We start from the raw sequence: 121,896 nt of genomic DNA on the forward strand, positions 1-121,896 counted from the left end.
GTTTGGCCTTTCTTCTTAGGAATATGGAACAAATGATCATATCATTGTAATTCTTGGACCAACAGAATTTTTTAATTTTTCATTCTCAAATGTTAGATGCACTTTTAAATAGCTGCACTAGGTTAAGTGTTTTGTCTTCTATCTGCCAGGGGATTATTTTGAACAATGAGAGTAATGTATATTGCAGTGTGCTCAACACAGGCAATTTCTATAGTGATTTGTTGGTTTAGGGTATTCCTCATATATGAACATTTAATTATGCTTGATATAAACATCTCTGTCACAAAAAGTGGCTTGACATAGGACAAGATTTCCTAAGCAAACCAAACAACTCTTGTTTGCTTACCTGACGTTATGACATCATAGCATATGTCATAGACTGCTCTCCTGTGTGTGCAGTGATATGTTGCACTGTCAGTTTTCCAAGTACCAGCCTATCACCTCCCCTTGGGAAAAATGATAGCATTGATAATTTTTTTTTCAAACAGTAAAAATATATTTTATTTGATATCATGTTATAAAAGAGTAACTATTTTTATGAGCGCTATAATTCATGTTACGCCAACCAACATAGTGATGTGGGCATGTAGTTGAGGTGCAATAATTGGAAACTACTAGTTTTAGTAGCAACTGAAAAGTCTTATTAATTACTACCAAGAACAAAATTGTTGGATAATGTAAGTTTAACATTAATGACTCTATGTTCCAAGATTACTTTAAATGGAAAGGTAATCTCTCACATTCTTTAAAACCCCACTGCAAAAGTTTAACCCAATTACCCAAGCATCAGTCAGCTGTATGCTTATGTTTTCATTTCTGTATACTAATTGTTGAATTCTTTTACTGATAAAATACATTCATGTGGGGTCTGCTGTTGTCGGGCCTCACTCCCTGATTGGGGTGTCCTGGAAAGGTGGAAAAGTCTCTCCTTCAACCCGTGCCTTCAAAGAAAGACTCAGTAGTCTTCAGTCGTCCAGTCTCAAGGTAGTTTATTGTGTGTTATCTAAAAGATTTCTCCCTGAGCTGCTGCGGTCCGTTCAGCAGTCAGACAAAGGCACACTGACCTCCAAGGGGGCTGGTGCCCTCTTTTATATCATACATTATGTATTAGATGTTTATAGTTTTTCCCCAGTGCCCATCACCTAAATTGAACAGTGACTTTCTACTCTAAACCAATCTGTGAGTGCCAACATCACCAAGAACATGGAGGTTAGGAAGGAGAAGGAAAGAGGACAGGGCACACCCAAGTCCCTCCATCTTAGAACTTCTGACCCCCCTGTACAAAACTCAGACCCCTCTGTACAAGGCCTAAAACCCCCCTGTACAGCACTCAAAAACTCTTCCTTTCCCTTTGTGACTACTTCTACTACAATATCTAAACCTTTGTGATTTCTTGCTCTTCCCGTAAGGTTGGCAAATTGTTCCATGGATCAGGTTCAAAGCCACAGGGGTCTGTGGCTGCATTCTAGGGTCTCAAATGCTTCTGACCTGGGCCCGGAACATCCAAGAGTGTCCAAGGGACATTCTGGGTTCTGACACATTCATTGTAATTTACCTAAATCTTAAGTTCTCAATATTTTTATTTTAATTTTTAAGTAGATAAAACAGAGTGAAATTTAACTAAGATGTTTTTAGACTAGTTAAATGTGACTCTAACCAGTCACTAGTAAGTTATTGGGTTTTTTTTCTTGAAATTGATTAAATGGATCTCACTACTAAACACACATTGTTTGGACTTACAAGTGGCTTAGAATATTTGATGGTGCACACTCAGTGTATGAGCCACGCAGTTGTGGAGCTAGGTCTGGATCTGGAAAATTTTAAGCATTTCTTCCTTTAGTGTCAAAATACCCAGCTGTTTTAGAATCTGTTGCACATCCAATATTACTTAGTGATGGAGAATTAGGCAAACAACTGTAGGCAGATAGTTGAATGAAGCTGGGAAGATACTCTTTCATATCTAGCTACTGTGACTATCAATAACAGTGAAGAGAGAGCAGCATATGCTTTATCTTATGCCAGCAGCCAGTGTACATTCTTCCCTTAGTTTGCTGTTTTCTTGCATATCCTAAAGCTTGAGTTGCTGGTGTTTTTTACCCATATGAAGCTAGCTGAGGTGTGTGTAAGTCATGACAACATCCCATGCTCTTGGAGGTGCCCCAACAGAACTGTTAGAGCACACTCACTGGATAGGGGACTACACAAGGCAGAGCGGCAACACAAAAGACCACACTACTGATGGCTGAGGCTGCTCTCATCCTGAAAGGGATTTTTCCCAGATGTAGATTCATACCTGAAGGAGAATATTCATTTCAGCCCCATAATTTACAAAAAATCCAGACTAGTTAAATGAGGTGCTGAGCTGTTCCCAGCACTATACTGTTGCTTTTGACATGCAAATTAATAACTCTGCAAGGCACTTCACATTCACAGATGCAAAGCTTAGAAGACATCTTTCTCTTACTCTGTCCATAATTTAGTTGCTGGTTTAGAGGAGGGTCCAGAGTATTGCAGTTAGGTAGGCTTGAGCTGTTCTCATTTAATAGGAAAGCTGTGCCTAATGCTCAGTGAGATTACACATCAGAGATTAAACACTGAAGTCAAAACACGCTTGCAAACTACTTTTTCAACTGCTTCTTAGCCAAAATGGTCTTTCCTGGAGATTAAATACGAGTATGTGTTTACCTATATCTTTTCCCACCTCCTAAGCTGTGGTTTGCTCAATTAAATTTTGGCAATTTCTAAGTGTCCCAGAGCCCTAAATTCTCACTGCATAACTATCTTCACTCACAGAACCTTAAACATTCAGTGATTTTTAGGCACCCTCAGAGTTAGATATTGAGACTGAAATTTTGGAGTAAAATTCAACAAAAAAGTTTAAATACACAACTAGGTCATCTGTGATCTTTGTATACCCTTTGTATGAATCTAGTCCATACATAACATTTTATCTTTCAGTAATTAATAAAACTCAATGAGTTGGATGCTACTGACCTCAATGTAGTTATTTCTTTTACTGTTTTGCTTATTTATTGTTTTCCAATTAATCTTAAGTGCAGAAAAGAGTAGGAGAATTGAAAATCCATAAGCTTTCATTCATTTGGGCCATTTCATTACCAATTGTAGATGTCAAAACAATTTTGTTTGTTATAGGTAGGAATGATTTTTTTTTTTCAGATTAGAGATGGCTTTCTATTTTACTAATAATTTTCTCATATTATAAAACAAGTACCAGAAATTTTCAGATGAGGTATGAAATTTATTACAAATTTATGTGGTATTAAATGACCTTTACTCAAAGATAATACATGACCAGGTTCACATGCCTTTAGAAAGTTACATTGGAGTTGCTTGTTTTCTGCTAATGCAGGACTCTGGCCAGCAGAGGTCATACTGAGTCAATGGGATTACATATTCCTACTTTTCTTGATATTTCTTCAGGTAAAGTTTCCAGTGAAATAAAAAATAATATGTCCAACAAAAAAATCTGATGGCTGTGAGAATATTCCTGGCATGAACTGAGCAATTTCTCCCACAGCTGCACGTTGCCAGTTGTCTGCACTCTGGCAGCAGTGTCTTGTGATTCTGGCAAAATCCATTTTTTTAGGGTTTGCTTGACTCTTATTAATGTCAAGCTCTTCTCGGTAACTGTCCATCCACACAGCTCAAATGACCTCACTGCTGGTTCTAGAGCTTGTAAAACACAAGTCCATGGCAATAATGACTTTCTCAGGGCAACTCAACAGCAAGAGACACAACTAAGAGTAGAAAGAACTTTGCCTATCAAACCATAAATGAACATGTAAATCACCAACCCACACAAATTTTCATCAGAATGCACAGCCTGGGTAATTTGCCTCAAGCACCAGAAGAAAGAAATAATCTAGGACTGGCATAGGCATTAGAAGATATTACTCCTTTCTCTGCAATAGCAGAGAATGCACTGAGGGAGGGATGGATTGATCAAATGCATGGAACTGCACCAAAATGAAATGTTTATGCAAATTATTTCACAGGGAGCAAAGGCAGGGATAGAGGTATTGCAAGTTTCTCTTCATAACTCTAGAGCAGCACTCAGGAACCAAGGCCAAAGCAAAAGTACCTGCTAGATCGTTAATTCCAGGAGGCAGCTAGCAGGAGCTATGTCAGAAACTGAGAGAAGAGAAAAATAAGGACGTAAGCTGATAAAAGAAAAGGAAAATTAGGCCTCTGTGACCACTTCTGGCTGGTGATCACCTAGAGATATTTTAGACAGTGAAGTAAGGAACAAATAAAGGCTGGAATCGAGGGGCAAAAGTGTCTCCTACTTGTTTTAAAAAATAAATTGGTAGATACTATACGTATTTGTCCAGTCACTTTTAAGTCTTGCTACTTATATTAGGTGCTGCACTATCTCTGAAGACTCAAAATGTTATTTTGAACATATGGAACAGTAAGCTTTATTGTGATTAATGTAGCTCACCAGGCTGACCTAAGGCTCCAAGATTGTCTACTATTACTTCAACCTATGAGAGCTGAAGAAACTCACATGGCAGTAGAGCAGTCTACTCACTCAGAAACAGGCAGTGAAGAATGGAGAAGCTTCAGATGGTTATGGTTCTCATTCTCTTTGGTAGAACTCCTTGTGTAGCTAGGAAAAAAAACTACTTTTCCTGCCAGATTTCTGATTGCTTTAACTTTTATTTCTTAAATTGTTTTGGGTGAGTTTTTGCTTTCATTACTTCCTTGTTACCTAATAGTGTGATGTTTGCTTTCTTTGATCGCACACCATATGTGGGCTACAACATGCACTAAATACTTCTGGATTTTAACTAATATGAAAGATATGGATGTCACAAAATGTCAGTTATGGTTGGAATTCCATCTGGTATTAACTGGTTGGAACCCATACCACTATCAAGGATTTCTTCTGAACTTGAAGTATCCCTTTTTTCTCAACTGTTGATCCTCAAAACACCATTCACTTCTTGTTAATCTAAGACCTTGCATCAATTTTATTTACAGAAGCTTCATTTAGGAACTATTACTGTCAACTGGTATGGACCAACCTACAGAATATTTATACTTACTATATGGTCTATCTACTATATACTGTACACTGTAAATGATGTACTATAGTCTGTATACAATGTCACATGCACCTTATGAAATTAATAATTATATATGTATCGGTAGTGTTAAAGAAAAATAGAATATCTGAGTGGAACAATGGCTTTTTGGAATTAGAAATTTATGGATGCATGTGAATCATGTTGCATGCAAAGGCTTCCATTGAGTGCTATGATCAACAGAATCCAGCTTTACAGAGTTAGGCTCCTACAGCAAATAGATCACTTTCTCCAATGATGAATTTTCCCTGTAAGAAACTGTAACATTCAGAACACAACACCAAGGGATGACTTTTTACATTCTGATTTTTTTATACTATAGGGCATAGCATCTTATTACATGAAAAGAAAACACACAAACTCACATTTAAAGAAAATAAATCTATAAATGGATCACACAATCAATTCAACAAATAACAGTCCAGTACAAATTGTTTCATGTTTGGTGTACAGCCAAAATACGCTGAAAGTATGTACATTATTTTTGGCAAAGCCTGAATTCAGCTTGGAGCATGCTACTGTTCACTTACTTTTCTCTTACTACTGTTCACATAACTACTGCATGCGCCGAGTATAGTAGATAACATAATGAACTATAAACTGCATTGCTTGCTTGTACCCCTGCTAAAGAAAAAAAAAAGATCTGAGAGCACTTGGAATGTGTGGGGTTTAAACTTAGCAATTTTTGTGCAATGCTGGCCTTTGTGGTATTCTGGGACACGTTAGGATTCAATTAGTGGGAGTCTGCTTTGTTTTCATTTTTAGTATAACGTAGACGTATGACACTATCTAAATAAAACTTTAGTATAAAAATAACCTCTTTCTTAGTCAAATGATATGAACATTGAGAAGAGTAAACAAAAGGAAATAAAGGAAAGGATACTGAACATAGAGAACAACTTCAGGAAACTCATTCCTATAGTATGGAAGCATTTTTGTTTCTATTCTGCATATTAGGTCATTTCTGAAATGTCTGGTTTTTTTCTCCAGATAGTAAAATTATTTGAAGTACAGACAGTACACTTTATTTCTACAGATGTCATTGTACGTCAGAGCTCTCTTCAGACTGGGCTGAAAAATTTTTCTGAAACAAAAGAATAGGTTTTTACTGGAGATGATTTCTAACTATATAGAAACTTATTTTTAAGTACTCTTTTGGATTTCCTTCTTGAAAAGCAGATATTTATTTGTAGCCTGAAACATCATTTGAGTAGCAAATTCTTGGATAAATTTTTAAATTTCGCTATTTTCCACGTTTCATTGTCTTCTGAGATTCAGTGTGGTCTTTACTAGTAGAAATTATGAAGCTTTTGAGGGTAATCTCTAAAGTGTTTTTAAAAAGGTAGTAGTATAGCTTTGTGTCACTTTGACCTACCACAGTTTTTAGTTTCATTAGTCAGCAATGATTCTAAAGCAATCAGGAATAAATAAAAGGGCAAAAGGACAGGTTCTCTGTCACTTCTTGTAGATTACATAGTTGCAAAGACATTCCATTAAAGATTACTGATAATATGTAACAGACATTTAAAAATTCCTGCTTTGGTTAGCAAGCGAATTAAAGATGTTTGTTTACAAGCAAACTCAATTAATTCCGAATATATTTTCATTATGGACTAAACCCAGTTGTGTCTCTACTGTGCTAAAAGTGCCTAGTGGTCCACTATCTTTACTTATAAAAACACCCATTTCCCAACAGTTACCACACTGTGGGGTGTAAGATAATGCCTTTCACCCTTTCATTGTTTCAGATACCACTGTGTACTGACTTGGTAAACGCAGACCTTTAGTGTTCAGCTGATCTGTCCAAATATTTAACTGATCAAAAAATCATCTCTGTTTTCTTAGTTTAGTGGAGACTCTTAGTGGTATTTATGTACTACTAATAAATGAGCACCTAGGAAATTTCTCCAAGAGTTTTGTGTTTCGAAAACCTGTTGTCTTCAAAATGGGAAGAAAAATTACAAACTATAGAGCATAGCTGTAAGCATCAGTAAATGAACAACAAAACATGTAATAATATTGGGTCATTGACAACTTCTTGTCTAACTTGTGAGATGCAGACTTTAGAAGTCATGTCATCTAGCCAAATTTTAGCATGTTGTGAGTATTTAACATCTATTTTAGAAACATTTTAAAAATAGTATTCTTCCAAAAGGCTACTTATATGTAAATACTTTATGCAATATTGGTAATATTTTTGAAATATCATAATAATGAAGTTTGATGTAAGAAGTGTAAGAAATTTCTTTGTTTATTTCTAGATATACTATATACAATTTATAAGAAAGATCTTTTACTTGAAATAGGACTTTTCTAGCAGTTTCTCTGAAACAAACAAAATTAAGGACAATACGTAAACCAAATATAAAGCATTATTCAAAAGTACAAATTAACATAAGTACAATGCGACAATTATTGAATGAGAAGCTAAAACGTTACTTTGCAGAACCACAATCCCAGTGACTCATGTCTGTTGTAGCTCCTCATTAGAAACGTCGGTCTTGTGGTTATGGCAGGGAACTGTGACTCAGCAGATACACATTTGGTCTCTGGTGCTACCAGTTTTTCTGTGTAATATGTGGAAGAATGGAATTTAGGCTAGATTAACAAAACCAGGCAAACACAAGCACACTTTATGCTGAAGCGCTGAGCAGCTTTGTGCTTAACTCGCTTCATTGCCCCCAGTTTCTACACAGTGTACAGGACCTGTTCAGCCCCACTTTGAGCACAGAAGCACTTTTTGCTGGCCCAACCTGGAAATGAGAATGTGGCTTAATTTAAACCCTTATCTTGTATTTAGATGTTTTTCTCATTGCTGCAGAGGATGCCTCCCATTCCAACTTTACAGTCCAAATTGTACTCTTCAGATAGTTGCCTGTGTCCTTTCTTTCAAAAGCTGTTTACAAGTGGTGATAGTGATGCCTTCTCACTTTTGATTTTATACAGTAACTTACTGGTTAAAGCACTCTCTTAAGATAACAAAGACCCAGATTCAGTATGCTACTTTGAGAAAATTAAAACTAAATTCCTTTAGCCTTTAAATCTCCCTCCTAATGACCAACATAAAGCTCATGAAAAGATAAGTACAGTTTGTACCTCACATGTTTTAACTATTCTGTTAGGGGGAGGGGAAAAGACAAAAGTTGTTAACTAGATGAGAGAATGTCACTAAGGCAAGCAGGCCTTCTAGCCTAGTGGTGAAGGTCTTCAGCTAGAGGCAGCAAGATAATAAAAGCCTTTTTACTAAGACTTGATCCCTAGCTCTGTTGTCTGTGGAAGAGATTTCTTTCCCTGTTTCCATTAACCTGACGACTTTTGACAAGAAAGCCTACTGCCTATAATGGGGGTGGAGAGGCTACAGCAGTGCACGGTACAGGCTACTGGGTTTATCACAGTTTTGCTGTCACCTGTGTCCCTACAGAGACTGGCATATGAGTAGAAACCACAGACAGAAACTGCATTTACATTGCATCTTGAAAATAAGTGAGAATACATGATTCTTATAGATTCAAATTGTCTCTTTTGGGTCTAGTGGTAATGCTTTACCAAATTGTTGTGGATCTCTTAAGTTTATTCTACAAAACATATGAGCTCATCAATGAGAAGCCTAAGGATGGAAAGAAAGAAAATACTTCAGATAGCAGTCTTATGGTAAAAAGATAAGAACATCAGCTTCTAACTCTTAAAATATGTTTAACTTGGAAATGTTTGGTACTTTATATAAGATATTTCTTAAAATCTTGCAAAATATTTTTTAATCACAGTATTTTCATTAATGCTGCCTTTAGCATGGAGCAGTATTTATATTGCTGTATTTTTTCTCTTCTTTCTCTACTAATATTTTTCAAAAAATGCTTGCTTACTTTCTATTGATGGCTAATAATCTCCAGTCAAGCATAGCTTTGCTGTTGGCAACAGTGACAGATAAAGAGTGCTATCAATAATACTTCATTAACAGCATGGGAATAGTCTTAAGTGTCTTAACTCTTTCACCTAAAGAGTTGTGACAAATCTTTATTGAATCTGAATTCTTCCATCAGAGACTTCATTTCAAAAGGTAGGTTTGAGAAATGAAGGACACACCACAGAACAGAACTATATCTGATTCATAAAACTGAAAGTTTATTATATCTATTGACACGTCTGGGTGTTCTTTCCTGAGGACAATTTTTCTGACATTCTGCATTAAGCTGTCTGCCTCACTTCTTTCATTATGTCTTACTCAAATAACTGAATATCCTTAGACACCACAGGAGTCAGTGGGAATGGGATTGTGCTCTTTGAACTTCACAGAATTGCATCAGATTATTTTAAAACTGAGCTCATTGTTTTCATTGTTTATTACATCCAACTTAAGGGCAAAGTGTAATGCAAAAAAAAGAGAATGCATATAATCAATTTATTTATTTTGAAGCTTCAAAAGGTTGTTAATGTTTTAGAGAAAAGGTGGCTGCAACACTGAGTTTCTTGAACTTCTGTATTCTACTTCTCTACATTTTTTACATCATATCATCATATCTAAATGCCAACTTTATTAAATTTACCTATGCTTATGGTTATATGTTTCCTTCTTTGCTGCAAAACAAGGAATTTTTTTCCACAAGCAGGTAATTTGTAGGCAGGTAATTTGTAGGTTTTTATCTCCACTTAGCATTATCTCACACATGTAACTTTTTTAAAAAAACAAACCACCTTTGTCATGAGAGCTATGCTGTACATAACAGCGATAAACTTCTGGTTGCTTAACACATGATCTGTTAATGAGGATGTACAGGTCTATAAATGACAGACAAAAAGGATCTGCAACTTTATTTAAGTATTGAAGACACATGAAAGCATAATAATCTTATCTAGTACTCTGCAGCTGTTACTGTATTAAAAATTTCCTTGCTACCCAGATCATTCAATCTGTTCTTACCTTGTTTGGGATGTTTCAGACATGCAACTTCTAATTAGGAGAGGGGAAAAGGGTGTTTTTATTCCCACTTTTTTATATGTCTATCAAAGTAAGAATGCCACAAAGACATAGATGTGTTTTTGCTACTGCAAATGAACACGGCAAGGTTTAAAGATTCAAGAACTCTCTTGTCCAGCTGAATGCTGTTTCCATCTAATCTGCAGTTTATAAGATTACAGGAAACTACAAAGAACATATTTCTTCTTAAAAATCTACTACTTGGTAAATTAATACTTCTATAATTTTGTATCAGCACTTAAAGTATTACAGAAATCTAAAACCTAAATAATATGAAACAAAATAATACCATGCAGTTTGTTGACTCTTCATAGCATTTATCATTTTCACATGCATTTGCTTTGCATTGCATTTGAAAACTGAACACCAAAGGTTCTTGTAAAGCTTGAAGGTTAATGGCATTAGTCTGCCCCTTGACTATAGGAAGCTGTCTATCTAGTTTAAACTGACAGATGTGCTTTTACAGCTGGAGCAATACAGAGATCTTTGAGTTTTGGCCTTCTGGGAGAAAGTAGTGGGTAAAATAGCAAGAAATGCCACTGAGCAATTTTTCCAGAAAAGATTGATCAAAGTTTGGAATGTATCTTGACCTGAGAAGCCCCAAGAATTCACAGGAGTCTCTCTAAAACAACCTTTTTTGTTGACTGAAAACTCAGTTATACCAAAAAGAGTAATGGAACTGTATGATTATTTTATTATATAAATTTATCCAAACAATATTTATTAGTTTGATGGATTTAATGTATTTGAAAAATCCACTGAATTATTTCCTCACCATATAATATTTTTTCAACATTTTTTCTTAATTTAGAATTATTAAATATATGGGCAAAATTCTTGATGAAATTTTTATGTTAATAGAAGAGTAAGTAATATGCAAGTTTTGATATCAAAGCATGCATTTTTCTGTCCAAGTTTATTTCCATGAAAGAGCTAAGTTACTTCTGCAAGGCTTTCTAATTTGTGTTTCATCTAAGAATACTGAGATAAGTTCTATCTGATAATGGCTTGTATTAATTAAGTAAATTACTCTTTAAAAAACACTTTTCAGACGCAGCTTCCTACATTTGTGAAAGAAGTTATACAACATGCATTGTATTACAACAGAAATGGTCTTGGTGACCCAGAAAATCTAATTCAGTCCTATGGAATCTAAATATGCATAAAACTGGCTCTGGCTTGAGAATTATTCATATCATAATGACTGAAATATTGCACATTTTTTCTTCTCAGAAATAATTTTCAATATAGAATTTTTGCCTAACTAGGACTATCCTGAGAGAAACAAAAATTTCAACATACTGGGAACTTAATGGATTTGAGAGTCATTTCCTCATTCTCTGTAGAAAGTGAAGAAAGTGGTACAAAAAGTGCTACTGTTGATCTCTAAGGGCTAGCACTGAATTCCCCTGAGATAATACATAGATAGCATCTAAAAGTTTGTTTGGAGTAGAATTGCACTGAGGTCACCATTCAAGACAACAAACTGTCTGCTGCATTCTCTGACCCCAAAAGGTTAGAGTTTAGGAATTTCCTGGAGAGATTCTGTTTGGTCTAACATTTTTATGAAAGTATCAAGGGGATAGTAAAGAGCAATTGTGAGGTTATTTTCCCCAGAGCTGTAAAACTCTTTTATCTAGCCAAAAATACTTTCAGGGAGATGCCTGTTAGGTCTGTGTGAACGCCGAGGAGAAATCAGAACAAGGAAACTGTTCTTTGCAGGAGTCTAGGAACACAACAATTTTTTTTAAAAACAGTTTTGTGTTTACTTTAACTAAATATATTAAGTGCATTTACTTAAGTAGCATAGCAGTCTAATGTTCATGCTTCGTAACATATGAAAAGAAAGTTCTTTAACATTTATTCATATTTTTAACCTATTTTCATGTACAAAACTCTTTAAAACAGATACGTTTTTTCATTGATGTAATGTATTTGCTAATGATGTGTCTGGAAAAAACAGCTGGATACAGCTGACTGGACCCTTGATGATACAACTCTATTCATGATAACTAAGAGGAAGTCAGGAAAGTTAACTTTGTCATAATTGCTTGTGTTCAGTTTTCTTCTACTTGATTTGTGGAATATTTCAATTCTAAGCATGCACTGCACATCATGCCATGATATAAAAACATCTTAGTAAAGGAAGGGAATTAGTATAGCTTTGTACAATCCATGACAGTGGTACTTTTCTAGCAAAAAAACCTGATTTTGTCTCTCACGAGCATCCAAAAAGGTACATTTTCTGACAAAGTCAGCATGTGTTCTTTATCAGTGTGTAATTTAGGGTGTCTGTAATAGCTCATTAGTACATCTCCAGGCAGAATGTCAGTGCAAATACTGACAGGTCAAGGCAGACAAGTCCTCCAACACAGGACAGTGCTGGAGTCAAATACTGATATGGTGGATAGCAGTTGATAAAGTGACTGCTGGTAGCATGGGATAGCCAACACTGAAGGTCAGCTCAGCCAGAGTTTCACATGGACACACCACAGGTGAGCTGGTATAAACAGGGACTCAGCATGGACTTTGAAAGAGCAAACTGGCTGTAGATGCTTTAGTGGGCACAGCTATTCAGGAGCATCCTGATAACAAAGTCAGAATAGGTGCTAAAACCATGGTGTCTATTACATTGACTGTGACTGTTAGACACCAGTCACCTAACTATCCTACTGCTACATTCTTCATCTCCACTCACTGAGGCATCTACAGCTTGAGTTACATTCACATTTAACACTCACTACTTGATTAACTTGGAGTATGGTCTTGTTTTCTTTGATAATTTATTCTTTATTGCTAAGGGTTTGTTCGAGCTTCAACCATGTGTAATTTTGTTCTTTTTCACAAGTGTGCTTCCTTGTTACCCTCATTCCATCAATCTGTTTTCCTTTTTCCATCCCTATCTCCCACACTTCTCTTTTCACTTAGGTCCTTACTGAAGGCTGTTCTTAGAATTTGATTAATTTCTTCAACCTTACTGTTTCATATGAATTCTCACATTTTGATTTTTTTTCTGAGTCCTATAAATACAAAAAATTAGCAGTAATAGGGTTTTTCTCTGTATAGTTTTAACACTGAATATTAATGGATTGCCATTCATATAGGCTTATTATTATTTCATTGCTTTTCTCTGGGGGTTTTGTAGGTGGTCACTTTCAATAAACAGTTTGTTTGGAGGAGGAGAACTGTTTTGTTTTTCAGTATCTTGGAGATATCTATAAGATCTTCAGGACAGACACTATGTCTGCTTTCTGTGTTGTCAAGCAAATCACAATAACATCTTACAGCCATGCAAAGGGCAGCCCAGATTTCATACAACATATCAGAAGGAACATTTTGCTAGTTGGATCTATTTTTGCTTATCAGGACAAAAACCAGAACAAATTCTCACTCCCTGGAAGTGAAGGATGGTTAGATCAAACACATCTGATTGATACAACCCAAAGGAGTCAGTTCAGTTTAAGTCAATACTGAAGATCTACGATAGGTGTTACACAAAGAGAATCACTAAGATTGAGCAATAAGTTCTTTCATGTCTATTTATTCCAAATAATACACTCGTATCTTACTATCTTATTATAAATCTAACAGATTTTTTGCTATTTCTAGGCTTCTTATATTAACAGTATAATACAGCTTTCAGCTGAACGTTTGTGAGATACTTGTGTAACTTCTAATAATGTGCTATTTACTGGCAAAGGCTAATAGTAAAGTTTGGCACTTTGTGTGCAGTTTGGATGTTTATCTATAGTAAGCCAAGGTTTGAATTCTGTATTTTCACTCAACTGCTAAATTAATTAGTTTTACAATCCTTTGTTAAAACTTTTTTTTTGTATAAATCTGTTTGTAGAAACAGCATGTATTCTGACAAGGAGCTCACTGATTCAGAAAAGAATCAAGAATTTGTAAAATTAAGATCTGATATTGAATTTCCAAAGTCAAATAATATTCAGTTTATTCAGAGTGCTGCTAGAGCAATTCATAAGATCTAAAGAAAAAAAAACTACTTTGTACTACTACTACTACTTTGTACTTTGTAATAAATTTTTGTAGTACTTTTTTCTCTCACCATTTTGTATCTATCAGCAAGGAGAATATTTATGTGAGCCACTTGTATTGATAAGTTGGTTAGAGTAGAGTGAGATAAAGACTTTTAACTTGCAGAAAGGAGAAAATACAAGAGCTCCCTTAATGTTCACTTGAAGGGTTTGAGAAGAGGAATCTAAGAACTAAGAGGAAGTTGAAGGTAACCTTTAAAACTTGTAACAGGCAGGGTGAGAATTAGGACAGCATTCTTACTAAGGACTGTTCATGAATATTTCTTCTAGCCTCAGTGCCTCTTGAGAGCTAAATGAGGTGTTACTATCTGCTAGCAACTGCCCAATGAAATCAGACATTTTCTGCAACTGGGATTAAGAATGGAGGTAATTGCCATTTGTGTACCAAACCAAATATGGTAAGAAGGGAATTGTGACCCGTTACAGAGCTCTCAGAGGAATTAATGAATTTGAGTAATTTAATCATCAATTCTGAATTGTAAACTATCATGTTCTTTGTACTCTTACAGTATTGCTTTTCTGTCTGGAATTGATATTCCATTGTGCCATTAAATCAGTATTAACACACTCCATTTTGGTTTTTAGCTGCTGCCTCTAATATTTCATGTCTCTTAAAAGACATTTTAAAGATATCTTTCCTAACAGGAGACATAACAACTAACTGGGAAACTTCAGGTTTTCCTAACGACCTTGCACTTGAATAGCTACCTTTATCCCCAGAGGATTTAGTGGCACTTAAACTTAATAGCAGCAAAGTGCTTTAGAACAGGATGAAAAAAATCCTTCACCAGTAGAAACTGCATGGTAGAAAAAGAAGTTAAGCACTATTATTTCATAAGTACACCAATTTCAACAATTCAAGAAGGCATTCTGTAAAGTATATGGAAGAGAAAATGAGATTTTTTTCCCTAAAATATGCCTGAAGAAGTATGAATTTTAGTTGTAGTTGTCAATATATGGTTTTTAACTGAGGTTTTGTCACTGATCCTTGCTTAGGTGACTTTTTATTGTAGACAAAATAAAAACAATCTGGCTAAATTCAAAATCATCAGCCTCAAAGACATACATAAACATTTTAAAATTTTGTATTGCAAAAAATATACTATAGGATCATAAATCTGAAATAGGTATGAACATCTTTCTCACCCTGCATATCCAATCAGAACAAGCTCTAGATTTCCAGTTAGAAGGATTATATGTAGTCTATCTGAAATAAAAAGAAGTTCCTTTTAAAAGTGAAATTTAACCCCAAGCAGTACACACATAGATGAAAAGTCTTCACTTTTCTGATGCTGCTTAATAGCCATTTAATGGGCAATGAAGCTTGGTCCCTAAATGCACTGTACTAGTGTGTAGTTTGTCCTTGAACTCTCAAGTGTTGCATTGGCCTCCAGCTGTTAGCAGCGCACCACACTAATATTAGCAAGAGGTATCATTAGTGCTACTAAATGTGAAAAGAGTATTTGAGTTACCATGATCTGGAACATAAATAAACTGTTACTTCATATCCTCTATTCAACTGCTCTCTACGGCCATGTTTACATCTTCCTGCTGGGACATATTATGGCACACACTACAGTCCAAATTAGACATGTGTTCAAGGAGTGTCATGGTTCTCATCCAAATCGGAAGTCTGTGAAGAATAAAAACCAGGTCATGAGAAAAGACAAAATCAATCTTCTTGGGTGTTTCTTCAAACACTATGACTACAGTAACTAATAGGCATCCCAGTTCCTAAATTCTCTTATCTTTTTATTTCTTTTTTACTTGGGTGCTTTTAGAAATAGCAATTCTACAACATTTAAATTGTTTTGTTGAGGAAAAAGTAATTCTAATTTTAAAAATGACAGTAATTTTATTTTCACCGAAATGTAACATTTTACATACCATAAATTCATAAATTAAGAAATGCTTTTATTCTCTTCATTATTTATTAATCATTTTACTCATTATAACTTTTTTAAAAAATTACAATGTGAGCTTAATGTAGCAAGAGGAAAGACAGACTTTATTTTTGAACACTCTCTGGTTCCAAGAAACAATCCTGCACTCTGTATCTTTGTCTCCTTTGAGCTATGGTTAAGTGAAAGTTTCGATATGCTGCCTGATTTCACTGTTCCCACCAATACTGCATAACTCTGGAAACTTGGGAATGAAAGAAGACATGAATAAAAAGTCTTGCATTCCAGAGCAAGGGAGTATTCTCAAGAAGGGGGGGAGCAGTAGGGAGAAGGAAAGTAGGGCTCTGTCTTCCAAAGCATAACAGCATGTTTATAAGAGAGGAAACACATACCCTTTAAAAACTGACTTGATTGGAAGAAAATTACTTTTAGCCAGCTACTGAAATCCCTAAGCACATGCTGGTTTGTTTAATGGGAACCGATTTTGAAAGCATTTATGGAATGTATAGAGGGATCCTGTCTGAAGACATATACAAGGAAAGCATACCAGCTGCAGCTATTCCCTTCATCCTCACTGACATTAGCAATTTAAGATTTAGTCAAGCACAAAACACCCATGACCTTCTGAGCCATGCAGTCCCACAGAAAGCAGTCGACCTCTGCAGTTAGGCAAGCTATCATGAAGAAACCTCACTGTACCACAGAAGACCTAAAATAAATCTGCAACATTATTGAAAACTGTGGGACAGTCAAATAAGAAAAGTCATAAATCTATGTTCTCTCTTGTCTGTTGCAATACTCTGTTCTCAGGATCTTTATCCCTGTAAAGCTAGCCAGAGAACAAGACTGAAGAGGACTGTAACTCAGCATGGTTTGTTCTTATTGTTTTCCCTGACATCAATTTTCTAGCTTTAAAAGTCATCCAAAAGCAAATGTTGAATCATGCTTCTACCTGGTTTCTGCCTTAAAAAATAATCCATGGTTTACAGAGACATCTCCATGCTATATGAATTCATTGCATGGCTGATCAGAAGCTTGTAGAAGTAGTGTCATTGCCATTCCAGCTCTCCAGGCTGCCCATTTTTTTAAAAGTATCAGTTCATTAGAAAAAAATATACCTGGCTAGGTAACTTTTTTTTTCCTCAGAGTTAGTGCAAAATAAGTAAAAATATACATAAAGGAGGAGGTTTTATTACTGATTTAAAGCTCCTTTTTAGTAGTTATCTTTGTTGTTGTTAATCAGAGCTTTTTCAGTGATCTAGTTTACAGCATGACTCTCCAAGCAGGGGCATCAGCATTTAATGAGAGTAGAAGTGAACAGAGTAAAGGAAAAAATGAGCTGGTGGAGACAAAATGGATGTGGGAAATTCCTAAGTTAAATGAGCAATTTAACGTTCTAAAACGTATTCTAAACACATTAGTGTGGGGCATTTTATTTCAACTTGCTTATTTTCTCAGATCTGAAGGATGTCAATAGAAGAAATTGAGAAGAACTCCCAAAGCAGATTTTTTGCCTTTTACTTTTAAAAGGCAAAGCACTGTCTAGGAGGCAAGCATTCCTACATGCTCCTAGGTCCCAGAGAAATTACTTTCTCCCTCACATATCCTAAGGAATACCACAACATGCCAAAATGTTCACTTAAGGTGTAAGGTACTCACCTATTCCAATTACAAGTGGAAAAAAAAATCTTTGACTTAATGGAATTATTGTTCACAACAGAAAAAAGAAAAATATCCACCTAAACACCTGAATTAAAATTTTAATTAAAATAGGCAAAGATTGACTCATTGAAATAAAAAGTTTTTATTCTTTGCAAATATCTACTTGTGGGTGAAAATACTTTCATGATACTTAAAGCAAAAGTTCAAGGCAAAATCCATCTTCATAATAAAAAAATTTTCTCCTGAAAAAAAAAAAAAAGAAAAAAAAAAAAAAAGGGAATTTGGGAATTTGCCCAAATGGTTCTTGTGAGCCCTCAGCATATTTTTTTCTCCTTCCATAGGGAAAGTAGAGGGAATGATGATTAATGTTGCCAGCATTCTTGGCAGAATTGTAACATATATTTAGTCCCCAAGTTCACATTTCTAAATAATATTATAACTAATGTGCTTCATTAGTGGTGTACATAGCATTATAAGACCTTTGCAAGCATTATGAAAGTTCAAAAAATGCCTAAGGCAGTCTGAACTGGTTGATTTGGGGATGATTTTTCACTCTTCTTTTAACAACTAGTGTTCTTAATACATAATGAAAAGCTCTTTCTTATCAGAATTATCAAATATATATTTTTTGATTGAAAGCTACAGTTTTAAGTTAATTCTTTTAGCGTGATTAAATTCACATCCCTTGCACTACATTATATTTTAATTTATTATTTCCCTTTCTGAGACATGATTGAGAAATAAGGACTTTCAGCCTTTTGCTGTTGGCTTGAATATTTATTTTACAGCTTCATAGCCTGAGAAAATTGTATATCAGATGGAGAATGGGAAGAAAACCCCTTATCTTTAATACAAATACCATGCCCCCTCCTATCTTCTCTTTAGTAGACAGTCATGTTCTATGTTGAGAACTTCTGATACAAAGGTTTCTTCATGTTCCTAGTCATTATCCTGGGCTGTGACTATGTGCTGTGATTTTATAGTTTTTAATTTGAATGAGTGAGGCTTTATTGTAGCTGAGCAGCAGATCAGTCAGCCAACAGAATACATATTCTCTAACATGTTGCTAATAAGAAAGAAATTTATTGTGGTTGGCATACTGGAACAACAGCAATTTCCCTTGGCAAATCCCTTCCCCAGAATGAAAAGCAGCCTTACTATAGGTGTTGCTTCAGAAATGCTTTCAGATGATCCCTCAGTCATGTGGTTAGGTCAATCTAAAGCTAAGATTTTGTAAGTGCAAGCAAAGCCAACCTCCAAGTAGGGTCAGCAGAGATTAGACTTATCTAACTCTGAGTACACAAAATAATAAAATGCTCTGTTGATAGTTTTGGTCTGATACCTGCCATTATTGAGTAGAAGTTTTCACTGAATCTTCCATGTTTATCTTACTAATTATCCCTCTTCCCTGAAAGATTAGCTACTTCAGATCACATACAATGTGAACAACATTGGGTACAGAAAGAAACTAATCTAACATAAATTCCCTGAATGAAAAAATGAAAGAGCAAAAAGCTGAGACTTTTAGGGAATATGGAAAATATTAAAAAAATGCTTTTATTTTTCATGATATCTGACTAAGCTGAATAACTTAAGGTGTTTACCCAACTTACTGAAAACTGTTAGATTAAGGCAGCAAGGATGGAATCAATGGGCCTTAGAAGCTCACCAGGCTCAACCACTCTACATAAATAGGGTCAGCTAATCCTATGTAATTTCTGGAAGGTGCTTGTCTAGCCTTAAACATGCCCCGACAGATACACTATAAATATCTTCATATTCCAACCTGTTTCAGTCCTTAATTATGATCTACCGTTGGATTCTTCTAATGACAAATGAAAATCCCCTTTCTTCCTTGTTTTCTGCCTTCCTCTTTTATGTATCTGAATACTGTTTCCATGCCCACTATTTTTTCCTCCTCAGCCTAAACAATCACGTTTTTGCAGTTTTCTTCCTTGAAGTTGTATTTCCAAACCTACTGCGCCAAAAGTTATGTACAGAAATCTGCACTGTGCATTACTCCCCATATAAAGCAGGCAAGCCATCACATTTTCAAACAGGTATCACAACAAGATGAAAATAAAGAATTTAAGCTTTTTCTAGATGAAGCTACTACACGCTATCCTTATAAAATGCTAGTTCTGTTATGATGGAGGGGTAGAAAAAGTAGTCAGAAGTATCAATTTTTACATTAAAACCTTGTCCATTTCATGAATTCATTAGGAATTGCATGTGCTGCTCAGATAGAAGACAGGAAACATTTATAATGAGGCTCTAAAGAAAGCTGAAGGAGTCTGAGTGCCCCCAGGAAAGTTGCTTTTGACCTGTGACAGAGGCTGAACAATTTTATTGCCCTTTGAAATATAGATTGACTAGAAGAACATAAAGAGCAGATACACTAGCTTGTTGCTTTCAAAAAATATGAAAAATATTTCTATTGTATGGGCCCAGAAACATTCATGAAGCAATCGAAAGCTTTTTTGAATGATTGACAATTAAGACCAGAGATGTACTGTCAAATGTTTTTCACCACTTGACATGTCAGCAACAGGATTTGTGCAGGTGCTATGAGAAAAACAAAGTATGTGTTTATGCACATTCAGCACCTTTCTCAGGCACTCTTGCCTCACAGTCACATTGGGTTGCTTTCAGCACGTATCACAGGGATAAAAATAGCACAGATACATGATTTTGCAGAATACAGCAATGTTTGACTGGGAAAACTGAATAGTTTTGGAAAGAGCCGTGATACCTGGGTGAATGTTCAGAAAAGGGGAGGAGATGAATGTCAGTCCTTAACAACTGAGAGAGCTCTTTTCCTATGTGTGCCAATACAGGAGGTAAATTACTGTATGGTGAATACTATTGCCAGTATGTCTGCTTCAACAAACAAGAAACAGATTTTAAAAATACTTAAACAGCAAATACCCATAGAGATATTGATTTTTAGGTGCTCATCAGTAGCTGAAGCTGCAGTTCTAAGATTTTATAAGTATTTGAGAGTTTTTCTACAGAACTCAAGGAAGATTTGATTTTTTCTAACTGAAATTTAGATAAAACGCATGCTTCCCAAAAGTAATTGGTAAATATTTATGTGAGATTTTACTTGTTATTTGGTTGGGTTTTGGTTTTATTGTTTTGGGGGTGGATTTGAGTTGTTTTTTCTTTTGGTTGGGTGGTTGTTTTATTTTTTGGGGGGGGGGGGGGGTTGTTGGGTTTGTTTGTTTGTTTGTTTTAGTTGGGTGTTTTGGTTTGGGTTTTTTTGTTTGGTTAGTTTTTGGGGGGAGTTGAGGTTTTTTGAGGGGAGCTGATTTTTTGGTTTTGGGTGTTTTTCTAGTGGTGGTGCTGTTGGTTTTTCGTTTAAATTCTGTAAAAGGATCATTTGCAAACTGAAGGAAGTAGCTGGTGATTTAACACTCACTCCATGAAATTAAGGAAAATAGAGAAATATCCAAACCTAGACACGTACCAATTTACTTATGAAGAAATCTTTCCAAATCTGAAGTTATATTCAGCTCCATTTCAGAACTTGAAACCACAGATATATTAAAAAAGGCTATTGGTACAAGTAACTGTCAGCATGCTCTCCGTTTTGGAATCTAATATTACTTCTATAGTGCTAACAGATATATAATAATACAAAGTCATTACTTCAAGAAAGAATGACCTGAAAAATAGAAGTCCTACCAAATTCCTTACTCAAATGAAGGAGGGACAATTTTTATTATGTGATTTATCAAAAGATCTCAGGAACGTGTTGAAATATGTCTTTAACCCTATGCAAAAAGATTATTAGGGCCTGAAAAAGCATGCACTTAGTGATCTAAAATAGAGTGACACTGAAGAAACTATTGCTTCTTGCCATCCATGCTGAAGTCCAATCAAGCAAAAGAATCCAATTAATTAAAAAGCAATGATGGATGTTTTTATTGATGCCTACATGAATATGAATTTAACCTTTTTGTAGACTGGTCTTAATTCCTTGGTAGAAATTTATTAGAAGTAATTTTTAAAAAGCAAGGTCATAGTAATTTTAGTGGCAAGAACAATTTTGAGTGTTTTTTACTTAAATAAAGTTTGGACCTATCTCCACAAAAATATGATTACATATGTCTTCTTTATCATCTGCTGACTCTCCAGGAGATAAAGGCAAACAAATGTTTCTCATTAGAAATTAATCTGCAATTACTCTCATCAGATAAGGAAACAGATAAAGAAAAGTATCAATGTTTGTATCTTGTATATGTTAAAGATTAAGAGCAAAATACCAACTTGTTATATTCATTTCCAACAGACACATAACTGTACAAGGTCACTAGCCTAAGAAAGTTACCTCAAAATATTTTGATCTTATTGATGGATTTAGGTCACCTCTTTTTTTGTCTTGACTCTTTAAAAAATCTTGTGTGCAAGTTGGTCAGGGGCTTAAAATTTTTAAGTCCATGTGAAGTATCCCAAAAGCATGAAACCAAGGCTGAAGATCTTTCCATGGAAGAATGAAGGTTTTGCACTCTGCATATTTTTTTTTCCAGTTAATGAAATGTAGGAAGTCGCCATTAGATGATGGACAATAGTTCCAAGGAAAAAAACCTAAGAAAACAGTTGGAAAAACCTAAGTAAGAAAACCATAATTATGGGTTCCATAATAATCCTGCTGATGTGTCACATAAAAATATATAAATGATTTGCAGAAGACCACTGTAACAGTGTATTGATCAAGTTATTAATCAATAATGACTCAATCAATAAGTTATTTATCAATTATATTAATCAATAGGTATTGATCAAGTTATTAATTGTCCTGTGTTGCAAGTCTCATGTTAACTTTGAAGGAGGGAAAGCTGTGCAGAAACTCTTTAGCTACCCAAAACTGAGAAGTTAATTAACATGACTGGGGCAAGGACAGTGACTGCTCCTTTCATTATTTGGTCTCATATCTCCAATTTGAACCATGTAGATTCATACAGACTTAGCCTGAATGTTTATGTAAGATTTACTGGGCTTTATTCCAAAACCGATGAAACACAGTTTTGTTGCCCTCTTGTAAGTCATCTAACTACAACTCCAAGTTGACTTTTTCTGTCTTTAATATGTACTAATCACTTACAAAAAAGCTTTTTTTTTTTTTTTTTTTTTTTTTTTTTTGCTAAGGTGACAGTTCCTGTTTCAACAGGTAGGGTGATGTAATAAAGAAGCATTGTGAAGTACATTAACCGAGAAAATCTGGCAATCAAGCTTCTGAAGGCTTATAGTATTGAGCTAAAAATATTCAAGTTTCATTGTTGGACAACTATATTTAGGAACAAGCCAGATACCAGTCCAGCCTAGTTCCTAGGTACGACTGCAATTCACTAGAATATATCTAGTAAAGCAAATAATACTAGATAACTGATAAAGTTATGTATGTGCTTACGTGCCCTTTGAAGCAAAATCCAGTGGAATAATGCTTGTGGCTTCCTGGGGGATACAGTTACTCTCATAAAGAAAAGAAATGCATTCTAGAGAAGTTCTATAATATATAGAGAAGTTCCCACAGGATGGGAAGAATGCGTACCCCATCATGGAAATTGGATCTTTTATTTTTAACTAAGTGTAATTCTTTGAAACTGCTATTGAAAATGAAATTTTTGGTTAAGAAATAAGAAATAGCTCACCTCAGCAAAGGGAAGAGTGTACTTTGCCCAGTTTTGGGGGAGATGGAGGTTGTGGAGAGCTTCATAAGTATTTGGGGTCTGTCTTGCAATGCCATTTCTATAATGTGAGGAATAGAAGACACAGGGGTATCACATAAGGATCCATTTGAGTTATTTAATCCCAGCAGAGTCTGTGTGGCCTCAGTAAACGAAGATGCCTCATTTCTCCCAGAACCATACCAGTCTGTAAGAGGGTGACTAGTAAAAATAGCTACCCTCATACGTACGTAAATATCCTACTTTTTGTTCACTGTTGAACAAAACATAGGTCTATATTAAAGCTGTAACCTCCATCATAAACTTGAAATAAACAAAATAAATTAATCATCATTACTATCATAACAAAATTAATTTAAAAGGTATAAAATAATCAAAGCATTTTTTAAAGGGTAATATCTTAATCCTCTTTCCCCTCATTATTTTGGCATAAATTTTTCTGTTAGGAAATTCCCCAGCATCATCAAACTATGTAAGAAGTGTTCATACTGCTTCAGGCCAATAAAAAGAAAATAGTAGCTTTGATGATCTATATTATTCAACCTCGTTTCCATGCAAAGGCATTACCTTCATTCCATCCTGGAAGGAATTAAGAACCAGCTGTCTTTAATCTGCTCTGCTGTTCTAGTCAATCACGGTTCTCCTGAGCGGCAGGGAAAGGAGGATTCAGGTGTTGACACTTGCTTCTGATTGCTGTGTGCTGATGAAGCACAGCTGCCCAGATGAGGTGTAAGTAGCATGCTTCTCCAAGCCTGAGTTTTTCATTTCGCCATCGCCTCCACTGGTTAGTTTCTTGATTAGTGCAACAAACTTTTTGTTGTGTTTTTGTTTGTTTGTTTCTGACAGTCTATACCTATCTAAGGATATATTAATATCCACCTAAGGCGAGGTTAAATGATTACTTCTTTGTATAAAATCTTGTTGTTGTTGTTGTTTGACCTCAAGCATGGCAGTCACATTGGTGTATTTACATTTCCTGGACCTTTTGTCATTGTGTTTAGCTAAAATTCGCTTCCTTTCATATTACAGTGCTATATCGCATAGAAGCTGAAGGGAGTAAGTAGAAGTGAAGTAAAGAATTTTAATAGCTGTTTCACTTTAAATGGGCTTCACTACTAGCATTCTCATTTCTCTATAGAAATAGAGGAATTGGAATGGCAGAATTTCTTTTATTGTAATGGTTTGTAATGTAATGTTTCAGTACTCTAGAAAAAGAGTGCAATTAAAGGTAACAAGTCAGAACTCTCTGTGAGAGAAATTATGATGCCAGAAATGGCTGACATTTGTAGTAATTTTAAATTAAAATATTACCAGAAAACATGGGCTAGACTCTGGGGACAAAAAAAAAAAAAATAAAATTTGGGCAGTATTTTCTTTTTAACAAAAGGAGCATGATTTGGTCCCTGGAAAAATACCAAATTGTACTTAATCTGTATTAGACTGTTCTAAACCAGATGACTTAGTCATTAATATAATATTACTTAATGGTATAAACTAATGTGGATAATACTTTTTTGATGCCAAAATTTCTGCTGTAATGAGTGGGAAAGGAGTTTAGAAAAGCTTACAAGGAATTAGTCCATAGGTTGTTAATGAAGTACTTCCTCATATACACGTGTGCATTTAGCAACTTATTTTTATTATCCTCTTTGGTAAAGCTATTATTTGACTAGGAGTAAGTCTTATGATATATAATACTTTATTGAGTACTTGTTTTCTTATTTACGTGCTTTGCTGACTTCATAAAGCCTTTAAGCGGGGAAGGGAGAGAACATCATGAAATAGAAAAATCAAGGAAAAAATAGCATTAAGATCACAAACAAGAAATACGTTTATGTTAAAAAAAATATAATTCAGTATTTCTTAAGAAATAATGTTTCAGTAATATTAAATAGATCAACAGGAGTAAATATGTTGTTATTTATATACCACAAATTGCAAGCAAAATCAGTAGAGCTCTGTTGTTGTTGTGACAAATGCTCAGTTTTACAGTCTGCCCTATGTTTTCTCTTCCTAACCACCAAAATCACTCAAGCTTATTACCTTGTCTAGCTTCATAGCCAGAAAGCCATTACTGAAACCACTTCACCTCAGTGAATGAGTCTTCCTATTTTTTAATATCTAACCCTACGTAATTTACTAATGGGGATTGTTCTTACAGAAATAGGATTCTACAAATGGAACCCAGATTTAAATAGGTTTAAATAGGCATACAGAGACTGTGAAAGTGATTTTTTTAGTTGCCTTTGATGGATTTTTAATTGGTGAATATAGTTCATTAGTAGAATTAGGAATTAGGAGGACAGAATAAGTTCCAGGGTAATTTCTGGAACTGTGAAAAGTTATGATAATCCTTTGGGATTTGGTGACAGAGTCAAAAGACGGGCAATCATAATACTTTGATACACTTTTTCTTTTAAAATATTTCAATAGGTGTAGCAGGTGCTTTCTAATGCAATTTGAGTTCCCCAATTAGTTGTAGGTAGCGGGTTGCTTTTTAAAGTGAGAGGAGTTGGATGGGCAAATGAAAGAAACTATACCTCAGCTGACAATCTGTAACTGAAGGAAAACGAATGGGGTAAGTGAAGAGAAAAAATTAAATGAAATGAGATCTTCCTGTGAAAAGTGTTCTTTTTTTCTTCTCAGAGTGGAAAAATGGTCATTAGAAAGGTGTTTTCCTTGTTTGAGATTGTAGCGTTGATAATTCGTTTTAGGTTGTTGCCACTTTTTTTTTTTTTTTACTTTTCTCTCTTTTCTCGTAAGTAGTTTAAGTATAGGGAAAGAACACACAGAAAGTAGTACTTTGATTTGCTTCCCCATCTCTTCAGCACAACTGGCTGGTAGCATCTAATTAGCAAATACCACTGGCATTTTTAAACTTCTTTTTTTTTAATCTATTTTGATGTACAGTTATTAATTGAATTTTCTTCAGTGCAATCAGATTTCTGATAAGTGACTACTCCTCATTCCTGGAAAAGTTTGGTGGAAGAGATCACAAAAAAGCAAAATGTTGTATCTTTGCCTGCATCAGGAATTGTGTGACCAGCAGGAGCAAGGAGGTCATTCTTCCCCTTTACTCGGTGCTGGTGAGACCCCATCTTTAGTGCTGTGTCCAGTTCTGGGCCCCTCAGTTTGGGAATGACGTTGAGACGCTTGAGCGCGTCCAGAGGAAGGCAACAAGGTTGGTGAGGGGCTTGGAACACAAGCCCTATGAGGAAGGTTTGAAGGAGCTGGGGTTGTTTAGCCTGGAGAAGAGGAGACTTAGAGGTGACCTTATTGCTCTCTACAACTTCCTGAAGGGAGGCTGTAGACAGGTGGGGGTCGGTCTCTTCCACCAGGCAGCAACTGACAGAACCAGAGGACACAGTCTCAAGCTACGTCAGGGAAGGTATAGGTTGGATATTAGGAAAAAAAAATTTTTCACCGAAAGCATAATAAAGTACTGGAATTGTCTTCCCAGGGAGGTGGTAGAATCACCATCTCTGGATGTGTTTAAAAACAGACTGGACACGGCACTTGGTGCTACAGTCTAATTGAGGTGTTAGAGCGTAGGTTGGACTTGATGATCTTAGAGGTCTCTTCCAACATCATTATTCTGTGATTCTGTGATCTTACTTCCTCAGGCTGTGTGCTGTTTTTGTGGGATCCTGTAGAGCCCAACAGACTGGGAAATTTATGTACAGGCAAAATTTTGGCCAAAAATGTTAACCAGAAAAAAGTTACCAAAACAGTAGGTCCAAATGTATTTGCACTTGCAGTAAGGAGAGAGGGGCTTTGTACTAAATACAATAAAGAGAGAGCTTGTTTCTCAGTCTTGAAATGTTATTATATCATAAAACAACTCTGATATTCTACTAAAAAAAGAAAAAAAGCCAAGTGTTTTGAAGTAAGATTTAGAGGTGACTCTAAAGTGTCTAATTTTGTATTACCTGTCCAAGGAAAAGGCATAGTTTCTGTTACCTAAACGTGGAAAATAAGGGAATTATGTCAGTTTACATCAAATCAATTTTCCATTCAGTAGATTTTAAATGTATTTTTAAATTCTGTTCCCTGTTTTTGAGCCAATAAGCATTTAGCTGCTGTTTCTGGAGCTCTTTCAGCTCTAGAAAAACAGTTAAAAATATAGTCTGAATTTGGTTATTTTTTAGTCTCCTGACAGTTAGGACAAATCTTGTGACTTTTGCATCTTGGGTATGTGACCACAACTCTACTCTGATGTGCTTAATATGGCTGGAGCACACCTAAATGTTTGTCTATTGCTAGTCTTCTAACAGCCTGAATCATGCCAAGCATTAAAACAGCAGGAAAAAAAAAGAAAATTTTTGCCTTAGCTCACTATTTTGAGCATAGTGCTACTGAATCATGGGCAGTTGTCCTGTGACTCTGTTCTGTATATCCCTCTGAATACAGAGTACTGGATGTTGACACACCTCCTAATTCTTGGTGCTTTAAGGTGTTTCCTAAAGAAACTGACTTGAAGGAGAAATTAAAAAGAGATAATGCAATTTAAAGGGTGAAAGTCATCATTCCAACAGGAACCATCCCATTTCTCACTCTAACATCTATTGAAGCATAACAGGGTTATATGTAGGCATGTTATAAGTTGGAGAAAAATGAAATAATTAGGGCTTCTGTACCTTTCTTGTGGTAGAAATGTGGGCTTCTAGTTGCCTCTTAAAACGTGGGTTTTGGTTTTTTTTTGGGTTTTTTTTTTGGTTTTTTTTTTTTTGTTTGTTTTAGGCTCTGAATACATAAACTAAGAGAAGGTATGGAACTCACTGGCAACAAGAATTGGGCATACCTAGACAAACTGCCAATCTAATTTGCATTTTTCTCCTCTTTCCACATCATGTTTTAAGTATTTATTTATGCACGTATTACTGAAAGCAGTTAAATACTGAATTCATTTAAAGGAAAAATCATTCAAGCAAATTAGAGATTGATAATGGATGTATTTTCCTTTTCATCTACAGTGTAATATTTCTAATTAAATAAAAGAATCTGAATTCAATATTTATGCTGACTCATACCAGCTTAGTTCCTAAAATAGCAAAGCAGCATTATTATCTACAATTCTAAAACTAAGTTGCCATGCCATTGATCAGGCATTATTTAAAAGGTTTAAGCAGGCTTCCCAGGGAGGCTCATTTCCATCCAAATCAAACCTATAGCGAGTGTAACCTCACCTTATTTGTAATGCCTGGTGGGACACGGAGGGCTCCTGTTGTTTATGAAGTATTGCAGTGTAAGTAATTTGCCTGCGTAAGAGATCTATAGCTTGAAGGTCAAAGGTCTTGATGGCCTGTGACCCAGAAACAAGAAATGTTTAGCCTTTCTGTGTACATAAAGTTTGGCCACTTCAAAACCTTTTGAATGTGCCTGCGCTGTGCCGTGCCCCTGCAGCTTTATGTGACTTTTCTCTCAACAGTATTTGTTTCAAAAATTCCTTTAAAAGTCATACCTTGCAGGAACTGCTTGGCCTCCCAGAGGGTGAATAAAAATACATTCACTGTCACATTTGAGCCCTTGGGAGTGAATGATATACTTGCCTAAATATTTGTTGCCTTATGTTGCTACGAAAACAGTAGCTTAAATTGTGATTTCAAAGACAGTATTTATCTCCATTGTTTTAAATACCTGTGCAGCTTTGGTATGGTAGTGAGCCTTGTTGGTTTTTTCATTTTCTGTATAAACTCAATTTACAATAGTGCATTATGTATAAATAACATGTTACCTAAGAAAAGAACTTATTTTGGTCAATTTCAGGTATCGCTCAGATGAAGAAAGGATTTTGCCTAACAGTCTGGAATTTATCCCTGCAGCTGCTGGATCAGGCAAGCAAGAGAAGTTAATCCAAAATTATGATAAAAATTTCGACAAAACCAGGGATTTTAGTGCAGTCTCTTTCCCAGGCTTGAGTGTGATCTCAGCAACATTTAAACTCTTTTAATTTAAAATTAGCTAACCATGGTGTGATGATCTCTCAAGATTCTTGACAATGACATTTTTATAGTGAGTTGAATGTCTCTCCTGCCTTGTGCTGAGTGTTTTCAAAGCTTTCTTTTTTTTGGTAGAGCACAGTTATGCCACTAAGAGGCCTGTTAGAAATAGCCTAAATCCATTTTGGGGCAAAATAGTTCTGAAAATGGTCAATCAAATAGCCATAGGTCTGAAAATTTGTTGATCTTTTCACTAGTGAATGGAGGCTGGTAACAAAATAAGGTTTTAAGATTCATCTGATTAATCTGTAGACTGGCAAATTGTGGGTTAATGGCAAGAGCGAGGCTCTTTAGTCCACAGTTGTTCAGGATACAAATTTGCTTTCAATGATGAGTAGAAAAGTTCTCCCTGACGTTACCCCAGCAAAGAGCTTCTCTTATGCAGCGGTGCTGGTCTCTCTAGCTGTGTACAGGTGAAACATCAGGACGTGCAGTAGGCAGGTGATGGTGGAGTGCAATCAGGAAAAGAGTTTACACGTCAGAGCTTGTAGCAATTCTAGATTAAGTCACCCAGACTTGGTGTTTAATGGATATTATGCTGGGATAAAGTGTCTGTATTGCTCCAGTTACATGCTTATTTAGCTGATTTAAGGCATAAACCAATTAAATTACTGAATTTGACTTAAGTTTTTATGTAGGTTTAATCTCTGAGCTACTGCATTCTCAAATTTTCCCAAGATTCCTTTTTTTTTCACAACCTTTTCTTATAGAAAGAGTGACTAGAGAAAAACATGTCTTGACTATTTAGGCTTTTAAATTTTCTTCTCAGCATTTGGGGAAGGAGTAGAGCATAAAAGCATCATTATTAAATTTGACTGTAAACAATTAACAGTAGTATATGTAAAACAAATATGTTGAATTCTTGACTGCATCTTGTTATAAATTAGTTATTAATGGTTCAGGGTTTTTTTTTTGCTCCAGTTACCTCAAGCAAACGTTAGAAAAAAATATTCCAATTAATTTCATCATTCTAATTATCTTATTGTGTAAAGCCCTGTGATTGGACAGATGCTTATGAAGTTAAACAACTAATTCAAATGGTGGGGTTGAATGTATTTTTTCATGGTGTTTTAAAAGGTCTCTGTCTCCTTGAAGCTTTTGTTATGTCTGAGCTGGTTAAAGGTAGGATGACAACAGAAAACTAGATGGACAGAAAAACGAGGATACAGTTCCATATGCAGTTTATAAATTATTCACATTGCTATTTCACTTGTTTTCATGATATCTTTAAGAAAACTGGTGAAAATAGGAACATAATATGCTTTTCTAACTACATCTTTTTTGCATAACATACCACATTTTGGCAGTGGATACTGGTATAGTCTTACAAGGAAAATGTGAATTACTTAGGATAAGCAGGTTTATTGTAATTCTGAGACATACATGGCATTTCTGCCTTTACTGATTGTCACAGCTTAACTTTAATTTTTATAGCTGACAATGTTTTATCTCTTTTGTGCATGGATCTCAGTCCCTCATAGATTATATCCAACTATTAATTTTCTTTGAAGGGATGGGGACTTACAGGTCAGTGCTGACTTTAAATTACCATTTATTTTTAAAGAAACTCAAGTAGTCAGCAGACCACATGGGCTGCTTTTGACTTCAGAAGATACCCATAATTTTAATGCTATTTGTCATTTTAGGACTAGGAATATGACCTAAGTTCCCAAGCCCACATAGCAAATAAACACTCCGTGTCTCTTGGGAACAGTACTACCACTCCACTACTAACTTTGGCTCATTACACTGAGTTTGCTGATGTACTGTGTATGTGATATATGAGAATGAGTGAGTGGGTGTTGCTTGCAAATGTCCTCTGTTCATCCATAATATAAACAGGCCATCCTTACTAGTCCCTAGGTGACCAGTTTCTGGCTCAATGCTTAAGCTACAGTCTCCTGGAAAGATTGTGTGTTGGACCTGATTCTGTTTGTATTAGAAAATTATCTAGGGTTTGTAGAAATTCTGATGATTTACTGTACATGATTCTAGCATATATAACCTAATTTGAATGCCCTGATAACTCCTTTACCCTATATATCATAGATGCTTAAGCAATAAATCATTCTAATCCTTGGGTTTGACCCCTACAACATCTTTTCTTTGTCTTTTGGAGGTTGCAGCCAGCAAACTGAAGTTCATTAACTCATGGCCTAACAGCGTTGTACTTTGTTGCTTTTCCCTGAACGCCTTCTCCTTAATGTTGTTATCATCACTTTTTAAAATACTTATTGATGATTCATATAGAGAAAATAAACTCACTATAATGATTTGAAAAATGTTTCTTCCCATTTTAAGTTCTTATCTGAGACTCCTAGCACTAGAAAACAGAAAATGGGAAGGGTGTGTGGGAGAGTCTGTGCTTCACCAATTGTAATTTTGTCATTATGGTTACTTGTATTGCACTTACCACCTCTTGCACTGAGGTTGTGATTTGTTTCTAGCTGTTCTGCTTTGTATCCAAATAACAAATTATCAATCTTAGCATAATAGAGCATTTATCTTACACTTTCTTTTCCATTAGAACTTGGAAAAAAATGGTTAGGCACTCGGTATAAACCAATTCCTATTTGACTGGGATTTTTTGTTTAGTCTGGGGTTTTTTTGGCATTTGCAAAAAGAGGACTTTGAAGGTGAATTTTAGGACTTCCCTCCTACACTAAGTTCTCAAGGTTTCTTCATCTGTGAAGTCCCTCTAGCTGATGTCTGTGAAGTGTTCCAGCACGTATTACTGCCTGTAGAGTTGTGGCAGGCAACTTCAGAGTCTTGTCCACTCTTGTAGTCCATCCTCTCTTCTACTCTGTTTACTGCAGACCATGCACTACCCAGCTCTTGTAGTGTTCATCAAACAAAAGCATTCTTCTCACCACAGACTCAACCATGATAGTTGTGTCCCTCTCTTGTGATTGCTGTATTCTTTTGTATTAGACCTGTGCTTTGTCCATTACAAAATAGTACCATAATTTCCTATCCTGCTCTAGCATAGATAGAGATGATATCCTGAATATAATTTTGAATTGTTTCCTTATTTTTAGTAGGAGTGAACACCTCCTGTTTCTCTGCACCCCAGCAGAGAAACACATTGCACCAGCAATCATGTCTTTGTAACTCAGGCATTCCTCTGGAACAACACTTAAAATGTGAAAGCAGAATGCAATACGCAGTAATGTGGGAATTGGTTGTGACATGAATTTTTGGAAGATCACACCACTTGAGCATTTTCATTCTATAGCAGCTGTTAGCTACTCTTAAATAGTTATATGAGAATAAATGAGTGGAAAAATCCTAATGAATTTCAGCCATGACCACAGATATATTTTCTATCATAAAACATTTTACATAGTGGTCAATGTAGCATAATATATGGTTCAACATATGTTTACATGTATTAGCAACTCATGTCAGAGTATTCCAAAAAGCTAATAAAAACTGTTGACTCTTCTTCTTAATTATATTTCACTTCTAGAAAGTTCAGCATTTTAGTATTCACTTCAGAACTCTTCTTGTTAGGTAGTTGCCTCAGAGGCACTTCAAATACTAACCAAAATGAGGCTTATGACCTGCTTTTTGGTTACTATTCCCTTGGAAAAATTAGCTTGTGAGTTCACCAGTATGGTGAACACATATGGATGCATTTATGTAAATTGAACTGCACTTGTATGGATGTTCCATGCTGGGAAACTGAAAAGGAGAAGCAGAGAAGTGGAAGAACAGGAAGCCGTAACTGTCAGTTTGATAATTTGTATCACAAGAACTTTTACCTGAAATGGACTTGTACAATGAACACAGTTTAAATCGTACTGATATTTCAGAGACCATATTACTTTTAAATTTTGGTGCTGTGAGCTTGAAGAGTAACAAACATTTTCTGGTTTATAGCCTCTCTTTCTAAGTATTTTTGATGCCAAAATGTACGAATAAATATGGCATGTTCATACCTATACCTTCTGAGAAAAGGCTAATAGGCCTTTAGGATCCTTGCCACATATTAGTACTTGCTTTAGTTTGTTGGTTGTCTTATATTTTTGCTATATTAAAGATTTTCATTTCTACCATTGATTTTTCATTTGTTTTAAGCTTTCTGGAGCCAAATATCTGAAGTAAAGGCAACATAGGGATTGCAACAATACTCCATTTTACTTGGCCTGTTAAGATTTTTCTGCTCTTTGACCTGAAATTCAAAGTGAAGATCACTTAAAATTATCTTTTTCTGTATAATAGAAAACTCAAACTGAAAACTGTAAATCTTTTGAGAGCTGGCAGCAGGAAACATCTTGACCACAACCCAACTGAATATTTTATCTCCTATATACACATCTTTTCCTATGAATGTAATTTTCCAGAAATGACCATCAGTTGAATGACTGTGACAGATGTCACTGTCAGTTGCTCATTGGGCAAAACGGCCTCTGATAGACTGACTGATACAACATCAGCAGCTCCTGCAGAAGATCACTCTGCGGCTGCAAGCCTTGGTTCACACAGGGCATTAATATAAATTACTCTCCATTACACAGGAAAATGCTATGGGGTTCATGTGGGGTGCCAATAACAGAGTGCCTGATCTTATTCTAGCAGCAATAGCACTGGGAGTCTCTTTCAGGTGCTACAGTGCATTGTTGAGCCACTTTTTGTCCACAGAAGGAAGGGCTAAAGCATTAGTGTGTCCTTATTTCTGAAGAAAATTCCTGACAGTCTGTATGAGTCAGATTAGACTTTAGGAAGACCAAGTTATTGCAGCATCAGTATGCTGTCCTGGAAACACTAACACTACTTCTTAGCAAGGGCAGGTTGTGTGATATTAGCAAACTAAGCACTTTTTTTCAAACACTGCTTGATTCCTACTTTAGATATTTAGTAAAGCATTTGTAACTTTAAAGTTGAGTCATAGGCTTGGCACAAAAAGATGTATGACTTGCAATATGAAAGCAAACATTTGTTTATTTAAATTTCTCTTCAGGGGCAAGTTTTTGTAACTATATAGGGACTATTTCTTGACTTAATGATTAGTAATAAAGGAAGAAACCAATGTTAAAAATTTTTAGGAATGTAATAAAGAAATTAAATAGAAAACGCCACTGTGATTACTTTTTATCTGCGACAAACATACAAGAATTGCATACAATTCTTTTTTACTCATTTCAGTTATACATGAAAAAAGGTTTAGAGAAGGATGACAAATATGATCTAATGTATAAGACCATCATCTGCATGAGAAAAAAGCATATTGGCTAGGATCCTTCACAAAAAAGAAAACTGAAGAATATAGGGAAGGAAGTTTACAAAATGAAGTGTGGAGGAAAGGTGGATAGGGATTTATTTCAGTTGTGTCATGAGAGGCATAAAATAAAACTAGTAGTATTCAGAGCAAAAACTAAGGAAGATGTTTCTTCACACAATTTATTGAGCTGCCACATGGTGTTATGGATAGCAAAAATCTACATTATCTCAAAGTATGACGGTTCAGATTCCTGGAAGAAAAATAAGAACTGTTACATAGAAAAATAGATAATGTTTCTGCTCAATAAGTTTTTAAACCTCTTGCTGAGGTTTAGATAATATTCTGAGAAAGTATAGCAATATGCTTGCTTTCATCATCCTCAGGTTCCTGCTGTTGGTCACTGTGAGGGTCAAGATAGCAAGCTGGAGAGACCCTTTTCCCCCAGTATTTCCGCTCAACATGCAAGCTGCATCTATTCCAGAAATATTAATACCTAACAAGAAAACAGAAATAGGAAAGCATTTTGTATAATATGTCAGAATTTACCTCTAGGGAAAAACATCTTCCCTGAAAAAGAACCATTTCTGTGAGGATACAGCTGTCTGAAAAAGGCCTTATGATTTTCATGTTTATTGCTTCTCACTTTTGGTTCAAATAAGTTATTATTTCTCACTTGACCTATATAAGCAATCTCATCTGTGAAGACAATTATATGTTGATTTGATCACTTTTAAAATGACTAGTGCATTGCATCAGAGACAATTTTACATCTTCTAAAAAATGTGTTCAAATTCTTTCATGTCCTTACTGGTTTCCTTTATTGATATTTTACATAGTTTTTATAGTTATTCTGATTGGACACAATATATTCATATCCACTTTTTTAAAGTACAAAATAAATACCAAAATTATAGTACTGTCATATGAGCAAAATAATTCATCTAGTTTGATACATGCTGCCTAATCTAATAGTGTTATTATTCTTGTCTCTTCTCTTGATTACTTATTCACTTATTACTTACAGTTTTTTAAATTAAAATACTGTAGAGGTAAAGAGAGGTAAAATAGATAGCTGCTTTATTTATTTTTAATGGAGAAAGTAAAGATATTTTCATCTGTTGACTTCTTTGGCTTTTCTTTCTAATTTTTTTCTTGTCTTAACTGAGATCACTCATTATTTATTTACTAGTTTATTAGGTCTCTTTATTCTGATGGGTGCTTTTGTTTGTTTGTTTGTTGGTTTTTTGGCATTTTCCGTACTTTTTGCAGCCAGAAAGTTTGGGATTTTTGTCCCAAATGCAAATTCCTTTCAAAGAATTCAATTTCAGAGTCACACAAAAACGTTCTTGGCTAGGATTGCATTTTCTTTGCAACACTAAATTATACATTTCACAATTTTTCTCTGCCTGGTCAAAGCAGTGTCATTAAAATAACTTCATATGCAACCTTAAAACTGAATGTTCAATCTTATAAACTCCTGTACCTTCAGTATATGGCTGAGGTAATACACTGTCCATTACCCCAGAAAATAATAGACTCCTTTCTTTCTCAATTTGTACTTATTATATTTTATGTGATACCAAGGAAAAGAAACTTGGTAATATGTGGTTTTGGTTTTTGGCTCATGCTCCTATGGTGGTTTGCTGTGGGCTCCCAGTAGTCATCTTTAACTGTATTGTTGGAGTTTTACAGAGGCTGGCAAGGATTCCGTGCTTCTGATGGACTTTTATGGCTTTGCAAACCCTGCTAAATCACCTTTACAAATTTTTATTCATATAAAGTTCAAGAAGGAGTTATTACATTTCTTTTAATAGAAAAAAAAAAATCTGATGCTTGGTATCTGAAGAGAAAAATCCTGGGGTTTTAGCAAATTTCCCATATTGTATAGCATTTGTTTTTACTATTCCTCTTCTTCAAAGTTGCAAAACATTAATTTGCATGTTTTATTTAAGGGAGGAGGAATATTTTGGTGGTTTTCTTGTTTTGCTTTCAGAAATAAATATTTTCAATATACAGTGGTATATGAGGTTTTCCCCGCTCCATCAATTGTAATTAGAGGGGGGAAAAATATAGAAAAAAAAGTCCTTTTTTAACAGAGGGAAAACAAATAGTTAAGCCTCTCCCTCCACTTCTGAACGTACACACCTGTAAGTTTCCACGGTTTAAAAAGTATTATTGTGGGAGCTGTTTGTTAAAATAGTACAAACTGTCAAGATTCTTGGCTTGTTTTCTTCTATTCAAAATAAGTACTAATTTTTAAAAGGAAAATAAAGCACTTTTGTAATGACAGAATCAGCTTAGTGTAAGCCTCACCTTGTCCTTAAATTGCATTTTCATTCCTACAGAATGAAGAAATAGAAATATATGTTGCTGAGTATGCCAAGTTGGAAAAGGAACACTTCCCTTGCTTTCAGTACAGGACTGAACTTGATGGGGAATTAGTGATTGGTTTTGCAATGCAAAACATTGAAGCTATGTTGCCATCAGTTTTGCCAAGATCAATGCATTTGTAAACCTGAAATGTCTCTAGATTTCTTCATCATATACTGTTCTGTCTAAAGAGCAAAACACTAGGCATGAAGCTTTCTCACTGAGGATAGTGGAAAATTTCTTTATTGATTTTTAGTAAATTTTAGATTTCATTGCTATTGGAATATCATCTTCCCCCTCATCCCCATCCCCAAGGCAAATAGTGAGCACAAGGCTCTAAATTATATCCAAAGTGTAACTTATAAACACTGTGACTTGAGTCAGAGTTGCAGGTAAATACTTGGTAATTTTTTCTGCTAATTCAATACAACGTAGGCATTACCTCATTTAACACTTTGTTTTTTGTATTAAAAATAAAATCTTACTAAAGAGAAATGGGGAAAAACCACGGAAATGGAGATGGAAAATCTTTAGACTAGGACAAAGCAATTTTGTCAGAGATAAATATTGGATGCAAAAGGGGAAGATACCTGTTAAAATCCTATATTTGCAGGATTCTTACAGTTTTTCTGTCAGTAACCAATCTTAAGCAACATTTTGGATACATGGTTTATTCATCTCATTTTAACTATTATGGTAATATGCATTTGACTGACCAGCAGGATATCTTTCATGTACAAAACACCAAGTATTAGTAAAGTGCATTCCTGTCCATCTATTATTTAAACAAAAGCAAAAAGAACTTAAAGGCCCTAGGAAAAACTACTAAAAGTTTGTGTTTCTTTCTACCAATACAGGATGTTTACAAGTGTGGGAGGATATCATGCTGAAATTTTCTGATATGCATGTATAAATAAATATTTTAATAAAATATAAATGTACTGTAAGAATGTTAGTGACATGTTTTCTACTTTCCATAGATGTCTTGTGGCCTTCTGCCTGATCTTTGGAAACAATAACTGTGACACTGATGTATTCAGTGCTTTTGTGCCTGTTGTATTAGGAAAAAAAAAGACACTTCAGAATAAGATATTCTGCTTAAGACACATTTGGATGAACCTGGGGTAAATCTGCCTGGGAAAATGGGATTTAAGTGTCTAGAAAACAAGATTAGCCTTTTCCATTTGATCTTTGGTGAAATCACATTGAACTGAGATGTTTTAGAGTTGACAGCTCCTAGTGAATTCGCTTTTTCTTCACATTACAGAATTGGAGAGCAGAGGCCACAGGCCCTGCTGCCCTTTTATTGTCTTATTGCTCTGTTGTGTCAATTCTCATGCAAGAACTTGTGCTGCATGTATTGAGTAGCTAAAGCTTCACTAATAGTATTTGACATTATAATAGATGTCTAGCCAAAATTATAGAAAAAGATTAGATGGATTCAGATCTCTGTGATTAATAGGATATGTTACTTCATGCAATTTTTTTCGTCTTTGAAGTAAGAATACATAATGAATGTCATAATTTAATTATAATTTTTGCAACTTCCTAGAATTGTTACCTCAATTAGGTGGCAAAAAAGGTAAAGACAACAAACCCTTGTTTTAAAAAAAGTCAAGCAGAAACCTCTGTAATGAATAAAAGAAAGTTAAGTGCTACTTTATTTTCCTAATTATGTAATGCTGAAGGCTACATACATGGTACCATTAAAAAGAAATCATGTGGCAGACCAGCAAGATTCAGGAGAAAAAATTGCAGTGGAATCTGTTCATAATTTTGTAGAAGACAATCAGCATTCTACACAGTACAGTGCTTCTGAAGAACACATCTCACGTGGAAATCGTACCTTGGTTGGTGCTCTCTTTCCAGCCTGCTGTTGATTCAGTTGAGCAGTTTGGATTTACTGCACAAGAAGCTTAAAGTGAGTAAGTATGGAATTTCTTCATTCCCAGGTAGGCATTTACCATTTGCAATATAGAGAATACATGCCTATAGAGAAATTAGACATAATTTTCTGGGTCTCTAATATTAGAGAAATATCTGAGTGTTGCACCCCGATAAACTCAATTTAGTAGCCCATAAAACATGATACTTGTTAAAATTAGACCACTTACATGGAATGATTAATATTTAGGTATAAAGGAAAGACTACCTGAATACCTGGAACACAGTTGTTTCATTTCCATTTAATTCTTGTGACATGAACAAAGGAAAAATAGTGCTGTTTAAATTATAACCATAAACATGGTTCCAACAGAAGGAATGGATCAACTTGTGGCTAGTTTTCACATCTGGTTTGCTAAAAAAGCCATCTCATAATACATTTAGAGTGTAAGGACTACTGCAGTGATATGTGAGTAAGGGAACTCTGCGTGCTTCACTAGTTTGTGAAAACCTGAGACTCATTGAAACCACCATTCCACGACAGTCTTTGAAAACCTGATCTGGACATACAATCAGTCCTGCATAACTGGAAGAACATCTCTTATGATCAGAACTATGGTTTCAATCGGAGGAGGTTTTCTGCAATGAGACAGACATAGCCGTGCACTTTGTCTCAGGTATCTATATTTCTAATTCAGAAGATGTCATAATTCCAGGTAAAATGCTTCATGTTTCTCCCCTCCTCAAGCAGGGTTGGGTGTTTTTTGGGAGGGGCGTGGTCTCGAGAGCAGAATTCTAAATCTAGTCTGGAAGAGAGGAAATGAAGTGATGTTGGATTTTAATGCTTAATATTAGCTATGTTAGTCATCCATGATAAAATCTGAAGCTTTGTGTGAGATTTTGTTAAATGGCTTTTTTTTTATCTACAATAAAATTGGACCTTTAAAATATTCAGCTGCCCACTTTTTTACATGGCAGAGTTAGTATGTTTTGTATATATAAAGTGATGCACATAGCAATTCCAGAAATTAACATACTCTATAAAAAAATATAAATTCTACAGAAATCTCTTCTAGTTCAGTCAAAACAAAACAAAACAAAAAAACCAAAACCAAAATCATAGAGAGTCCGCCAAGGTACTTCACTGTGTTATATTAAAATCCTCATAATGTTATGATTATCAAAAATACATGTTGTAAAAACTTGTATTTGCAGTGCAAAGAAAAAAGGGTAGAAAATGGCATGCTCTCTCTAATGGCAAAAAAACCCCAATGAACTTCTAAATGTTGTTTCTCCTTGATAAAATTGTAACCTTTACTTGTTGAGCAATTTCTGTTCACTTTGGTAACCAGAATACTTTGAATGCGTTACTCTGAAATACCAAAAGAGCCATGAAAGAGTCAATTCCACCCATGTATAACACATTATTCAGATCACCAAAATTGTTAGCAAGTTTGTCTCACAATGTAGACTTCTATAAGAGAGGTTCTTTAACTAGAAAGAGACAAATTGGTTTTTAGTTTCCAGAGTTTAAAAGATTGGCAGGAAAAAATGTGTGTGTGTTTGTGGTGGGGGAGAGAGATGTCAGGTTTTTCTGGGCCTAGGAGTATTAAATTAGAAGCTTTTGACTCAGTGAAGTTATTACTCTAGTTAGGGTTACTTTAAAAAGACTTTATAATGATCAGATGAAATGTAAGATTTCTTTCTTTTTTGACCTGGAATCTTCTTAATCTGTTTTTTGGTCTAGCTCAACTTTTTAATCTTTTCTCATATCTGCTGTGTCTCAAATGCTATTTCCTTCATTTAATCTGTCTACTTTCACACTTTGTAGATCACTTAGCTTTTTTAATGGCATATTTCCCAGCAGATGACTGTGTCCCAAAATTGAATCAGAATGTCTGATCACTTAGCAATACCCTATTTCTATATGGCTTGATTTTGACAGTCCAAACGTCTCAGATAAAAATCAAAGTACTTAAAGATAAGTATGGAGTACTTATCTTACTCCATAAGCAAGATGAGAATATTAAGGACCTATCAAAATTTTAGTCTGACTTAATTGCAATGTGAATTTTTTTCATTCACTCATTTGATAACTCTCCAGTAAAACCTACTGACATGTCTAATCATCTTTTGTCACAACTTTCAAGTTTTGCTCATCAGAGAGCCAAAAAGATGAACAATACACAAATTTTAGTATAAAAGCATTATCAGTCAACAATCAAAAACTCCCCTTATTTTATCAATTATGCCACTATAATGTTTTCTCCAATTTGATAATCAAATGGCTGTGCAGGAGACTAAGTTCCTGCCCCTCTTTACACCTGTATTTATTGGGCATTCCCTTACAGCATTGGATCTCCCCAGGGACAGATATTCTAATGTAAATTCTCAACATGAGACTTCTTTTCTGTAACTTAAGGGATCTCAAAGGTAGCATATAGTCTCCTTCTGTCACTAACTGAGAGAAAACATATTTTAGCACATGTCCTAAAGTGCCAAAGAAATGGAAAACTACTTCCTCTTTGGAAGGAGCCTGTTTCATTTTTCATTGACTGTAATGAACCATCAGAGACTTGGCTTCAGACAGGAGCCACAATTCTGGGATGACAGAAGAGAGATGAGGTCCTCTCCTATTTGTTTTACTCTTTCTGTGTACAGCTAGTTTTGATGAATATCTGCCCACACATGTCTACTGTTGAAAACAATTGTAGTTCTCCATTTGGATTTTGCATTCTTTGGTCAGTAAATGTTGGCATGATGCAAGAGGAATATCAAGGCAACAATGCCCTTGAGGCATCCTGGCATTTGCTTGCATTTGAAGATTTCTATGTATTCTAAAGGCTAGAACAAATACAGTTCAACTGATGACCTTAAGAAAATGTCAAGAAAGCAGAAACATTTTTTTAAATCTTTGCATGGTAAAAAACAGTAGAAATAGTCTGTAGATGTCTATTTAAAGATAAACTATCTTTTTAATGAAAGAAAGCATTTAAATGTGCTTTGAAATGTCAAACTGACAGCTCTGTTTTGTTAAAAGCAAATGGTTTGGCTTTGCATCTTAGGAAGGGTGAAAAAAGGAGTTTGCTTATAAGGTCAAGTGTTCAAGCCAACCTGAAAAAATGAGTTGTGTTATAATTACTCCCACTGCTGTGCAAACATGAAGTTGACTGATGAAATGAGTCTTAATTATGAACTTTGATATTGTATATTTAGGGTAAGCTTTTGAAAACTCACTGAGTTTGATCCCAGCTTTTTTTGACCTTGACTGAGAGTAGATTGAGCTCAAAAAGTTATTTTATTCCTACTGGCACAAAGCATTATTATTTAACACGGGATCTGTTACACAGTTTTACTAAACAATAGGTCACACAATGCGCAGAAAATCCTTTGAATCTACTGTACATCTAGACTTTGAAATTCTGTTTTAAAAAAAGGGAATCAAATGACTTTCCAAGAACTCCTATGAATATTAACATCCTTGCTGTGAATATCTCTGCATGAATACATCTCTTTATCATTTGAGTTTTACCCCTTTTGGCTTAGGTAATCAACATATGTGGAAAAGGGCAAGAAAAGGAATAGGGAATTAGAAAACCGTACAAAAGCCAGATGTGATTTGAAAAAAGGCTATTACAATATAAAAGGATATTAATACAATTAATTATGGCTTCTAATTCTCTCCAGTTGCCTTAAAGATTTCAGTGCAAAAACTGAAAACTGTGGACTATAAATATTAGCCTGTCAGATGAATAGTTTCAGAATTGTGTGGAAACAAATATTTCTTTGGACTATTTTGATTTTTATGTATCCTAGAATTTCACAGATACATTAATAAACATCTATTTTCATTCTAAAACATCTATTTTCATTCTAAAATATTAGAAACTTACTATGAGTAACCGAAGAGCAAAAAATGTGCTGAAGCCATCTGATAACTGCAATGCCTTGGAAGCAGAAAAATGCTTTTAAAACTATAGCATAACTTGTCTCATCTCTCTTGTCGCTGCTTTTGTAGTCTCGGCAGCAGCACCATGTTATTAGGGTTCCCTGAGCTTCACCAGGTTACATAACTAATATGGCCAGGTCCCAGAAAAAAAAAAAAAATCCTGTCTTGTTTTTTCTCTTTGCATGTAGCTGAGCTCATGGGCTTGGAGGGGTTGCCCTTGACTGTATACTAGTCCATAAAACAGAGTAAAGTAAGTTAACATCAGGTGGTCTGACAGTCTGACCTCCTCTGTAGCTCCTCAGCTGGGGCAACTCAGGACCCAGCACCACATTGGCATGTTCCCTCATCCCAGAATCCTTCCATGGCAGAGGTGCTGCTCCTGACTGGTCACATCTCAAGGGAGCAGAGAAATATGGTGGGAGGATGACTCAGACTTTGCTCTATCCTGCTTAAATGAGATATCTATGGGTGGCCATACCTTACATAAAAGGTAATTTTTGAGCACTCAGAATTTTAAGGCAGAAAAAGTAAGCAAAGGTAACGTCTGTACATCTCTGAAAATTATTTTAATGTAATCATCCACAGTTTGGAACCAATCTTTTTTTTTTTTTAATAAAATATTTGCAATTTCTAGCTTTTTAAAATATACATGCTTGTCTCTCTGTCTCCTCCTCCTCTTTCCAGATCAGCTGGTTGCCCTGAGAAGATGCCATCACTGCAGGGAGTCTTACTAAGAAGCTGGGGTTAGTTTTAGTTTTGAATACACTCAGGCTTATGTTCATTATCAATAGGGAAGATTAGGTTGAGTTCCACAGCTGGAACCTGCTCCTGAAAGTGGTCTGTTGATCTACCCTTTGCACTTAAGAATTTTATACTGGGACAGATTAGTTGAAGTGTCCCTGTGGAGTATAGCTGTAGGTTTGTGATGGGATAGGAATTCAAAAAACAGATTAGACCCAGCATGCTACCTGCTTTTTAGGTCAGTAGTAGCTGCTTGAATTCAAGTTAGAAATACATAAGCAGCCAGAAGGATGATGAATGTGCTCTACTTTGTGCCTGCTTTGCCCAGTGACAGTCTCATGCCTGTTGCATCAGTAGCCTAGTTTAGCCTGTAGTGTTGAACATCAAGACTGTTCAGAGACAGATTAACAGCTTGTGCAGAAAGTAGCAAGCAGTCAAGAACTGGTCTAAGCATGTCTCTTATTGCATAAATTCGTTAATGATAATAGGGGAAATTAGCATGGCTTTCATTACATCACAGAGAAATAGGACCTCTGCCACCCAGTGTTAAATGTGTAGGAAAATGAAATTTTCTGGCCAGACAGTGAAGGAAGGAATTGTCTGGGGCCTCTGATGTAATCTCCATATCAGTGCATCTTTGTTCTTTAATTTGTTGTCATTGCTTTTGCTTGTTTATTTTTTCTTTGCAGCTTTTGAAAAGTGAAAAGGTTAGGGATTGAATTTTGGATTCTTAGAGGCATTGATTCCTCATCTTTTTAGGTCTGTGCCCAGGATGTATCCTGAGGTCTAATAGCAACAATAATGCTCTTGATTCAGCACAAAACATACAACTTTTTGAAGGGAACATGTCATGGTTTTTATTAAGCAATTGTTTAGCAGAGAACAAAAGCTTCCTAGTAACCAAGTTAAGCATGCTGCAAATTCAAACTTAGTAATGGTAACTAGCTGACTGAAAATTGGTATGCAGGTTTCTCATTTTGCTTTGTCTTATTTGTTATTATATAAAAAAAGAGGAAATAAAATATCTGAAACTGCTGCTTTACTGTTTTTCTTTGAGATGTATCCAAAAAGCTGGTACACAGAGTTTGGTTTAGGTTTTTTCTCTTTCTGACTGAATGATTAAATCTAGTTTCAATGAGGATGGCAGTAGCGCTCTTTATTAATTTCATTGAAAACTATTAAGATTATTTTACAGATTTGATTTCCTGTATACTTCCTTTCAACTGTATCTGTTGGACTGACTTTTGGTGTAATAATGATGTGTAAAAATAAATATTTTTTTTATGACTAAGTATAGTGGTCTGAACATGAGACTGTAAGACAAGAACAAATTTACTCTGTGGTTTGGACCTGAATCAATGAGAAAGGGATTCAGTTTCCCTCATATATAAGATATGTCCTGTGGTCTTAGATAAACCATCTGTCTGGATTGTTTATCTATTTTTTTTTGTTTCCAACAGTTACAATTAAATATCCTGCTTAAGAAGAGCACAGTGAGTGTCTGCTACTGCAGTCAATTTCCTTCATGCTTTTCCAGCATCTGTATTCATTGAATAAAATATCCAGCATTGGCCTACCTCTCCCTTTCACCCCTCCAGCTCCCTTTTACTTAAAAATCATTTCATGGTCCTGATACATTTTTAAACCTCTTGTAACAACAAATTCCAGAGGTTCACTACCTGGCTTATCAAGGAAAACAAAAGAAAATTCCAACAAACCCAAACCAGTATCCAACGTAAACCACAAATCTCTCTTTCATAATTTTTAAGTTCATCTCCAACTATTTTCAGCCATGTGAAAAATGAAGTTGGACCTAAGCAAGAATCTCAGACCTGAATGTCCCCACATTTTGGTATTTATGGTTTCTGAATCAGTATGATGGGCTGAAGCAAACCCTGCAGTGTGGATCAGAAAGTCAGGAGGGAATTTTCAACCTTTAAATTTTACAATAGGTCAATAAGAGCACTTTGTCTGACCACAAGGAACCACCGGCAGCACAGGGGCAATGCACCTCTACTTTGTTATATGTAAAGATGGGACATAGGGAGCAAAGACAGACTTAAAATTGGAAATTAATATTCATGAAGTATTAAAATTACTAGGAAAAAAAATAGGAGATAGTGGACACCTTTCTCTTGGGAAATGTGAGTGTTCCACTCATGTGGGAAGAGTCAGATCTACAACTAAAGGAAAGGGAACATCTGGCTGGACAGAAAATCCTTAAAAAATATACAAGAATTACATCCTATTGCAAGCTTAAAATGAATCTGCCTAAAAAGCAAATATCACATGGGAATGTACATGCAGAAGAATGGGTTGGGGTGTTTTACTCTGCCAAACACAGTCAGTTTTGAAGTACCTTTTTCCAGTGGTTCATCTTTCAATGAACCACTGGATAAATGCTATTCAAATGACAGTTATAAACGTAACTTTGGAAAACAAAAATTTATAAAGACTTTGAAAACACTGATCGTATTTAGCTTAAAATGAGAAGACTAGATAAGGAAGGCTAGGTGTTCAAATCTCTAAAAGGCTATTTTAAATAGGAGAAAAGAACTGACTTTTGTAAAGAAACCCTATTAAGAAAAAATGAGGATCATTAAAACAAGGCATTTACAATATTCTGTTCACTACTGGAAGTGAACCAGTCTCAATATTGTTTGACAATATTTTTAAGGTTTTAATAATTCAGCATTTTACATTTGTAGGGTCTAGCATATTCCTAATTTCTAGAACAGGCAAAATATTGACCAGAAAGTTAGAAGCCCTGAAGAAAAAGAGAAGGAATGCAGCAGATATCTAAGTGAAGAGGAGGTATACAGGAGCAAAGTCAGGGGAAACTGTATCTCTTTAAAGAAACAGTTTTTTCTGCCATTGTTTTAGAAATTACATAGAAATGTCTCTTGAATTGAGCTGGGACTGTCTTGCCCTGCTATACTACCAAATTTTGTAAGTATAGCTGGGAAGAAAATGATTTTGAATAAGCTATCTCATAGCTAGTGACTTGGAAAACTACTGCAGGAAGGTAGGTATCATGCTAAGTGTTTGTATGTTTAGTGGTCATGTGCTGTTAGCTCCTAATATTTTTGTTGAATCTAAGACTGTTTATTTAGTGACATGGCTTCAGCTATACACAGTTTAGATTGTGCACAGTTTTCAGTTAAGAGGCAGCATAAATTTGCAATCAGTCATTTTATTGTTTATGGTCAGAGGTTGTAACAATGAAGATCATCAGTTTACAGGATGTTAAATTAATATTCTATGGACACCTGTTGTTGTGTGAGACCTTACATCATGAGTGATGAAAAACTATGGTAAAGAGAAAAATCATAATATAAGTCAGCTGTATAAAATGTGTGCTAGGGCTTTCTCCACTCTAAGCTTTAGAGATATGCCATTTACTTTGATTAATTCAAACACTGTTCTTCAGATGGAGCCTGGTGCTGTCCATTTTTGCATCATACTAACCCCTTTTTATAGCAAGGGTTGGAAGGGTTTTACACTACTATGGTCATTTAGTCTTTAACACAGAGAAATTCGAATGCTAGATGCCAATGGTTTTGATTTTAACAGTTTAAAAAGGGAATCCCTAAGAACAAAGAAATCCCAATAATCCTGTAATCCTTGAATATCAACCGGTGTCAAAAAGCTGAATTCTAAGGATTCTTGTCTTGTTAATTAATTTTCAAAAGGGACCAACTTTTATACTAAACAAAAGAGAAATTTCTGGATAACAAAGTGCAGGCTGCTAGGTCAAGCATTGCAGAAAATGATCTTGCAGCAACGATGTCTTTCTCATTGAACTGAAGTTATTTGTCCTGGCAATAATGCAACTGAATGCATAAAACTACATTTCAGGAGTCCTAGCTGGAAATTTGGTGTAGAATAATTTCCCATGGGGTTTTACAAGTAAGGATGTCTGATCAAAGCCAAGGAAAATATTTCAGTAGCTATTGATGATCTCCAAGCCACCATGCTTAGATCCTTTTCTAGGATTATATAAGGAAATACTAAATGAGGGCCCATACCAAGAAAAAAATAGCGTTTTAAATGTGCTGTTGATGACTGAGGAAGGACATTACTCTCATAATCAGTAAAACTGGCAGTACTCTTAAATATTTCCATTAAATTATATTTTATACAAATAAGGACAGTACAGAAGTGGACTACAGCCTCAAATCACAGCACCCCCCATTTTCAGTAGCAAAGTCTTCTGTAAATCTGGTTACTCTGAGCAGATAAGAAAAATGAAAAAAAATGTATAATAAAAGTTTTGATTGAATGGTTCAGTGGCAGAAAATGTATTAGTGAGCAGTTGCTGTGCCCAGTTTGGCACTGAATCAGAATTACCTTTTCTTTATTTTTTCCCTAAACATTTACAGCTAATTTACAGTATCTACACCAGACATTGATATTTTAGACACTGATCAATACCCGATTTTTTTTTTAAGCTTGAGAGGAAGTATGATGGAATCCCATCTGTAAAGGAACCAAGAAAGCTTGCTTGCTTCATCTTTTGGGATGACTCCAGAATGGCACTTCTACAGTCTTTTGAGTTGCTGCACACAGGGAGCAATGTTTTCTACCTTTGAGATTTAGATTAAACATAAAATCCATGGAAACTTACCAGTAAGACTGTTGTGTATTAAAAACAAACCATGGTATCTGATTTTAACTCTTGGGTATGCTTCTGTCTGTCTGTTTAATAAGAGAATGAAAAGGAGATTGCTTTAAACCAAACACAATAATTTAAATACAAAGATAAGGGAAATCACATTCTGTGAAAAGAAAACATTTGTTAGCATTTATTTCTACATTAAAAAAGTAAACCTCATTATGAAAGCATGTTACTGTTTCTTCTTGCTGCTCTCAACTCTCTTCTATTTCCCACTCTCATCTCACATTTCTTGCAGTGAGTTTTCACACTGCTAACAAATGGATAGGAAACAGGCACTGAAATGCATCCATGTTTCAGAACCAGAATATATCTGAAAGGAACACATCAGGTATTTCTAGACACAGCAGAAGTGTCTTTCTGGCAGATGTACATTATACCAACTTGAACAAGGGATTGGGGCCTGGATTTTTCAAACTCATTCTTGAAACAATACTAAAAGAATTTGTTTGAAAGAATCTTACTTCTGACATAAAAATTGTGGTTTTATTTTTCAACAGTAGCTATTGTTGTCATTGAAGAGTATAGGACATTAAGATCCAGACCTGTGTCTTTACACTATTTGGATAACTCTTTAGTCATCTGTCTTTATAAGGTCATCTCACTGTTAGTGTACACACTGTCACTTAGAATTTTAAATTAATTGTCCTGTAGGCTGATTTCTACTTAATTTGAAAACAAGAGGAGAAATGCTAACCATTAGGTGGTGGACAAAGTATGAAATATATTTTAATTTGTAAACCTTCAAATTACCCATCTTTTATGGAATGGAGAGAAATACAGTCTAGATTAAGGAAAACCTTAGTGTCCCAGAGCCAATGGAATATTTATATGTTTGTACACAGAATGTATAAACTATCATAGATTTCAACCACTTTCTTGTTAAAACTTTGATTAGACTGAGACTTGAGCCACCATGAGTATGATTACTAGCTTTCAGTTACGACACTTGAAACTTGCTATACAGGGCAGTTGGTGGAAATGCTCTATTACATAAAAGCCTTTGATCCCATGATGGATGTTCTATGAATTGTGGGGAGAAGAATGAAAGTGCTGGAGAACTGGGGAAATAAATAATGAAGCCAGCTGATATTATGATGGCACAGCAGGAGTGGTATGTTTCATCCTGTTTTGTGATTTAGTTACGCGGCTTCTCCTTGCACAGCACTTACTTATTGAAATAACATTATCTGTGCTTGATTTGTCAGGCAGGCTTTAATAAAGTGCTGCAAAAGAACTTCCTCTCTATACCAGTCTGTCATACCTTTGAGAGATTTTTAATATGTTTAAACTCAAATCAGTAATGCTGTATTTCTATTTAGATGGATTTTGCATCCTGGACTATGCTCTCTTTAGGCTTTAATCCTATGCTTTGATCTGAAGCGCTGTAAGGGTCCAGTGAAGAACAATGGTCTTTTTAATTTATGTATGCTATTTTGTATCTTCATAGCTGTTCTGCTGAACTTCTACCCCTGTCTTTATTTCATTGCTTTACTTCGTCTTGAAAGTATTTAGAAAAACGTTAGTGCTTCAATAAGTTTCTAATGACTATATAACCTCTTAAAATATAGCCCAATTTAAACTTTAGATTTCATTCTGTTTGTAAATGAAGTGATTACTTTCTAGCATCAAAGTATTTGTGTAGCAGCCTGCTGAAATACCATCTTGGAAATTATTACAAATAAATTAAAAAAAAATCCCAGGAGGTACCTGAGAGCCTGCCAGAGACAGCTTTATGTATAACTCCCAGAAAAATAACATAATGGGATTCCCAAAGAATAAGAGCAGTGTTAACATGAGCAGACTGCCAGCATCTAGTCAAGGCAGTCAGGGATCTTCCACTACTGTTGGTTCCTATACAGTCTAATTGCCAAAAGATGTACACAAGTGATGCAGAAAACAAATTAAAAGCTTTTAAAATATTTACACAAGGGTCAATAATCAAGCAAAAAAAATATAGGGAATATATCATTTTCCTTTTGCGTAGTTGGGATTTGAGCAGGCTATAGACTATAGAGTGTTACTTTGATAGCAATATGCATTCTTTTTAGACTTTTAATCACAGTGTAACTGGAACACAGGATCTATGCTCAGTTTTATTTAGGGCTCTGAATGGGGTGTTACTTCTCTTCGAAGACGGCTCCAAAATGTCATTGATAGGAAGGCTACAAACAAATATGGTGCTCTTTGGATTACTGTGTCTAACACGGCAAAATCCTTTATTCTGCAGCCAAAAATAGCTGCATACTGTCTTAAGTGAAGCTGCCAACACTGTTCAAGAAGTAACTGATTAGGATTCACAAAAATTTTCTTGCATGATTTCTCTGCGTGAGTTTTACCGAACTTCACCCCTAGGCTTCCGAGCCAAATGAAACGAGCCGGGCACTTTGCTTTTTCCTCGGGGCTGGGACCTGCCGCGGGCTTCATCTTCGCGGAGCCGAAGCTCGGGGCTGGAAAAGTCCAGCTCTGCGGGACCGGGCGCGCTCGCCTCCCCTTCCCAGCAGAGCCGCGGCGCGCCCCGGGCGGCCTCTTGCCCGCGGCGCGGGGCGATCGCTCCTCGGGGCGCCGGCGGCCGGCGCCACCGCCGCGGCAGCAGCAGCGGCTGGAGGAGGAGGCAGAGGTGGCGGAGGAGGAGGAGGAAGGCGGCCGCCGGCCCCTCTCGGCGCGCAGAGGCGCAGGCAGAGGGCGCTTTCGCCATGCGCGGCCGCCGCCGCCGCCGCGCAGCCCCAGGCGCCGCGCACCCCCCGGCCGCGCCGCCGCTGACAGGCGTCCGCAAGCGCGGCGGGCGGAGCGCAGCGCAGCGCAGCGCAGCGGGGCCCCTCGGCACCGAGCCCCCGGCCCGGCCCGGCCCGGCCCGGCCCGCGCGAAGGGATCTCCCCGGGTGCGACCGGCCGCTCGGTCCCGCTCTGCTGCTCCCTGGCTCGCTCTCTCCCCCCTTCCCTTACCCTCCTCCTCCTCGCTGCGCTTTCCACCTCCCCTGCTCCTGAGTGAGCGCAGCCTCGGATGTCCGGTTTCCTGGTGGGTTTTTTACCTGGCAAACTCTGGATAACTTTGGTGAGAATTTGCAAAGCGGCTGGGAAAGTTGGGAACTCCCCTGCAGGCGCATAGGAGCTGCTGCTACCGCATCTTCTCCATCCCACGGATTTTACTGCCTTGGATATTGCGAGGGGAGGGAGGGGGGAGAGGACAGCGAAAGAAGTGGGAGAGAGGAAAAGAAGGAGCCTCATAATTTCGGCTACATTCCTCCGACTGCCCCGCGGCCCCGCTGCGCGCCCGCTCTGCCATCCCTGCACCATGCACTTGCTGGAGGTGCTCTCTCTGAGCTGCTGCCTGGCTGCCGGCGCCGTGCTCCTGGGACCCCGGCAGCCGGCCGCTGCCGCCGCCTACGAGTCCGGCCAGGGCTACTACGAGGAGGAGCCCGACGCGGGGGAGGCAAAGGTAAGCCCGTGCCCCCGCTGTAGATGCCAGTTCCTCTGGGCATGTGGCTGCAAGTCCCTTCGAACGGACGGCTTGGGAGTTCCACCAAGGAAAAGATGTGGGAGAAGGCTTTTGAAATGGGGGGGTTCCTTAAAGTGGGGGAAGGAATTTTTTTACAAGTGTCGGAGTTTTCGGGGTTGCTGGAGGGCGGGCTGCACGGGGAACAACTGCGTTTACAGAGGCACGCGAAGCACCTGATGAGCAGAGGCAGCCCGCGGGCTGCGCTCCTGCCGTGGAGCGGGGACTGCCCGGCGGGGAGCGATCCCGATCCCGATCCCGGCCCCGGCCCCGGCCCCGGCCCCGGCCCCGCCGCGGGCAGCGGCCCTTGGGCTGCGGCTGATGCCGGTCCGGGCAGCTGGGGCGCGCCCCGCAGGCGCCTCCGAGCGGGGTCCTGCGCTGGGGAGCGCGGAGGGCGGGCGGGCTGAGAAGCGCTCAGGGGAGCAGCTGGGCGCAAGAACGAAGCGGAGGCGTGGGAGGACGATGACAACAAAACCCTAGACTTTCCATTTGTTGAGAAGTCTCTTGGAGTTACTGACGCTTTGGGTGAGCTGCTGCTGCGTGACAGAGTTGATGGGAGGTGTAAGGTGACACTCCAGTCTGAAAACCTTAGCTCTGCCCAGACGCATGGTGAAAGCTGGGCTTAAATTCTCGGATTCCAGACACAAATACTTAAAATTCTCGATTAATTTTTGTTTGTATATTAAGTTTCGTAACATAAAACTCAAGTACCTTTGGTACTTGTGGTTATGCAGTTCCTGGTATGCTGATGCATAAAAAAGATGCATAGTATGTGGTTGTATAAGCATGTGGCATTGTTAGGAAGACCTTTGATGTCTGTCTTACCCTCATCTCATTGTTTTGAAGATTTCTGACATACTTATTGAAAGCAATCATGACCTAGCTCATTCATTATTCATTTCAGTATGGGGCAGGGAGGGATTTGTGTGAATTTAAATTTAAATTAATATTCTGATTTTTTTCTCCGCCTACGCTGTTTTCTTTACTGGTTAAAAGTTTGGGAGATTTTACTGTAACTACCTAGGAAATCAAGTTTTGATGGTATACATTAGCTACACTTCAGGTATGCAAACTGTTGTACACCATACCTTGTTCACAGAAGTCATACTTTCATACTTTTGAAATAGTAATCTGCATGGAAAAGTTTACTGATTATACTGTAGTCTCTCTTAAAATATTTTTACTACAGCTGAATGCTTACATTGCAATATTCTGAATGCTAATATGCTGTCAGTGATCATATTGCTTAAAAGTGTATAAAGTGTTTTTCCCACTTTATATTTTAAAGTAGGAATACAAAATCAATTCAGTAAGCCACTCTTACTGCTTAGACTATTTATAAAAATTGAAAAAAAAAAAAAAAAAGAATGTCAAAAGTTAGTGGAGGGTAAAAATACCTCAACTCCTTCCAACCCATGACTGTAAGTCAGTTATTTACTGGGTGAAACTGGCATTTGAGTTGTAAAGCCTTGGAATAGCTTATGCTGAAAAGGTAGAAAGAATCCAAACTGGAGCATAGCACATACTTTGTGTACTTAGACTGCTGAGGTAGAACAGCTGATACGAAGGTACTCTTCCCAGTGATGCTTTTGTGTTCCCATGCATATAGTGTGGAAAGTTACTCTGTTTCTTGAAGAAACCTCAAAGTCTTTGGGAGCTGCCACTGTAGTGCATTGTGTGTAAGTGCAAGTGCTCCCTGGAAAAAGAGGAACTGTCAGCAAACCAAAGGAAGACAAGGTCAAGAGACCGGGGAGTGGGATAGCTCGTGTTAAGCGATTACGTTAATAGGAAAACGTTTTTGTGCCTGACTACTGCTGAGTAGTAAGTAGAGAAAGATTCTGGATCCAAGCAGACTTAGTCATGTTGGAAGACTTTAGTTATGAGTTTGTTGCTTTTGCTGGAACTGAGTGAGTATTGCACATATTTGTTTCTTTGAATGTTGAGATAAAAAAACTTAGGTAATTATGAAAGGATTAAATAAGTAAACTGCAAACAATTGTTTCAAGGAAAATATGATTGTGTTGTCAATATAAAGTCAACTGCTTGAACTTTCTTAACTTCAAAGAAGTTCATGCATGCTATGTTTTTACTTCTCATCAAGATGCCATGCTGCTGCATGTTAAAGTGATGCCTAAGTGCAGGTCATACAGGCCATTGGGTCAGCTCTTTATACAATATATATTTATTTCTCTTCACTTCTATTTTAAGAGCTTTAGCTTTAGAAAGCACTTTAAAAAGTGTGAATGAAGTTGAGGCTTCTCCAACATAAGAGGAAATGCTGGCCAGAAAATAGGAGTATTATGTTTTTAAGCAGGTAATTTTCACATATTAAACTTGTCGAGAGATTTGCAGCAACTTGGAAGTGTTACAGATATTAATAGTAGTAGTTCTTCATACGCAGCTCTTGCAAGGGCATGTTCTGCAACAAGTGGGCACTGATAAGCTTGTGCAACACTGCCTCATCCCTCTCCAGTCCTACCCCCCACCCCTACCTTTTTTTTTTTTCCTTTTTTTTTTTTCAGCCTAAGGGTAAGGTTCGTTATTTGACAAGCTTTCAGGGCCCAGATTAATGCTTTTCAGCTGAACTGTCAGCTCAGTGGGATGGGAATGAGCCCTGCCCGTCAATCACCTCTTGCGGATTTCCTGCAGCACAGGGGGTTGTCCCGACGAGCTGCCCCCCTCGCAGGCACAGCCCGCCTCTCCCGGCGGGGCAGGAGGGCGGCCGGCCCTGGCCCCTCTCTCCGCCTGGGTGGCTTGTGGAGGAAGGCAGCCTGGTACTTCAGTTACCTCTCTGCTCAAGGCGGGCCCGGGGGAATCAGCCCTCCTGCCCCAGATTTCACGGCGTTTGGCAGGACTCGCCGCCCCGCAGGGATGCTCGCAGCAGCTGCAGCAAGGGCCGGGTGAGCTGTTTTGCCACACCGGTGGCTTCAAGCTTTAGCTTCTTGTACTGTCTTTGAGTGTTTTAATAACTCTTATAATATGTTTGGTCTCTGGCTTTTGTTCTTTTGGTGGTTTTGAATAGGGAACGTGGGGTGAGTATACACTGTCTACCTGGGAGAGTATTATTTAAAATAAATAAATAATGCCTTATTGTTCATTTGCTGAAAGTTTAAAATTCAACTGAAGGAACTACGTGGATATTCCGTGCAGGAATTAAACTTCTTAGGTCATTGAAATAAAGGTGTGGCTGTAGCATGTACCTATACTTCATTAATGGCAATGAGGTAACAATAGCAGGGGTAGGTTATTATGGTAACAATACCTGGAACGAAACTACACAGCTGGCAGGGTTTGCCATAGCTGCCCCATCATTTTGTTTCATAGTCTTTAGAATTATGTGACTGTAAAAAAGCAATACTGGTCAGTTGTCCCGTGTAGTTTGAAAAGGTTTAAAACTATATTTATGCAAAAATTTTTAGTTTTGTGTTAGAATGGGAATAGTAAATAAAAATGTATTTGCCTGTTCTAAAGCACATCAGCAAATTTCACTGTGGCCTCTTTACACAGACAGCAATAAAGGACAGAACAGTTTGTGCTGTGGTTCTGTGATTTAGGGTCTTTTGCAATGTAAATACACGCACTTACTTGAGCTGCATTTTTATTGGCTGCTACCTTTTAAATTAAATTATTATAAAATTATTTCACAACTGACCTAATCATACAGTGCTGCTCATTGACAGCTAACCGAGTTTAAATACTGTTAGTGGGAGTGTGAGGGAAAGCAGGGTGTCAGTTTCCCGGGTTCCCTGCTCTCACTCTATCTCCATGGTGCAATCTCAGACCCATCAGTTTTATGCTCACCCGTAAGTTTACCAAGAGCCTTACTCTGTGTTCCATGCACAGGTGAGAGATGAGGCTGCCTTGTCTGTTCTGAAAACAAGCACACACCTCACTCCCTGTAGTTAAGCAGTGCTAAGTTGAACATGTAGGAAGAATGATATTTTTTTCCTGCTGCTGTTTAGTCTGCTTCAAATTTTCTTGTGTGTATGTGTGTAGCCACTCTCTTTTCAGACACATGAACACAAAAAGATGCTAGTTTTTTAGAGCCATTATTTGTAGCAGATGCAATGGGATGAACATTGGTAGTAGTGATTATTTTAAAGACCAAGCGATGCTTCTGCAAACATAGACATTAAACTTTGGTCTGGCCTTTTATGTGAGTGAAGTAGAGCTCAAAGAGCTCACTGCACTTTCTAGTTCTGAGTGCATTCTTGTCTAGTTTAAGCACACTAGTGTGCCTGGGAGGGACTTCAGCTGTTTGTCAGCAGTAATCCCATGCATTTATGAAGGCTATTAAAAAACTGTGGAGGTCATTTTAACTGCAGTGTTTAGAGGCATACAGAAGCATCCCATCAAAAATATTATTTTTATGCTCACTTAGGTTGTGTGTATTCAAAGTCTTGCCTGTTTTTCAAGGGTGCGTATCCACTTATTTTAGTAAAAATAAACCATAATTTGACTTCTAACTGTTGTAGCTGAGGGTGATGGTAATAATATTCTCCCAGTGATACCCTGCATCCAGGATAGAAGTCTGTTAAAAACCTTGTGTTCTGCTGCTGCTTTTTTAAATGTGGTCAGTGATTCATTAAAAAAAAAAAAAAAAAAAAAAAAAAAACTTGGAAAAAAAGGCAATCCAACTAAAGTCACACTGGTTTCCTATCAAATGTAATATCCTGTTTAATGTAAAAAAAATATGTTACAGCTGTTTGTAGAATGAATTATAAGAAATTCTAGGCAAGACTGTCCCTGAAAGTTGCAAGTTCTTTTAAAGACTAAGTTTCTTCTTAGGAGTTTTGTTTGGTAAAGTACTACATTTTGATTAGCAAGTAGAATAGATATTATTGTTTTCCTTATCTATTATAAATGCTTATTATTTTTTAAATGTCGCCTCGGTTCTATTAAGAGTGATAATGTGATACCAAATTCCCCTCCATGTAAATGTGTTATCTACTTTAAAGAAACTAATGGCTGCATAAATTGCACCAGAATTTTAATTTAAAACATTGATAACTTACAGGAGTATGGACGCTTGTTTGTTGAATTTGTCAACTTGTTTGTTTTGTTTTATTTGTCTCCAGAAGTTCTTTTGGTGACAATATTTGTGTTGCTCTTCCTCTTTGTTGCGTTTCAGACTTTAGTTAGGAAATAGCGACACTGTAAGTCATTTATTCTTCTATTCTTCCATTGTAATCATTATAAATCAATCCCTTTAACTCTGTAGTAGTTTGCTGGGTTATTTCTTTTGGCATTTTCTGGCTTGTCTAAGATACCTATAACTTCTTACAAGTATTTAGAGACTGCAGTTGTCAGTGGAAGGAACAGATATTCTAGTAAGAAGCTCCTTTTTAGCAAAGTAACCAAGAGAAATGGTGTTATCTGGGGAAGGAGGAGAAAACAGGGTGGAAAACTTCTGATAAGCAGAAGGAAAAAAATCATAGCAGTTGTATTTTGGCTGTATTGTAGTCTTTACTGAGCATAGATGAGTTTGTTATCATTCTTGTGTAGCTACTGAGGCCATGTGTCATCTGCAGCTAACTTCTGGGATCTTGATCATGGTTAACTTCAATGAGGAACGATTGCTTGGGGAAGTTAATGACATCAGTTACCTGACACTGCTGTCACCCTAAACTCTGTATTACTCCATACTGTTCACATAATTTTACCTACTTAATGACAGTTTTCTGATAGCTTGGCCTTCAGAATGCAGCTTAAAAACTGTTGAAGACATTGTATATCTTGCTCCTTACTGAACTGAGCAGGAGTTTTTATACTGTATAAGGGAAAATCCTGGCAAAAAACTGGACAGTTCTTGGAAGAAGATGCCAGAAGGCTTCTGGGGAGCAAATGATGCATGTATTTCTGTCTGGTGTCAAGTGTGATATCACCTGTGTTACTTCTTCTACCTTCTTGTGGCAGCACTGAGAAAGCACTAAGTAATTTCAGGAATTGTGCAGATCAAAATCCTTTACACAATTATTTAATTCTTTGACTTTGCTTACTCAATAGTTATGTTCTGTTGAGAAAGAGAGAAGACAGGAATTAAGTAGAAGGGATAGCTTCTGAGAACAGATGCAACAATTGGCTATTTCCTAATATTTTTCCCCAAAGATGACCCATAGTAAGTCTCCCAACAACCCACAAACATGTGTGGAAACTTCTAATATTTCTAAAGATTTTTAGAAACAGTAAAAATGTTTTCTCAGCAATGCTCTCCTGTGTTGTTGTGGTCTCACCCTGAGTTCTGTGTGCAGTTCTGAGCCCCAGAATTCAGGAAGGATGTGAAGGTCCTTGGATGCAGCTAGAGGAGGGCAACAAAGCTGGTGAGAAGGCTGAAAGGAATGTCCTGTAAAGAGCAGTTGAGGACTCTGTCCATCTAGCTTGGAGAGCAGGAGTCTGAGGGGTGACCTCACTGCTCTCTCAGCTTTCTGGGGAGAGGAAGCTGAGAGAGGGGCTGATCTCTTGTCCCTCAGGAGCAGTGGTTGGATGCATGGCAGTGGTTAAACTGCTCCAGTGGAGGTTTAAACTGGACATTAGGAAGCATTTCTTTACTGAGTGGATGATCAAACACTGGAACAATCTTCTTAGAGAGGTGGTTGATGGCTGTCGGTATGTTGGAGGCATTTGGACAATTCCTGTAACAATATGCTCTAGCTTTTGGTCAGCCCTGAAGTGATCAGGCAGCTGGACTGGGTGATTAGTGTAGGTGTCTTCCAACTGAAATATTCTATTCTAGTTGAGATTGCTTAAAAGAAGCAAAACTACTATTGTTGTCTTTCAACTTACTTCGACTGCCAAATTCAGCTGGCCAAATGCGTTTGTGGTGAACTGCTCCAGCTGTCCAGAATGTGCTTGTGGCATCAGTTACAATATTTAGAGCCAAGAGAAAAACTGGCCAAGTGAAGCTTTACACCTTATCTGCTCTTGACTTACTCATGTTTGTGTAGACAATCAAATATTTGGAGGGCTAGTTAGTTTGTTTCATGGGTGTATTTGTTTCACAGAGGGAGAGAGAAAGTTACAGCTGGTGGGTAAGCTCTCCAGTTTGCTTAAGGAAAAGTCTCTTTGGTTTTCTTTGTTCCCTAAGAAAAAAAAAGAAGGGAAAGCATTTCTTGCCTCAAGTGCTGGAAGTAATTCTGAGAGGGTTTTTGTGGGTTTTTTGTTGTTCTTGTTTGGTCTGTTTTGTTGGTTTTAAAAATTATTTTTAAAATAATCAATTTTCTTTTAAAATGTTGCCGTTGGAGCCCTGTGAATTTACCAGTCTTGACCTGTCATTCTTCTTGACTAACAACTGTGAGGTGTTGCACACTATGTCACAGCTTTGTGACTGCTGTGAGTTGAAGACTTTGGGGATACCATAATAGAAGGTTTCACTGAAAGTCACAGACAGTGCTTGTGTTTTGTACCCCTGAAAGGATAATTCTTTATTTGGTGTGCTGCTGAGGAGAGAATCTCTGCTTAATTGCACACTCACTATTACTTAGAATACACCACTCCTATTTCTTCTTAGAAATAAGAAACTTCAATCAGTCCAGTTCTACCTGTTTGTAACTACCCATCGATACACTTGACAGAAACATAATTTGCCTGTAAGAATAATAATATCAAGAGTCTAGGTGGAGATAATAGTATAATTTTTATAGAATTGCTGCTTATGGTTAGATCAGCAGTACAATTAACTGTGAAAGGAAAATACAAAATAAACTTGTGAGATGATGCCTTATTGACGTGCGTCCCTTCCCTAGGGACAGATGTTTCCAAATTAAAACAGAACCTAGGACTTCCTCTTCACCCCACCCGCTCTCCAGCACATCTTGCATAATGGCAGAGTGCTGCTGCAGTACAAATACAATATACTTTGTTTCATTTGACTTCTAAATGTCAAATTATTCGTGTTAAGCAGTCAATATCTCTTTGCCATAAGGATACTTTTTATTTTACCTCCTTTAGTACTGAAATAATCTGTGATTTGGAGGAAGTGACGTGATCTTGTTAATAAGCAGGCTTACATAGTAGATTTGGTAAATATGGAATTTTGTTTTTTTTCCAGGAAGGACAATTCCTTTGACTTTCCAGTTGGATGTTTCTGTGGCTGTTTGGAGAAGGGCAAAATGTTGGTTCATTTAAAGATACCAAGAATCTTATTGTGCAGCCCACAGGGCACAGCTTTCAGGACATTAATAGCTGCTAAAATCCCACAGATGTGAGGCCCAATATGGTGGGTATTGGCATGTCTCCTTTGTAAAGTTTAGTTTCATCTAAACTGCCAGACAACACAAGCAAGAGACTCAAAATCAAATTCTCTGAGGGTTTCCTTGCTTGCTGGCAAGCAAGGGAACAAAGCTGGTGAGTTTGTGCTTTCTGCCTTGTGTTCCCAGGCACACCCTGAGGTATGAGAATTTTTTTGAGCACACGGTTTGGAGTGGTCTGGGCTGCTTTTGTGGCTCAGCAGAGCCCAGCAGGTGGGCAGCTCCTGGCTACCCCAGTGCAATTTGTTCCAGCTGCCAGGAATGCCACGTTAATAGAACTGGAACTGGACACGTGAGAATGTCCCCTCTTGGGAGGGGTTCAGTGTTTGTGTGCTGAAGGAGGTAGCTTAAATTAACAGCTGGACTCAGACTGAGATCAGACCACCTTAGAGTGGCAAATTGGTTGATAAAGGGCTGCCTGCTGTTACGGTTCTCTCCAAGATTGTGGTGTTTAAGTCAGATGAAAGGAAGCCTGTACAGCTAAGAGTTGTTGAGTGTTTTGTGATAAAATACTTCTATTTTTTTTATCCAAGAAGAGCTGCTGATTTCTCTCTGAGTATCAGTTAGGAAAATTATGAAGATTTTTAAGATTAATGTTTTTTTTTTCTCCATGTGGCTGGGCCAGCAGGTGATCAAATCACTAAAAACAAATAAAGGAGTAAAAATCTGTAGAGGAGCTCTGAAGTACTTTCCTTTTTGAAATGTCTGTGGATGGGCTGTAAAGCAGTAAAAGCACAATGAACCATGGATTTGGAACAGGAAGTAGGGAAAGGAGCAGAGAAGAATTTTCAGAGGGCAGGGCCATGCTTCAAAGGAAGGAAGAATTAGGCTGTTCTGTTGCATCAGGTAGAACTAAAGATTTAGGCAAACTCTAAATTGAACAGTCACTACTAATCTGGATTAACAGCATAAAAAGGTTCTTTGTAGTAATGAAACTCTTTGGATATCTTAGCTAGCAGTTTCAGAAAATTAATGAAATTTTCAAATCCTCCTCTCATGTGACAGATGGATGAACTGTTTTTACTTTGAGCCTGTATGTTGCTGCTTTACTCCATGATTAGTTGGCTTATACTATATGTATGGAATATTGAAGTCACGTAAGAGTAGAAGAATATCTCCAGCTGGTCAGACAAAATGCCTGATTAGCCCTCTATGGCATTCTCAGCAATCTCATTGGAGAGCCCCTGCTGCACTGAACTTGCACCCTGTGCCCTGCTGATGTGGCAGTGGATGTTTGGAGAGTGCTGTTGGAAACCTCACACCCAGTACATGATGAGAAATGGTCTATCATATCTTCGCCCTGGCACACCCCTCTCCCCAGTTCCTTCCAGGTGAAGGCTGCCTTTTAGCTATGGCCATGTCTATTCCTGCAAGAAGACAGTACCCAGTGAGTCCTGCCCCCAAAAATTTCTTTTCTTTTCCTTGATCGTGTGAGCTGTCCTGATTGATTCACCTCTAGGGAGCTTGATGCACTACATCCACTTGATTTGTCCTCAAACTACCTCATGGAAATGGCTTGGAAAATTTCTATTCCACTTTGTTCCTTCAACTTTGCATCCCACACACCAGGTTCAGGAGAAATATCTGATGTGTCGTCATGTACCTGCTGCTCACTCCTTGGCCACCTGAGGACTTCAGATAGAAAACTCAGCAGCAGACATTTGCAGGATCCCCAGACCCATCGTGTTTGTGAAAGGGCAGCCATGGCAACATGCACCTGGCTGCAGGCACTCTTACGGTCTTTCAGTACCTCTTAGTTTTTGGCTGGCCTTCTTTCCTTTTTATTTAAGCCCTTACCATCCAAGGCCCTGCCAAATTACAGGATCTGCTTGACAACCTCCTTCTGAGCAAAGAAATGGAAAGTGTCACTGCATGCTGACAGGCTGTTGGCTGCAGCTTGTGAACCTCCTTGCCTTAAATGATGGGGGGTGTGTGTGTTATTTCTTTTTCTTTAATAGCTTTCAGTTGACTTTTCTCCAGGTGTTCATTGAGCCCACAGAAGCTTTTCACATCAACACTTCTCTGTATCAACAAATATGCATTTAAGTGGATGTTCTGTTTACCATACATAATAGTAAATTTAAAAACAACCAAACAAAGGCTCAAGACAACCAAAATGATTGGTTCTGACACCTGCTGATTAAATATGAAACTTCCAGAGTCCCTCCTCTGGACAAGGCAGGGAGAAATTCTATTCATGTCACTTGTGGTTTTATTGAGTTCCCTTCTCCACTGTTCTTTTTCAGGCTAAAGATTTTTCACTTATGTAACCTGCTTTTTGAAATGAAACTGTTCTTTATCTTTGATCACCTGAATTCATACCTTCTTAATTCTCTCTAAGACTGCAGATCAAGGAGTGGGGAGAGCCAGGAGTGCACACAAGATTCCATATGTGGGACACAACAGATGTGTGTAGGGACACAATGATGTTTTGTTCTCTTTCCTTATAATTCCACTTGTGTATGTGTTTTAAAAGTCTGTCTTGATATGCCAGTATTTTGTAACATGTCAGACATGAGTATGATTAAAATGCCTCCTTTAAAGAGCTACCCATATTTATATTGAAGAACAGGATGGCAGGAGGCATTTCATAGTTATTGCTACTTCCTCAAAATTCACATAAAAGTTGTTCTTAGGGGCCTGCTTCAAGATGATGTATGATTATTTAGACTTTGGTGTTCATTATGCTTTTAATGTGTTTTTCTGCCTGCCACATGTGCACAGTGAGAGATTTAATGGAACTAGCTATCTTTTGAGTTATAAACCATGAGTTGTATATTTAATGTCCTTAATGATTTTTCTTTAAAAATGAGATGTGGTCTCAGTGTGATCTGTGAAATATGTCAGCAGTCTTGCAAAGACTGTTTATGCCTGCTAACAATAAGATGGTACTGTCAGGCAAGATTTGTAAGGGCTTGGTTATGTGCATTAATTAGGTGCATATGACCAAGCAAATTTTAAAACTTGCCCATGCTTGCAAATTTTTAGATCCATGTCAAGCCTAGCCTAAAGCATAAGAATATAGGAAATACCCCACTGGGGAAAACTAATGGTTGTGTCAGCAGCGTGTGCTGTTCTGTTTAAGGAGAATATTTGGACTTGATCAGTTTCTCCAGTTCCCTCCCCTCCTACTCACCCAACATCCACAGTTGTTGGATTGAGGATATTAGAAGACATGCCTCTGTCTCTTCAGTATCTCTTTAAGGATCCCTTGTCCATGGGTTTGGTCTGTTTTCATACTGAAGATTCTCTTAGCAGTTAGTAGATTCTGAGCTACTTCATACCATGAGGGTACTGTTTTGGGGGAAGTGGAGTTTCTTTGATTTTGTTAACTTGCAATATATGTAAAGACTTGTTTTGCAGTTAAGTTTGATTAATATTATTAAGATTTATAATTCAAACCTTGTGTTACACAGGCACAAAAGTTATTTTCAGCACTTGGGGGAAAAAGGGGGCATTTAATTTCAGTATCTTGGTATACATTCTTAAATTTTTGAAGACCAAACTAAAGAAGAAACATAAAAATGCAATTTAATTATTTTAATCTGTATTTCAATCAAATACAAATTTCATTAACTCATATCTTTTGGCAAGTCAGAGTTACTGGAGGCATTGTCAGATTTCTCTCACCCTCTTGGTTAAGAGACTGATTTTATTTTCATCTTTAGACCTTTATTACATCTGTGGTGTCTCTTTAGTTGCTGTCTGCCCGTGGCTTTGCCAGCTTGGAGAAGTATTTTCCCTCCAGGTCAGAATTAAAATCTATAGCTCTTTTGAGGTGTTTATGGTGCCTGAAACCCCTATTATAGATTTATTTGTAGGAAATTCCATCTTCTAAATGCCATTTGTTGAACAGTAGTGCAGTGCTGAGCACAGGGACAATCCAGGAGCTCCTTTCTTTCTCTTCATGCCCTGCTCCATAGAAAAGTACAGGAACAGTTTCAAAGGTATTGAGAGGAAGGAGGTGGAGTTGTGTCACAAATTTCCCTTAATTCCCTATTCTCATCTTCTAGGAGGAGGAGGAAGATAAGGGAATTAAGAGAAGCCCTTCAGATAAAGATTATATAATGTGAGCTGTAGCAGACATTGAGTGTTAGTCCCTTAGAAACATCTGTAGTCTTCTGAAGAAGACTAAGTCATCTAGGGTTAGGATTTTATTTTAAATTTATCCTTGTGTTGTTGTTCCTTCTGCTTTGTGGTATTGGGACTTTTTTTCTTCTGCCTCACTAGAAAAGTACCATGTTCTGCTGTATTTGAGGAATTTATTCATCTTGCCAAAGGTCCCATTGAGGCATGTTTGTTTAAATAATTTTTGTTATAATAGAGATATTATCTAACAAGTGATATATTGAATAAAATTGAAGTTCTTCTGGATAATGATAACATTTTTGAATTCTAAATATTTTTTCATATTTCTGCCAACCTATTGATTTCAGTTATTGTGCTGCACTTATTTATTACAATTGTGAAAACAATTACAATTTTATTTGGCTTTGATTTTGTTCTTTCCTTCCTCAAAAACCCGGGTATGTACATTATCATAAAGCCCCTAACTTAGACTATTTAACATGTATTCTTGTAAAGACTTAAATTTTTGTCATCACTATACATATATTTTTTTATCTTCAAACTGCCTAATGAGAAAGCTATTAACAAAAGCTTATTCTGAGCCAGAGTGGGTTGTGTTCATTAGCTAATTAGTTTAATCAGAATTGGAGTTTCCTTTTCACTTTGAGTTAGTGTAGTATTGAAGAATTTAAAGTAAGTGCAAAGTCTTACTAAGATGTAAAATTAATTGCTTATCTTACAAAACTTGTACTGATACCTCTGTAGCAATCTTAAAAGAAAAATAGAATTAATAAATGAAAGAAAAATTGAGTTAATGATTTTGGTAATCATTAAAGTAACTGAATTTCATGCAGAACTATTCTAATCCACTGCTTACCAATTTTCCCATCTGCTTTCATAAAATCAGAATTAGTTTGCAGCCAGCATCCTGATACTCTGATATGTAAGTGCTTTAGCTGGGCTGCAGTAATGGCTTTGAAGTCTTCTAGGAGATTGAAAGAAAACAAAGAAGAAAACCCCACAACCTCTCTGACTCTAGTCAGTGAAGATCACAACAGTTTGAGAAGTTTCTACCATCCTCTTTAAGGTCACTATATTTCATGCCAAGCTCTGACAGAGCTCTACCTTGGAAGGACAAATTGTATTATTTGATTATTTTTTCTTACTGAGTTTGCAGTGGTTTTACTAGAGTTGTCTGAAATACAATGATTTTCTAATATAATTATACTCTGTAAGCAAAACTGATAGAAAGGTGTAATTGATCCTACCTGGCTCCAGCCCTGGTAGTTGAAGAAGATAATATCTGTGAGTAACAAGTAATTGTGTTGCGTACGAGTTATGGTAAATAAGACTGTACGTAATTTGACAGAAGAGGTGCTCCAGTCAGAAGGCTGTCCCCGTTCTCCTGGTTCTTTCTCCTTCCTCTACGTATGTTGGGAACCTTGTAGTGGCGAGGGAAGTACTCCTTTTGGTAGCAGCATGGATTTCTGCTGGATTTACAGTAGCTGTGCAACAGTTTACTTATGAGTACTTCAGGTAAATAACTTCTAGTGGCTGATCTTGCTTTACTGTGGAGCAATATTAAGAGCAGTTGTGTACCTGGATGCAGTGTTTCACAAACATATCCTCATGACCCATGACTACCAATGTGAACAGATTATTCTAATAAAATTCTTTTTCATTTAATCTTTGTAGGTAATAAGGTTCTCATTAGCCAAACTAATTTTGTTGGTTTAGCCTTTTTTTTCTCCTTACATACATATAAGATAAGAATAAGCAATATTGAAGTGGAGGGCTGATAATACTGGACTGATTGCTAATTTAACTGTGCTTCCTGCAGAACATGGTTCAGGAACAACTATGAAGCTCCAGCTCGGGTTTCGCTGTGATTAGATTGTATTGTGGTTATGTGCTATGTAGCGATAAAGTGATCTGGTTAATGATGTAATTGTAAAAAGGTTAATTTTTGCAGCAAATTCCATGGAGTTCATGAGCAGCTAAACCTGCACTGGCAATTTACAAGACTGTCCATTGGTTATTTATGTTGAGTGAAGATAGGTGTCCAAAATTATTTCTGTAGAAATAACTAAACTACCAGAAGGATATATAAGTATTATTTGTCTTCTACTTTGTACTTGGACTTTCAGTGACACAGGTTTGGTGTTTGGGAATCTTTCTCTTGCTGTGATAGGAAGATTTATTACAAATGCCTTGCTGTCATTCCACGTAAATAATATGTTAGACTAGAGCCAAGATAAATCTGGTAGTGCTGACAAGCATTGCAACCACAAATATATGAAGTATATGAATATATACACTACAGCTTGCTACTTCAGTAAAAATAAGGTGTTCAGAAGTTGGACAATGCTAGTGTTAAAAATTTACTTTTTTTCTGATGTACATCTAATACTCTTTGGAGTTTCCTGATGTTTAGGGACTTTGAAAAGATAAACAAAAATGCCTGCAGCTGTGTTGTCCAAATCCAGAGGACAGCCTACAGTCCTCTACAGAATGGGCCTGGCTATGGGGAGCTGGGAAGCAGCACCAGCCTAAGTGCTTCCACTTACTTCCCTCGCTGCAGCCTGTGAATTACATGCTGACCCTAATTTGACGACTGTGACTTGATGAATAAACTGATACAGCTGAAGAGATAGAAGTCTGTGTGTCTTAACACCTTTGAGTGTTTTTTGCTCATGTAGGGCTGCTTTGTGTAAATAGTAAAATAGCCAAGGGGGCGGCAGGCTTGTGTCCTTTAGGCTTCTGTCTTTCACCCGCTTCTTGAGCAGTTCCCGTGTTTTAAATCTATCTCTGGTTTCTCACTGTGTTTTCTCTACACCTTGCTTCTCTTCTTCATCAAACTGTGAAATAATCTGATCTCTCCCTTCCCATCTTTGTACCTATAATCATAATTTTTAATTGCCCTTTGTCATGTGAATAAATGCCAGTGAGGTTACACCAGGCTGTCACGGCTCGTTGATTCCTTTTCCACTTTTTCTTTAGCAAATAGCAAATTAGTGCCAAAGTATGTCTCTCATTGGACTGTGTGTCTCTCTCCCATCTCTCTCACTAGCTTCAGATCGCAGCTTTCTTTTCTTCTTTCTCTCACTGTCTTCTCTGAGATCCAGGTTTCAGCTGCAGACTCCACTCTTTTCCCTGTGTCCTTTCTTTTTCTCATTTTATTCTTAGAGCAAAATGAGCCTTTTTCTGCTTTGTGTTTCTTTACACTGAAGTTTATTCTTCTCACTGCTGTTGCTTCATGACCTGCTGCAGACAAAAGCTGTACCTGTGCAGTAGGTCTTGTTTAGCAGCTGCAGGGAATATACCCTGATTGTTCCTTAAAACTTTTTGTGTTTTAGCAGAGCAATCTGTCAAATCTACCAGAAATTCATAAGCTGTGAGGCTTATTTGTTGGCCAAATTTTGCTGGAGATGTTAAAAGTATGCCCCTGAGGCACCCTCCATTTTTTCTTTCTCTTCTCATCACTCCATATCTTGCTTCCCTGTCAAGTTAAGGTGCTGCAAATCTTCATTGAGGAGGATGCACTATATTAATGTGGACAAGAAACAGACATTAGGACAGTTCCTCAGTGGAAAATCAAGCTTCAGGTTAAAGTCTGTCAAAACCTTTGAATAAACAGCTAGAAACTAGGTCTCACAAGTGGACAAACTGGAGAAGTTACAGCCAAAGTAAACTGCCAGAACCTGCACAGTTTGGTGCTGCCAGCCTAAATGGTATTCCCATTGCCCACTTGCTTGTTTGTCACCTGCACTGTCCCTTCCTGAGTGCCAGTGGGAGTATGTGGGGAATTGAGTTGGGAACTTGATCTGAGTGGCAGCTTGCCTGGGCAGAGGTGTGAGGGTTAAGGAGTACTCGGTTGAACTGATTTTTTTTTTTTTTTTTAGTTAAATTTACTTCTTGGCTTCACATGTGCCTGTGTCTACCCCAGAGACAAGAATTTGTGGGAGGACATGAATAAGCAGTTGGGAATAGAAAGAGTAGGTGTGGGGTTTTTTTTGTGATAGTCTAGGACATTTGTTGATCAATAACTTAGATCACAGTGCTACTGTTAACCCAGCTGTGAGGGCCTGTTTGCTTTTCACTTCGCAATGTCCTATGAAAAAGTAGCCCCAGAGCAGAAAATGCCTGGAAGGAGGTAGTTATTCTTTGAAAAAAAAAAAAACATCTGTGATTATTGTGCCTTAACTGCTCAAAGTTTAAGCAACTGAGTCACGCTGTCTGGTCTTGTGTTGTAGCTACAAGACTGAGACTGGCAGCTATAAGGAATACATGGCATGGCCTCGGTAACCACAGTTTCAAGGTATATTCACAAATTTCAGTTTTCAAAAGTTACCTCGTTTAAATGGGCAGGTTGCTTGAGGGGGAGTTAAATAAATGCTTACATTTATCCTGTGTAACTGAAGCAACTCTTTTCAGCTGCATTTCATATTTTCCATAGCCTCTTTGGTGAAACTGCTGACGGAGTTTTCTGAACTATATGAAACTTTTGTCCTCAGATCAAGCTCAGGTTTCTGCGGTATTGAACATCTCCTTGGTGTTTAAATCCCATTGGTTGGTGCTGAGTTATACATAGCAAGTAGCTGAAGAAGTGAAAGGGATAAAGAAAAGCAGCAATGAAGAGATGGGAACTGCTATCCAATTTATTCCTGCTGCTCCAGTAGCATGTATGCAGAAAGGTTAGTAGGAGCACTGTATAGCATACTCTATGCTGAGAGAGTCTAAAGCACATTTGATTTTTTTTTTAAGAATAAAACTGTATATAGATAAATGCATCTGGTTGCTAGCACCAGCTGTTGTCTTGATTCCCATTCAGTGCTAATACAGTGGAGTTGAAGGAGAGATAATTTTAGTATGGAATTTCCTGAGAGCATATAGTTTTATTTTAAGGTATTGTTCTGTATCCGGATGCTGTTGCTTAGTTTAGATCTAGCTATAGAATATAATCATGCTGTTCCCACCCTTTTATGTATAGACACACAAACACACATGCACATTAACAATATGTGTCTATACCTATATATACACATAGATTCTTTAGAAAACTTGAAAATAAGAATACAAATTTGTGTTTAAAAGTGTCATATTACAATTCTGCTGTAGCTGTAGTAAAATTACTCAATTTTTTTCCATTAATTAATCTCTGCTAGTTTTATGGTTTTGTTTCCAGTAGGTCAGTTGCAGTTTAGAAAATACAGAATCCAAAAACAAATTTAAAATAGTCTGAAAACCAGGTATTTACTTCCAAGTTTTAGGTTTTTTAACTGCTTATTTTTACATTGCCTAAAACTTTCAAACTGACTATCATGGTTTAACCCCAGCTGCCAAGTACCACACAGCTACTCACTCCCCACTGCCCCCAACTCCTAGTGGGATGGGGAGGAGAATCTGGAAAAAGAAAGGTAAAACTAATGGGTTGAGATAAGAACAGTTTAATAATTGAACTGTTGAATTATAGTAACCATAATAATTCTAATGGAAAGGAGATGGAAAGAGAGGACTAAAACCAAAGAGAGACAAGTGATGCACAACACAATTGTTTCCCGCCTGATGCCCAGCCCATCCTTGAGCAATGATGGGCTTCTCACAGTTTCTATACTCTTTGGGATATTTTCTGGTATGGAATATCCCTTTGGCCACTTCAGGTTAGCTGTCGTGGCTATGCTCCCTCCCTGCCTCTTGTGCACCTCTTTGCTGGCAGAGCAAGGGAAGCTAGAAAGTCCTTGGCTTGGGCTAAGCACTGCCCAGCAACACAGTGTGTTTTCTGTGTCAATTTCGTACCAAACCCAAAACACAACCCTGTACCAGCTACTAAGAAGAAATCAACTCTGTCCCAGCTGAAAGTAAGATGCTGACTCTGTTAAATGGTGAGGAGAAACTCAAATTGCAGGTCACTAAGCTGTTTTTCAGGACCTCATGCTTATACTTGTTGCAGTCTTGGTGTATCTTACCTAGGTGTATGTTAAGACTCCAGGATATTTACTTCTTATGCTTGTTAATACTTTATTGCCATAAGATTTGAAGTCTGTGTACTCATTGACGGAGTCTCAGGGTAGTAGAATGCAGCAAATTTGCATTATCAGGAGAACTGTTCATATTTCGGGTGAAACATATTTTCACACCAAAATTATGTCTTCATTTAGAAAAGATTTTGTAATTGTTAGCTGCCTGACTCATCATACAGTCAAATCACGGTGTGCACGCTCTCTGATGTGGGTGAGTAGAGGGCTGGCTGCTTTCACTTAAAGTACTGTATTGCATTCTGTGTCACTTCATATTATAAAAGGTGATCAAGATATGCAGAAGACAGAAGCCACTGAATTAGTAACTTTCCTTTTATTAATGAGATACTTTTAAGTAGTTTTGCAGGTCTCTGTTCCCTAATCTGCGTGAAGGACACGCGTGACTATAATTTGTTTCATGTCTAAATGTGACTGTCCACAAATGTACCTTTAGATAAACTCAGAAGCCCTTGTGGCAGTGACAATGAAATAGTTGCCTGTGCTCTCAGATGCCAAAAGTGGGGTCTCTTTCACTCCTCCTCCTGCTTTCTTGCTTCATCTTCATCCTTTTTAATAGTTTTATTCTGAGTGGGGAAGTGAGACCTGAGTCACCTCTCACACTCATTTCATCTGAGTCAAAAGTGTTTTATAGTTACCTTATTTTTTTTTGTCATATTTTCCTCAAACTGTGAAGTGCAATATAATTCATCTTTCTGCTTTAAATAGAAAAAGTTGCTTTCAGTTGATTGCAATTGCAAAAAGAACCAGGTGACTTCTAGGTGAAGTGCAGTTCTTGCCTCAGTACTCCAAGTGATAGTTTCATAGAAAATATGACAAATGAGGAACACTGAATGCAGTTCCCTATATTTCACATTAATGTTTCTATGGCAAAAGGCTGTTTCATTTCATTAGAAAGGAAAGCGAAAATGAATCAATTAAAACCCTTACCTCAAATCCAGTGCATACCTTGATTTTTTTCAACTTGATCATCCTGACCCTGTCAGTCTCATATTTATGATTGCTAATGTGCGTTGAAAAAAAACAAAGCATTGGAGAAAACGTATTCTTGAGTGCCTGGAAACTGTAATTGGAAGAATGGTTCAACTGTCTTACCGTGCTAGTTAAATTGCCTAACTAATGAATTGCAAGTGTTTTATATGGTCTGTAAAACAACAACTTATAAAGATAGGGAGAGCAATAAACAAATGTACATTACTGCTGCAGAAGTGCTTCCTATGTCATTGCTTTCTGCTGTGTCACATAGAGAGCCCTTTTTTGCCTGCTGCAGTAAAATGCCAGCACTCCTAAATATGAAAAGTCATGATTCCAGCAAAGCAAAATAATGGAACTTTAAACTCATGATAGTTGAAATAAAAGTGTGATTTACCTTCTAGTATTTAACATGGAATATACTTGTTGCATAGAAGACTAAATGTGAAATAGTACTGGAAGATTGATTTTAAAGCCACATTAAGTAATTTCTACATTCCAGTGTTGTCAATGAGAGCATCATAAGAATCTCACACATATAAAAGGGAGCAACAGAGCATTGTACCCCCCTTCCCTCTTCTGCTTGTGGCACTAGTAAGGCAGGTGTTGAGGTACTGTCTCCAATTTCAATGTCTACAGATGAACTTGTATTGAAAAACTGGGTTGGAGGAAAGAGATGCATAATAATAGAGAGGGAAATAACTTCTAGCAAGAGCATGAAGAGTTTCATATCAAAAGGTGACTGGGGAAACCATGTAGAAATCTTTGGAAAAGAGAAAATGTAACATGGTAGAAGGCACAAAACTGAAGTCAAAGACATTGGTCTGGGTTTTTTTTGTTCTAACTCTGAGAATGACTAATCTTTGGCAAAAACTGTCAAAGGAAATGGTGACTTTAACATCTGTTCTGGTCTTTGAGTTTAGATGCTCTAAGATAGGAGCCTTTATGTTTCAAGACATTTTGTTCAGTGCTCAGAGAACAGATGAAAATGGCCATTGCAAGCAAGAGGTTGGAGTAGACTTCCTTTGGTGTCTCTGGCTCTCCAAGCAGAAGACCTTTGTACCAACATGTTTAGTATGGCATGCCAAAATCCTCTCTGGTGTGATGACAAGTACAAAAAAAGCCTTGGAAATACCCTGATGAAGTCTGTATGGATTAATACTTCATCTGCTTGTGATGGTAATACTGAAAGATGGCGTCTGAAGTGGAGATGAGTTTTTTCTGGTTTTATCCTTTGGCTTCCATCAGGCAGCAGATAAGGCCCGAGCCGGGGTAACTAGCCCACTAGGTTTGTTATCCAGTTATATATACACCCTCCCCCCAAGTTTGCTGAATTGTTGTGGCTGCTTGGAGCTGTTGCCTCCACAGCAATGAGTTTGTTGCATTGTGTAATTGAGTCTTGGAAGGGAGGTGGAAGTCTCGTCTCCAACCCCTTTACTCTGTTATGTGATTGCTTTTTTAAGTTTCAAAAAGTTCTGGTTTTGTAATAGTGTATAATTATTTTTGTGCTGCTGTTTGTGGTATTATTTTTATTTTACAGGTCTCCTACAGAAACCGTGGGGTGGCGGCTTGTTTTTCTTGTCTTTTACTGTCCACTTGTCAGATCCTCTTTGCATTTTGAAGTAGGATGATCTGATTAGTGCAATATGTGAAGAGAAAGTGGGCAATTAGTGAGGTATGATCACACAAGACCAAAATGTAGTTATTTCTTGTTGAAACAGCTGGTAATAGCATTCAGTTTTATTCAAGTGATGCATCCAAACATCATTTCAGCCCTATTATGCTAATCAGTGAGTAACACGGGGTGTCTCTCTTCATTGTTGTGATTATATATCTCATCACATGATTGGAGATTGTGTGCTGCCTCTTACATGTCCTTGTCCTTAATTGTCCTCTCACAAGCACACATGCTGCTTTTATGTGAGTGTGCATTCATCTATCATAGATCAGTAAGCCAGAGCAGGTGTCATCATGGCTTGTCTGTTTCTAGTTAAGTGAAGAGAGAAGAGCTGCGATCTTTCCATAAATGTTATGACAGGGAGAAAGCTGTGTGAGTAATTCATGCAGCCCCAGCTTGCCCTTATTTACATCTTGAAGTATGTGAAAAAGAGTACTGGAGGAAGCCATAGCTACATGCAGAAGGAATTATTCTAGTGAGCCAAATCCAGTTTGGGCATCTCAGTCCAATTGACCTTTCTGGCTTTGGAAGAAATACTTAATTTTTTAAAGTTTTCTATCATTGCTGGGTTTTGTATGGAAACATATGTGGAAGTTTGAATGGTGCCTCCAAGAGTTTAAATAAAACAGTAAAAGTTCTGTTTGAAGATGGAAATAAGATTTGGCAATATTGCTGACAGGAAAAGAAAAGCTTTCAAACAGTGCATTTAGGGAACATAGATAATTTATTTTATAATTAAATATGAATGCACTTTTCCTCAACTGAGCACGCTAAACCTGAAATACACTTTGCATATTAAAAATATGTGGCTGTTCTGTTCTGAGTATAAAATTCATAAACTAAAGAAGTTAAATCTATAAATCTAAGAGTTATTTTGGCTTATATTCTCTTATTTACTCAGTTTTATATCCCAAATAAATGTACTAGGTCAGTAGTTACTCTGAGCTTGCACTTATGTGGAAATGAAATTCAATCTATGTTTTTGTCCCAACATGCAAACTTATGTCAGATCAACACATACAAAGAAACAAAATACGGCGCCAACATCCCCAGTACAAATCTCAAGTCTTTGCTCTTGGTTATACTTTTGGGTAAAAGATCAAGGGTCTGATCTTTGTGACAACAAAGTGGAGAAAAGGGGCAACAGGCTGCTAAGGGCCAGATCCTGTGCTCCAGCATGAGTACGCTCAGGGCTCATGAGTACGCTCATGGCTGTCCTGTTGGCACCGAGATGCTGGGTAGCTGCCCAGTGTGAAGCAAGACACCCTGATGGTTGGGTAGCTGCTAAGACTCACTGAGTGGTTTTGAACTTCTGATAGGAACTTTACTGGGCTAACAGATACCCATTTCCAGGGAAAACATTCAGGATACCAGACCGTACATGAAGAGTGGTCACTGACCCCTTCTACTAAGTGCGATTTCTAGATGGAAGCACCTGTTGCACTTTGCACAAAACTCAAGCTTTCAGAGTGTGCCAAAGTGATCAGCTTCCTGGGGAGATTCTTCTTGGTGACCCTCCTTTGTGAGCCCCAAATAAACTTAGTGTGTGCAAATAATGCTAGGACATGCTATTGTTTCAAACTGGTAAGTGGGCATGGGTAAGTGTGGTGAAACACCTTCAGGTATTGAGCATGGTTAGAAAGAACTTGCAACTTCAGTTAATTTTGCTGTCCCTGCAAGTATAGCCAGATGGAATGCTGTTTTGTGTGGCGTGTGGTAGAAGTGCGTTAGGTGCATCTTTGCTGTACATCCTTTTCTATCATAGGCCATAAGAAAACTGTTAGGAGGGATTTTTAGTTTTCACCTTCTGAGAAGCACAGAGATGGAGTAGGTGGGTGGAGGGTAGTGGCCAGCCTTAAGGTCCTCTTCCTGTAATTCACTCTACCAAGCTGTGCAGCAGCCTGCTGAGCGAGTTAGAGCTACTTCGAAATTTCAGGCCACAGTAACTGTAGCGTGCATGTTCTTCTGTGGGCATTTGTCCTCCTTTCATTCCCTCCCTGCTTTGAAAAACCTGTGGCACTTCATATTAAACACGTCTGCTCAAGAAAATGTTCCTTAGAGCCATTGAGTCCCCTTCTCAGCCTGTGAATGCAGCTGCAGTGTCATGTACAGAGGGCAGACCAGGTCAGACTAATTCCCTCTTTGGGAAGCATGGGCACCAGCCAGAGACTTGAAATATGAAAAAAGCTCATTTTGGAGGAGTCATGGACATGGTAGTGAGAGTTGGTGTAATTCTCTTCTTATTTATGGAGAACAAACAAAAAACCACAAACCCCAAAACTGCTGCATTGCTCAATGTGTATATATAAAACCATAATAATTGCTACAGAAAGTGGAGACCCAAAGAAACTCCTTTTTGTTTTGCTCCTGTAATTTCCAACAACATTTTGGTTAAGGATTACAGTGGGAAGGGAAGTTTAAAAAGCAGTATATTGAATTTATCAGAGGACACCTGTTCTTGAGCCCCTGTTTAACATAAACTAAAGTATAAGATATCTAATAATAACTATTTCTAAGTTATTATTAGAAATAACTAATTTCTAGCTGGGGCAGGGTGCATCTCTGGGAGAGCCTGCACATAGTTTCTTGGAAGGATTTTATCCATGCTTAGTTCTGTGTTGTAACAGCCACTTCACTGTTAGTGCTTCACCTGTTAGTGCCTTCACGAGGTAACTAATTTGCTGTTAACTTGCACATAGTCACAAACTACCTTCATTTTCTGTTTGAACTTGAAATCAGTGTTGTGATTGAATGTATGGTAGGTACCATGAAGACAGTGACAGACTGTCTTAATGCAGGTTTGTCACTACTGGTTTGAAGACCTGCTTTGGATATTCAGATGTTGAATAACAGCTGTGGTATATGCTTGGCATTCTAGTTCCCAAAAAAAAAAAAAAAAAGCATAAATGTGGAAGTGCACTTCTTATCTCTGTGTATGTGTAGCATTGGCTATGCAAACTGCAAATTGACAATGTCAGGTTTTTTCTGATAGCGATTGTAATTTTGATATCTATGTCCCCACTTTGAGTCTACTAGCTACATTTCTGTGTTGAATATTTTTGAACTGATGTCTCTGTACATGAAGATTAAGAGCTCTCTGATAGTTATGAGGTTCAGGATTTGATTCTGTTTCCGAAGTTGGCAAAAGACAATGGGTTTAGTAGGCTGTGTTTTATTCCTTGTGCATATATAGTTATTTTAGTGGGAATAAAGTGTGTACTTCAGGATCTTATAAAAATTAAAAATTACTGCCAAGAAGTTCTTTTGCTATTACTTACATGACCCAGTTAAAGACTGAAGTACATTTGTGTTATTAGACAACTACATAGGGATATGTGAAAGTATGTTAAGCTACTTGTTTTCTTTTTAGTATCCTTTCTTTAAAAGGCCATATAGAATAATTTCAAATGAGTAGTGTCAACTTTTTTTCCACAGTCTAAAAAAACCTCAGTAATCTTTGGAAAATGGGGGATTTTCAAGTCTGTGAGCAAAGGAGTAGTTATTACCACTGGAGGACTTTAGTGTGCTTATTAACTGAATTGCATTTTGAACACAGTCCAGGGGCTGTAGGCATTTAGCCATGTGCTCTTAGAAACTTGGTCACCCAAAGCTGTTGTGAGAGATCAGGGAGAGGGAACAGCTTCAAAGGATAAACCCATGCAAGTTCTAAATTAGCCCCTGGAAGTTCTCTCTGCATGGACTAAGGCATTGGGAAACGTGACATTACCGAGTGCCTGAAGTAGAGTGTGCGTATATGTTGGAGTTTTTTTTTTTAAACTTGTTACAAAATGATCTCTTTTTTTGATAATAAAAGTCAAGTTCATTTCCTACATTGCTTCTGTTGAGGAAGATCTAAAAATATTGACCTTAGGTTCATGACTTGGATCCATTTTTTATTTGTTTGGATTTGCAGAGGTTTGGAGGGGGTTTTTTTGTCTTTTTTTTTTGTTTGTTTGTTTGTTTGTTTTTTTTTGTTTAAGAATCCCCTACTCATGGGTTTGCTGTGCCTGGATCTCACTAGTTTGAGTCTGAGTAGGTTTCTTTTTATCAAGGTAGGTTGAAGAAGCACTTTATCTTGCCTTGGTATACCTCTCATCTCTTAGAGCAGGACTTTCAAACACCACTTCTGCTTTCGCAGGCATTTCTTCCCTTCAGCTGAGATAGATGAGTCAGTGAACAGCTTGGGGCTTCACTGAAGTTTCTAAGAACTTTGGGTTCCAAAAAAACCCAAAAAGATAAGTTGAGGCACTATTGGAGAGCCCTTGCCATGTTCTTTTCTGCTTCAGCTCTTCCCCACTACATAAGCTTTAGAGGGCAGCCAAGATTTCTCTGCTTCCAGGTGGCTGCTGAGATGGAAGTTCCTTCTTCCTCAGGTGGAGCTGTACTAGTTAAAAATACCATTCTGCTATGAATGCGCTAGTTAAAAATACCATTCTGCTATGTTCCTTCACTCTTCTCTGTTCTGTGATGACATCCTGAGAAGTGGGTAAACCAGGCTGCAATATGGACTTATTGTGCTACATCTAATGCAGCCATTCATTTAACCTTAGTATTTCATGAAACCAGCTTTACTTAATGCATTTTACCGGATTTTTGTCCATATATTTGTTTCTGATATTTTAATCACTGTTCTTTTGGGATTTTTTTATAGATAGCTAGCTGATCCAACTGCATTTTGTTTTTTAAAATTCTTATATCTCTACTTTTATTTGGAAAAAATCTTTATAAACTTAAATCTTCTGAGAGCCCATTGCCCCTACAATCTCGGTCATACCATATTGTGGGTTATGTAAGAAATTTCAGCTTCTCCAAAGTCGAAATAATGATATCGGGAATTAGATTAAAAAATAGTATGTATGCCAAGTAAATGTCCACAAACAACTGATACACATCACACATTTTAATTGACTTAATTTCCTTTTCTTTTTAACAAAGCTTTTTTTTTTTCTGATTGGTTAAAACCTACTAGGTTTTTATGAGTAGAATTAATAGAAAGGAAAATAGCTGTTGCTTAGCTATTGGAATATTCACCTTGAAAGAATAAGAGTTTGAAACTTTTTTCAGTGAAATTTTTCACATGCAGAAAATGAGATTAGTCTTTGGAACTTTGAATTTTAATTTATTGAGAAATTAGCTAAAGTTAAGATTAAATATGGAGCTGTTTCAGAGATAATTTAAAATTGTGTCTTTAAGAGTTTGGGGGGGAGTTAAAAATTTTCAGCAATTCCTTTAAATTAAAATTGAATTGTATTTAAAGTGAGACCAAGAGTAATTTTATTTTTTATTCTCCCTAAAACTAAGTAGTTTAAAACAGAAACACATTTGAGCTCAGTTACATAAATGTAACCTCAATCAAAGCTTCAGTGCTAATGTCTTTATTATAGGGGGAAGTTCTTTCTGAAAAGCCAAATGTTGCAGCTTTTTTATTACTTCATGATTATAAAAGATTCTTACTGTAAATTGTCATGCAATTCAAATAAAGTGATGATTTGATTTCCATAGCCCTCCTTTAGATTAAAGCCATAATATGGTACTGAGTAGGTTTTGATGGGATTAATTCATACTTTTAATTTTTAGAACTTTTAAAACCGTGTTTCTGATTAGAAAATTATGGTTTAAAATCAACCATGTCAAGTAAATCAAGTGTCTCTTACACAAGGGATTGGCTTCAGGAGACTGTCTGCATGAAACAACCTACAAAGGAGGGTCATTTTATAGCTAAACCATAGATACATTTTTATATAGACCCAGTGCAGGGATGGATGCTTATATCCATTAAACATCCATAATTAATGAATAGGAAAGGTAGGCAGCAATGTAAGTGTGTTCTGCTCACTGAAAGATAACATTTCACTGTTGTGGCTCCCCTTGTGTTTTGTCTTTTTAAAGCCTATTTAGATTTACGCCTTTTTCATGTTTGCTTTTATATACACTTATATATGTGGCCTTACAAGATAAGTATATTTTGTCTGAAAGTCATTTGCCTGAAAGTCTTAATAGTAATGCAAATTTTGCACTACTACTAAGAAAACAAAAGAAAAAAGAAAGAGTCTCCCACGCTTCAAAGTTTTTGGAATTTATCCATTAGTCAGAAAAAGATTTGTTTCCCTTTTACTCCCTTCCTCTTCCCCATCCTCTTAAACTACTGGATGGCAATATGGTAGAGTCCTGATTTTGGAACAGGTGTCCAAGCAATATTTGTTATGCTGTTTTGTAACTGCAACACAAAGTAATAGTTTAGATGTACTTTATGTATTTTCACAAAGCGAATTTGTTGGCTGGTTATATCCAACACCTTTAAGGAAAAATCACTCTATTGGATTATTTCTTGGGCATTTTTAACCCAACTGTGTTTTCCTTCTTATATTTAATTATGCGAAAGGACACTTTTTCTTGGAATCACATTCACATGTAGAACTGTCCACATGAATTTCGAAGGAGTTACTTGGTGCACTGGATCTAGCTGAAGCTTCACTGTAAAAGAAATTTTGAAACATGTCCTGATTTTGTTGCATATACTTGGACTATTTACAACAATTGCTAATGAGATATGCTGATCTAGTTCTATCAAAAAAATTTGTCTCGATTGCTTTCCTGACTTCAGCTGCAACCGTATTGTTTTACAACAAGATTGGCAGAAAGCAAGATGCTGGCCAGATTCAAAGCAAACAAGAAAGCCTTAAAAAAAATTCTTTGTGTGGCATAGCAAAGACAATTAAAAGATAAGAGGAATTTGGTTAATATAGCTTCCTATATAGATCTCCAGGAAATAAGTTGATTCAACAGAATTCTTTTTCCTCATATCCAGTGCAAATAGCGTGTGCTGTAAGTATAAATCTGTTACTCTGTCCAAGATAATGGAGATATGGAACATTACTTATTTCCTCTTTCCTTGTATTTAGCTCTTAACTTACCTCAAACTCCTCTTCTTTAGACTAAACACTGGTCTTTTGAGAGTGATCTTTTTAGTTTTTAATTCATGTTCAGGTTGTGACTCATAGATGGCTTTATGGGAGAGCTGCTACAAAGTTAGAACTTCTTCAGTTGTGTTTGTCCAGTTGAGTATTCCTGCTTGAAGGACTGAACTTAAAATATTCTCAAGAGTAGAAGTGTCCTAACAAAATCTTATAATATTTTCTTTCCTGTATTTCTTATATTGACAGAGTTTCTTTTGAATTCTAGTCCTGTCATCCAAACTTTTTACAGCCTACCACTAAGCAATCAGAAGCATATTTTGGTAAGCATCTCCCTCTTCAGCTACCCAATACCTAGATTAAGTATGTTCAGCTGCACAGCAACAAGTGTGTTAACTTTGACAGTGAACACAGCTGTGTTCACTTTGACAGAGAAACGTTGACAAACAATGTAGGGTACAGTTTTCCAGCAGTTTTGCTTCCCTCTTTGTAGTAACTTCCTCTAGACCACATTTCCTGTGTCTTAGAATATCAAGGAAAAAGCCTTACTAAAGTCAAAATAAATTACAGAGTGGACAAGATGAGGCTTGTAATTCACACTGAGGTCACAAGCTTTCCAAGAAAACTGTGCTGGCAGAAAAAAATTACACAGATTTTTTTCTCAAGAATAATTGTAAGAGGAAGTGGAGCTCCATGACAACTGTTTGTGTTTCTTGTAGTCCTTAACCAGTGCAACATATAGCATAAAGGGCCAGGTTTATTAATCAGTATCTTTTGATGGGTCCCTTTGACCACAGAACCTCTCAATAGCATTCATGGAGCAGGATAGTGGGGCAGGGGTTGGGGAAGCTGTTATACAGATATCATGTGCACCTGTATCAGGTCTTGGTTTCTGACTTTATTTAGGGTGCAGAAATAATGAGTTTAAAATATGTGTGATCTCTTTTGCAGAAGAGACTATCTGGATCTGACTTGTATATGCATGCAGAGATGGTGCAAGGTTGGGAGAAGGGTTTTGGGATCAGTGAGGCTGGGTTGCAGGCAAGCAGAGGGAAGGTTTGGCTCTTCCCCATGTGACAATGTGACAGTGCTGCTTATTACCATGTCGAAGGTTTAGCCTAACTCATCTAATCCATATTGCTCCTTCTTGTCAGGAAACCTTTCCCTGCCATAACAGGAAAAGATAATGATATTAAATTGATGTGATTAGTGTGTTACACACAGCTGTAAACAGATGTTTACAATCTCTTGGGGCATAAGGGATAAGGATGATTCTTCATTTTCCTCCCTAAGAACTTGCAAATAACTTGTTTGTTGTTTCTGCAATTGGAATTGAGCCTGTGGTAGGAACTCCGGTTTTCTTTCATAGTCTCCTGAAACCAGCACTCTTCCAGGTTGGTTGTTCTCAAAGATGGCAACTAATAGCTCTGATATCCCTTCTGACAAGTAGTATCTTGAAAGTATCTTAGAGAAAACTGGACAAAGTAATTTGATTTTTAAAGCATCCAGATTAACACATAGGAGAATGCTTTCCCCATTTTAGTTGAAGCCCTTTGTTACTTTGTTATCCATATCAGCTGCCAGGTTACCACTGACCTTTTTTAAACCTGAAGGTAAAGACTGAAAGACATAAATATGTCTTCTCATCACCATCTGTCCATAAGTTGCTCCTCTGCTGATTAGGTAGAAGATCAACTTTCCTTTGAAAGTTAATGCTCTGTTTAATGGAAAACTATTTCCTTCTTCACAGTCTGGATTAAGTCCTCCCATGTAGTTTGAGTAGACTTCAGAAATATTTGTTCTCTAGTGATTTGCTCTATCCTCTGTACTGAAAATTGTGATAAGCACATAACAGAAGCTTGCTGGACAATCTGTTCTGCTTCATTCTTTCTTCGTCAGATGGGAGAGTTAAAGCACGTTTGTTTCTCAGCGCTAATGTCCCATACATTGGGTGGTCGGATCGTGAGAGGCCAAGTCCTACTCATCTTCCTGTGGTTAGTGTTCTTTCCAATGCCTTTATTCTTTTTATTCTTGTCACTGTCCAGTTGCAGCAGAGAGCCTGTTTAAAAACAACGCATGCTGTAGTAGAGATAATAATGCCCAAATTGGCATCTATTGCAGATAGAGCTTAGAAAAAAATGATACTCTGATTTACTGGTACCATGTCTTGTGTTCTCTGTGGAAGTCAATCACTTGGTTAAAAAAAGAAAGCAAACAAAAACCCCATAAAACAACAGCAAAGACCAAAATCCACCCCCATCTGTAAAAGCTAAACTAGATAAATTTGTGTTTGGTACATAATTTGAACTGATTAGAAGATAGAGGGCTGGATTTAGAGCTATACCACTTTACATAAGCTAGCAATCTGGTCTAGGAAAGGAAAAACAGCTTTATATTTATAAGGACATAAGGTAGATTTATTGGAGTTTGTGTTTTTGGTGATTGATGTAGTACAGAGACATAATAAGTGCCAGCTGTTACTTCTCCTTAAATCAGAAACAACAATATTTCCTTTTATTTCAGTGTGAACTATTTGACTTGCTTGAATTCCTTTTTAATTCAAAGGACTTTGTATTTGCAGTTACAAATTAGAAATATATCTACACAAACAAATTAGAGACATTGCACTATAATACTATAATGGAACCTGAGAGCAGCATCCCAAATGTGTATTGTCAGGGTTTATTATCCTCCATGAGCTAGATCAAAAGCATTTTTCCATTTCCGCCCATGCTTCAGAAATACGTATTTCTGTCTTTCTCCATTAAAGCTGATGTGGTTTTGGCTGCTCACATCACTTGGTACTCTATCTGTATATGGAAGCATCGTGTTTTTGTTAATGGAACTCAAACAGACTTGACTTTTATTCCCTTTTATCTCCACTTTGAAAGTTCCTGCTTTGTTAGCAACTGTTAAATAACAGATTTACATATTTGGCATGAAAAAAATTCAGAGTTTTGATGTACTGTCAGATAAATCTAGTGAACTACATGCTACAAGTAGTTGTAGTAAACTCATGATTTATCTGGTCTCTTCTGCCCTTAAGGAGACTGCATTTCCATACTCTTTATTTTCAGTTTTCTGTAACTAATTGACATGTTGAAAAATGTCATGTGTGACATAACAGGATCTAAAAATAAAGTGTTGTGTTTGCATAGTGTAAAGGGTTGTGAACTATGTAAAATGGAAGAAAGTAAAGTTGAAATAAAACAATTGCTCAATATGCATAGTCATGTAATGCAACAAGCACATTCCTGCAGCTTGTTAATAAATTCAATAAATGAGAGTTATCAACAGCTGGTATCTGCCTCTGTTGTTATCCAAATGAACAAATGGCCCATGGTGACCTTTGATAGTTCATTTTAATTATATTTTAGTGGCTGTTTAGGGTTCTCAGATGGGTTTAGTTAATTAAAAAAATATTCTCCCTGACATTCTTATAGATAATGAGTGTCTTATAGTGTTTCTCAACCTTCAGGTTTTGCCTTTTTAAATGAAACTATTCTGCTGCTTGTAAAAGACACAGCTGCTTGATTTGTGTGTATGACAAGTGGCATCAGTCTCCTTAAACAGCTTGTTGTGGTCCACTGATGTTTAATGTTTAGGCCCAATCTGCTAACTTGTGTGTGCTTCATATGGTGCAAGTTTTACTGAACCTTAAACTCCAGATGGGGAGAGGTTACAGATAGTAAAAAGTGGGCAATACTTACTTTTTGTTTGCACCTGAATTTTTCTGTTTTAGAATGTATGAAAAAAAATCTTACTTTTGTTGTTATTTGTATCTTCATAATGTTCTGAAGTTTAAATAGAAATTAACTAAAGCATTTTTATTTTTGGAAACACACAAAATTATCATTTGCTTTTAAATTTGACATTCCAACATTTCAGATGTATTTTATTCTTTCATTTGCATCTGTTTACTCTTTAAAAAGATTATTAGAAGTCAAAATATAGAGGTGCTACCACTTAGAGATGTCAGATGAAACTTATTTTAGGACCTGTGCTTTTCAGAAATATGTTTCCCTAATTTGACCCTCAGTAACCCTTGAGAGACTTAAGAACAAGTTACAAACTAATTACATTAATTGCTTTACTGGAGCTTGCTAGGCATTTTCTGTTTATACATTAATGTAATATAAATATATCTCAGGCAACAAAAGCCCTTGGGGCAAATTTATGTCCTGAGTAACCCTGTTCTAGTGACCTCAACAGAATTACTCAAAGTCAAGACAGAATTTAAATTGGAAGACCAGATCTTCAGCTGCTGTTAATAGTTTCAACTCCACTAAAATCAGTGTAGCTCTGGTCACAACAGCCAGAAAGGGCTCCTTCAATTATGTTTTTTTGATTTGCAGGCACTTCTAGCAAAGGGGTTGGGCTGCCTTTTCATCCCAGGTTTAAAAATGAGCAGAGCTTAGCTATAGAATAAGTTTTGATTTTAGTTTAGTAATTTTATAATGTACACAACCTTCTTTTGTCTGCATTTTGAAAAAAGCCTTCATGAAATAGTGAGGAACACAGCCTCTTTTGGTCCCGCATTTTTGGTTTTTCTATGCCATTTTCTCTGCTATGCTCTAGCTTCTAAAAAAGTTTCTCAAACCATGCAATATATAGGAAGTTATACTTACAGTTACATGGTGTTGTTTAAGAGTCTGTATAAATATAGGAATAGTCACCTAGTAATAGAAAGCTTTTTTCAAAAATAAATTTAAAATGAAGGTTAATGTGTACTCCAGCCCTACAAATATTTATATCACTTTATTTTCACCTTGGGGATTATCTCCTTGGTTTAATTCAAAAAAGATGTGCTCAGAATTAAGTCTGGATGAAAGAATATTCTCAACAGGAAATTTGGATTGTGAGTATTTTGTTTAGGAGGTACTGCAAGTGATCTACATTTTTTTGCAATATTATAGCAGTAACCCATTAGTGGGAGTTGTTTGGTAGAGTTTTCATTCAGTAGTCAGCATTAACACTTTTTTCCCCAGCACATTGAATTGTGCATCTATTCCTCCTCTCAGAGGTTTTTTGTACTAACTGTAGGGGTCAATAACATCTTGTTTTTTTAAGTGACTTCCATTTACTAAACAAATACCAAGTTACCATCAGTCAGTTGACTTGCTGGAAGAGAAACTGCATGCACTTCTTATAAATGGTAGCCTGTAATGAGCCTGCATTATTGTTCTCTACAGCTCTTCTGCAGACTTAGCCAAGGAAGTGGAATTGTAGTTCAAGAAGCGAGGCTGGTGATCCTTGCTGTTGATTAATGTTTCAATGTCTTGCTGGTCAATATCCTCAGCAGAACTGAGGCCCTGCTGATTTTTTTGTCTTAGGAAATGTTTTCTGTCAAGGCCTCTTGTCCATCAAGAGAGTCAACTGCACCTCCCAGCTAGGGTGCCTGCATTCTGATCCAGAGTGTATCCTGTGCCAAGTGAAATTGAGTTAGGCAGTCTCAGTACTGCAATCTGCAGATATTCCTTGGGTAGCTTTTAAAGGAGGTGGTTGGAGTACCAGTGCAGGATAGCTGTACTTATGTGGCTGTTTGCTCAATTCCAAATAATATTTTCAGTATTCTGTTCTGGTCTTTAAACTCACTGTGTTAGATGAGATTTTATCCTTGTTTGGCTGGGATGAAACCTTTCCTCCCATTGCCTACATATGTGATACTGATTGAACGTGTTATTGCTTAGACTTCTACAGGTTTTTCATAATTTTAATTTACAGCAGTACAGCTTCTCCCAAAGTAGCAGTGCTAATTTGAAAGTGTGACAGCTGCCAGACAAACTCTGTGAGATTGCCTGTATGCACTTTTTAATTAATGTTTTGTTACTGGAGTTGGGAGGGATGGACACAGATTTTAAAGAGAAGGAAAAAATTTGCTGGAAGAAAACAAGCAAAATTTGGATGACAGACAGAAAAGTACTATCAGCAGATGGTCAAATCTGAGGAAGAACAACTCCAAAGCAAAACATAAATCTTCTGGTTTATAGACTGTCAGGGAAGAATTGCCTGCAGAGAGATGCACACAGCCTAGGAATCAATCAGGAGGAGACAGACCTCTGCATGCAGACCCATCAATAAGGCATTGTTGGAGCAGCTATGATGGATGGATGTAGGAAGACTGGCAGGGAAGAGAGGAATGGGGGTTTTCCTTTGCAAGTAGAAGCAGTTTGAGTGGATGGGTTTCTTGTTTATTAGGATCAGAGGAGGGGCAGGTATGGATGACATAATGTTCAGCGTATTTTAGGGATCATTTGCTTAGGATGACAATAGGACAATGTCATATTTAAGCAACTCTGAGACCCTTGTTTTTGGGATAGACTTTAGCCTCCCTCCTGTCTGCTGGAAGGGCAGTGCATAAAAGCAGCCCAGGATGTTTCTGGAGACTGTCAAAAGGACGCTAATGAGAGTGCAATGTATCTGAGTGAGAGAGCCCTCACAAATGAAGAGCCAAGAAGGCAATAATCAAAGACAGCCTTGGCTGGTAGCAACCATGAATTACTGAAGCTCATGTGAGGAATTCAAGTAGCCGAGTATCATCCTGCCATTGAAAAGAGCCAACTTTGGGTTTAATTAGAGAACTGGTAAATGGGATATTTTTGGGGTCAGACTGTGAATATCAAGGGTAAATCATGCTTGACTAATCTGATCACAGTCTCTGATGAAGTTACTAGATTTGTGGACGAGAGCCCTCTCCTGGGATTTGTCCTGTTTTATTACAGTCACAGATTCACATGTTATTCTGAGTTGGAAGGGACCCACAAGGATTGTTGAGTCCAGCTGTTAAATGAATGACCCATACAGGGACCAAACACACAACATTGGTGTTACTGTGCTCTAACCATGTTTTTTATATCTTTGAGAGTTACAGGAGAAGAGGGTACATGCTGGTGAGACAGAGCACACCTTCATATGGTTTGTGTATAGCAACAAACTGGTGGTGTGGAGGCAGTGAAGCTGATAGACTTCCTTGCAGGTTTGCTGTTCAGAGGGACTCAGGTACACTGGAAAAATGAACTGACTGGATTCTGATGAGATTCAATAAAGACAAGTGCAAGTCTTTAACCTGGGATGGAAGAGCTCCTTGCAATGATAGAGGCTGAGGCTCAGTGGTTGGGAAGCAGCTCTGTGAGAAAGGAATTAAGGTTCCTGGCAGATGGTTAAGCTGAACATCAGTCAGTATTATGCCCTGCCAGCCATGCAGGCTGACAGTATCCTGGGCTCCCTCAACAGGAGTATGGCGAGTAAATTGAGCAAAGTGGTTGTCCTCTACTTGACTGGTAAACCACATGTGGAATATTGTGCTTGATTTTGGGGAAAAAAGAAAAAAAAAACATAAAGAAAGATGTCAATAAACTTAATTGAGTCTAGCAGTGGGCCACAAAGATGGGCTGAAACATCTGCCCTATGAGAAGTGTCTGAGAGGACTGGACCAAATCGTGGTCTTCCACTTAGAGTTTACTTCAGATGTGGAGCCAGGCTTTTCACTGAGGTGCACAGGCTTAGAACAAGAGAAAATGATCTTACTTTGAAACAGGAGAGGCTTCCAAAGGGTATAAGGAGGAAAATGTATTTTCTATGGGGATGATTAAGTAATAGAATTAGTTTTGTAGAGAGACACTGAATTTTTTTGTCTTTGGAAGTTTGATTGTGATGTTGGACTAAGTGGCTGTTAGGGACCTTTCCAATCTGTTACTCTAGGAGGATTAGAAAGTAACCAGTGCTAGTTGGCCATAAGCAAGCAAACAAAACAAGAAAAAAAGAAAGACACCCCCCCACCCCCCCAAAAAAAAAAAAAAAGCCCAAACTGAACCAAAACCCACCTGACTGACCAGGGTCATAAATCTGCATTTGAGAGATTTTAAAATGAAAATTATATTTCCAGGTTTTTAACTATTCCCTTACTTATGAAAAATACCATCATGTAATATATTAAAATCATGAAAATGACAGTCACTAATATACATGTGATAAATCTGAAGTCATGAAAGAACACCTATAACTATATATTTATTTATGCCATTTATACCTTTGCTGGATTAGACTATTTTGCATTGTCTTTTTAATTTTTCTTTGGAAAAAAGATAATAAGCAAGCCTTTTTTTTAGAATAATGTACCATATTTTCTGTCTGAGAATGCATTTTCTGACATCTGTTTCTATCTAGAATAGCTCATGCTTTCTGAAAACCAGATTAAGTATAAATCCTGAGGCAATCACTTCAAATATAATGGCAAATCAACATCTTTTTGATATCCTATGCCTTCTGATTCAGGATATGATACCAAGTGTAACTTCTACCTTTTCTTAGCAGATGTAAGGCCTTTTCTCAGGAATATTGGTATAGTCAGTTAAAGACCACTTTCTGTTTGATTTTCCCAGAAGTTGTGTGGCCTTAAATTTGGAGGTGCTGCAAAATAGGTATAATGTTGCCTGCTAGCAATGTTTGCCTGACATGGCCATCTCAGTGAATTCATATGGGGCTTTAGTGTGTACTGGCAGTGGGCAAAGCTCTAGGAACTGAAGACTCATGGCTCCCTTTCCCATGTGTTTGCTGCAGTTTCTGTGTGATTTTGTACTAATGTGATTACTATGTGTTTTTGGTACTAATTTTGTACGTGGAGAGTATCATGAAATGTTCATATAAGGAACGTCCACGTGCTCTTCACAACTACCTTCAAATGTTTAGCCCTAAGAAGGATCACTTAACCTTACCCTAAGAAGGGTGCAGAGTCTGGCAGCACTGGAGACTATCTGTGGGCAGAATCAATAGGCACAAATAGCTTTGACAATCAGAGCTGGGAGACTTTAGTGCATGTGTCATTTGGTCTTAAAGATGGTGGGGAGAAGTTTTAGGTAACTCATGTAAGGAATGCTCTAAGGAACTGTTGGCACTGAGCTCAGGAAGCCAGCCACATGTGGTTGCAGAGAACAGGGATCCATCCTTAAATGCTGAGTATTTGTTGAAAATCTGAAAAAGGCTGAGAATGGAAAGTATGGATCTGGACACTTCAAAGAATTATTTTCTGTTCTGAGTGCAGGCTGCATAGTACCATGACTTAGTGCAGGCTTTACTGAAAGAAGGTCAAAATAAGACACACAAGAATTTCAATTCACAGAAAATACATGGTTTTGAGGTCAGTTTGAAAACATGCACTTTTTTACCTTCCAAAATTTGGGTTGTCCAGTTCTGATTCGTACACTCCATGTGTATGCTTCACGTTGCTTACAGAGAGGATAGTGAGATAACACATCTTTTATTTAAATTGCAGCAGTCTAGACTTTGAGCTGCATCACACTGCTGGGTCATCTAGCCTCCCTTATTTGATGGGACAGAGTACCATGATACTGAAGAAGACTAAGAAGTCCTATGCAAAGCCCACAAGCTGATCTGTTCTGATCTGTACCTCATTTGGCAATTAGCTGTGCTCTTTACTGCAACTGTATATGCCAGGGCAAAAAGAGTAGGATGGTCAGGCTGGTGCTCCAGCCCAGAAGTTAGTTACTGTTTCTGCATGAGGCTAGCACCTGCAGACTGTAGCAGTGTCCTAAACTTACTGAGTTTGCATCCATTTTTTGTCAGTGGGAGTTGTGCTCTTTTGCATTTAAAGTAAATAGCTGATAAAATCTTCTGACTAGCATGTGCCTTTCAAGCATGAAAAATACCAGTTTGTATGTCATTTGGCAGTGACTGCTTCGAACTCTATTGGAACATAAGGTAACCTTGAAAGTGGACCCCATTAAATAGTATTCTTATCACTCCTACAGTGATGTCACAGAAACTGCAAACCTTGAGCAGCAATTATATGTTTGGTGCTGCTTGCAACTCACTAGAGACTTTTTAACTAAATGAATATGCTGTACCCAGTGTGTCACTTTAGCTTATGCTTCTGATCCTCATGTAAGCAATTCTTCATATTTTATCTGCTGCTCAAGAAATTTTGTTCAAATTACAGTAAAATTCTAATAAAAGCATGTTGGAGTATTGGCTTCTCATAAGACAAAAATCATTGAACTCATTTTCTCAGTCTGTGGCTCACAGTTGACATACTTCTCAGAAGTCAGAAATTAATATTTAAAATTGAGGCTAGAAGAAACATTTGAAGTTACTCAAAGACCCACATAAGCTAAAGACCATGGGCCTGGGTAGAAACAAAGTCTATACGTTTAAAAATCTAAATGTTTAACATAATAAAAATAGAGTGCTCACCGGCGCATCTTTCTAATCAATAGGAAAAAAAAAATAGTTAAGTTTTTCTTGACAATGCATTTCTCTAACATAAGATTTTCTTTTTCTACATCTCTATCAAAAGTATTGTGCTGCAAAAATGGAGACGATATCGCTAAGAACATAAGTAGCATGACCAGAGGTAGGATTACAAGTGTGAGGGAGCTCAGAGGGTGTGAAAAAGTCAATTAATGGTTTCCTATGGTAAGATCAGTAAATACTTGACTTTCTACCTGGACAGCTTTGCTTGGGTTATTTTTGATATTTTGCTTGAAGTGTTTACAATGACAGAGGCTAAGTTTGTGAGGTATAGTCTTCCAGAATTAATGTTATTTTCTTAAATCCAGCAGACAGTTTAGAATCCAGGGGTCAGAGAGCTTGAGGTAGCTACATTTCCACAAAGACCTTGCATGGGGAAGGATGTGGAGAAAAGCCCGTTTCCTAATAAAACTTTATTTGGTAAATACACAAATGCGACAGCGTTTTAACATGTATCAGTAAATTTGATTAGACTAAACTGTAGCCCTCTGAAGCTGTTTGGCTTCCTTGTGATTCAACTTGCTTGGGGAAGTTACTGACTTGTGAATTATATGTGCTGTCCTGTAGTTTCACTGATCTGTTTTCACTTTCCAGGGAGTCCATGTGCCAGGCTTTACTTTGGGAGGTGTTAGGAGTTACATCTGGTGCAACCCTTGTCAAAACCTTGATTATCTCATGTTCATGGCATTTCTTAAGGAAGAAAAGGCTGCATCTGGGTGAGCTTTGTGGATTGTAGTAGAGAGCAAAGTTGAGCCCTCAGGCCTCTTGGTTATGGGTCCACCCAATGTCAGTGCTGCCCACAGCAGGATTTTAGCACACACACTTGTCAGAGCATTTTATCAGTACCCTCAGCTCCCGTTTAATGTCTCCGAGACATAATTACTGTTTTTGTTGCTTTGGAGGGTCCATCAGTTCAGTGAGACTTGCTTTTGTTGGGGTTTTGTGATATATTTTTGATTTTAAATTGTCAAAGTGTGTGCTTCAGCCCCTTGGAAAGGTTTTTGTGTAGTGTGATACTGCAGGTTACATGTCCCAAGAGGTGGCAAAAGGTGGTTTTTGTTGCTAGAGCAGCTGGGATGTTCAGAGGAAAGCTCATGGTGTTTTGTGCTGTTAGAATCAGGCACTTGAGTGAACTGTCTTGTCAGCTGTGTCTGGGTTTCCTCATGTGTTCAGTTTGGATGAGGAAGAGACCAAAAGGCCTGAACTAACAACATAGAAACACCCTTGTCTTTCAGTTGTACAGCTGGTCTGATAAAAAATGATGGCGTGCACTTTGTCTAGATTGTAGTGTTTGCATAATGGTGGAAAAATGTTTCATGAACATAGGTCATGAGGTAAACTAGGAAGACTGCAAGGCAACCTGATGTAAACATGTAAAAAAAATGGCATTGAGAATTAATATTACAAACATGCTGTGGCAAGCAAAAATGTTTAGAGAAGTCAACAAAAGCTATTATGGGCATTGGTAAGATCATGTAAAAATCACCAGATTGCTTCAATAAGGACCTGAAATGTAACCGAGTAGGAAGCATACTGTCTTTGCGTTTTAGCAGAATGGCTGATATAGTAGTTATGTCAATAGGTTTAGAAAGCAAATTAGAGTGTTTGAAATGAAAATTATAGCAGCAGTAAGACAAAGATGGGCTTCCAGGTAGCTATTTTTTAAAGTCCAATAGTGTTGACTATGGAAGAGCCAAAAAAAGAAAAGGATTAAAAACAGAAACTGCATTTTAGGACTTTGGAATGGTAAAAGTCTTAAAATGCTGAACATGATATTTAGGGCTAGTAAAACTACAGATACTGTAACTGTAGGGACTGAAGCATATTACACACAGGGATGTATAGATGCAGTAGTTAAGCTAGGAGGCTGAATCCTGTAATCCTCACTAAACAAAAATCCCATTGAAGTCGGTAGAAGATTTGCCTGAACAAGGAATGTATAACCAGGCAATTAGAGACAAAGTTGCAGCCTGACCTTGACTGGGCCTTTGTGCCTGTGATTAGCTGTACCCAAAGCATCTGGGCACATTTGTTTAAAGGCACAGTCAATTTTGATGACAGCTCAAAAAAGAAATACAATTATGCCACAGTTTAAGTTCTAGTGGATCCAAATGACAAAAGCAAATAATAGCGAAGAGACATATTAAGGCAACACTACTATAATCTAAGTATTTCTGAAACAGCAAGTTCTGTGATCTTTGTTCCTTTCCTTCTCAGGAAAAACAGGAATTTAATAGATATTGCTCAAGTTTTGGCACTTATATTTGAGAGGGGCAGCTATTTGACTTTTCTTAAATGTAAGAGAGGATGGGAGATTGTCTGAGGTGTCAGCCTCTAGTTAAATCAATAAAAATATCTAAAAGCATCTGCCATACATGTTTATAAAGTTAAATTAATAATTACTGTCCAAATTGTTTTAGAACTATTTCAGTATGAAACAAAATGTCCTTAAAATTCATCCATTTATTTTTTTCCTTCTTTTGCGATCCTAGTTGAAATAAATTTGAAAATCAACAAAACACTTTCTTTTGAAGCAAAATTTGATTCAGCATACCAGAAATGTCATTCTCACTGCCAGTTACTCTAATGAGACATGTGTTCCTTGTGTCTGAATCTACTTTGTTTGAAAAGAGCTGCTTTTACAGCATTGAGGAAATTGCAGTTCTCAGTAAAAGAAATGTTAGAAACATGCAAGAACAAACAGAAATTGTTTCATGGTCTGGTCCTGTAAGTGGTGACCTCAGTGACTACAATGGGTTCTTGGTATTGCTAAATGCGTGTCCAAAATTCCAGTGTCCAGGACTGCAATCCTCTAGATACATGTGTGTGCTTTGTGGTACGTGCAATAAGATACTGGGGGGAAAAAGTCAAAGGAATCCTTCTACTGCACTGTTTTCGTGTGCACATAATTCCATCATGGCTTTTTATGAAAACCATTATAAGTAATCTCTCCAGATTGTCTTTAGGAAGTAGTTTCATATGCTTTGAAAAGCAATTCCTGAAAGGTTGCCAGTGGTGCTAGAGAATTAGAAATTTCTCTGCATAACTTCTGCTTTGACACTTTCTCCTGCTAAGATCTAAGAAAACCTCTAAACCTTTGATTTTGAAGATAATGAAAATGATAGGATCTATTTTTCTTTCAGAATGTCGAGAGCCTTTTGTTGTTTTTTTTTCCCTACTTTTTGTATCAGAATCTGTCAACTCAAGATGTGCACCTTTACTGCTGAAGAATAAAAACTCAGGGTGCTCCAAGCTGGAGACTGGTACACAGTCATAGTACTAACCCCCTTCTACTCCCTTATCTCTTCTGCCATTCCTGTTTTCATGTCACAAACCTGACTGGGTTTCTTTAACTAAAGACCTTTTGTTCAAGACTCTGTGACCAAGTGACTACAAAATGCAATGACACAAACCCTTTTTTAAAAATTAAAATTAAAGAATTAAAAACTCGTTTACTTCTAAACAAGTAAACAATTGTTTACTTCTAAGAACAGATAAAAAGATTAACCTGAGTAAATATTTCAATATAACAGTAAGGTTTATGTCTATGCTTAGCTTAATTTTAAACATTTTCCTTACATCTTTCCATAGACTTGGAATAACTAGAGCCTCTTTCTCCCTTTCTCCTGCTCTCTGTATGCTTCCTTTTAATATGTATAATCCATATCTGTTTTGTTTTTCATTAGTTTCTGGGCCTGGATAAGAATAGAGGCAGCTCAGCAAGGTGGTATAGGACAAGTTTCAACAAATGGCAATTATGATGGATTTCAAGATGCAATGTTGTATCTTCCATCAGGGGTTATATGTCTTCTTGATATTCAATAGAAGTTTATACCTCAGGGTGTACTTCTTGCAATAACTTCATTCTGCAGTCAAGCCTCATTCAAAAACTCTTCTGATAGCATACTGTGTTCAGCACTGGATTACCCTATGTCCTGTCAGTGTAAATTAGGATCTGTTTTAATACTGCTGATGTTCCCTGATCCCTTTTAAGTAACATTGCTGTACAATACGCTATTCAGAATAATTTAAGCCAAAAATAATGGGCAACATACATTTCTCCTGATTTAGTTGCATGAAAGAGAATTGTGACCAAGTCTCAATTTAGTTCTTGGATTTGCCATTCTCAAGGTTTCATTTGCCTTTCCCTATCTCTCATGCCTTGCTGGCAAATCTCTTAATACCTGTCAGGTTTTACATGGTACAATAAGCTTTCTCCTTAAGTGATACACAAGCATGATTTCTCTTTTTGTGATCAAAGACCCTTGTTGGGTTTTTGGTTTTTGTTTTTTTTTTTTTGTTTATTTGGGGTTTTTTTTATGTTTTTCTTCCCCATAGTTCAGAACATATGTGACAGCTCTGCAGAACTACCGATTTTTGTACTGTAGTTTGCAATGAAGTTAGCCAATCAGGGAAAGCAAAAAGGAAAAAAAAAGTATTACAGTCTCCATGTCTAAACAAATGGGTTTGTCTCTGCATAACTTATCTGTAACAGGTGTCAAATTGTGGTCCAAAGGATGTTTCACACAGAATTCAGACTAGAACAAAATTCCAGCACAAATTATCAGGTTAGGCACAAGCGGGTTGTGGGTAGCAGGTCCTCTGAATTGTATAACTACTCAGGCTAAAAAAATTCAGATGATCTCTTTCTTTTTGCCTGGATTAGCAAAGATCCTTTACCTAAAATATTTAAGTAATAGCTTGATAACAAAAATAAAAGGTTCTTCTGGTACTTTTTTGTTAATGAAATCTCACCATTTAATGCCTTAGTTTCTGAAACCTGTCTGATATGTTGGTCTGGTGTGTCACTTTGGCTTATTAAGTAGACTTGTCACAGTAACTGAAAAAACATGATGCTAAACAGCATAAACTAATAATAATGTAATTTTAATGGCATATACTTAGAAACCCTAAAATGAAATAAAATGCATAGGTTTCTGAACCCCATTGTTTCCTCTTTCATATATACAAAACCCGTTTGTAATAATTTAAAACAAAAGTTTTGTAAATAGAATTACTGTGTTATTACTTGCACACTTTAGTTTTTTGTTGAATTTTAAGTAGTGTGTTTTGTTTATGGCTGGAATATTTTTTTAAATAGTGACCAAGTAGGTGGTCTTGTAATTAATATTTCAGTACAGATCTGTAAACTGTGCAAGATTTGTTTAACAAAACAGAACTCATGTTCTTTTAGATTATGACATTTGTTTAGGAATAAAGTTCAAGTTTGTCTTTGAAATTCAATGATGTAGTTTCATGGCCTGTGAAATTATTTGTTTTATGAACCATTTTAAAAGTATAACCAATTCAAGAAATTTCTGTGGCCTGTTACTAAATATTTAGACTATGGATTAATTATATTTTCTCAGTGTTTCAAATAGTGATTTTGAAAACTTGTTGAAAAGGCAAGTTACTTGGTAGTGAGAGAAATTATACAACAGAGATAAGACATGATGTGTTCATGTAGTCTTTCCCATCCATAAATGACTACATTTTCAAAAATTCAAGAATAAGCAAAGGTTTTGAATTGAAAACTAAATAGTCTCATCACAGTGAGAACCAATGTGTTCAGCATAACTCAGAAACGTTCTTACAAATGTGCAATTTATTATTCCTGCTCTTAGTGAAACCTTCTTTTGTGAACGATTGACCTGTAGAATAGAAAACATGGTATAAAAACTACCTACTGCCTTCTTGAAGCCAGTCCCTTGATACACAGCCAGAACTCCTACCCACTGACTAATTAGGATCTGGGATGTATTCATGTAGTACAGGTACTGTGCTCAAGCAGTGTCTCACAATGTGCTGGCATTCAAATTAAAATGAATTTTAATTAATTTAAAATGAATTTACCCCTTACCTCTCCACTTAGTAGCTCTCAATTTGATACTGCGGAAGTTTTTAATTCTCTCTGCCAGTGTTTCACTTGCTCAAGTGATTGCAGCTCATTGCAGTGCTATCATGTTAATTTTTTTTTCACAAAAAAGACTCTATATTTGTTTGTTTGTTTGTTTGTTTTTGACAAAGCTAATGGTAGTTGTTAATAAAAGCAATGCCAGTGAAAGCTAAGCAAAGACTGAGAATCAGCAACCTTCTTTGAAAGGCCTGATAGTTTATTCTTTTGTACTGATTTTGATGGAATACATGTGACTGCTGAAAGGAAAACAAGAGGTTACAGGGTATTTTGAAACAGCAGCAATATTCAGACCATATTTTAAAAAAAAGCTTAACTGGCATTTTGTCTTTTTCTGAGAGAGTAAGATCTTCGAATGAGGAAGATTTCTAGTAGGAGTGCAGGTTTTTCTTTTCAGAATTGTGTGCTTTGCTTTTCTCAATGTTAGTTAAAGGTTGCTTAAAAGCATTCAGAATGAACATATTGTTTTTATAAAGTGTCAGATTCTACAGAGCTGCCATGTGACAGCCACACAGATGTCTCGTAGACGCAGCGCACGCAATCAGCACCAGAACCTTACTGGCTGCAGTGGCTGCATTGCAGAGGTTGCTGGCAAGGTTCTGAGCCTGTTAATCACCTTGATATCCCAGCATTCATCACAGTGTTGTCCTCTGTTTTCACTTTCTAAATGTTTTTTACTTACAAAGGGCTTCCCCTTTCTTCTAGTCGTGCATGTGGTCATGCATGGGATGCGCGCATTTGTCACCACTGGTCACTGGAGCTGCTGATGACCAGGAGAGTAATACACAAATCTCATCTGGTACAGATTGCGCTGCCTGATGTCTCCAAGATTTAATCAGATGTAAGCCTTTCAGCAGCAATAATCCAAATCCTAATTGATTCCAAATCTATCTGTAATGCTAGCTGGAAGCTTCAGTACAAGCCTTAGAATCAATTAAACAATCCAGACGAAGCTGAACTTAGACAGCCAAGGGTTATCCCATGTATTTGCAGCCTTTGACCTTTTTTGAAAGATCAGGCTGAAGTGTGTGAGAACAAAACCTTTCCTGTTACTATAATCTACTTGTGAAATTTCTTCCAAAAAAAGAGTCTAGCTAAGGTGCCACAAATCCTTGTTCTGAAAACTGCCCTCTGTTATAGACAGGAATGGTATGGATTGCCCAATTTTATAAAAACCTGTGAGAACAAGCTGTTCAAAATGAGTTTCTAAAGCAATCACTCAGCAGCCGACAGAGTTGCTCTAGAAAGCAACTAGAATTTTTTTTTCTTTTCTCTCCGCTTCCCAGGTAACTCAGATTAGAAAAAGGGTATTTTCATAAGCAATTCCCATTGAATATATGAAAGTACTGGCATGTTTTTAGTGAAGGTTGAGGAATGCAAGTACTTGAAGAATAAATACCAGCCAAGAAGCATGTTTCAGAACCTCAGCAGCAGCTAAGTGTTTGACTAAAGGACTTAAAGTAAGTACCTTTGTGCAAATCTATAAACTTAGATGTATGTTCCAGCATTGTCTAAGAATATCTAAATAAAATATTGCCCTAAAAATGCTGACATGGATAAAATTTAATTTCCCTTAACATGGAAATTTTACATTGCTGACTACCTCAGCCTAAATATTTGACTTATAAACTGGAGGAGCAATATTAAGTAGTATAAGCCTAGGATTGTTTTCTAGCAGTTTATGATCTTCTTCTCAAAACAAGAGAAAAAAGACATGATATATAATATAGAAGTAACACTTCTGTAGTCTTAAGTTTATCCTTATAGCCAATGTCTCTTTCTTCCTTCTTAGCAAATTCTTTTGAATTTCTTCCCAAACTCACTTATTTATCCTTGCCTATCTACTTTGTACATTCCTCACTCCTCCCATTTATTTGTTTTCTTTCCCTGATGTTATTCCTAGTATTTAAAATGCCATAGTGAATAGAAGTTACTTAAAGCAAAATGTAGTTCAGACTTATTTATTTTGTACTTCGATTCTTACTTTTTACATTTGTCTGATGTGCTTTGTAAGCTCTTTGGAGCAGAGACTGATTCTAATCTCTCTGCTGTTGTCATGATGTTTTGATTTAGTTCATATTAACTGCAGTGGTCTTTCTACTCATTTGAAGTGATGTGAAATAAAATTTATGTTCACTGTTACTGTTTGGCTTCTGTGAGACCCTGTTTTGTTACTGTATTGAATGGTGACTTAAAAGTTTGCAACTACAGTCATCCAAGTTTGCTGGTGACAAATGGGTACATGGGAGATCAAAATCAGGGCTTTTCCATTAAGGCCATAGAAGTGGACATAAAAGTTGAATTTAATTCTTAACTATAGCTACAATTTTTAATTTTTTTTTTTTTTTTTTACTGGCATAAACTTCTAAAAATACTAGCATTGAAATACATGGAACTGCAATAAATTATTATGCAAGTGAAGTGTTTGTAAATACTTCTGCAATATTTCCATTTTCTTAAAATTCATTTCAACATTCAGATTTAAATACTTGATTTTAACCCATTTCAGTCAATCATTAAATACAGAACATAAGCATCTTAAAACAGAGGGGCTTATAGACAGCATTTTCCTATTCAGAATTGTCCACAAAATCCTTGAAAATGAAATGAGCTGACAACTGTAGTCAGAACAGATACATAAGGTACCATTATAGCATATTGCACCATAAATTACGTGTCAAGCATGCTGCCAAATAGTAAGTGTTCTGACCTTTGTTATTAATAATAGAGGCAAACACTGGGGACATATGAAAGATAAGTAATGTAATGCATGGAAAATCTATTATACATTTGACTTTGTTAATGGATATAGAGCCTATTTGGTATGCTGCCCTTTCCCTTGCAAGCCATAGTTTTATGAAAAACAACATACCGTGTAATGGAAAGCCACATTGTGAAAAATATACTTGGATAGAATGAAGTATTCTGAAGTTAAATAATAGCAAGAGAGCACTTGTCATCAAGCTTTGCACCTTTATTTATATTTATTTGTCACTTCCCCTGTTCCTCATGAAAAATGTGAAATTAATGAAATGTAGAAGTGTATATTTATTGTATTCTCCATTCACACTTGTAGTTTTAGGTTGTTATTTTGCTTAATATCACCTATCATCTTGTAGAGTTTGGCTAGTCAAAGGTTTAATCAGTGTCTTTCTCTAGAATACACCTAACATTTTCAGATGTTCATGCAGGACAACAGTGATAATAGGTAAAAATGACAAAAAATAGTACAATGATCAACCAAAGGATAGAGATAAACACTTATGAAGGGAGTGGTGGTGGTTAAAAAAAAAAGTTCAAATGTCAATCCCTTAACTGATTTGAAAATGCCAAGAATATAGAAAGCAAGGAATAGAGAAAACCCCTTCCTGTTCAGTCACTCTTGGCTCTATTTCCTGCTTCCTTCTGAATGTAGAACATGGATTCCAGAATGCATTACCATTAAAACATTAAGCTGTTGGTCGATGATTTCATCAGGAGCGTTCTGTAATTATATGTAAATCAAATATCCATTTAAATTTATCAAAAAGCATTCATCCTAAAAGTCCTAGAATCTCTTTTATTACAACCTGTGCTAATGTTCTATTACTTTTTTCCCTCCCTTTGAACTTAACATTTGGGAATAACTAGCTTGGTGAAAGTAGTTGTAGCTACAAGCTGAACTTCACTAATCTGCACTTGCATAAGAAGAATGAAAAAGTAGAGCTCCTCTAATCTCTAGTACATTTTTGTTGATGTTACTTTCTTTGTGTCGTCATATATTCTAAATGTGTTTTAAGTCTCAATTTTTTTTTTGCAATGGAAATCCAGTGTCCTACACTACAAGCCAATGCATAATTAAGAAGGAGCAAAGAATAAAAGATGTGGACCAAGACAGTATATTTTTGGGAAATTACCAAAATTTGCACAAAATCAGAAATGCTGCCAGACTAGTATTATATTTACAGAAGCAGAGTGATTCTTCCCTTAAAAAGTAAGAAACTATTTCTAATGATCCTTAATGATCTGATGCTTATCCTGTATGCAGGACATTCTCTTGTAATCATCCAGAACTTAAGATTTCATTTGATGTTCATGTCAACAAGATGTTTGGCTGTTCTACAAAATTAAATCACAAGTTCCTTAAACAAATGTTCCTCTAAACAGTTTTCCACAGATGAGAGTGATTTGCTGCAGTAAAAAAATATGTAGATGTACAGGAAGAGATAGTTGACCTGCATCTCAAGGTAACACTGTAAGCATATTGAAAAATCAACATTTTTTTTTTCTCCCTAATTCTGGGAACTAGATGCAGTGTATTTAGTACATATATATGAATTTCCTTTTCCTTTTCTTTCTAAATTGGAAGAGGGGAGAGAACAAAAGTGCTCTAGTGATCAGATTTTTCCATGGTCATCTTTACAAGCAAATTAAGCTAAGCAGAAAATATTTCAGATGCAATAATGCTGATTTTTTTAAAGTAATTTTATATATCTGCTCCGGTAATTGTTTTCCTTTTGTTTATATTAAGGGAGTACTCAGAGAATCATAGAATAAGCTAAGCTGGAAGGGACCCATCAGGATCATTGAAGAACAACTCCTGGCACGGCACACAGCAGCCCCAAGAGTCACACCACGTACCTGAGAGCATTGTCTAAACACCCCTTGAATTCAGGGAGGCTTAGTGCTGTGACCACTTCCCTGGGGAGCCTGTTCCAGTGTCCAACCACTCTCTGGGTGAAGAACCTTTCCCTGAGATCCAAACTAAACCTCCCCCAACTCAGCTTCATGCCATTTCCTCAAATCCTGTCACTGGTCTTGTGATGAGATCAATGTCTGCCCCTCTGCTTCCCCTCGTGAGGATGATGAAGACCACAATGATGTCTCTCCTCAGTCTCCTTTAAACTGAACAAACCAAGTGTTCTCAATCACTTCAGACCCTTCACCAATGATGTGGTCCTTCTTTAATAGGTCCTTCTTTAATAGCTTGATTTTTTTTTTTTTTTTTTTTTTTTTTAATATTGAGGCACCAAAAACTACACACAATATTCAGGGTGAGGCTGCCCCAGTGCAGAGCAGAGCAGGACAATCCCCTCCCTTGCCCAGCTGGTGATGCTGTACCTGATGTCCCCCAGGACAGGGTTGGCCTGCCAGGGCACTGCTGACTCAACTTGACATCAACCAGGACCTCCAGGTCCCTTTCCAGAGCACTGCTCTCCAGCCTATCCTTCCTTAATCTATACACACAACCAGGTGTCTCAGGTTGTAGGCACATGGCACTATGGCCCATGGAATATCCAGGGTAAAATAAGACTTTATTATATTTGATACAATGCTTAATTAAAGCCATGAATTTCTTCATATTTTGAGTTTTATTCATACATATTTAATACACTCATAAAAACTTTTGTGTCCAACTGAAAAGACACTACTTGATTGCCTGACCAAAGACGAATTAATCAGCATGCATTATTTCTAACAATTTCACTTTCCTGCTCCATGCCTGACTTATCAACAAAGTAATATTGAGTTTCATTACCTATCTTCCTGATGCTCTCGGCCTGTATTTTGCATATCTGCAACAGCAGTAGACAAAGTTTTGTCTACTGTGGGTTGCATGGGCTTTTAAGGATCCATCAAAGGTGGCAAAGCTTTGGTTGAATTCTCTTTCCATGTTACCTCCATGATCTGCTAGGACTTCCTAGGATCAGCTACTGGATGGCTAAGCACAGGTTTTATTCCTGTGCCTTTTACATAATAGCCTGACTCCAGCCTTGTGACAGGATAGACACGCTGTGCCATGCGTATTCCCATCACGTGGCAGATGTGCATCTGCAACACTGGCATTGTGCTGGTGCAGCAACTTGCTTCCCATTACTCAAAGGCCATGTGCTGCAGCACCCCGAGGGAACAGTTTGGCAGGAGCGAAGCTGCTCAAGCCCTGCACTTCTCACCTCTCAGGAGGTGCAAGCAGCAAGTCACCAAATTAGTTGTTTGTTAAGCTTGGATTTTTGTCTATGACCCACTGATTGAGACCCTGAGTGACATCCTGCAAGGAGAGCAGGGGTGATGGGAAGTGAAAATCTCTGTGTTACCATTAAATTTGAAGTTAAAGCTCTTGGAAACTGATTGATGCATGGCTTGGGTCAGGGATGGCCCTTCCTCTAGTGACAAGCAAAAGATGAAGACCTGCATGGGAACATTCCTGAGACAATAGCACTGCTATGGTTGTTGAAACCTCCCAGGCCAGTTGTCCTCAAGGACACTGTGGTTAGTGAGGCTTAAGTGAAAACATTTTTGAACTTTGTAACACTTCGTCAAATGAAATGAATTTACAGTTGGTATTAGAATAATAGAATCATAAAATGGCCTGTGTTGGAAGGGACCTTAAAGATCATCTTAACTCTAGGTCCCCTGCCATGGACAGGTACAACTTTCACTACACCAGGTTGCTCACAGCTACATCCAGCCTGCCCTTGAACAATTCCAGGGATTAGATATCTACAACTTCCCTGGCTGACCTGGTCCAGTGCTTCATCCTCTTCACAGTTCTGTATATAACTGTGTTTACAGAAATGAGGTCTGTGAATTTGCCTTATCCTGAGGTGTTTCTGCTGTATTTGACACCAGATGAGGGAGTAGATGAAACCATACATGCCATTTTATACCCTCATAGCTGTTTGTGAGACAAGGAGCAGTTTTGATTCAGCTGGGCTTGTTCTGAGCTACCTGTTTTACTCACGTAATGCTCAAAGTCACTGAACTGAATGAGTTTATTTTTTGTTAGTGGTGAAGTCAGAGAAGAAATCATAAATTTCAGTTCATGTAGCTATGCATTTCTGCATTTAGACGTTTTACATTCCTACAGGCTTTTTGAGTAGAGCAACAATTTTGTAGTAAACTGTAGAGAGTCTCCAGCCTGTTGATGCATTTTGTACTAATGTACTGCTGTATTTTGTGTCTCATACTGCCATCTAAGGGCCATGTAGGCTGAGAAGGTGGCTAAAGGTTCTTCAATACTCTTTTTCTCCATACTGCCCTTCCCTTTGGGAACTCAGCAATCCATGGATGAGAAAGGTGGGCAGGGGATAAATGCCAGTCTTTTGATGCAGTATGTTTCATCTAAGAGAAACAGAGGAATCTTCCTGATAAGCAATAAACTGGAATGTCAATCTCAGTGATTTAGAATGAGTTTGTGTAAAAGCCAGAAAATAAGAAAGCAAGATAACAGGATTTGAGGCTACTCCTGAAACAGCAAGGGAGTGTGAGGTTTAGATTCTTCAAGGTACCTAAGTCCTCGTGTCCTACTGATTTAGGAATTAGTGCTTTATAATAGAATTTTCATATTAAGATTTTCCCTAGAAAGGTACTAAATTACATGATTTAATTTCTTCGTTTGGTGTTTTGTTTGTTGTTTTTTTTTTTTTTTTTTTTTTAAGTTTGTTTTTTTTTTTCCGTGGTTTTGCATTTCTGGGTGTTTTGATTTTCCAGGACTAAGGGATTAAACAGAAAAAACTTGGTGTTACTTTAGGAGTGTATGGTATTAAATAGCATGAACATCATTTAAATATTTTGGGGTTCAAGGATTGAGAATTTTATCACAAAAACTTATCTTTGCAGGGTAAAAATGCATTTTTTAAATAATCTGCAAACTGTATTTGTATAGGCTTAATTCTATAGCTCCTTTCTCACACAGATATTTTGATCTACAAGGGTGATAAAGAAGTGGTGGAAGAAGCAAAACATTTCATTCTTTGTCAGTATAGTAATGTTGGCATTGACTGACAGAAGCATTTTTATAATGAGGATCCCTTTATTTTACAATGTATGACTTGCTTTTCAGGCTAGTTTCCAGCAAACCTTGTGTACCAGGGAAAGTAATTATTCTTGCATGTTACTTTGGCAGGCTCATGGAAGCAAAGACCTGGAAGAGCAGTTGCGGTCTGTGTCCAGTGTGGATGAACTCATGACAGTACTTTACCCAGAATACTGGAAAATATTCAAATGTCAGTTGAGGAGAGGAGGTTGGCAACACAACAGGGAACACTCCAGCTTTGACACAAGATCAGATGATTCCCTGAAATTTGCTGCAGCACACTATAATGCAGAGATCCTGAAAAGTAAGTACAGGTCACAATCCTCGTTCCAACACACAAAAAATGAAAATCTGAAGGCTTTTCAGTTGTGTCAAAAACATTTTAAAAACTAAGCATCGTCAGTAAACCAACATCAGCAGTTTGATAGGATGTGTTCTCTATAATGTAAAATCTTTGATAGTCAGTCTTTCATAATGAAACAAATCACTCTGCAGGCATATTTTATGTATGTCCATTGTATAAAAGTACTTTCTCAGCTCAGTAGAGAAAGTGTAGTGCTTGTTTTCAAGTATAAGGAATCCTACTTCGTAGAGGCTGTAACAATTTTGCAGAAAGCAAAGAGGATGCTAATAGTTTGTCTCATTGAACTATTTATTCTCATTTTCTGCAGTTGCATCACAGCTGGTAGTGCTTTCTTCTCTTATGCACTATGACTTTGGAACGCCAAATAATCCACTTGTAACTTTTTCATGTTACAAGAGGATAGTTGTAATGATGTTGTGCTAAAAATAGCAAAACAGTTTTCAAACCATTGTGTTTGAATACCTTTCAGTGTTTCAGACAGCTTCGATGAAAATATATTAACTTACAGTTTAAGCAAGTGTTTGTAGGCAAAGAAATGCAGGATTTATAGCAGAAGCTGTGTTTTTTGACATGATATTGGAAGTCATGTACCTTAATGGAGAGTTTAAAGTACGCGTACGGCAAAATTTCCATTTTTGTTGAATAGCTTGAAATAGCTTGTTGAAATCTAGTGCCAAAAGGGAGTAAAGGGACCTGTACAGGTGCAAGTCTTGGGGCTGTTTAGTGTAAGATTACATTTAGTAAAATGTTGTATAACACAATACAAAGCCTTTGCCCAAATTAGTGTGGATAATCTGGGCATAAAATCATCCATCAGATTAAATCACATGCTGAGCATAATTGCTAAATAGTGAGCTTTTGCTTTAAATTATACCCTTCTAGTTAACAAAATATACATGTATTGAAATTATTTTCACATTAAGTGTATAAAATTTAACAATTCTAATATATTATATCCAAGTGAAGTACTGTGTGGGGCTGGTTCAAATTACTTTGCAGAAGTGTGCAGAACTAAAGTGCAGACTTTACTCAAGATGAGACTTGCCCCAGGTGAAGAAAGGACACGTGCAGCTTTAGCTGCTGGCCAGCAGTTTGAGGGAGGTGATTCTGCCCCTCCCTCTGCTCTAGTGAGACCCATCAGCAGTACTGTGTCCACAGTGTCCAGCTCAGGGGCCCCCAACACAAGAAGGATGTGGACCTGTTGGAGCAGGTCCAGAAGAGGGCTGTGAGGACGTTCAGAGGGCTGGAGCACCTCTCCTATGAAGATGGGCTGAGAGAGCTGAGGCTGCTCAGCCTGGAGAAGAGAAGACTCCCAGGAGTTCTTACAGCAGCTTTCCAGAACATAAAGGGGTCTATATGAGAGATGAAGAGAGATGTTTTAGCAGGTCCCGTTGTGGTAGGACAAGGGTAATAATTTTAAACTAAAGAAAGTAGATTCACACTAGATAAAAGGAAGAAAACTTTTACTATAAGGATGGTGAATTACTGGAACATGTTGCCCAGTGGGGTGGTAGATGCCTCATCCCTGGAAACATCCAAGGTCATTCAAGTTTGGATGGGGCTCTGAGCAACCTGATCTGATTGAAGATGTCCTTGCTCATTACAAGAGGGTTGGACTAGGTGGCAGGTGACCTTTAAAGGTCCTTTCCAACACAAGTCAGGCTATGATCCTGTGCTTTAAGGTCTCCCCTGCCTGTTGGGTTCCCTTTTAGCTCCACTGTGACTCTTCATCTGCTCCATGATGATATGTCATGTCCCTGTGAAGGAGAAAAATCAGCTAGAAGGTAACATAGAAAGATGTGTATTTCACTGACTGAAGGGTGTGACTCTAGAATTTCATATTCTGGTTTGAAAGTTTAAAAAGGAATCCTAATTTACTGCAGGATAGTTTTGATTTTAAACAGTTACTTTATAACATGAAATTCCTTGTAACTTGGCAGGTATTGATACTGAATGGAGAAAAACTCAGTGCATGCCACGTGAAGTGTGTGTGGATGTGGGAAAAGAGTTTGGAGCCACCACGAACACCTTCTTTAAACCCCCATGTGTATCCATCTACAGATGTGGAGGTTGCTGCAATAGTGAAGGACTTCAGTGTATGAATATCAGCACAAATTACATCAGCAAGACAGTAAGTTCTCACACTTTTACAGTCCATGTACTCCTTGCAAGTACATTAATGTTCATGCATATTTTAAACCTTCTTATTGCTACTATGACAAAGGAAATGCGCGGAGAGGGGGTGGGGTCAAAGGTGGGGATACAGGGAACAAAGGAGACAAAGGGATTATGGGAAGAAGAAACCTCTCCACGTGGCCGCCCTCCATCTTGGGAAGAGAGAGGCCCTAGCCACGTGGCTGCGGCTTCCTCAGGGGGACAAAGAAAGGGATTCAGGGGAGCAGAGCAGCGCGGGGTAGCGCCAGAACTAGGATTTCTAACTGGGAAAAAGGGATTGGAAAAGGGGTTTGGGGTTAGTTCAGGGCGGACGGGGAGCCCTCCCGCCCAATGGGTACAGACATCGCGGTGATGACGTGTACTACAGCGACCAATGGGAACACGGCAGGGGCAGACACGAGACTTTGGGGTGAGTGGGACCGCGAGAACGGGAAGACGGGCACGGAAACCACAGGAGTAGGGGAAAACCCGGGGGATGCACGAGGGTACAAAGAACTGGAAAACTAACAAAGAAAAAATCTATTATGTGAACCCAAACCTGGGATGCAACAGAAATGGTTGATTCCAAAATACCCAGGAAAAACAACTGAAGACACTGTTGCCTGGGAAAAAAACGTGTTTAACACTCTTTTCCCCAAAATATTTTTATTTTTCCGGGGGAAAAAAAATTATGATTTCCCATTCTCAATTTTGAGATTATCCATGAAACTTAATTCTCTTTTTTTTTTTTTTCATCTATCTTATGTCTGTATGGGGCAAGCACTCCATGGAAAACTAGCATGGAATTTTATTAGTGTAGACTGCTGCAGGACAGGTGCAGGCAGGATACATGTTTCAAATAAGGCCTTTTAGGAAGGGTGTTTTGCTATTTTAAGACATATTAGCATTATGTGCCTATTTGTTTTGTTGTAATGCATCTTGTTCCAGTATATGTGAAAGTTTTGTTCTTCAAGTTCAGGGTTAGTGATCAGGTAGGAGTGTGCAGAGATCGTGCACTGAGCCTGTGAGTTGCCTTTAAAGTAGCATGTACTACATTATTCTGAGTAGATACAGGAATTATCACAATTATCTTTCAACATTTCCCTCAAAAATCATGTAACAGTAGTCATACTTAAAAACATTCCCTAGGGTATTTTCCTGTTATAATAGTATTTGGTGGAGGTTTTGTTGGTTGTAGGCTTTTTCACTTTTTAGTGTAAATCTTGCTTTCTTTTTCAAGAGGATTCATCTAGCTGAAGATGCAGTATGTATTTATAATGAAGACAAAAAACTTCATAGCCAGCTATAAAATTGAAGCCCTTAGAAATGTCATTCCTTTATCAAAAAACTTCTTAGTGCTCTCAGCCTGTTCTGGGGGGAATTAGGAAAAGGGAACTTAAAGAAAACAGTAAAACCCATGAATTTTGTAGGGTGCATTTTCTGCCCTCATTTCTCACCAAATCTGTCTGAAATGGTATATACTTCCAAGAATTTTCAATCCTAAATTTAGGCTACTGGTAGACAACCATGCAGCACAGGAGTAATGTAGCTCAAATAGCTGAAATGAGGATAACAACATTGACTTTGTTCAAGCTTTAGTGTTTTTCTCATTATTAGGAGAAACCATTGTCTCAATTCCACTTGCTTGAAGGATGCAAATACAATTTTCATTTTAAAACCCAAGAAGTGGGACTGTTTTGTTTTGTGTTTTTTTTTTTTTTTTCATGCATTGGTAAAGTTTAGCTTACGAAAATAAAGGATTATCTCATCACAGAGAGAGCTGTTCACATAATACAGATTTCCTAGTTTTTGAGCTATGTCAGTTTGGGCTAAATCATATCTTTCTCTTCATCTTACTGTTCACATCTGTTGAGTGAAGTAGTTTTTTCCCCAGGAGAAAATGTTTAGCACTGAGTTTCCTTTGGAAGTTCTTGGTGCAATTGGTGATGATATGACATAGGAGTAGTTAAAATTTGAGAGACTCTGAAAAGGAAAATCTTAAAGGTCTTATTAGAAAGAAGAGGCAATAATACTGTTTTGTTTTCTTACTTATCCTGTAAAAGCAAGCAATTGTATCTATGAGTTTTCTGTTTTGCTTCTGATTTCCAGTTTTATCTGGTCCTTGAGAGAATGCAGTTTTAAAAGAAGCCTTAATAAAGGATCAGACCTACAGCTATATATCTTTATCTGTCACATCTCAAATTTTCTAAAATTATGTGAGTACAGTATAAACCATATCAGATGAGAATTAGGAAGAAAAAAAAAGTATTGGATTCAAGACCTTCTGTGGAATTCGGGTACCCTACACATCTATTTTTGCCACAATTTCTCTTATTTCCTGAAATAAACAAGTACTAATAGTTTTCTCATAATTCACCAATTTTTAGCTTTATTTTTTGTGCATAAGCTCTGTAAGATAACTTCATACTGTTCACCCTGCAGAAAAAGTGCTTATTGGGAAATTAATTTTTATCTGGAGTTCTTACTGTGAGGCCAAGCACTAACATTGGTTCCAGACATTAAAATATAAAGAAAGATTATATCAGCTTTCATCAAAATTAATTAAAAATAAAGCACAGAAATTATTTTTATAGGGGGCAAATAATTGATTTCCAGAAGAATGGACCAGGTCAGATGTTCCCAGATTACCTTGTGGAACACAGTGGTGGTCCAGAGCAAGGTCAATAGTTTTCCAGTTCAGGCTGTATTCCTCCTTTCTAGCTACTTAAATTTATTGAGAGAAAAGTAGAAACATATTCTGCTTTCTTTAATACCATTTTTTCCCAAACCCTGTTTTTGTAGTTGCTAAGGGATGTTTATACAACCAGGATTGAGATATGAGACTTCTTAATTAAGATACGGTACAAGATCTGTGGCAATATTTGAAGACTCCCTAGGCTAATTCACAAACTGCAGCAGGTCCTCTCCTGCCTGCAGTAGCCCAGTTTTTAAGTGGTGGCTTGTCTAGTAGGGATCTGTGGGAAATGTGACTGGTTGGGTTTTCATTTTGTGGTGTGGTTGTTTGGGTTTTTTTTCTCTGATCTGTTATCAAACAGCTGTTCTCTGTTTCCATGGCACAAATAATTCAACAGTGCTTACAAAGATTGTGGAACTACCTGGTGCAGTTATAGCCTGTCCCTCATCAGCACTTTTTTATGCCCCACCTGCAGGCACTTGCTTAGAGGTTGAAGGGAAGCAGGGGGCAGATGTCAGAAGGACATTTTTTTGGCTTTTTTCAGATCACTTGTTGTAAAGGTCCTAAATCATCTTGTTTCATGGTTACAGTTATAGTCCCTCAAGGGAAAACATCTATTCAAGCAGATCAAAATTAGATTTAGAGGAGATTTTCTCACAGGAAACAAGTTAACAACATGAAATTGTTTGCCCAGTTTGGGGTGTATGCAGTGTTCTTTTTCACAATTCAGATATGCCACAAGAATATTCTGTTGTTTTCAACATTAGCATTTCTACCTTTTCCCATGCATTTTTCTGGTAGACTAACTATTGTAGTGATATAGTAGGTACTTTTAATAGTGGGGGATATATAAGTTCCAAAAGTTTTTTGTTAATATTTCTGGGAAAAGAAAGGGATTAAAGTAGAAAAAGATAGAATAAGAAAGCCGAGCATATTAAATAAATATGACTTTATTATGTCAAATACCTGGTTTTGTATCCCACATAAACCTTGAAATAGTTTTTCAAGAAAGTTCAACAGTAAAATAATGACGATATGCCATTTCTCAAATAGTTTATGTTCATTCTTTTCAATATAGAGATGTTTAGTTTTGAAATCAGTCTTATGTCCTTAGTTTAAAAATCTCTGTAGACACATTGTACTGTGTTACACTGGTTATATTTGGCTGGCCTTACTGACACTTTAGAAAGTGCAAAGATCACAAGTGATGGAAACTTAGACTCAATCAGTTAAAGGGAAACTTGCCAAAATAAACCACAGGCCATCAGAAGAACATGAGGTAGTTAATGTAGATCTTGGGGAAAAAAACATACATAAAATCCTGTATTTGAAAAGTATCTAGAATTATGGCCTTCCCACACAATAACAGTTTTGATATATTTCAGAAATCAGTGAGCATATTAATAATTTTATGTGTGCTGATACAATGGATATTGGCACATATGATGATAGTGCTGAATAAATTAATTTAGCCACTGAAGCAAAGAAATGCTTTGTATAAAAACCCTCAGTTTTTCTGGTAAGTATGTTATGAAGTCCTTTTAGTGTAAAGAAGAAGCCATCCAGGCCATGGATCAAAATTACACCTTTTGGAGCTTTGAGTAACCTGGTCTAATGAAAGGTGTCCCTTCCCATGGCAGAGGGGTTCTAATTAGATGATCTCTAAGGTCCTTTCCAAACCAAACCATTCTATGTTTCTAAGACTCACTGAGAAGGAATATATGGAAAATTGCTTTTTCAGGAATTCTGATAGCACTTTTTGTCTACACATTCAGAGATTACCATCTTATGTTAGATTTTTTTTTCTTTTTTTCTAAGTTTAAAATCATATTAAGTTCTAGGTTGTGGACAGTACTTGGTAAAGAAATCCTAGAAACGGTGTGAAAGACTGGAAGACCTGCCATCTGGCTTTCTGTGCTAAAACAGCCTTAGACTGGCTGAATGGCAGGTGTTGAATTCTTACTAAATGCATTAATTATTAATGGCTTTCAATTGTTCTTCAATTACACAGAGCTTCTATTAGTATGTGCTGTACTCTGAGATTAACAATGTGTAACTGATTCATGTTTACAATTGGCAGCTTTTCTGGAGGAGGACAGAAGTTTGTGATTATCTGGGGGGGTTTTATGGGTTTGTTTGTTTGTTTTTGTTATATATATATATTACTCTTTTGTTATACAATCCCTCATTGCTTCTGTTGTTGCTTTCCACTGGTTTACTGGCAATGCAGTGTTGGTGGCAAAAAGGTACAGGGCAGCATGGGCAATTGAGTCTATTTTTTTCTTTTATTTGCCTCTGACTGGAACAATACTCATAAATTGCTGTTTTATTTATTATAACTACTAACATTTTTCAGAGCAATAAAAGCTCTCCACTTTTCAAAGACTTCTCTAATCCTTACTGCTATCAGATCTTATGTTCTTCGGGGGACCAAAGCTCATTTGTTGTAGTCTTTGGTACTGAATATCTGTCTTTAGCCATTGGTACCTGAAGGACATGGCTTTTCCCTTTAGAGTGAATTAGTCTGGTTTTTTATCATAATTTAAAGTTGGAAAGGAAGAGAAGATTTGGGCTTCTAAAAATGCAGTAAAACCAATATTTTAGAGAATGAGGGATCAAACAGAAATATAAGCCATTTGGTCTCCAAGAAGAATTACCCATTTGGACCATGTGGGTAGCAGCAATATTAGCCACAGCCAATAGTGGTGCCAGAAAAAGAATTGCGAACCAGCCTCATACATAGATGTTATGAGGCATTTTTCATAGAAATACCCTTTCTATGTATTGACATTTGGCTGTTAAATGTTGCCAAACATGCCCTATAGTGACAGCAGATGTTGAGCTTATTGTTCTGTTGGATGAGGAAGGAGAGCAAAAAAAAAAAAATTGTAGATGTTATCAAAACCATAAAGCATTGTTTATGGTCAGGTTTTACATAATCTGAAATGTTTTACTTAGATGATTCGAACATAAGTGATGCATGTTGAGAGTTTATTCACTTGAATAGTTTCACTGAATAAATAGTAACAACTATTGGGTGAGGTAAAATGCATTACCATTAAGAGGATTTATTTGAACAAATTGAAGGCAATTTGAGGAGGTCAAGGAAGCCAGTCTACCTTTATGTTTTTTAACTAGACTTTTTTCTCACTGCACCACTGAAGTATTGATGGGAATAGTTGTTAGCAATATTCATGTCATAACTGATACCTTTCACAGCTTTAGTGGAAGGATAAATGTAAATTAATTCATGTTCACCATCATTTCCATTTCCATTACCATGACTGATACAGCTCAGCTGGTTTTATGAAATGTGTATCTCCTGAAGCTGAATAGGACAGTTAGGCAGGGACCTACCTCTTTTAGGTCCTTTGGAAATGTAACAGTTGTCCTGTGCTGCCATCTCTAGTGGTCTGGAGTCTGCTATGCTTTGCAGCATGGAAAATTGATCTACTGCAAGAACACAGGAAGAACATGCACTTGTTTTCCAGCTGCAGTTAGGTCCATTCACAGGCTCATGCTTATTTCATTTTGTAAGATTTATCAGTTCTCTTTTTATTCCAGCTTCAGAAAAGCAAGGTCATATTATCATGAGAGAACAGAAAAAACAAGATTCTCCTTCATGTGTAATATTGTAATTAAGTTCATACTCTTTGTTCTGCCCATCAATTCATTATATCTTCTAAGAATCAGCTTTCTTAGCAGGTGAATGAGTCCCTTAATGGTGTGTTTTATATTTTGAAGCATTTAAAATTACCAGTATTCTGATTACATTTGCATGCTGCCTATGTGACATACTCTGAAGTTACAGATTTTTAAAGAGCATTGCAAATACATCTCAGCTAAAAATTTGCTTTTTATACAATCTTACCAACTGGAACTGGAATAAAAAAACAATGACCAGTTTTAAAGGTAATAAATCCCTAGAAGAAGCAGAAATGTTTTTAAATGTGTTTGGAAGAATGACTGAACGCCTAAAAGGCAGCAGTGCGCTGTTGCCCTTCTTAAACACTACCAAAACCCAGCTTTTAAGAGTTTGACCTAGCGCATTTGTCCTAGCTTTTCAGGAGATTATTGAGACTTGAGTTTTACAGCAAAACCTACTTAATTTGGTAAAATAGGTGTCCTGAACTGAAAACTGAAATGAGTCTCTCTGTTTTTCTGTTATCACTTGTTCAGTTTTACTACAAGGTATCAGTGAAGTTGTCCCCTTTCACCAGCTGAACTATAATTCCCACTAAAATTAAGGTTTTGTTAATTCACATACAGATTATTTTATCAGTAGTGGATATTTCTTAATACTTTGAAAAAAAATATGGATAGTTAAAGATATATTTCATCAGGATAGACATATAATTTGAACAGATGCAAATACAAAAAATTTTAAAAGTGCAGTATGCTGCAGTTCAAACGTTATTCATCCAAAACTGCTTTGATCAAAGTCCACTATACTTCTGTTTTACATAAGCTTTTTTAATTGTGCAACTGATGTATTAGGTGCTAACTTACTGTCTTTTTTATATTATTCTTCAGCTTTTCAAAGCACCTTCCAAATGTTTCATTTTCGATTTTTTTTAGATGCTGCCAATTTGAAGTCATTGTCTCTAGAAAAATGAGTCTTTTGAACATTTTCCTCTAGTATATTAAATGTTGTAGTAAGCAAACTGACATGTAACAGGGTTTAACACTAAAAATGTTAATTGCCACACCATTTTTGCACATAATAATTATTTAGCAATATAATTGAATGCTGGAAGACAACAAAAAAAAAATCTGAACTTAAATTTGTGACAGGTTTTTCATATGTCCTTATATTAGTTTTAGCTGGATCTACATCAGAAGTTTTTTGCTTTGCCTTTTGTAGCTGTTTGAGATCACGGTGCCGCTGTCCCACGGCCCCAAGCCCGTCACCGTCAGTTTTGCCAACCACACGTCCTGCCGGTGCATGTCCAAGCTGGATGTGTACAGACAAGTCCACTCCATCATAAGACGTTCCTTGCCAGCAGCACAAACTCAGTAAGTATGAGGCTTGTCTTTCCTTTCACATCATGAGCAAGCCTAGGTAACTCAGATTTAAAATACTGCTGGGAAGCTTTCACAGTTAGGATAGGCGGACTATGCATGGTGGTAGCAGAACGCATTCTGCAAGGGAGCTGCCATTAGTTTTCACAAAGACAATTTTACTAAATTAACATCACCTTTCTACCCAGTAGATAAACTAGAACAAGATGATTTAAAACTGAAGAATAGCATGTGTGGGATTTGCTTGATGAAAGAGCTGCAGTCCAATTGAGACTTGAATAAAACATCAGCAAAATCAATTTATTTTTAAAAGAAAAGCTAAAAGTATCTTTGTAAATAGGTAGGAGACAACATTTCTCTCTCAATCTATATTTTCATATTTTAAATGCTTTTTTTAAAGGCTTGTTTTTAAGGAACCTTTAACTTACAAATCTTCTTTTACATCTTCATGTGCCAGAGGTACATGTAAAATAGAATGGAAGGGGGAAATAAAGGGTGAATTGACATTCCATAGAAGTAGCATATTGATTTTTGTGTGTCTGTGATTTTGAATGAAAAATGTCACAGAACAATCTTGCACCAGAAACTGATTTTAAGTTATTAAAACACTTGAAGATCTCCTTCCTTAATTTAGAGGTTTAAGTGATGATTTTATAATGTATAAATATTTAGGAGGTCAAAAATACATAACAGACTAAGAGTTGCTTTGAGGAAGAGTCAATAACTAGAAGCCAAACTGGAATGAATTGACATTTTTAATAAGGTGAGTGAGTAGAACAAATTTCTCAGTGGTTTCAATCTGTTTAAGTCTGGATGTTTTCTAGCATGTTCCTAAACATAGATTATATTCTCTTTGAGTTTAAGTTATTTAATTTGTTCATCAAAATATGGATCATAAACAGTGGCTTGGAAATAAATCTATTAATAATTAGTTTAGTTACATAATTAACAGTTTATTCAAAAAACCAAACCCAAGAGTCAGTAAGAAAATCAAATTATGTTGACTCTCTCCAGCTTCTCAGGTTTCTAAGTTAAGAGCAGTTATAATGACCTGTGCAAGAGTTTATTTTAGCCAGGAAACAGCTACTTGTAGTTGAGGGAGGTGAGAGTACAGAGAGTACCAGCTACAGGTAGCTGTTTGTCCTGTGACTAAGAACTCATGCTTCAACAGAGGTAAGACAACACAGTGCTAGATCAGAATATATAAAGGTCTTCTCTACTGTTACTTAATGTATTTAAGTTTGTAATCTGTAGCTTTGTGCAATAAAACAGGCAGGAGGGTTTGGTTTTTCTGTTGTTGTTTGGTTTGATTTGGGTCTTTTTAACAGAATACAATAATATGTCTGTAGGTTATCCATACTATTTCTCAAGTGGAATTGGAAGGCAGGCTAAAGGAAACATGCCAAATGAGGCAGCAAGAGTGAGATCATTATTGGGATAAAATCAGGAAACACTAGTTTGATAAAACATGAGGTGAAGCTGGGTGATGTTAAACCACAGCAGTCTTTACAAGTGGAGTGATTTAGTGTGTTGAAGGGGAGTGGTCTGCTTGAATGATCACCACAGAAGAATATCCCAGCACCTGCATTTTTGAATGTGTGAGTAATGGTGCTCAGGGGAATGAAAAGTGCATCAAATGTGTAATATAGGTGTTGTCTTAAAAGATTAGTAGGATTTTAGAAATACTACAGAAACAATGAATAAATTATACAGCCCGGATACATGAAGTTAGGCTTGACTTGTTCAAAGATGTAATGTCAGCTGTGGTGATAAAGAAATTGCAAGCAGTAAAGATGAGATAATACACATAAATATTCTATCAGTGATTCACCAGACAGCTCAGTGCACTCATTCTTTAAAAAGGCAACAGCTGCTGTTTGGATTTCTTGCTTTCTTTGGTACCACTACCTTGGCTGCAAACTGTAGCAGGAAAAGAGGACTAAAGTGCTAACTTGTTTATTGTCTTTATTTTTAAAGTGAGGAGACGTCACTGCTGAAAGTCCAATTCTATAGGTTCAAGAAGGCTGACCAGAATGAGTGACTGATGAGAAAGTGTCAGCTAATGGCACGTAACTTTCACATGAAGTGGAACAGAATCTGATAAACTGATTTTATTTTTTAAAGTTTTGCCTACAGAATTCATTCCAAAACTATTATTGTTGCCTTTTGACATCTTAAATTTGAAAAAAATTTTGTACTTCAAAAAACTATATGGAAAATGATGCCTGTTACCATGCAGTATTTGGCATGCAAAAGAATTTCTATACTTGTCTGTATGAGGCTTATGTTCTAAGGTTAGGTCTGTTTCAAAACAATATCAGCAAAATACAAATACCAGCTTCTAGGAGTTGGAGCTAAAACTTGAAATATTAGAAGGTTTCTTCAACAAATAGTTGAAAATCTCTCTAGTGGGGAGAACCTTTAGTAGCAGATTTGATGGGAATAAAAAATAAAATTAATAATGAGCTGACACTCTTAGAAAGATATTTGCAATGGTTAGAAACTAAAGCAATCAAAAGCTAAAATATTTTTTTTCCTCCTTGAATTCTTATGGTAGTAAATCAACAGCATTTTTAATTTTGCAGGTGTCATGTGGCAAACAAGACCTGTCCGAAAAATCATATTTGGAATAATCAAATTTGCAGATGCTTGTCACAGCATGATTTTGGTTTCTCTTCTCACCTTGGAGATTCTGGTAAGCTCTTTCCCTTAAAGCATCAAATGTTCTAAAGACAAGAAGTTGTAGTAATTATTTGTATCTTTTTCTGTATGGGTGCTACTATTGGTTGTTGCCTGTCTTTTGACATATGCTTGTTTTTGAAACACCATAAAAGGTATGGATTTGCTCATTTCTTCACATAAAAATAGGTGAGAGAGTAGACACAAAATTCTGGTACTAGTGGGACTTCTCTGCTGCTTTTCCAGACACATCTGAAGGATTCCATATCTGTGGACCGAACAAGGAGCTGGATGAAGAAACCTGTCAGTGTGTCTGCAAAGGCGGCGTGCGGCCCTCGAGCTGTGGACCTCACAAAGAATTAGACAGATCATCGTGTCAGTGCATGTGCAAAAACAAACTTATCCCTGCATCCTGCGGGCCCAACAAGGAATTTGATGAAGAAAAGTGCCAGTGTGTATGCAGAAAGACCTGTCCTAGACATCAGCCACTAAATCCTGCAAAATGTGTCTGTGAATGTATAGAATCTCCCAATAAATGCTTCTTGAAAGGAAAAAGGTTCCATCACCAGACATGCAGGTAAAACCCCAGTTTTTATTTCTTTTATGGTGTTCAAGGCCTAAAATTTTGGGTTGTGACATTAGCTGTCTTGTTGAATTGCTCCGTAGTCTTAAGTGAACAGTAAGCCTGTTATCAGTTCAGTTTTATCTTCTATGACTTCTATAATCTCTAAGAGGAAGCTACTAGGCATAATAAGTATGCTAAAGCATATTTAGTTTCTCGTGCTCTTAGACTGCTTTTGGAACTTTTCTTCCTTTTCCTTTTTTTTTCCTGATGAAATGTAAGAAATGAAAGAATGTAATTAGTTGGAATAAATATATTGTTCTATATATATACATTTGTTCATCTTCATAAAGAAAAGATGTCAAATATAAGTAGTGACACTTGTGTTGAAGTCTCTAAAATGAGGGAAAAGATTATTAACTGGCATTACTTGTTTACCAATAGTTGGCCTTTTAAGTGATATAGAAGAGTTGTTAGAAACATCAGAAATTATTTCTTCTCTATAATTCAATTTTATGTTTGCAGAGGAAAAGAAACCAGCCTGGTTACATTAGCTTTACACATTATAAAGCCTTTGCACTATAGGTTTTACTTCCAGCAGTGCTACAAGTATAAACCACCTGCACTTTAAATGAACATTCACAATTGGAGAAGTCAGGCCCTTAACAAACTAAGAAATGCCATAATAAATATCTCTGTTGATTTCAATATCTCTGTTGATTTAAAGACTTAGTATTTGAGGGAGGAAATTAGGTTCAGCCTTTTTCTGTTGTGTTGTGGTTGAGTGCGATAGAGTTTGAATCATTTTCTTACTTCCAAGGATAGTATGATATAGGATGCTTTTGCCTTTTTTCTAAGCTGTTTTTCTTTTGTCTTTGAGTACAGGGAGAAAGGTTTATATATGTTGCTACTTTATACCTCTAGAACCAATAGTCCTGTAGATGTTAGCACTGTTAGAGGGAACAATCTCCTTAAGAAAAGACTTATCATAGGTTTCTCACATTTTGGCTCTGTCCAGCACAAGCTGTCTCTAGAAGGAATAAAAATCCTGCAACATCGTTTTCATCTCTGAAAGATCCCTTGCTCGTTTAAAAAAAGCATCAATTATACAATTTAATTTATATAATAAAAATATAAAATATATGAATCATACAAATTTATTAAAAATAAATAGAAGTACCACTCTGTTTAACTTTGTGCTAGACCTGTGAGCTCTAGACATGAGCATAATCTGTAGTCATGTCCTAGACAGCTCCCTGTCCTACAAGTAGTACTTGTAGCTTCTGGTTTTGAAGCACTAATATTTTTATGGACTGTAGCTAAAATGCCCCTGCCTCTACTAGTTACACCCTGCTTCAGATGAAAGGAATACAAAATCATTTACAAAGCACAGGATGGGAAGGGAAAAAAAGCTCTCAGCATACTGCTTTTTAAGGTGATTATGCTGTTTATCAGCCCAAGAAGTAGCATTTCTTTTTGTTTCATCTGTGCAGTTGTTAGACTGCCCACAGTGACAATCTGGGCATTCTGCACAGCAAAGATTCACAATAATTGACCATAAGAGAAACTTGCTGCTGCTTTGCCCAGCACTATGAATAGTGACCAAACATCTATCTTAGCCCCGGCGTGCTCAGATTGTCCTCATTGGAACAGACCTCCGTCACATGGAACCACTCAGTAAACAACATTCAGACCAAATCTCTTGAAAGACCTGGTCTATTGTTCAGCAGTTTCCTAAGGAAACCACATTTATGTAGTTACAATGACTCTGCTGCTATTCACCCTGTGCTACCACCTCAAAAATTTATTTTGGTCAGTTTTGGCTGGGCCAGATTAGCTAGGAACTTCATCTGCTAAGCACTTTAGAGGAGAGGGACTTTCTTGCTCTGTTGAAATATCCCAAATAAGGATAAGACTGAAGTAACCTGACCTTGACTGCTGCTAGACACAAACTCACATGGGAGAGGTGCTATATAGCACTCCCAGCTGCAAGTTGAAGTTCACAAGGAGGCATGAATCCTAAACAAAGTGAATCCTCATGCTTAATGCTTGCATGACTGCTTTTCATTGTGTACAGACATAGGTGTGTGGAAGAGTTTGGTTTTGCCTCTTTTTCTTCTTAGTTTATTTCATTTTACTATCATTCAGTACATTAAATGGTCTGAACTTTCATGGCAGAGACAGCAAAAAAGTGAGTGCAGTGTTTCATCCACTGCATCTCTGTGGAGTACCTTTTTCCCAGAACAGACCTACTGCTGGTTTGCTTGTTCACTTACAATATTAGATCCTTTCACAAACCTTTTTGTTGCCTTTTACCACTGTTTCCAAACTTTTGGGGGAGTAGATCAGTAGGGGTTTGAGAGGTTCCTATGAGCTGCTACACTGATTTCAAATATCTGTTTAGTGGCACAAAGTAATTTTGCTCCCTTAATTACAGAGACCACAGTGGTGAACTAATCTATGATAAATGACAATGAAAACACTGAACATGATGTGACTAGTTAATAAATGTCCCATTTGCAGTCTTCCTCATTCCTTATCGCTTTCCTCATAGCCAGAGTCATTGGTTGAACTGGATGGTGTGAATTCATGTAACTGTAGTGCACAGTGCACTCATATCCTAAGTGTAGTGCACTCATATCCTAAACAAATTATTGCAAAGTAGTCATTTAGTATCCAAAACAAGCACACAACATACTAACTTATTTGCAACAACAGTAATAGTAGCCACAAGCCTAAAACAAGAATTATCTAGGGAAGAGGAGAGTCACATTGGACAATTTAGCATGCTGTATATATGCAAGAGTTATCATAATAGATCATAATATCAGTGTTTCACAAACAGGCACACATTATTTAAGTACAAGTTTTAAGTACAACTGTGCTGAAATTCAAGACATATACTTTTGTCTTTTGACTCATTGCCAGTGTCTGAAAAAATCACAGACTTGTACTTTGTCTCTATTATACACCAGAAAGTATTTAGCATTGTTATTGTAAGGTTATTTTGGGTCAAGTTCTTGTTTTAATAGAAAAATTAAATAGGAAAAGGAAGGGTTCAGGGACAAATAGAGATATTATCTTTGTATAAGTTCTATTTTTCAGTCAAGGAATTGGTGAGGAAAACTTCTGCTGCTGCACAGGGAGATGTGATTTGTTGTTCAATGCTTTATTTCTGTTAAACTTATTTTAATTGGTTAGACACTAATTCTGTTCTTTCTCCACTAAGATTTATCAGAAACATGACAAATAGGCTTAGATTTTTCTTCAGAACACACACAGATGCAATATGAATGCAGTTATATTCCCACTGGCTCAGAGACTGGCTGTGGGAATTTGCAGCTTGAAAGGAAGTATGTTCTCATTTTCAAGATCAGAGTCACAGTGTAACATACATAGACAGACCTCTCTCAGGCTTATTGAAGTAGTCAATAAGACGAGAAACAGTCCTGGGTAGGAGGGCGATAGATTTGGTTATCATCTAATTCTGGATTACCACCTCCAATTTGCAGCATGCAGTACGTTTTAACAAACCAATCTGAATACAGAAATGTATCCTATTTTCAAACTAAAACTTAAAAAAATACTACTCAAGATTAGAATGCAACTACAACCAGCAGTGTGATAAAAAAGATCCTTACGTATCTGTTGCAATAGAATAATTTCTCTTCAGTATCATTCATTATTGTTTAATTGCCTTTTGTGAAGAATAGTTCAACTAAAATTGTTGCAAGAACACAAGAAGTTAAAATATATACATTTGTAGGAATTAAATATTCTGTTGAGAGAGGGAAATGTGAAGGCACACAGGTTTCTGCTCCAGTTAAATATAAATGATCATGTTATAGTAATGCCCACTTTTTTTCCCTTTCTTTAGTTGTTACAGACCTCCGTGTACAGTGCGGACGAAGCGCTGCGACGCTGGGTTTTACTTCAGTGAAGAAGTGTGCCGCTGTGTACCTACATATTGGAAAAGACCACTCATGAATTAGCCAAGAGAGCACTACTTTCTACGTTGGTGTACATTTTTCCATTAGAACAAAAGAGCAACAGAAACTTTGCTAATATTTGGAATTAAATGTTCACCAGAGACCCTGTGGGGCTTTCAGAGATAGACTTGTGCTTTTCTGAAGATGTGGAAAGCAAATGTAGAAAACAACTGGGGTTCACATTTTGTAAAGAACTCAATAAGGACTTATTTTCTGTCAATGACCAAACAGCCTAGGTTTTCCTTCTTGTGATTTTTTTTTAAGAGATAATGACTATAATTTATTTCCACTAAAACCATCGTGCAGCATTTCTGTTTATAGCAGTAACAATTGTTAAAGCTCACTGTGATCAATATTTTTATATCATGCAAAGTATGTTTAAAATAAAATGGAAATTGTATTATGTATAATGGTGAGAATGTTTAATCATCTGCCTAAAAAGGAACTCAGATTCAGCTCTATTTTTCTGGATTCTTAACAGGGAAAGAAGCAGTAAGGAGAAAGCACTTTTATGAAGGAAGGCTGCAGGCATTTTCTTGTACCTGTTGTGTTTGCCATTTGCAATAGAGTTATACTGAGGGTTTTGTAAACCAGTGGTATTTCTGTCTCTAGAATGAAAATAGCAAAGAAGGCACAATTAATAACAAGGAGGACATCGGAGATTCTGTACATTGCCCACGTATAAGGACTATGTTTAAAGCACAACAGCAACTACTCACGTTCCAATATAGTCATCTACTATTTTATTTATTGGTGTCATTCCCAAGGAAAAGTATAAAATGTTGTCTCTTCAAGGTTATTGGCATGACAGC

At 37.0% G+C, this 121,896-nt stretch overlaps 1 protein-coding gene across 1 annotated transcript; it reads left to right on the forward strand.

The window, feature by feature from the left end:
- Nucleotides 1-51,000: 51,000 nt before the first annotated feature.
- VEGFC (vascular endothelial growth factor C) lies at nucleotides 51,001-121,488 on the forward strand. The gene is made up of 7 exons (XM_068187024.1): nucleotides 51,001-51,674; nucleotides 103,710-103,923; nucleotides 105,924-106,114; nucleotides 113,697-113,848; nucleotides 116,440-116,549; nucleotides 116,780-117,110; nucleotides 120,973-121,488. Exons 1-7 carry the CDS (start codon nucleotides 51,531-51,533, stop codon nucleotides 121,085-121,087), a joined length of 1,257 nt encoding a protein of 418 aa, XP_068043125.1. The 5' UTR covers nucleotides 51,001-51,530; the 3' UTR covers nucleotides 121,088-121,488.
- Nucleotides 121,489-121,896: the final 408 nt, after the last annotated feature.

The sequence above is a fragment of the Anomalospiza imberbis genome, chromosome 4 (genome assembly GCF_031753505.1).
Source record: "Anomalospiza imberbis isolate Cuckoo-Finch-1a 21T00152 chromosome 4, ASM3175350v1, whole genome shotgun sequence".
NCBI lineage: Eukaryota > Metazoa > Chordata > Aves > Passeriformes > Viduidae > Anomalospiza > Anomalospiza imberbis.

Excerpts from the sequence above, each read along its gene's own strand:
- VEGFC (XM_068187024.1), top strand. The coding sequence starts at position 51,531 with ATGCACTTGCTGGAGGTGCTCTCTCTGAGCTGCTGCCTGGCTGCCGGC. Across the intron at positions 116,550-116,779 it reads TTCTCACCTTGGAGATTCTG|ACACATCTGAAGGATTCCAT; the intron begins GTAAGCTCTTTC and ends CTGCTTTTCCAG. Across the intron at positions 117,111-120,972 it reads TTCCATCACCAGACATGCAG|TTGTTACAGACCTCCGTGTA; the intron begins GTAAAACCCCAG and ends CCCTTTCTTTAG.